Source organism: Macrosteles quadrilineatus, unplaced genomic scaffold, assembly GCF_028750875.1.
Source record: "Macrosteles quadrilineatus isolate MER2022 unplaced genomic scaffold, UCM_ALF_1.0 Scaffold_4__1_contigs__length_99947679, whole genome shotgun sequence".
Taxonomy (NCBI): domain Eukaryota; kingdom Metazoa; phylum Arthropoda; class Insecta; order Hemiptera; family Cicadellidae; genus Macrosteles; species Macrosteles quadrilineatus.
Window position 1 is genome coordinate 10,596,542 of NW_026542597.1, and position 144,179 is coordinate 10,740,720.

At 34.2% G+C, this 144,179-nt stretch overlaps 6 protein-coding genes across 9 annotated transcripts; 2 read left to right on the forward strand and 4 right to left on the reverse strand.

Moving 5' to 3' along the window:
- Positions 1–15,884: 15,884 nt before the first annotated feature.
- On the reverse strand, positions 15,885–17,918 carry LOC128991769 (protein regulator of cytokinesis 1-like). The gene has a single exon (XM_054414951.1). The coding sequence runs from the start codon at positions 17,916–17,918 to the stop codon at positions 15,885–15,887; it is 2,034 nt and encodes a 677-aa protein (XP_054270926.1).
- Positions 17,919–27,876: 9,958 nt separating this feature from the next.
- Positions 27,877–58,742, reverse strand: LOC128992279 (histone-lysine N-methyltransferase EHMT2-like). 2 transcript variants are annotated; one of them, XM_054415770.1, is made up of 20 exons: positions 58,704–58,742; positions 53,021–54,432; positions 52,304–52,393; positions 51,515–51,618; positions 50,269–50,409; positions 49,441–49,560; positions 48,776–48,951; positions 47,821–47,994; positions 45,100–45,167; positions 43,540–43,647; positions 42,846–42,967; positions 41,931–42,103; positions 40,452–40,610; positions 39,632–39,841; positions 39,006–39,150; positions 32,880–32,991; positions 32,287–32,461; positions 31,144–31,222; positions 29,240–29,415; positions 27,877–28,457 (listed from the first exon to the last, which is right to left on the reverse strand). In XM_054415770.1, exons 2-20 carry the CDS (start codon positions 54,345–54,347, stop codon positions 28,304–28,306), a joined length of 3,813 nt encoding a protein of 1,270 aa, XP_054271745.1. In that variant the 5' UTR covers positions 54,348–54,432; positions 58,704–58,742; the 3' UTR covers positions 27,877–28,303. The 2 variants fall into 2 exon arrangements, with proteins under 2 accessions (XP_054271745.1, XP_054271744.1); XM_054415769.1 differs by having other exon boundaries at positions 47,767–47,994.
- A 555-nt stretch (positions 58,743–59,297) lies between these two features.
- On the forward strand, positions 59,298–65,362 carry LOC128992535 (uncharacterized). Its single transcript, XM_054416157.1, has 2 exons — positions 59,298–59,545; positions 64,398–65,362. Exons 1-2 carry the CDS (start codon positions 59,503–59,505, stop codon positions 65,297–65,299), a joined length of 945 nt encoding a protein of 314 aa, XP_054272132.1. The 5' UTR covers positions 59,298–59,502; the 3' UTR covers positions 65,300–65,362.
- A 1,165-nt stretch (positions 65,363–66,527) lies between these two features.
- On the reverse strand, positions 66,528–80,797 carry LOC128991427 (actin-like). The gene is made up of 7 exons (XM_054414288.1): positions 80,787–80,797; positions 77,103–77,311; positions 71,305–71,480; positions 70,618–70,756; positions 69,063–69,295; positions 67,633–67,921; positions 66,528–66,994 (listed from the first exon to the last, which is right to left on the reverse strand). Exons 2-7 carry the CDS (start codon positions 77,287–77,289, stop codon positions 66,894–66,896), a joined length of 1,125 nt encoding a protein of 374 aa, XP_054270263.1. The 5' UTR covers positions 77,290–77,311; positions 80,787–80,797; the 3' UTR covers positions 66,528–66,893.
- A 3,240-nt stretch (positions 80,798–84,037) lies between these two features.
- Positions 84,038–107,811, forward strand: LOC128992689 (cytochrome b5-like). Of its 2 annotated transcripts, XM_054416391.1 has the most exons (5): positions 84,038–84,151; positions 85,292–85,420; positions 95,315–95,443; positions 95,760–95,830; positions 106,641–107,811. In XM_054416391.1, the coding sequence occupies exons 1-5, from the start codon at positions 84,053–84,055 to the stop codon at positions 106,738–106,740; spliced, it is 528 nt and encodes a 175-aa protein (XP_054272366.1). In that variant the 5' UTR covers positions 84,038–84,052; the 3' UTR covers positions 106,741–107,811. The 2 variants fall into 2 exon arrangements, with proteins under 2 accessions (XP_054272366.1, XP_054272367.1); XM_054416392.1 differs by lacking the exons at positions 84,038–84,151; positions 85,292–85,420 and adding an exon at positions 88,257–88,766.
- A 3,987-nt stretch (positions 107,812–111,798) lies between these two features.
- Positions 111,799–120,707, reverse strand: LOC128992020 (coiled-coil domain-containing protein 28B-like). 2 transcript variants are annotated; one of them, XM_054415361.1, is made up of 5 exons: positions 120,465–120,707; positions 118,476–118,614; positions 117,290–117,385; positions 116,064–116,144; positions 111,799–113,943 (listed from the first exon to the last, which is right to left on the reverse strand). In XM_054415361.1, the coding sequence occupies exons 1-5, from the start codon at positions 120,615–120,617 to the stop codon at positions 113,732–113,734; spliced, it is 681 nt and encodes a 226-aa protein (XP_054271336.1). In that variant the 5' UTR covers positions 120,618–120,707; the 3' UTR covers positions 111,799–113,731. The 2 variants fall into 2 exon arrangements, with proteins under 2 accessions (XP_054271336.1, XP_054271335.1); XM_054415360.1 differs by having other exon boundaries at positions 116,064–116,189.
- Positions 120,708–144,179: the final 23,472 nt, after the last annotated feature.

Sequence of the window (144,179 nt, forward strand, 5' to 3'; positions counted from 1 at the left end):
AGAGGTTATGTTTTTGTTTATAACCTCTCATTGCCACTGACAGTGATTCAACGAAACATTGTATCAAACACTAATTGCACCAATCAACAATTAAATTGGCCTGAACAGCTGATTAGTTGAATTTCAAATCATTACAATTTTGCTTCTCCTCTCTCAATCCTTGAACCTCATTGGTCCGTTACCCGTGTTGTTATGAGTAAATCTTATGAGATACTTTTCAATTCTAAGAACTGTACTGAAACGGCTACTTTAAAAAACGGTTGTAGGTAAAATATAATATCGTATAACGTTTATGTGACGACACAGAATATTACATCTAGAATTCCCTCAAATACCAAATCTACTGCCCCAAGCTATACTTTACACTTCAACAGCTGGTTAAACAGTCGTTATTAGTCTGAGAGCTTAATATTTGTAATGAAGTTCTGTCTTGGCTTAAGTGATTGCGTCTTCCTAGAAACCTGTTGCAGTAAAATGTGATTAAATTTATTTTACTGTAGTTAAATTGAAAGATTGGTTTGAATCAATCCTTACATTTATGATTAAAAGTCTTTCTCAGGTGTATATTTTAATCATGTAAACCACATGTATAATGATCAGTTAGTTTAAATTTACTAACTTAAAATTGTAAATCAATTTACACATATTAAATGCATAGGTAAGTCTAATGCGAAAGGATTGAATTTACATTTAGCGTTTTGAAAAACTAAATTTAAGACGTGTAACATTTTTTGATCAGGAAATCAAAGGAAATGCAAACTATTAATGATTCTTCGAACTGAAGAAAACAAAAGCTCTTCGCATTTTATACTTGTAAATTTTTCTTGTTTTATCTTTTTATCTTATTCTTTCAGATTCACGAAATGTACAAAACACTTAGGCTAGTGAATTTTGAAGTATCACAGCGTACAATTTAAGTCAATAATCGTCATCAGAAATGCCCTTTCTCTTGGCTAGACTTACCGCCAATGTAGTCTGTAATTGTGAAATAATACTGTAATTAATTGTGTAGTGTATCTGTATGCGCCAATAAGACAATGTCGATATTTTCTTGACATAGTATGACCGAGCTCTTTTTTACCCTTTTAGACGTCTAATACAATGACTTACATTGTACGAAGTATAATACTGCTATACAGTATGCGCATTGTAAAGTATGTTATCAACTTCCAGTCGTAAAAAAACTACCATATCATATTTTGAAGAATTTATGTTTTAGTAAAAGCTACATTTCAATACAGGTACAATAATTATACGGGTGGTACTAAAGGCAGCAAAATGTTATAGACATCGTCTCATATAATTTATATTAACTAAGAATTTGCAATTTATTTACAGAATGAGATGTTAGATTAGAATATGTTCACTGCTACGGACTGCCTACTATTGTAATTAGACTATGCTAAATCTAATCCTGAATTCAAGACTGAACCCGTGTAATTATGTTGAACAATGAGATAGTGTTAATGACTGAGGCTTCGATCACGCACATTGTACTAATAACCTGAATATGAATATTTAACAGATGAACATGATAAATAGCTTATTGTAATGCACATTTTTTTTAGAAACAATTTCAGTCACATGTTACAAAATATAACTCTTGTAAATTGTGACATTTTCCTCAATAAACGTTTACTGAGGTGGCTCAGAAGGTGGTGGAAAATGTTAATATTTTTTTTTTCAATTTGCCTCGTGGATTTAATATTTATAATGTAAATTAAATTATGCAGTTTACTGTCGTAAATATTTTTAGTTTTTCGTTAGTTAAGAGGTTATACTATACTTGTAAAATACTTTATGTAAAATCTTTCGCTTTCTTTCTTGAACACTCTTTTCATCATAGAAGAACGGAAAGTTAATAAAAGAAACATCTTATAACACTTAAAAGATATATTTACACTTATACTGTAACTCACAAGGCAGTAAATATACAAAAAAGATGGCAAGTGGTGATCGATTTCGATTGGACACTCTAATCATCATAAGACCCAATAGTCGAAATCATTTCGCCTATCATTTCATCTTTTTTGTATATTTACCATCTTGTGAGTAACAGTATAAGCGTAAATATATGTTTTAAGTGTTATACGACGTTTCTTTTATTTACTTTCCGTAAATTTAATAACACGCACAATGCTGATCAATAAGTTATTCATAGAAGAACAAGTATTGACGACTATCATAGGTAACATAACCTTTTTACTAACCTTCAAGCAATTCAATTATTTTTTTTAAATACATCGACTTTTTATAATTGTTGTGTTTATCAGCTCATACATTATAATATCTTCCATAGCATGAAACATTATTATATTTACAGATTCGTCACTATCAATAATTTACCTCATATTTATTTTATGAATAACCATGTAGTGGTTTACGTATTCCTTTTGATACGATCTTTATCATTTAGAAATTTTATGGCAACTTAATATATGTATAAAACCTATATATTAGTATGTATTAAAAAAGAAACTTTGGTATTTGGATAAATAAACACACGTAATCAAACCCCTTCTGAAAACGCCATAGATATGTTCTATTACAATGTACCATGTTTCATAAGCTATAGCAATTGAACCCCTTAATAAAATGGGTTCAATTAAACCTTTGATATCAATATTTATTGAAATTTTCTGCGAAAATTAAAGAATGATACAACTTGGATCACTAATATTTTGTTCATTTGGATTAATAAAAAATGGTAATCGAAATGAGAACGTTCCAATAATACTTTAAAGATTTTTAAAAATATTTGCATGGAAATATTGAGACGTTTTATACTTTATAGAAAAACTGTAAGTAGCTTAAAATATTGGTGTACAATAAGTTTAACCAGATATTTCAATTGAGTTTAGCCAACATCTATGGATTTGAAGAAGGGATAACGTTTAGTATTTTATGTGATTAAAATAAATTAAATAGCATCTATAAGTATAAAAGAGGATGTTTGTATATATATATATATATTTGTTAGGCAGTGATAAACTCAGACACCGCTGAACCGATTGCCACGAAACTTGGTACATACGTGTAGAATTTCATGGAATAGGTTTATACACCATCAATTTCGTGATCCGTCCAATCGGCTCCGCCCCAGTGGCTCTGGAGTTTCCCATGTTAACCTTATGAGAAATGGAATTAATGAATCTTAACAGCTGTTTCAATTAAACAAATTGGTTCTGTTCAATGATGTTCAATAGCATTAAAGTTACAAGGATTACCAACAGGGTGCAGCACTATTATTTCTTTTACATTTATGACACCAGCTAATTTGCAACCAAAAGGTGAGTGAGCGTAGCGAACGAACTTCAACCTAGAGGCGAGTTAGCGTAGCGAACGAGCTAACCTGAAAGCAAGTGAGCGCAGCGAACGAGCTCCAACCTAAAGGTGAGTGAGCGTAGCGAACGAGCTCCAACCTAAAGGTGAGTGAGCGTAGCGAACGAGCTCCAACCTAAAGGTGAGTGAGCGTAGCGAACGAGCTCCAACCTAAAGGTGAGTGAGCGTAGCGAACGATCTTCAACCAGGACGTGATTGAGCCATGCAAACGAGATCATCTTGAAAATTAAGAAGTTAAACGGGGCAAAGCCCGCGGGTTACAGCTAGTTCTGTATATTTTTCTAAGATTTATCTCTCAACAATACGAAACTTACAATAAAATAAGAGTCCATGCCAGATTGCCTTATTTAATAAATGTAAATGGAACGTACAACGACAAATTACTAGAATATCACGGAGAGCTCAGATTATGTCTCGAGTCTGGGACTAATTAAGTGCGTGCCTGGAACTGGAGCTTCGTTCCTTCTTCATACTTAATCACGTCAACGTCTGTAACAGTTGTATTCTCTAAAGTAGTGAATGTTCTTATTACTTCAATTTTCACATAGGGCTCCATTTTAAGAGGTTGATATTGATGACTCTGGACAAAAGTACTGAAAAAAAACTTGTCACCTTTGAAAATAAAGTACTAAGAAAGGTTTTTGGACCAACAAGAGAAAATGGTGAATGGAGGATCAAACATAACAGAGAAATTAGAGACCTGTATAAAGCACCAGATGCTGTGGCGGAAGCAAAAAGTCGACGAATAAGATGGCTCGGGCATGTGTTAAGGAGAGAAGATGATGCATTGATAAAGAAAGTTTGGAAAGAGAACCCTGTTGGAAGAAGACCTGGGCGTCCCAAAATGAGGTGGATAGATGAAGTGACCAAAGATATGAGGAAAATAAGAGTCATGGAGGAAGATGCCGAAGATCGGAAGAAATGGAGGCATTCAGTTGGCGAGGCCAAATACCACCTTGGGAATCGATGGCCATGGGAGTAAGAGAGTAAGAGTAAGATATTTATGTAGTTGCTTGGTTAAAAGGTAGGTAGTTATCTTGGTGAGTATATAGGTAAGTAGTTGAATAACAAGATAGTTAGGTAGTAGGTCTGAGTTATTTTGATTGGTATATATATACAAGTAGTTCCCTTGTTGATGCAAATTATAAAATCTAGTCATATTAGTGCAGATTTAACACAATTTCTTAATGTAGCTTACAATATGTTGAAATTTACAATACAATAGTTTTAAATTAATCCTTTCAAAATAAAGGTCCACCGATCTATTTACAGAGGAACTTAATACAACTAATTAGTTCAAAAACCTTCACAATCGACTTTTACTAGTGATGTGATGTAATTTATGATTTGTTTTTAATTGAAGATAGTTTAATCATTGTACAAAACATTTAACCCAGCGTTAACATTAACCTAGGATTGAGCTATGTTCAATAAACACAAACGTGCAGAGTAATTAGGACTGGTTGAACTAATTAACTTAAGGTATGTCATTAGTGTATCATTTGGTGATTTAGTTGTATACGATTGTCATTACCTTGACGTAGAACCTAAACTAATTAAACGTCAATAACGCTTAACGTTAACAACCTTAACGTACTTATGTTCTTATTATTTACCTCTGTTACGTAGTAAATTTAATTTACCTTAGGAATTATCTGTAAATACAATACTTGTACCATGGAACAGCTTGAAACTAGTCACACCTTTTACAAGCAAAACAGTATGTATATATGGCATTTATGTGAATTATTAGCTACTTACGCAATTTATTAGCATTTTATTTGGCGTAAAATATATTTTACAATTACAATCACCAAAACCAGATATCATATGTATATTGCAGCTCGTATCTTATGGAATGAATGCTAAACTCTGTTTGAAAATTTATTTCGTTTAATTACAGCTTGTGTTAAGATTCTGAAGCTGATTCGTCAGGAATGCAAACAGAGTAGAGATTGGCCTGCTCTATATTTGGTTGTACTCTTACCTCCCTCTACTCAATCTTTCTTTCCATCTCATTCTACCTTTCTTTAGTAATAAATATATGTCAATGATACTAGATATTACCAAGTTAGCTATGACCTAACAATAAATTTTGATGTTATGCCTGACTATGCAAGATCTTTCGGAGCGGTGCTAGCTTTTACTATTTTCAGTCTTCTGGACTCACAACAACACATTATTGTCTCTTGTAATACTGTCCTTTTGTATCAACACGTTTCGGAGATATGCCTGTCTGTTTATATACTTTTTGAGCAGTGGCTTGGCCTTGCATTCCTTCTGAGCAGAGCCTTTCCTAGTACCTAATGACTCGGAAAATATAACGCACCGACGTCACGAAAAACATACTCTCTTATAGGTGTATCGTGATCGTGCATCAACCTAGAACATTGTTGTTAAATAGTTATTTGTGTAACTAGTGAGCAAAGTGCACACGAGATAAATTTACGCACGCGCCGCAGGAGAGTTTGGAATGTTTCTCGAGTGTAGCAATTTAAAGGCCATTTGCGCTCGTGTTACACATTATATTTTTCCTACAGTCACTATAAAGCATATAAATAATTAGTCTTTCAAACACCATACAACACGTTTTTAGGTTAGGTTAAATCCAAACATTGAACGGAATTGGAAACACTGCACCAGCTGATTGTAGTACACGTATAAACAGTAATAATCTGCTGTAATCTTTATAAACAGAAAAAACAAGTAATTTTGTAACTTTCTTACTTACGCACCAAGAAGAAACCAGTTCGTATGCTCGTTCATACTTCTTTCTTGATTTTTCAGGAAACAGGTTAAATGAAACATGTTTTGCAGTTTCTGCTACATATTTCTTCTGGTGTACACATATATTCACAATCACTAAGTTCATTATTCTCATACATGTTAGGCCGACTTATAACTATTCCTTCAAATAATACACTTTAGGTTATGTTTAAACCAAGCGTTAAACGAAAATAAAATACATACACGAAATGACAGGTTAAATCGTAGTATCCATAGTCAATCAGCTGATCATAGTAGTAGTATCTTTAAGTGTTGCCAACCTATTTCCAAGCGTACACGGATTACATGCATAACCACGCTTTTTTGTGTTGTTTGGTTGGAATACTGATGTGCGCCAAAGTATAAACGGGGTGATAAAGTAAGTAAATGCAGCAATTAGCAGCTGTCTGTACTATAATCAGTGCAAGGAAGCCAACTTTGTCGGGTGACTGTAGGGAAAGGTTTGTTGCGGACATTTTCCAACACGACGGTAAAAAACAATTCACAACTTTTCCTCAGTTGTAATAGTAGTTAACGCAACGATTGCGTTAAGTTAGTCTTTACGACACGAGTAGAAAATTTAAGGCACGAGCCTTGGCGAAAGGCTCGTGCCTTAAAAACTTCTACGAGTGTCGTAAAGACTATTAACGCGAGTTGCGTACACTACTTTACCTACGACAGTTTTTTAATTACTAACAATCTGGTTTTTAATTACTAAAAATCACTACTCATTACTTCTTAGAGAGGTTATGTTTTCGTTTATTGTCAGCGCCAATGAAAGGAAAGTGATGCAACGACTTATTGTATAATCAGCTGATTTCCTGTAATTACTTCGTTAAAAAATACGTTACCTTTTTCAGGAAATGTGTTCTGCTAGCAGCATTCTTACCATAAATACTGCATCAGGTACAATTAGGAAAATTTTGCATTTTGTTTTTGAAAACTGAATGATTATAGTGAAACAGTTAATTTACAGTTAGATCTCAGCATCGAATATTATAGATTATTATAAACAGTTTGTTCTCTCATTTCCATCTCGTCAACTTCACTTTCACTAACTGACATTATTAAATCAGTTTAATCTACCTTCCTTTAACTTCCACAAACTTAGGTTAAGAATACGCGAGTATCAACAGGAACAAGTCAGATCAACAATTAAATTGGTCAACTGATCAGCTGATCAGCTGATTAGTTAACGTTCGAAGCATTACAATTTTAATTCTTTTCTCTCAATACTTGAACCTCATTGGTCCGTTACCTGTGTTGATATGAGAAAAACTATGCTGATATGAAATGAAACTATGCTGATATGAAATGAAACTATGCTGATATGAAAGTAAACAGCTGTTAAGTGAAACTTTTCAATTCTAAGAACTGAACTGAAATGGCTACTTTAAAAAACGGTCGTAGGTTAAAAAAACTTAACTAACACTTTACAACTAACAAAACACAAACGCCCAACCTAAGTTGGAATACATTACAGAGAGTAGCAGCTTTGCCTATTAATACAACAACTTCAGTATCAAATATTCAATGGTATCAGTAAAAAAATATGAACATTTTTTACTGCTCCTCTCAGTAGTGTATTCCAACTTAGGTTGGGCGTTTGTGTATTGTTAGTTGTAATGTGTTAGTTAAGTTTTTTTTTCACCTGAGGACGGGATCAGATTCCAGATTCCGAAACATTGTATATTGTTGTTTACCATCGTGATGGAAAATGTCCGCAATCAACCTTTGAACAACATTCACTCACCATCACCAACAATAAACTTCAAACGAACCGAAAACATGTCGAAGGTATGATGATCCTGTACTAGGTGTATTGTGTTCATGTTTATGTTTACTTATCTTTTCTGTATACTGCATTTCAGAAACCTGAAAACTATTACGATCAAATAGAATAAATTGTGTGTAAACTATTACGTTTCGTCTAATGTAATCACCAAACAGTAAAATGATACTAAATCCGCTTCAAAATGGGATAGAGACATTTGATAGACATCAGCCCACTCATAAGAATTCGGACATAGAATACACATAGAACATGCTGCAGATTTCAGAATAGGGCAAGAGCACTATTTGGGTTTCACAAAGTCTATGGTCAATGTCAAGGCATTTAGAATTCCACATTTTAGATGTTTTTCTTAGGAGTCATCGAAATATGAAACTAAATAACTTAAAAAGGTTTTTCGTTGATTGGCTGAACAATATAATCATAAAAATCAACATAGAAAAGTACATTATGACGACGCTGAGTATTTGAAAAGTATAGAGCAATTTAACTATATTGCTCATAGATCTTTTTACTAATACTATACCTTCTCATAAAGTATAAAATGTATTTGCAAAGCAAATAAAACAATTGAGTAAATAAAATGGGTGAGGTTCATAAACTCCAAATTTCACAAACTCCAACGTCTAAAATATTAAATAAACAGTGCGTTTCATAACCTCCAAACTTCATAAACTCCAAAACTATAACTTCCAAATAAGCACAGTTTCACAATGTCCAAATTTCACAAACTCCAACGATAATATATTAAATAAACAGTGCGTTTCATAACCTCCAAATTTCATAAACTCCAAAACTATAATTTTCAAATAATCACCGATTCACAATGTCCAAATTTCACAAACTCCAACTTTTAAATATCAAATAAACAGAGCGGTTCATAACCTCCAAGTTTCATAAGCTCCAACGGTACAGTCTCTGCCATAAGTCAATCGGGATACCGAGGCGGACGGGCCGAATGAACCTCTCTGTTTTACACAAACATACATTCACTCAACCTGCTCTGCTGCACTTATTTGTTAACATAAAAATTTCAAATTGATATATTATTTTTCTGGAAAAACCAGTGCTCATTACTATGTAGCTAGTTTTTACCTTAACATAATTGTTATAATTTATTTAGGCAAATTAAAACAGATGATTGTTTTTTAACACCATAAAAAACATGAAAAATGTAGTAAGCGAGGAACTTTTTTATTTTTTGGTCAGGAAAAAAAATCCTGCGGCAAAGTTTTAGATCAAAGTATGAATTTTATTTTTTATATGAAGCTTTTTTTGATACGGAGCCTGCTTGTATCATTTTTAAGCGATTAAAAATAGGCCTAAAATCGCTTGGCGCGGCATTGGCGCTAGGAGTTTGGCCGGCTCAGCATCAGTTTGCGGGATATAGAAACTGAGTTTCTAGCATTTAATCATCATTATATTACATCAAATATGTCATTACATTACGAAGAATGGTAACTTAATTTACAGGCGTATGTTTGTGCATTTTAATGCTTACCGGTAGTCTATAGTTAACAAAATTTTTTGATATAAATGCTTTCCCGATTGTAATTTCGGAAATTGTCTTCGTGAAATGTGGAGATAATTTAAGTTCTTGGTAAAACCCACTGAATTAGCGACCTGGCCCAGTTATTATTTCTACTTTTATTCTCCTTTCGTTAAGGTAAACTAAATTAGTGTAAATGCATCCCTTTGACTAAACTTTACCCTAGATTTGGTTCTGGTCCAAATAATAGAAACAAAAATAGAAACTACTCTTATTCTAAGTTTATGTGGTGGAATTCCTGCTAAAAGTGCGATTGACTTTACATTCTATCGAAATAGGCCTATTTAAAACGTTCAGCGGGTTCATAGTTGAGACCATGGTTGAGACCACATTACAATACCTATTTATTTGTTTCTTCATCCTCTTTAGCCATTTAGTTGTTAGATAGTATTACATGTTATATTCAATTGATATATTATAATTTTATTTTAAAACATTTAACGAGTTTATATTCATCTATATTTGAAAAAGCTAATCAACGGCTCACGTCTAACATTTTTGCCACTGCAGTGCATGGTTAGGGTTTGATTACCCATTTGTCGAAACCAATCACGAAATTACGTTTCTCCAGCATTGACATGCATATAAAGAAAAGGAAACTACCTCAAAATATTATTGTTATAGGTTTTGCCCTGTACTTTATTCATACTATGCATGCTAGTCTATATGATCTTAACCCCTTTTCCTTTGAGAAACAGAATGTACCTAGTTAAAACCTTCTCCAAACAAAATTAATAAATCCCGCTCACTGGAACTTGTCATAGTAATTGCTTTAGTGAAAAAATATATTGTCTCTACGAACTTTTTTAGTTTAATTCTCAGGTTAGTTCCAGAGTAGCCGTTGAGGTCATTCCACTTTAAACAAAATATTGATTAAACACTAAAGTAAGCGTCAAATGTTCATGTCTATGCTTCAACTGTATTTTGTATTTTAACTGTATTTTAACTATATTTTGTGTAACAGAAACGTTTAGAATATATCATCTCATTATAATGTTTTTGAAATAAAAACAAAGCAGGAGTTTTCCATTTAATATTGAATCCATAATTAATTAGTGAAAGTGGCTATTGATTGTTAAACATTCCTTCAACACAATAATACGCTTGAAATATGAAGACATGTAAACAAAGTAAAATAATTTTGTAGACTTCGTAAACATATGTTTTAAAATGAAAATACCCCCGCCGCAGCAAACCTGCAGTTGCGTTACATACATTACATACACTTCAACCAGCTGTTATCTTATTCTTAATGTATTGTTATTGCCTATTCGTGGTTCAGGAAATAAAACATGACATTTGTAGTTTATTTTATTTATCGATATTACTTTTATATAATCAGGTATATTGACAGTATGACCTATCACCTAACTGTCCTGTTCACCTGTTTGGTCCTGTTAGGAATCAAAGAAGTCTCGAGTTAACAAAATACTGTACTAAGGCAGAATTTTGTGGAGTGAATTAAAATATCAGTAACTAGTCAAGCGGATGTACTATAAATCCGTTATGGACGGGCGTGAGAAAAAAATAATGAAGGTCAACAAGGCACATTCTGGCGCCAAATATGAAGCACCCGAAAAGTCGCAAATGTACACAACATACTTAAAACAGTGCGCGCGCGTGAGCTTTTTACTATTCTCTTGGATACAGGTTCTTTTCCTGATTATCGTATGATATTATATCAAAACTTAAATATAATTTTTCAAGTCCTCTGCTCATAGATACTACGCACTATGTTCAAGTTGAGATAATCTTCGTCCTCTACTGTTAGACTCACACAATCAACAAAAATTTTATCATGAATTATTTAGCTGTTTGTGATTACGCATTTTTTTGGTAAATAAAAGGTTTACAATGCTTAACTCTCCACTGAAAAGGCAAATCCAAATATAAATTATCACCTTGTCAAAACTTTAACATTATTGAACTACCCACATTAAGTTGCAAGGAGAAAACGAGACTGCTGTCGAGTAAAAAAGTGTAAATACTCGAGTATGAACTTTTATTGAAACTTGACCAGTATACCTACAATATGATGAATAAGTTAAATCCTATTTATAAAAATGTATTTCTGCGTTTATGTATGTTAGTTTCTACCTTTTTATGTTGTTTTAACTCTCGTCCTTTTGGTGGGTAGAATAAATAAAGTACAAGGTTTTCGGCACTTTTCTAACAAAGGGCTATTTTTACACATAACAAAAAAAACTACTGATGTAATCATCATGAAATTTTAACAGCTAATAGAAAATATACTTATAAAACAAATTTATATGTTTTAAAATTTTTCATCGGTAAAAAAAATCTCTTACGATATTTGTAATGGCTTTTAATTGAGAGACGGAACAGTTAAGAAACTCAGCTGAAAGCTTGAATTAAAGCTATTAAAAATATAAATATGTAATTTGATTTGCAAATTATGTGCTAACACATATTTGAGTCACACAGCTGAGTGTGACTCGTAATCCGTGTTTTTCTAATTAGTTTAGTAACTTTCCTGTATAGCTCCAAATTTGAGTATCTAAACTGTATTACAAGTGACGTTGTAGGCAGAATCTGCCCGCATGACGCCACGCGGCGCGGCGGGTAGCCCCTATATTACAATTTAAATTACAACCAAACTACGCCAGCTAAAAATTTAAAAAAATATGGTCCAAAAGGTTCAACTCTTTAGCTACAAAATCCACCGTTTTTTAACTTACCTGACCAAAAAATAAAAAAAGTAGCAGCCGACGAACTTTTTCATGTCATATTTTAAAACTCATTTAAAAGTACCGACTTTATTTGAAGATTTAAAATAGAAAATACTAACTTTTAAGCTTTTAATTAAAACCAATAGTGTCATAGACTTATTGACTTCACTCATACGAAGTTTCAACCATATAACTTAAGTCTAAGTAGGCTAAATGTCGAGTTATTTTGAAGCGGAACATTGAGTTTTGGGGCCGTTTAATAAGCTGTGGCAACCACTGCAGAGACTTCTGGCTCAGACTGTACCGTTGGAGGTTATGAAATTTGGACATTATGAACCGCACTGTTTATTTGGTATCTTCACGTTGGAGTTTGTGAAATTTGGACATTGTGAAACAGTGATTATTTGAATGTTATAGATTTGGAGCTTATGAAATTTGGAGGTTATGAACCGCTCTGTTTATTTAATATTTAAACGTTGGAGTTTGTGAAACTTGGACATTGTGAACCAGTGATTATTTGAATGTTATAGATTTGGAGCTTATGAAATTTGGAGGTTATGAACCGCTCTGTTCATTTAATATTTTAAGCGTTGGAGTTTGTGAAATTTGGAGTTTATGAAACGCTCCCAATAAAATCCTCGTGGCTCTAACAGGATTAAGGGAAATGCGTGAATCGTGTATGCAGAATACGGGAGGGGGCTGTGGTGGAAAATGTTGACAGCTACTGATGGAATTCAAAGTGTTATTCGATTACCTTTATTGAATGCAATCTGTTTATTTTTCCTCACAAAGCCTATAACCGTTATCGTTATTCCATCGCGTATTTACAAAGTGTATAGAGGAGAAAATGTTTAATATGTAAAATATTTCAAACAAAATTGTCAGCTGTACAAGATTATTACCAGATCTTTGAAGGTCTTTGGCGTAAACCAATGGTAAACCGATATTGTGTTTTGGTTTTCAAAACAATAATGAGAAACTCTATATCACAGACAATATAATACTGTATGAGCCAATTTTAATTTTTTTTTTCACTAAAAATTTTATTTTTTCATGCTCTTTCATTTGATATATCACAGGGGGTACCTTACATTTAAAAAAAATAATAATTTGGTGGCAGGGGGGAATTGGGGGGGAATGTGAATGTAAAGTTGAATTCAAAACAATTGGGCCCCCTACGTCAATAGATGATTCCCGCAAACTGCATATTTCTATATATTGCGGATTTTACATAAATAAAGATGCAAGTTAAAAAAAACACCCTGTATACTCGAAAACAGCTGATTTATTACTAAGATGATCTTTAGCCAAGTAACGCACAAGAGTCGAAAACAAAAGTTTTCGCTACTACAGTAAGTAGATGGTGAAGAGAGGCTTTAATTTTTTACAGACATAATTATTAGGTGAAGCTGTGGTGAATTTGGAGCAGCAACGGTTATACACACTATTGTTTGATATTGTTACACAATTTGAGATGACAGTTTTCACGTTTTTGTAGCAGCTTGGTATTTTATTTCATCAAATTTATTAAAATATATTGTGAATAATGTGGTTAAAAAATATTTACTTTCCAGATAAAATGAATATTTTGGTAACAAATTTCCTAAATATTCTGTCTGTTTTTTCTCTTTATAAAATAACAAATAATCCATGTCACATAACAGAATGTGGTAGATGTGACAAACGTGGAGGCTCACAACCTTCTAGCCCAGTTCGATAAGCTGTTATCACCAAGGGTTTAGATATCAGCTGAGATATCTCGTTGCCTAGCAACCACACCTGTTGCGTTCAGCCAATCAGCTCGCGCCTCCTCCCCACCCCTCCCCTCACAACCCCGGGAATAATTTAAACTTCTCCGATCAAACAACACTTCCATCCAAGGCAAACTAATCTATCTTTCATCAGGCTGATATTTTAGTTTTAAAATATTTTTTAGTTGTTAAAATAAATTATAAGAGTCCTTTGCTGTATTTTTTTTTATTGTTCAAAGTTTGTAGGAGAAATTTCAAATAATTATAATGTAGTTTTAGTCATATGGAAACACTCATATCTCTTCTTTTTCTATCTCACTTTCTTTCTTCAATGAAGGGTGTTGAAGAAAAATTATAGGTTGTGTATTATTCCAGCTTCAAGAACAAATTATTAATAAACTAGTTTACCTTGTGGTTGCCAGATTCTTGAAATGAGTATATCTTGCTCGATGTACATTTCGCTACATGTGTAGCATCGTCAGGAGCACAGTTTGTCACATTAGGCTACTTAACACAAACACTATTTACAAATATTTACATTTTCGGTCGGATGACGATTTACGGATCATTTAAACAGATCATTTAAACAGCGATTCAAAGAACATAATGCCAGCCACCACGCCAATCCAGAATCATTAGTCGCCAAACACCTGAAAAGTAATCAGAATCACCACATCTCATTTCCAGAATCATTAACAATCCTCAAACGCACAAATTCTAAGTCAATAGCGAAAGTCCAAGAAAGCTACCACATATATATAAACATACCCATAGTTCAAATGCAGACACCCTGTTAAACAAAAAAGAAGATTACAACAATTCAATAATTTTCAAACTTATAAACCATCTAGAAGATCAATGTGGCAACAGCGCAGAGACTTGGCAACGTCGCAGTCCAAGAAGAGAAAGCTCTAACATCGTAAACTCACCCCCATCCCCTGACCGAACCTCCCCAAACAAAGCTCCTCAAGCCAGTTGTCAGTCAAATAGTGACACATGTAGTGCCTCCGGTCCGCGCACGCGTTCGCGCGCTGTGTTCCTATGACTTTACGTACCGTAAATCGTCATCCGACCGAAAATGTAAATATTTGTAAATAGTGTTTGTGTTAAGTAGCCTAATGTGACAAACTGTGCTCCTGACGATGCTACACATGTAGCGAAATGTACATCGAGCAAGATATACTCATTTCAAGAATCTGGCAACCACAAGGTAAACTAGTTTATTAAAAATTATAGGTTGGCATGTTTTGGTTCCAACCTGCGATTCCTTGGAATTCAGTGATGAAATTAAATAAAAAATCGTCTATTTTTCAGGCAAAGTTAGGGCCACATGGCCCTTTTTTACACTTAACCTGATAAGTAGATAGTGTAAGTAGATAGTGAGTGATAAGTAGAAATATACAAACAATTAAGTTTTGTTCCATTTAATTCCCACTATTTCTATGACAAGGTCCCTTCCAGGTATCATGTGCCACCTTCTCGGAATGTATAGTCGCGTACCACCCATCAGTGAATTTGCCAGAATTTAATTTGACAAATACGTTGGATATAAGTTATATCTGTTAGCACGATAATTCTAGTACAAATCATCCGATTTTTTTGAAATTCCGTAGCCTACAAACGTGTAAGTACTGTAACTTTTATTTAAAGGAGTTCACAGGTTTTTTTTGGTCTCTGGAAACATCAACACGAGAAAAGTTGGCTCCAAGTCTATGCCTTACTATGATCAATGAGACCCACGATAATAGCTCATAATCGCTGGTAAATTCACTAAAAGCACTGACTTCTGACTTCTGAATCCTTGCCTTTTTGTAAATGATATAAACATTTTCGTACAGTAAAAATCCCTTTACTTTAAAAATATAAGTTTACAACATGAAGAACAACGTACTATAGTAACACATGAATTATGAGTTTTAAAATAAGCAAAACGAATGAAAATACATGAGAAACTTTAAACTGAACATGAAAAGTAAACAAAAAACTGATAATAATTAAAATATGATGGGAAGTTTTCTTCTACTATTTGTGGTTCTAGTAGCTATGTTAGGCACGATTGGTGTAGTAGGACGAGGAATCTTGGAGCTGGTTGAACTTTTCAAAGTCATCTTTGTAACGGGAGTGCAGTTCTTCTTTTCACTACATGCCTTATTTCCGTTCCTTGGTCGCAAAACTCTGTTTGGTTGAACTAAAGTTTGATTGTGTTTTGAGGCGGACTTAATGTTTTCTTTGAACGATTCGTAAGTTAAACTGGTTTGCGAGTTGTTTGAGAATTTGTTTATCACAGTGCAGGGAGTGCCACATTGAAGTCTTCGGGCTACTTTGCTATCGTGAGATTTTGTTTGAAAAGAGGTGATTGATGAGTTTCCATTTAATTTGTTTTCTCTTAACACCCTTGTCCAAGTACTTTCTGAAACTGTAGACCCAGATAATGTAGAAGCTGATCTGGATATTCGAGGAGTTGAATGGGCAGTTTTCATAACTCTTGGGTAGTTATTAGGATGTTGGGGGGTCAACAGCCTTCGTTTGTCTGAAAAAGATTGCTTGAATCCAAGCCTTGATTCTAGAAACATATTTTCTTTATTGACTGTCTTCCTCATTAATCTTTCTGTCTCTTTAGTCTTTTCTCTTTCATCTTCCTTTTCTTCAATTTTACTTTGTAAAGATTTCCCAAAAAGCATAAAATCTTTCCCCGTTGTATTTTTGTACGTATTCAATAGCGTAGTGAGCTCTGTTTTTATAGATGGAACTTTTTTCTGTATGAGTCTTCGTTCCTTTTCTTCCTTCAGCAAACAGCCGCCTCGATTGTTGAACAAACGATCTTTATTCGAAGCCAACTCCTCTAGATGTAGCAATCTCATCCACAGCTCGTCATATTTACTTGAGAGTTGGAATATTTTTTTGTTTTCTTCGTAAAACCTCTGTAGCTTCTCAATTTCCATTTCATGAAAACTTAATACTTCTTCACTCCAGTGGTTGGATTGATAGGCCTTGAATTGTGCTCTGTCTCCCTCTGAATAGCAGCATTTATCCCATAGATCATTTAAAACTTTACGCTGGCTTATTATGAGATCTTTCAGATTTTTCTTTCTGTCATCTTTTAAATTTTTCAGTTTTTTCTTTAAGTTATCAATTGTATTGTTATCAAATCCATTATTTTCGCTAAGAAATGTTTCAATTTCATCTGTATTTAGAAACATTTTCTTACTCAAAGAAGCAACCTCATTCCGCAGGTGATCAGCCTCGTGTACTAATTCTTCTTGCATTTTTTGATAATGGTTTGTAGTAGCTATAAGCTGATTTAGACGTTTAGTCGTAATAGGATAATCTTCTTTTTCAGAACTGAAATATTGTTCGATCTCTTTATTGGGCTTAAATTTGCACTTTTCAACTAGCAATCGTAGTTTATCTTTGTATGTCTCAAAGTCATATTTCAGTTGCTCATTTTGCTTTTCTAACAAATCAATACGTTCCTTGAGTGTATTTATTTGATCAATTCCAGGAATGAAAATGTCATCTTGCTTAGAGTTGGCAACTTTTTTAAACGAGAGTCTTTCTTCTCTTTGGGATTTCAAACTTAATTTTACACAAAGTTCTCTTTCCTTTTTCTGAAGATGATTATATTCTTCCAAGCGTTTTTCTCTTATTTCCTGATAGGTGGTTAGGATTTTCCAAATCTTATCTTCTAAGACCACCAATGGATCGTCTTTGTCACAAGCTAAATTTTGCACTTCTGCCTCTAGTCCTAAAGCCTTTTCCAGTTTCAGCGCATCTTTGCCAGCTTTTTCAATACTTTTTGAGAGATTCTTTTTCCTTTCATTTTGACATTCTAACTGTTGTTCCCAGAATGCTTTTACGTCATCTATGAGTTTGGTAAAGCGATCGTCAGAGACACTCATTGGTCCGTATATTTCGTTCCAAAGTTTGATCATTTCTTCAATACCTTCCACGTTGATTTGTATAAATGTATTTTTCATTTGTTGTAATTCGACGTCTTTCCCATGAGATTCGCCTGTGTCACCACTCATTGCGAAAAGGTTGATGAAAAATTAAGAAAATCAAAAAATAATATAGTCAAAGTAATAGTTTTGGTAGTTGTGTACAATTTAAATGTGTTTAGGTCCCATATGAAAATAAACACGAATACTATTAACATGTGATTTTCGCCAATCTTGGATAGGATATTTGAAATTGGTGACATAAAATTAGATTTTACGGTACTTTCCTGTTAAAGGGAACATTCATTACTATCGATGATTTATTTTCGATATATCGATATTTTTGTTTTACTTCACGATTGGTATTCCTTCTGTTTTAATATCTTAAACGCAATTAAATTAAAAATTAAGAACTAACCTTGTTTAGGCAAAAATAATAGCCTATATATTGGATTAGGACATGAAACTATTCTAAACTAACCTAACATAACCAACTAACTAACCAAACTTGCTGTATAGGCTAAGTTACCGTTTCAAAATTCCATTTGATAACAGAAAAGGCATATGAGGAATAGGCTATCAAAGTATTGTTAGCGAACATTTGTATTTGTAGCATCATTCCAAAATAAGGTATATATCCTCCATTTGAACACATTTGCTTGTTTTATCATGCTTTATTGATTGTTAATTAATCTTATTCAATTTTTCGTGTGTTTTAGTTCTCCATCAACCTGCATCCGTAGTTTCGTTCGGTCGTTCAATTGAAGTTTCTGGGTGCGATATAAACTGGTTTTATTAGTAACTAAGCACATAATACCATGGACTTTAAATAGTGTAAGCATGCGTATCAAAACTCAAAAGGGAGTATATGTAATCTATGAAATTACATGCAGTGACCTGTTCAATAAAGGACATCGTCTACTGGGGAAAACGCCTCAACTGATGAACCAAGATGGACAATCATTTAAGCCTTTCTCTACGTTCCCAACTAAATTCTATTTCCATTTCAATTTCATGTGTGAAGATTTGATTTTTAAATTTTGTTTAAATTTTGAAAGAGGCTTCACTATTTCTTTCTTAGTTCACAAACTGAGGCGTTTTTGCCTGTAGGCGATATCCTTTATTTATCCTATAAAGAGAAGTCACACGGGGTGGTGTCAAAAAATGACGACGTCAGTTTGATGGCGGACCTCACCATTGTATGTGCTAGTAGACAATTTTAATATTAGGTCACATTTTCCAATCAGATGAATTTGTAAAATCAACTTTGGCTTGTGGCCGAAACAATAACCAACACAGGTAGAGCATTGCACTCCTTATTTGTTGTATATTATTTGTAACTACTTATAATTGGAACAATTAATTAAGTGACGTTTACCTACAGTATACCACTTTGCTTCTCATCAGGCTTAATACATTGACTATTTGGAAAAACAGGTTTGCATGCTAAGCCATACCAATATGTATGAACTTTGAGTAGGCCTACGAAGGTCCTATCATCTTGAACACCTGATATAATGTTATCTCTTGGTCTAGTAGACTTGAATATACTGCAAAGGGAAATAATATCTTTAATATTGTCAGTTATTGCCGGGAGTTATTTTTTATAATACAGCAAGCCAGCAATTTAGCAAATTCTGTAAAATAAATTTAATACTTTTTACTTTTACTTTTTGTTTATTTTTATACCAATTTTATAAAGAGTAAATTTCTGCACCGTTGGCTCCATGACAAGATGCATGGATAACATGATGAATACGGTAGACTATCGATCATGGAGGCTGTTGCTGGGAGGACTATTTATAGGACCAGCTGATGTTGCTAAGCAACCTCCCGGCCCGCACCTGTTGATCCTTCGTCCTATAATCTGTCTTCGGTGGCTTCCATAAAAAATATAATTTAACACTCACATTGTGTAGTCATTTTTAGAATAAAATAATATGATGTGCATTCAAATTAGCCTCCAACAGAGTGCTCTGATATAAATTACAAATGTATGTTGAATTCACCAAATGTTTTCTTAAGTAACAACAGAAATAAGTAGAGCTATTACATCATCACACTCTGTGAACGGATTATTCAACTACCTATATGTTCTTTTATAAGTAAACTACAACAGAGTTTACTTATAAAATAAAAGTATATTTTATGAACACTAGATTCGTTTAGATAACTAAGTCACATTGCATGGTAATGGATCCATATAGAAGCATTTCGTCTAGGTTTGAAGTGGGAAGTCGCCAATGTTAAAAAAATACATTTCAAAACAGTGTTACCAACACAACAAATAATGTAATACGAAGAATATGGAGAAACACTAAAATGTAAAACAGGTGGTCCATAAAAATCGAATGACTACTTCATTAGGTCATAGTGAATTGTGGAATTAAGTGCATGAACTGAGTATATTTGTTATAATAGGTTATGCACATTGTCCGACTTAAGTCTTATAAACGGTAGTCTGGGGATTAAAATTTTCGGGTCATGAGACCCATTTTAAAATCCAACATCAAATTAGTTCATGAAATCCGACAGAAGAAAATCCGAAATCCGACTGCTGCTGGCGTGTTCGCCATGCAGCCTGTGTCAGTTTATCTCAACATCCATCGTGATAATGTGGTTGGACCACCGTTTTATTAAAATGTTTATTTTTTTTATGTAAACGTTGTGTCGATATGTGTTTATTTATTGATAAGGGCTAGAAATCACCAGACCATTATTTATAAGTCTGAAGACGGACAAAGGTATGTAACCTATTATAAATTTTTACAATCAGTCTTGATGGCAAGAATGTTCAGAAAATATATTTTTCCCAAGATTGGCTAGTGCTTTAGCCAGGATTATGTATTGGAAGATCAACAATGAGCAAGAACAGCTGATTCAAAAAGCTACTGAATTTTCACATGATCGAACCAGCAAGACGAGCATCGACCACTCAGCTTACCAGTTATGTGTCTGAGGAGCTTAAGTAATTAATACAAATTTTGAGTAGGTACTTGAATAGTGCACATTTTTCAGCGTAATGAACGGTAAGTCATATACTTTGTTTTCATTATGAATAAGTAATTCTGCCCACTATTCTTGTTCAATGCATTGATCTATTCACGTCTACCAGAGTTGAAGTTTGTTGAGGACCCAGATTGTGTTGTCATGTTGGTACAACTGATTATATCGAGTCACAGTAATGACATAATTAGATTACATCAACACTTCAATATGGCTTAACCATTTATGCACTGTTTGGAGTATATGTCCATGCATAGTCCACTGCCCACTTAACATTTTTTGACACCCTGTTTTAGAAATAGAAGTAATAGGTTTAAAAGTCTGATTGCAATATTTTAAGTCGAATGTGTTATTTATGTAGTACATGTTATTCCGTGACGTGTATTTATGAAGCTGTAAAAGTCATGGTTTCAAATCTATATTTTCTGAGGAACTTAACTGGGAAATGGCAATAATTCCAGGTTATTGTTAGAGTACAGTTTTATTTTTATGTAAATTGTAAATATTGACGCAGCCTATCCAGCTTGTGCTGCCGTGTGCTGGTATCAAACCAAGGAGGAGGTAATAAGGTAATAAGGAGTACAATGCCCAGTCAAGGGCCTAGCCTGGATTTTCTTTTGGGGGTGCTGATAACCTAGTATCAAATATGATAATTAATATCAAATAACCTAGTATTAGTTTATTTGACTTTTTCCATACATGTATCATGTTCACGGAAATAAAGCATTTCATTTCATTTCATTTCATTTCATTTCATTTCATGATATTCATAAGGGTCAGCAGGGGGGTTTGTTGGAAATGACCAACATACGGATGGTCCTGGATGTTGAAATTTTAGAGCAAAATTGAGGGTATTAAGCATTTAAAATCTCTTATTTCAATTTATTCGGGACCATAGGAAAATGCAGGTTAAGTGCCTCAGTTAGTTATGGTTATTTTATGAATTTGTGCCCAGTTTTTTTGTAGGAGCCGAGCCTGTAACCTGATGACTACTTCCTGTATTTAACCTCTTCCATGTATTCGAACATGTGTTTTAAAATAACAAACACTTCACATGATAGGGTAATTTAACTTAAAGGGAACCATTATCAGTTCAACTTTTAACTTGCCAAAAAAATTATTAAAGATTAAAATATATTTTCCCCCATAATCCTCCTATATATTAATAGGCAAGCATGTTTCTTGAACCGTTTTTCTCAACTTGTGCGCATCGTAGGGTAAATCTATGCATACTGTTGGAAAGATATTTTCCTGCAGGTGTGCAGAATCCCTTTATAAATGAAAGCAGGCTAAAAAATAAGCAAAGAAAATGAATCTAAATAAACATGGGCATTATGGGTTGCCATGCTGGTGACAAAAAAACAACGAAATGTGAACAGAAAATCAAAACAAATGGAAGAAATTCCAATCACATGTTTTATTTACAGTGTGTGGGGTGAAAATTACATATTTTTGGTAGAGTTTTCAACCACTGACCGACCTCTACTGTAGTATTTATATTATAGTTTAAAATTATGATTTTAACTAGAATATTTGTCTAATGTTTTTCATATGTATAAGAAATCTATTGTTCAAAATATGTGTTTTTGATGTTAATAATTCAAAATTAGTTTGCATCCAATGCTATCTCTTGAATTTATAAAAACTTTCTTTTGCATTAAATTCTGTGCCACTTTTAGCGAATTTCCCTATAGGGAAGTAGCTATTACCGTAGGTGGCACGGTAAGACCTAGACCCGGGACCGATTTACTTTTTCATTTTGATGTCCCCAGAGGCCAAAAACACCATTCGTTCAATTTTTTATATATATACGTCCGTGAACGCGATAACTTGAGTAATTTTTGTCCGATTTCGATGAAATTTGGTTTAAAGGTGTAAAGCGGGATAAACTTGAATGAGTTCGCGAACCAGCATGATCGGACAATGGGAATGGGGCTTTACGGGGAGTTTTATGGGGTAAAAATTGGTTTTTCTCACTTTTGACCCTCTAAACACAAAATTTCCCAATTTCTCTTTAGACCTTTTTAAAGAGCTTAAAAAAAAAATTAATTTAGTATGTATAAGTATTTTTGTTCGATTATTAGTAACGGAGAAAATTAAAAAAAATTTAAATTTAAAATTCCCATGTTATTCTTATGGAGAATATTGTCAAATGTTGTAGTTTCTTTGTTTATGGATATATTTTTTGCAAACTTGGCAAATTTATTTATTTTGTACTAAGCTATCAATATTTTACTCAAAAACACACTTTATTAGTTTCCTTGTAGCAGCAAACCTAGGTACTTGTTAAACCTAATGTTATTAAAATATATTTAATTGAAAATCAATTCAGACGAATGGAAATTCGCTTAGTCGGCAGGTTTGCTGCGGCGGGGGTATTAAATTCTAAGATATTATTGAACTTCTTGACAACTCCAGTATGCTATCACAACTCACAACACTAGATGAGTTAAAAGGAAAGATAAGTTTTATAAATTTGTTATAGATACCCTGTATTTTAAAACTTTTTGAACATTTGGAAACAATATTATTATCACAGAAGATATGTTTAAAATGCATGAATATGAACAGAATGCATGCATAATGTATGGATAAAATGTTGATGTGTTCTTTTGTTGATCAATTTTTTTACTGAACAATAGATTTTTATCAAAAATAAATTGGTTTAAATATAATACAGGAAATCGGTATAGTGAGTTAATACTGAACATGTGCATCTATGTTCAAACAAATAGTTAGAACCCGTATGTTAGGGTACTCGATGTATTTTATATTTTGTGGAAAATTTCTGAAAAGTTTGAATAGCATTTCCAACTACGCACCTGAAAGTGGAGATTTTACTCGACAATAACATGTGGAACAATAAAGTTTACATGAAAACGTCAGAGGAGACAGGACAATATCCTTGTTGTATTAAATTGGATTTTTACAAAAACAGCCGGACCAATTTTAGTTCAAATTTAGTATATGACCCTTTTAACTCTAGACAATATGGTACAGCCCACAGCCCCAAACACTGTAAAAAAAATGTTCAAAGGTTAAAACATTTTATGTGATTTTCCCCATTAAATAACACAGTTACTACCACTGCTTACCCATTCAAAGGGTTGTTAACAAGCTAATAGAAGAAAGGATGTGTCAGTTTGCTGATACCGTATATTTTAATGCTCGATGGTTCAAAGTTGCAGTTTGACCTAGAGAAGCACTAGAAAGGTTAATAAAAAATGTATTTTGATAATTTATCTATCAAAAATAATAGTAGGCGGCTTCATACATTAGGCCTTACCTGTATGAACTATTACAAATACACCACTTTACAATACGAACCACATTCACAGAATTTAACATGTGGTTTAATTTTTAACATCATTTTTCAAATCACAGTTTTATATATCAAGTTTACTTGGAGATGAATATTTCAGGTTTTAGAGTTGATGAAGTAAAATCACAGTGGGAAAGTTTATATAAGAATACTCAAAATTTCACAAGGAATGCAGAAGCTTTGATTCACAGAAAAGATCCAACTTTAAACATCCTTAGAACTTTCTCTCTTGCAGATTCTTAACTTTACATTTGGCCATAGTTTTACTTTTAAGAAGCATTATTACTTTCATCTTATTATAAAGGGAGATACAATTCTTTATTTCTCTTAACCATTAAAACAGAGTTTCCTTGCTAAAATTCTTATTTTTATTTTACTATTGACTGTAGGCTAAACTGTAAACATTAAATAACATTTACAGATTCACAATGTGTTTCTGTTGAGATCCGTGGAAAGTGTTTCCTTTACAATTCATAAAAACTGGTTATACAGTATTTATAAAAAAAGGTTTTGTACAAGGAATAGTAATTTGTGTAACTAGTGTGCAAAGTGGCACTTTTCTGCACACGAGAGAATGTTTACGCACAAACCGTAGGCGAGTGTTGCAAAGGCAGTTTGCACTCCTGTTACACATTATATTTTAACTACAGTTAAAATAAATAAATAAATCATAGAAATAATTAGTCTTTCAGACACTGTACAACACGTTTTTAGGTTAGATTAAATCCAAACATTGAACGAAATGTCTGCACCAGCTGATTGTAGTCATAATATCTTTAAGTGTTGCAAACTTATTTTCAAACTGGTGTGCGCCAAAGTAAAAGCTGTGCGTCAAAGTAAGGCTTTCTGTACTATAATCTGTGCACTTTGTCAGGTGACTGTAGGAAAAATAAATATCTCAAGCATGGAAAAGAAATTTATTTCTATAAATTCAATTATGTAATAAATAAAAATGCACAATACATATTTTAAAATACAAAAAAAATACAATACCCTACACAACACTAATATTTGCATTAACAAGCAATTGGCTTTGTCTGGCAAAAGTAACTTATATTTTACGGTACAACCCTACTCAATAGGAACCAAGTCAAATTTAAATTACAGATTAAAATACAAAGCATTTAATTTTACATAATTTGTTAGTGCCACAGCACATAGATCTTTACTTCTCTTGAAACATTTAGAATGGGATTATTTTACAAGTTAGAACCATTTAAAAGAAGTAAATGCATAAGCATACAGTACTGATACTTGGAATAATATATTTAGTTGCATTTAAAGAGCAAAATAATTTTTAAGATTCACTAAAATAATTATTAGTTTTTTTACAATTTGGTATTATGTTAACAGCCAAGGAATTAAATTTGTTACCAAACTAGTTTGAAAAGTTAAATTTTGCAGACAAACGCAAACTGCTTGAATGAAAACTAATACAGTTTTATATACTACACTATCTTCATCAAACTCGTTTAATGTTTACCATTGCTATAGGTCAAACTCATCAAAATGCACATCAAGCTTATCTACATATATTACAGTTTGCAGTATTCTGCAATAAAACAGAACAAAGCACAGGGTGGTTTAACAATAACACAAACTAGACCAAAGAAACAAACAAAAATCTAAAATAATATGCTAAAACTACAACTGAACACCTGTGGTACCGATAAAACTTTACACTAAAAAAATATATAACAAAACACTTTAAAATATTCACTAACAAAATTTAAATAAAAGCTTTTTGGCTTTTCTTCTGAGCGGTGCTGATAACACACAGTTCTAACCAGAACTCTATAAATAGGCAGTCGACTAACAAAAATGTGCAAATTGCATTGATGAAACCAAAACACAGTGATGGTGCACCACTGGTAAGACAGACGCACACATGTGTGTATTTGAATCTGAATGTGAATGAAGGGTGTGTGTTTGAATGGAATTATATTAATGTTCTTATCTAAAATACGACCCTGGCAAATTACAATGAATCTAGATTTTTACCCTTCTGGTATATTTAACCATAGACTAACCAACACAAGTAGACTTCTCATCCCATTGTAAATTTTGAAGCCCATTTTACGTGTCTAGTTCACGTCCTTTGACACTGATGGCTAGTGTTGACATAATCTTGTTTACCTATATTATTTTAGGGTTGATTTCATGATTGAATCGTTTTATTTGGTTAATGAGGTTTTAAATTACTGAAATAATAAGAAACAAATTGTTAACAAAACACGACCTCTACAGTGCACCAAAGTGAATAATAAAATTGTCTTCAGCTGATCCATAAGGATGAGAAATCCGCTAAGGGTATGTTTTATCTTTATCATAGACTAAGCAACACAAGTAGACTCCTCATCCCATTGTAAATTTTGAAGCTCGTTTTTCATGTCTAGTTCATGTACGTCCACACTCATAGAATCGCTAGGGTAGACAAAATTTTGTTTCTATTATTTCATGATTCGTGCTTTACTATTTATTTGGTTATAACTAGGTGACCAGTTATTGTTTACGATTTTATTGTTTTATTTGGTTAAATGAGGTTTTAAGTGACTGAAATAACAAGAAAAAAAAATGTAAACAAAACACAACCCCTACAGTTGGACGTACAGAACTAACAATATAATTGGCTTCAGCTGTTCCATAAGGATGGCAAATCTACTAAGGGAGTATGTTTCATCTATGGTTTTATCATTGACTATTGGATACTGAAGTATTGAAGTTATATTAATAGTCAAAGCTTTTTATCTATGCTTTAACTTAGACTTATGTCTCATAATAGTATAACCTATTAGTCTCATACCTCACAGAGGTAAGATCAGTTTATTACCTAGTTCATTCTCATTTCCAAAACATTCTGCATGACAATATTTACAATACCAGACTTTTGAAACTAATCTTAAAAGAAATGAATATCGCGGGTTGGATTCCAAGCAATAGATTCTAGACCCAATGCCTTGCTTGTGCTATTGAACTATTAATTAATGGCTCTTGTCTTACAAAAAGATTTACGTTAAAACAGTTACATGTCCAATGTTTGACCAGTCACTTACAAAAACGTGATGCAATAGCATGGCTAATGGTTTACAAAGTAAACCAACACAGAATAAAGTTTCTCACCTTTCTCGGTTGAGAAGTGTTGATAGTTTCAGTGTTTTCTTCACCTCAGATTTTAGCCCATAGTGAGTCACAACTTCAGCAGGATCATAGTAGTAAAAAAACCAAAATGTATGACGAACAATAGGCTAGCTAGTAGTATATAAACATAAAGTATATCTTTCTTCCACTTGCATTCGACACTTTTTCGTACCATCCATGTACAAAGAAAATATTTAACCACCTGGCATTCGTAAAATAGTTCAACATGCTCTATTCACAACTTGTCTTCTGAATTTCTATAAGAGAGTTAGTATCGCAGTTTAATCTGAAGAAAATTGTTTTATGGTCCAAAACTGCATTCAGTTGTTAATGATCACCAATTTTCACTCAATTTTTATTAATGATGCTAAAACCCCAGATGGTCCAAGTCAACAACAGTGCTACAAAATGCAATTCAACACATCTCTTATTTATCATACTGTCGCTTAAAATTAGACTAAGCTTCATGTCAAGTCATTAAATGTACCTTAACTAATATTACAAGGTTGATTGAATCTTTTTACACATCACCAAAACATGCTCTGCATTATTTTGTAAAGTGATGCATACGGTATAAATTAAATCTACTTAAGATAATTTAAAATCTTTGTTTAAAACAACTTTGATATTAATTCTAGCTTCATGTTGCATTTTTGTAAAATAAAAACTAACTATGTCGTTGCAGCTCTAAAACAGGCTATTCACTTGTGCAATATTGATTGATGAAACATATTTCAAAAACAAAACCAAACGTTATACTTGGTGAGGAAAATATGTACGAATTTACCCCTCCGACAACCACTGCAGTAATTACCAGCCTTGAGTGTAAAACCAACTGTTGTTATATATGATTTTTTAACTAAAAAAGTCAGACATATTACAGTTTAGAGATTTTCCACATGTCTCACTAGTCTGCGCTGTTGAAACAAAGGGAGGTAGGCCTAACATAAAATATGAGCAACTCTAGAGTGTGACTAAGAAATTTGGCTAACAATTATAGCCTGGGTCATTATAAGTTTTCCTTTTCCTCTTGTTTAAGTTTCTTGTGGTAGTTGGCCAACGTCTTTTCAATCGTAGTCTCCGAGTATTTGCATTTCTCAGCACCACAAGTGCATGTAAACATGTTCCTCTTGATTATCCAAAACTTCTCCCCATAGTCAAATCTGTAAAAAAGTTTATTTTGATTGTACTTTCAGTTATTCACGAAATTATACAATGGTTAGTAAAGATTAGGTAAACAGTATCTTTATGTTAGGCCTACCATCTTCAGAAAACTTTCAGCATGTGAATAAAGAAGGATTTGCATTCATTCATTCATGTGTTAATATAATTTTTACAATTTTAAAAAGAGTGTTTTGTTTACAAGCCTTTGTAAGTCTCTTAAACCTTAATGGTCGTATCCAACATAAATAAGAATGACACTCTTATGAGTATTGGTTTTCTTTCAAATATTTTACCTAAAGAAAATCAACAGTTCTTACTGAATATGAAGAAGAGTTGTGTAATTAATAAGTTTAATAAGTAAACCAAAACTCAAATGATTTTTACATAGCTAAGCAGTTGCACTGTTCTGATATCAAAAGGTAATAATTTGTTCCATACAAACAGATCATCAATGTTTAGATGAAAGAAGATACGGTTGATGACATATTGAGTCTGGAAAGAGCAAGAAAAGAACTCTGAGAAATCATAAACAGTCAGAATACTCAATGAATCACATGCAAAAATGCTACGTAGAAAGTGTTGTTGTGACTTGGGTAATTTTACGGAAACAAGGTGCTCAAATACCTTATCACAAATTGTAAACAAAAGAAGGTAAGAAACCCCTTGATTTATTCCTTTAACTATGTCAAACAAATCGATTACTTGGTTCATTCCCTACCATTAGATTCTCCATCACCTTTTGTAAATCACAGTTTTACGGCTGGATAGCTTTGCTACTTACGCAAGTTCATCATTAGCCTGTATGTCCTGGTTGGCAAAGAAGGCTATACGAGGGAAGTGCAGGTCCTGATGGTCAATGAACACTCTGACTGGTAGCAAGTTGGGTTCACAGCTGTGGTTGATGAACCTGGCAATGTTGCCGTACTTGCGAGCGTCTATACAGTACGTCTCTCCGTCCTAATGTACATCAGATGATAAATGTTGCCGCCCACAATGAAGACACAGCTTTGTATTTTAAACCTGCTTTAGTAACTTATCTGCGACTGATAGGAGGCTAGTGCTAGTGCACTTTGCTTACTAACATTTATAAAAATAAACAAAGGTTAAAGCACTTTTTGCATAAAGTAGCTTTATAATGGTAGCCAAAGAGACAGATAAGACAAACAAGGTATGTTAATATATTGAATTTGAATTTCATAGTCTTGGTGGCAAGAATGTTTAAAATGCATAACATGTTTAGAAGCCAACCATACAATTGACAAAATCTCACAAATTAAAAAAAAGGACTCAAGAGGTGTGAAAAAAGTGGAGAATGTCAAGTATGACATAGACAGACAATTTCTAGATAGAAAATAGTATATTTCATTACTAGGACCGAAAGTGGCATTTTCCGTCGCGCGCCCAAGTTTTTGTGTGAGGCGAAGCCGAACACAGGGAACCCCAATTTCACGTGCGAGGCGAAGCCGAGTATGTGAGAGCTATTTTCACGTACGAGGCGAAGCCGAGGACGGGAATAATGGAGCAAGTGCCGGATAATAACTTTCGGTACGAGTTATGAACGATACTTTTCATCACGACGCAAAAATACACAAACACAGAATAGCAGACCTCAGTATATTAAAACAATTTGATTTCTCAATTAATTTGATTGAACATCAAAATAAAATAAAATCTTCTAAAAAGAAACCTACGTATATTTCTCAATAAATTTTGTTTAAACATCAAAATAAAAGAACAACACAACTTTTAAAAATACATACAGCTGATTAAAATCATTAAATTAAACCGTAACAAAAAATTGGCGCGCGTAGTGAATAAATGGAGAACTAATTGAGAGCGAGGGAAAGTAAATTTAGAGCGAGGGAAAATCAGCTGATCGATTTTCCCTCGCCCTAAATTAGAGCTTGGGAAACGACTACTTTCATTGATATCAGCTGTTATCGAAAATAGTTACTTTCGTTAAGGAGTGATGAAAACATATTTAAAAGTACGGGAAGCATTTTTCTATTTCGATGCATGCTGAATCAAATAGAATTGAATCAATATTTTGATACATTGCACACCACAATTTGAAAGTTTAAAATATTGCCTTTTGTTTATACATAAATACCCAAACAAGATGGTGGAGGAAGAGGAACTGAGGAGGAATGGAGGAACATGGAGAGGCGTAGTATTCACCTAGTCCTGGAAAATGAGCAGAACAAGGAAGGATAAGAAAGTATGTATCCAGACAAGCAAGCTGTAACATGCAAAAATGTGAAGGTAAATATTTGTGATGCTATTAAATATTCCAAATAGATTTTGAAACTTGTTATAATTCTCTGAAGACTGAATTTTAAAACACAAGCATTTTTATGTTATCAAAGCTAGTTATCACAAACTAGGAATATGTTTTAAGAGATGTACAGTTAAACTATCTCAACGATCCTGTACACGTAAGACTAATCTATAATCCAGAAAATTGGTAACAAGGAGTTACTCTAATTGAAATAAATCTACAGTTTAAGTTTGCCAAGTTATCAACTAAGCAGACCTATCCTCTCCCCTCCAACATGTTATTCCTCTAATTTATATTTACTGTAACTGTGGGAAGACTAATGTGTTAAGAGAGACTTTTACCTCAAGTTTTCATGTAAACATGACAAACATATAATATATTTGCATTGTAGGTTATTTAACACTTACCCTATTATCCAGATCAAACAAATATGAGTCATCTTCTCTGGTATCAGCTTCACAGTCTGATATGATCTCTCCAATGTATCTATAAAAGTATTACAACATTTACAACACCATTAATATAAAATTTGAAACCAAACTTATTCTGTCATAATTCTTTGAAAAGTAAAAACATCTTATTTTACCAACAACTTGTCCTGCCCTATGGTGAAAGCATAGAATGTTCAGTGTTCACTAAATAATCACTTGGCTGATGTTGTAAGTGCCAAATGAATACCAACCTAAGTAGCTCAGGGGTGGGCTGGGCCTGTGATTTATACAATAACAATAAAACAGTGACAAAGAATAGTGGGTTTATCCATTACAGACAATTGAGGTTTGTTTTTAGAGGCATCTCAATTTGCTGATGGTGCTTCTGAGTTGGCTTTTTACTGTACCGTAAAATTCTGCAAGTGACTTTTAAATGTTTTGAAGAGACCAACAGATTAAGTTTGCAATTCTTGTTGACTGTTGTAATTTGTCAGAAATTACACTTCTGAAGTGTATATATAACAACCAACAACTTGAACTATAGAACTTCCCATTCATATTCTTCACATTTGCATTAGTATACATTTTGAAGTTATTTAGATCGCCTACAATGAACTAAGCATTAAAAATTTTAAGCAAATAATTCAACACTGAAGTCCTTAAAGTCAAGATAGTAAAACAACTGGTTGTTACAATGACGTTAACATTGACAACAGCCTTTGAAGTTTTACATTAGTCAAAAAGGCAATGTGATGGATGTGCTTGAATAGTTTGAAATCTACAAGTCCACTTCATGTCTAATTATTAAATTTTTAAACCCCTTCCTCACTGAGACAACTCATTCTAATCATCTAACCATTCTACTGATAACAAGGGCAATCAAACCCTGCAATCCAGACTTGCTGGTTTTTGTAAGGTGATAGATAGGCCTATCTTTCAATATACCTTGAACATAACAGTGTTTGTGGATTTAATCAAAAAGCAATAACAGATAATTAAGTTTCCTGAAGAAGGGAATTAGTTAATTGCTTGGAAGCCAATACGCGCAACACCAAGTCAACAATTCAGAACTGCAGTCAACTTAGGTATATTAACATAATGTTTAGGTAGGCTACTCACTCGCAGACGTACGCCCCCTTGGGTATGAGCCTGAGTGTGCGCACGCCCCACCCCTTGTTGCCCTTGGTGCGGAACAGCTGGAACCTCGCGGTGATGCCGTGCTGTACCACCCGGTTGCGACAAGTCAGGCGGTTGCACGAGCAAGCCTGGTTACACTCAAACAGCATGGGAGGATCTGAAAACAAAAAACAGAGGCTGTTAATACTTTTTTAGGTTTTTTTCATTAGTATTGACATTGACTGTTTGCTTTGCAATCTGAAATCAAAATTTAAAATGTTAAAACAGTAGTCTCTGTATTAACTAAACTTTCCTGTGGATTGTAGAGTCTTGTGCCTCATTAGAGTATTTATACCACATAGGAATACATTTTTATTCCTATGTGGTATGATTGTACAACATAGCAGGATATCAAGAAAATTCATTCTGCAGCTCCTGACTGTACTTAGAAAATATTGTGCATCTTATTGTTTTAGAAAGCTGTGTGCTGCAAGCTTGTCACAATGGAAATGGTAACTTAGAGGAACTCTATTGCTTTATCATATACGCTTACCCCGTACGAAGGACAGGTACTCGGCTAGTAAACTATAAATCACCTGCAAAGTTGAACTCTGGCAGCAGTTTCCCCTCATCATCGTACCAACATCTGATGCTGATCTTGCCACACATACAGCCTCCACTGGTGCACATGTCTCTGCATTTACACGACTGGACAGACAAAACATCATCACCTTACTGCGGCTACAATACAGCTTATACAGTACAATCCCGATTATCCGAGGTCGTTTTTTGCATAAATATATTTTTTTGTTTTCAGTAGGAAAACAATAATTATGTTATTATTATGTTTCAATTAAAAAAACATGAAAATACCAATTATTTTGCAATTTATTGAATTTGCAATTATTCAATTAACGTTATAGAATGAACCGCAATAACCTTAAAGATTAAAACCACACAGTACTAGGTTGGCTGGCTGCCGATGGCAAACTGGACTCGACATTGGACAAGCCGTCTGCAGAACATAAACAATGTGTCAATCGTCTTTATTACGATGTTGTTTATACATGATTGTGTCAATATAGATCAGGTTAAACTTAAACTAAATGCAATTTATATGCTTTTTGAAATAGAAATATTAACCTTAGCGTTTTATTTTAAATAATGTAGTGTATTGGTTTATCATAATTCAAAGGGAGTGTTGCATCAACTCCAAGTGCTACGACATCCAATGATATTATTCAGTGCCACGATATCCAAAACATAATTTTTGAGCTGTTGCACAATGTCCAAGTGCCACGACATCCAAATGTACAGTAACTTGAAAAAACTTGGCACTTGGACGGCAATGCATCCTAATTCTAATGATGTTTAAAGGTGACAATTGAAGAAGTGTTTAAATTTGTTTCTAGTTTTTTGTTTTTTTTTACAATACGTTATTTGGAAAAAGGATATATTTTACAAGTGTTTGACTGAATACCGTAACCCTAAACTCAAAATATATGCGTCTTCCATGTTATCCCGAGGTTATTTGTAACCGAGGTAGTCTCGGTCCCAAAAACCTCGGTTAATTGAAAATGTACTGTAGTGGAGAGAACTCTTCAGGAGACAACACTCAAGGTGAGTTATAAAGGGAATGTTGCTGGAAGTCAACAGTCCCGGAAGATCAAATAATTTATACCTGTGCCGCTAGGTCAAAAACTACAATGTTTGCAGTGTCTGTAGATCAAAAGTCCCAGTAAGTCAAATAGTACAGTCCGAGCTAAAAACGTGGTCTATGTTAAAGCAATTGACTTATTGGGAATTTGACCTAATGCAACAGCAGTTTTAATATAACGAAATACGGTAAAATACAAGTTTAGTTTCGCTGAGTCAACAGTGCCGGAAGATCAAAAGCAATAAAAGTGAACGTCGATTCAGTTAAAGTAGACCTCCTGCAACGCTTACTACACCAACAAAACTCGCTTTTAGTTACTTGTGTTTTGTCATAATTAGAATAGAGCTAAAATTATCATATTTGGTACATAGCTTATCTATTCATGCTTCTTGCCAACTGTTTGGTCAACACTGTAAATAGGTATAGTTGATGTAATAAAAAGCCTTTCGTCAAAATTTGTGGCATGAAATACACGCAAGGACGATCTGAAAATTTCTGGTTATTATATACGATTGTAAAAGGAGATCCATTTAATTTTAGAACTATTTTATGAGTTATAATGTAGTCTACACATAAACTGTGTAAATGTATTACGCCTCGGAAGGGTTGAAACCTGTCCAACTATCATATATATTATTAAAACGTGAATGGGGGTTTTTCACATTCTGAATCAACCAGTCGACGGATTTTCATTATTTTTGTGATGAAAGAAAGATAATTTTGAGAACTAGGGAATGTCAAAGCCATAATTATAATTAAGGGTCCCAGTTTTTTAGAAATTAAGTTTCAATTTTTAAAAAGTCTAGCAGCCGACGCTAACCTTCTAAGCTAGCTTTTAGTACAATATAATTTGCTTAACATAACAGCTGTAAACATCCAGCATTTGTGACACAAATTCAGCATTTGGAAACAAATGTAAAGACACATATTTAGAGTTGACTTATTTATACTATGTGTAATGATGACCATTGATACATTTAATTCTTAAGTATGAGTATGGCAGATTAATTAAATATGCATAGTAAAATAGTAGGATGTTCAAATTATTTTTTAAAGGGATCTTTGTAATCATCGATTTGTTTTAGTCCCATATAATTTGTTTTAACTAACAGCTGGTTGAATGTAATATTGTTCTATATAACTATTAGGTTTTTGGCGAATTTCCCATATAGGGAATAAGCTATTACCGTAGTACTTATAGAAACACCTGGACCAGGGACCGATTTAATTTTTCGTTTTGAGGCCCCTAGAGGCCAAAAACACCATCCGTTCAAATTCATATATACAGGGTGATCAACTCAAGGAGGCCACCATTGGGAAATCGGAAACGGTAAGAATTAGAGAAAACTTTAAATGGGGGACATTCCTTTATTTTTTGTGGCAGTTAAAAATATGATTTTAGTTTTTATTATCATGTTTTCGGATAGAATATGCAGTTTAAAAACGTTTTTAGCCTTGACATTTTTTCGATAAACCCACTCGTTTAGGAGTACAGCATATGGAAAAATGACTTCCGGTGTACATTTTACATCATGTAGCTCCTAAACGAGTAAGTTTAGAGCAAAATTGCAAACTGTAAATTAGTCTTAGAATTGCATCTACATTCCTTAAAGACTATAACATAAAAAGTTTTCCACTTTTCAAGTTTGCCGCCATTTTTTAAATAGTATAATTCATATTTTTAATGAATTTTATGGTCTTTTTGGAATGTGGATGCAATTGTTAGACTTTTTTACTCTTCGCATTTTTGCTATAAACTTACTTGTTTATGAGCTACATGATGTAAAATGTACTAAAAAGTATTAGAAGTATTAAAAGTATTACACCGGAAGTCATTTTTCCATAGGCTGTAACTCCTAAACGAGTGGGTTTATCGAAAAAATGTCAGAGGTAAAAAAGTTTTTAAATTACCTATTCTATCCGAAAACATGATAAAATATAGGGGTTTCCATAAGAAATTTCATATTTGGCCAAATGGCGGATGAATTCCAAAAAACTAGATACAGTAGTCACCACCCTATGCGACATATTCTAACCAGAAAATTGTAATCGTATGATTCTATAAGCATTGGTAGGATTGCAAAGTACTACACAAACATTATTTCAAGGGTAATAACAGTTACAATTTCCGCTGACTTTAAAAGAGTCAACTAAAATATTATACTAATGGACACACAACTAAATGGAACAACTAATGGAAATACTCACGATGTACATATAACAGTTCGATATAAGCATTGAGTGTACACGTCAGTAGATACGTGTATACCCAATGATATAAGCATAGGTTCTTGCAATTTATTGCTTATTGTTTTTTAGAGTTGTTTTCCGGACTTACTTACACTCGTATAAGGTTGTCCACGTTTGTCATTGATAATGTAGCCATGTTACACCCATTATCACGAATATGTTTACAAGTTTTCCGTCTGTTTTTGAATAACAATACATTTTTTCACATACTTAAGAACCACCTGATTTTGTGCATTACATGTTCGTCTCAATTTTATTTGCTTTAGTAGGCATTCTTTTGGTTGATGAGGACTTCAATCGGTCCTTTCAATGATTGCTCATGAAATATAGTACTTTGTCCCTTAATTTTTATTGTTTGGTAAAATGGATAAAATTATCCAGCAAACCCAAATTGAAATAGTAAATATAGTATTTCAAACAAATCAGTAACATGTTAATAATGTAGCCTACATTATATCCTTGAATTGCATAACAACAACTAATTGAGCTGATCCTAATATAAATAAATCAATATGTTCTTCATAGGCATAACATGGGTTCTTTAAGAGCCACTGGGGCTGAGCCCAGGGGATTTAAAAAATGTAAGGTTGGTTTGCAAATGTATTTGACACGCTCTTTCTAATGAGACATGAATGGTCAAAATCGCCTAAGAAATTCGGAGGAGTTCAACGGAAAAATTTCGTGTTGGCGTTATACAGTATGGTTGAAAAGTCCTGGATTGGCTATATTTTTTTAACAATATAGATAAAGTAGTGAGACTTGGTATATCAATAATAGCCATAAATATCTACTGTCTTAAGCTATTTATCACTTTTTTATCCCTTAAGGGGGATGGACCACAAATACTAAGACAACATTCTTATATAATTTTAATACTATTTTACCTGTTTTTGAAATGCCAACCATACAAATACCATACAGCTAAAAATAAGTTAAATAGAAAAGGTTTTGGTTAAATCCATTTAAATTGTTATTGGACACTAGTAAGTACTAGTGCACTTGCTGCTACACCTCCCCCCTTCGGTTTCATGTATTCCTCTCAATCAGTTCAAACCTAGGAGGATTAAACATTAATGTTAATTAATGTTAAATCCAAAACAACCTGAAACACCCAACAACCTGTGTTCAAACCTGAAACACCCAGATCGAAACTCGCCTGTCGTTATTTTAACATCGCCTTTTTTTACTATATTTTTCAAAAAAGAAAGATTATGTTGATTTATTTTGGATTTTAAAAATGTGAACGTTTTATTTTATTAAAGATTTATGGTGATACGTAAATATTGTGGTGTAGTAAAGTATATTATATTTTAGTTAAGTGTTAAATTTTGAAGTTTTAGGGTGAATCGAGATGAATCTTTTTTTATAACATGGGTCCCTACCTTAACATACATACCAAGTTTCATAAACATCGGTTGAAAAAGTGTTAAGATAAATATTTGTATGTAAAAAATACAAATTGGCGGATATCTAATTTAACGAAACGATTTTGGAAAAAATGTTATCCTTCATTTTCTGTTTATTTTGACCCAAGGAATTACTAGGTAAAGTATCTCCCCGCTTATTTTTAACACCCTGTTTATGATGTATTCTTATTAATATAAGTGAAAAATGTAAGCTGGTAATACAGAAGGATGTTTTATAAATAATATGAATGTACTGGTGATCTGTATTTCATCTTTTTCATGTCCTTAGAACTGTAAATTAAAAGTCCACTCAGCAGTCGCATCGTACGATGTAGTTCTTTCCATGCGTTGCGAAATGCTAAATTTGCCGTCCTCTTCAACCCAAGTTATCTATTGAACCACTGATTGTAAGAAATTCAAAAAATATATTTTACGCATCACACTTTTGGCTACAACTTTGCCACAGACAAAACCTCTCTAACCCAAAAACAAAAAAAATCTCGCATGCTAACTTTTTCATGTTAGAAATCACGATTTAAAACTATTTCACCATAGATATCAATTTTTATTAATTAGATCGGTAAATAGTTTAAAGTTCCAACAAAATAGTCATCGAGTAGGACTAACCAAGAAGCTCTGTGCCAATTTTCAAAATTTTAGCACAACTTTAAGTACACCAAAACACGAAATTATTGAAGTCATGCGTCGAGAGGACTATCGTTGTTTTTAACAGATTATACTTTTGACCTACCGGCACTGTTGACTCAGCGAAACTGAACTTATATTTTATCTTATTTCGTTATATTAAAACTGCTGTTGCATTAGGTCAAATTCTCAATAAGTCAATTGCTTTAACATAGACCATGTTTTTAGCTCGGACTGTACTATTTGACTTACTGGGATTTTTGATCTACAGACACTGCAAACATTGTAGTTTTTGACCTAGCGGCACAGGTATAAATTATTTGACCTTCCGGGACTGTTGACTTTCTGCAACGCGTCCGTTATAAACCACTGGGTCACACCATTATTGTCATAACATTGCTTGAAGCTACTGGTGGTTGGCAAGGTTTGAATCAAACCCCGAGGTCATAAGTCCCTCCCTATAGACCAGACAAGCCCTTCTATTAATACATACATCTAAAGAAGTTGTATTGACGTCAGTATTTACTATTGAGATTAGCTGGTTCCTTTAGCTAAGACTATTTATTTAAAAGCCCAAAGATCAAGAATGTTTTTGTGGTAACAATATGATGAAATGGTCGTTTCCAATTTTCCAAACAATACAAAAATTGAAAAAAATGTCAGTAAAAGGAAGAAGACATTTGTAGTTTTTTACACACAACACGGTAGGACTGGTAGACAATAAAAAACTCAAATTGAAATATTTTTGAACGGTTTCAAATTACCTGCAGTGAGGTGATGGTTCGATCCACACTGATGTTGGAGGTGAAGCAGTTCTCCATGACATAAACAAAGTCCCTAGGCTCCGGTTCATCGTCTACAGCGTTTACACATTGTACAGGGTTGGCCTCATAACCTCGTGTGATGTCACTGTAACACCCACCATATGTTGTATATCTTGTCCATTGGATAACAACCAAAAATTACTTGATCCTACAAAATAGGCAAGAGATTTATGTGATCTCGTTGCAAATACAGGCTCTGCTCAAAAAAATAAAATTCCTGGCTTTTGGAAGTCATAACAGCAGAAGATTAGAATAACTAACAATAGTACCATAATATAAAATGTAGTGCAATGGAAATGGATTTTATTAGGATTTCACAACAATCAAATCATCAAAATATAACTAATTAAAAAGTATAAATACTAAAAACATTTTTCTACTTGAATTGAAACTAGAGTAGTTGCATCCAATAATCGACTCACAGAAAAATCCAACGCTTATTTACTCCTACCTGCTATACTAAAATAACCTCCTTAGTTATTACAGCTATAAATCGTGGAAGAAATTAAATAGGCCTACCTAATGAATAATAAATTTGAATAAATACATTTAACTGTATTACTCACTTAGTCAGTATCTTCTGCGCTCTCTTCTGCACGTTGAGTGTAAGGTTGCGCAGCTCTACCGTGAGTTTGATAGCGTTGTATGTGTCGTTGGGTGCGCCAGGCACACACTCCAGTGGCACGAAGCCAGCCCTGTTGTGCATATCCACGCGCGCACCCCTGGCCAGCAGTAGGATCACACAGTCGTACGCGTTCTGACGTGCTGCTATGTGGCTGCGGAGAACCATGAGGACCAATTAAATATGTGATATATTGTAATTATACTTTGCTTGACATCAATTGATACAATGCCAAATCAATCTCCCTAAATTACAACTGATTCCACTGGTAATGCTTGCAAAGTCAATTGTTCATTATAACACGTGTCACTGCCAGTTTACACTGGAGGCGTACTTACTTTATTAACAGAAGGATATAACTATGTTTATAAAACGAGGTTAAGATTTCTAAGTGTCTACACCAGTGAAATTTTTTATGAAAGAAACACAAAATGTTTTAAGGGAAAGCTATAGAACCCATCTAATCATTGTGGATAATTATACCTCTCCCACCTTCTCTAAAGTGTGTTTTGAAAATGAATAGCAAGCAAATATTTACATTTAATGACCCTAAACCAAATCACGCATATTGGCATTAACTAAAAAATGTTGGTTTTTTTTCACTGACTAAAATTCAATTCAAAATGTAGGGTGGTTCTTAAAGTATAACGCTTATTTTGAAGTTCAAAAACTAGTAAGGAGTAATACTTAACAAACTACAAGCTAAAAAACAAATCTAATAAGTTCAAAACACTATGTTTATTGATACCACGATGTAGACTCACAGTGGAGTATCGGCGTGGGCGTTGGTGGAGTTGACCTCCGAGCCGTAGTTGAGCAGCGCCTCAGCTATGTCTATGCTGCCGGACAACGCTGCCCAGTGTAGCGCTATGTTCTGTTCTGCATCCCTCACTAACGGGTCTGCTCGCTTCTCTAACAGGAACCTGGGAAATTACAGATGTTTTACAATACTGCTGCTCTGTACTTATATTATTTTATCACTCAAGGTTTTGTAGATTAAATAGGAGTATACATTTTCTTAGAGAACTTTGCTTAAGGTGAAACTTCCCAAGTACGTCTGAGCCTCCATCATGTGAGGATTAACAGTAATTAACACAAATTTTAATTAAGGGCACTGAAATACATGGTAGATGCGCTTTAGCATCTATTTAAAGAATAAGCTCTCTATTTAAAAACCTTCAAAACGGGTTGCCTCAAACAATTTTGGAGTTTTGATAAGGGTTAGTCAGAGAAAACATAGGAGCGCTTACCGGACATTGGTATTTCAGAAATGCTGCCTATTAAAAAATAAATTTGTCTAATTCTTTATCAATTTAGGATCTCTTTTGCAATCCATGTAAACTTACAACAACAAAATCAAATTGTCTTATCACTATCAGTTTTCAATTTGGATTAGGTTTTCAAAGTTTCAAAGCACCCTACATTAGTACAATAATTCATCAATATAACCAAAGATCTAACTTATGAAAATGTTAACATGACTGAAGGTAAAAACCCATAATTTAAACACATTCATAACCATACTAATCGTGTATAAAGGCAGTAAAAGAGTATTTTACCTAACCCGCCATGTTAAACTTCCCTATCCCAAGCGTGATGTATAAAACTTCTTTACTTCACGAGTGATGTAAAGTTTCAAAAACTCACTCGGTGAAGTAATGAAACCCATTTAAATAACATTGAGTGCTCAACTTAAAAAATTATACCTCTATGGAGCCAACGACGTTTAACGCTAGAAATCAGCTGTGCGCTTGGATTTTGCTGTTATGCTTTAAAGAATTTTCCTAACCTAGCCTTTGTTAGTGAAAGAACGTTACTCTTATAAGATGAGTGAAATGGATAATGAAAAATATTGTAGGAAACCCCCTGTATATTGTCGGGTCAGGTGAAATCTTGTACATTACGCAAAAGCGTGTTTACATCACTTAGGTGAATTATGCAACTTGCTTCTGCTCGTTGCACAACATTCACCTGTGTGATGTAAAAACACTCTTACTACTCTTGTAAGGTAAATAGCTATTAAGGCTTAATTGTTTACCCTAAACTAATACTTTTTCAAAGGAACAGTTTATTTAATGTAAATTTAACAATTTCATCAAGACTAAACTACAAGTTAACTAAAAGTTTTCAATAGCAACCCAGCAGACAGGCAACTGTTGCCTTCGTCTACTGATTCTGTAAACTCAAACTAAGTAATATGCAAATGTGCTTTTCATTTAGTATTAGCCGCGTTGGATACTGACCTGATGACCTTGTAGTGCTTGTGCTCGGCTGCCCACACCAGGGGGGTCCAGCGACCGTCGTCCACAGAGTCTATAAAGTTGCGTGGAGTGTTGGGGTTGGAGATTAGGTAGTGACAAGCCTCTATATTGCCTGTCTTGGCTGCCAGGTGAAGTGCTGTCATACCATCTCCTCCCTACAACACACACTAACCTAATAACACGCCTGAAAAACTATGGAGAAAACGTAAACTTGTATTGTAGAAGGTTCATTTTATCAACGCTAATATTATAGTTGTATAGTGTTGTGTTTAAGATGTTTAACTAGTCCAAGACTAATGGGGAATCATAGGAAACAGAACTTGAACAAATACACAATTATGTGATCAAGGATGTAACATAGAACACAAGGGCCTAGATAATTAAGACTTAGTGAGGATAGCAGACTTAGCTGTATTGAAGTCCAAACAAGTGCAAGAAACAACAAACTGTATAATAGTGTATATAGTGTAGTTTTGTGTAGTTTTACCATCAACTGTTGACCAGTAAATGGTTCAAGTATAAGGTAGGACTTGTTTCACAATGGTGGCATTGTCAGCTAGCTGGTAGATGTAAAACTTGACTGAACTCATATAAACTACCTGATGATGCCACCTAACCTCCACATTAACTATTTAAACCTGATTGACATGGTGAGTAATATATCTTAAAACATTATTGTTGATAATGATTTCAAAAATATCCACACACAATTTAGTTTTGCTCAAAGAAAGGCTATGGACTAGGAGGTTGATTTGCATGCTGAGGGTATAGCAGTAAGCTTACCTTAGAAGTACAGATAAGACTAAAGAACACACAACATTTCGTCCCCCTAGAGACAAAGATATGACTGTACGTGTCTTCCCTTCACTCTTCTCCTCTCAACAGTGATTGGTTTACCTTGAAGGTGACACTGGCTCCTGCCTTGACCAGATACTTGACCACGTCGTTGTGACTGTTGGCACAGGCTTGCATCAACGGAGTGTTCTGGTCCCTGTCTACCACATCCAGATTGGCCCCAGCTGCCACAACACACACAAATAGTGAAACTATATTCTCAGGACATGGAGCATACATGCCATTAACTAACTATTTTTATGAAGAGGATACTATATGTATAAGAGTTTTGCCAGGTACCATGGGGCTGTGGAAACTTCCTATGATGCTTCCTAGAATTTTGCAGTTTTTTTAAGACAAAAAATCCAATTTTACTAACATTTTTATCATTTAAACAAGATCAACACTTGAGGTTAAGAATATAACATAAAACACAAGAGCCTAGGGTTTTATGATTTTTTGTGAGGATCAGGATAGCAGGCTTACTTGAATTGTAAAGAGTTCAATTAATTTGGCACAAGACTCACAAAACTTTACAAATGCAATTTGAATATTTCACTATCGCTGACTGCATTTTCAACTAAGGAAGTATGAGTGACATAGAAATATTATATTTATTTGTATATAGTATAGACTATATCTTTTCTTGTGCCAGATTAGACTCTTTTCCATTCAGGTATGCCTCCTGTTCTCCCAAAGAAATCCTAATTGTATTTCCTGAAGCAAAGGTGACATGGGCCTGGTGCTCCAGCCTTACCTTGTATCAGCAGATGCACACAGGTCAGATGACCCCCAGCACACGCAGCATGTAGTGCAGAGCCCATGCCCCACTCTCTGAACACATGGTTGGGGTTCAGTCCAGCCGCTATCAACACAAAACCACACTATGTCAACTAATGCACATTTAAAATATGCCTTCATACTTAAACTACTCAATGTTTAAGGTTTCTACAATTTGGTAGGCTTTACCTTAATCAACTATACCATAAACTAAAAATATAATAGTGCCAAAAGTAGTATATTACCTGTGCAAGGACCATCCCCGTCACAAGATGGGCATCTGTTTTTTTTTTAACATGTGTAGGTAAAAGAACGTCTTACACTGATTTAGGTTACATAGCGAGGTAAACAAAGTACATTACATTTTTAGATATTATAATAGTAATTCAGGAGCACTCAGCATGGTTTATGACATACCAACAATTAAAAAAAAATAATGGTTGCATTGTTTAACAATTAACACGGTTTTTAGTGGAACCTTGGTAAGAAGACCCTCGATAACAAGTGTCATTTTCAAATCCCCTTAAAATTATTTTACCTCTAATCACGTGTTATTACAAACCTTGATAAGAAGAAAACCTTGATAACAAGTCTTATTTTACAATCCCCATGAGAGTCTTGTTATCAAGGTTCTACGTATTATGTTTACATCCCGTAAACTAATTAATCATTTAGCTTGTTTATTCAAATATGATTATGCTAGCAAATAAAGCGATTGAACATATTTTTTAGCCGATTTAAACATATTTTTTAGTCCAGCAATCAATCAGTTGATATCATGTGGCAATCAAATCAGAGTTTGTTGATCAGTGTGAGAATGGAACTTGAATTTACAGAACAATAACAACAATATAACCTTAAATGTTAAAAGTGAATAACAGCTGTTTTAAATACAGTAATGGAATTATAAAGATTTAATACTACACCAGGTGACGCCAGTCAGACGTCAGTGTGCATATGCGCGGAGAGAATATCACTAGAGATGATAGCTCGGTCCCACACGCTTGGCAATCTTGTAGCCCAGCGATCTCTGAATCGACACCAATTTGGTAGATTACCAGGGAAAATTGAGCAATCAGGAAGTTGCCGGGCAAAGTCAAAATTGACGGCAATCCAATCGAAAAAGCAATATTTAGGCAATATGGTTGCCGGCAAATTAATCACTCATCGACGGGCAACCAAATCGCCTAATGTATGTGTTAAGTAAGTTTTCAGGAAAATGTTTTTATTTCTTGCACTGTATATAATTTACGCATTGGTATTTGACACCGACAGAGAGAGAGTAGGGGTTTTCAATTGAACCTAGTGGGGTCAGCACAATGCCCATTGGTGAACTTGGCGGAAGGATATTTTTGCTAAATTTTAGCGTCGCATCGGGACACTTGACCAGTCTGTCGGTTGCCGGGTTTACCTAACACATGTCACTTTGACATAGTTCCAAAGGTACATTCATCCATAAATCATTATTAATTAACCCCACATTAATCAGTATGAGAGGCTTAACACTTTACTGAAATATATTACTAATGATACTTACCAAGAATATGAATAAGTTTCTCTGGTTCTCCATGTTTTGCTGCTTGATACATGTTCCTTAAAGTGTATCTAAAAATAATAACACCCAAGATAAATACATATTGTGTTAAATTTGATAAGATATATTTTTTGTCTCAAAAAATCCTTTGGCATAGTCATTGCAATTTGGGAAAAAGAACTCATCTTTAGGTAGAATTTATTTAATATTTCTGGCATTAACCCGCCATTGGTTGCGTTGTTTGTTCTCTCCTATTAGGAAAAAAAGATGTTTTATTTTATAAAGAAAAATTAATTGTTTTTGCAACTATGCTTATCAAACTGGAACTCTGGCTATTCAAAAAAATATAAGAGTCATCTCTTACATTCCGTTCTACGAATATAATAGGATGTGTCTAAGTGCGTAATGTCAGGAATGTGAGGCAGTGCCTCAAAACAATACCAACCGCGTTACTCTCTCTAGGCGAAATATAGCCACAAAATTGATTGTTCATGTAGTCAAAACTATATTTTATAATACATATGAAATACCAGTGTCCTAACAACTTGATTTATTAAACTTTTGTCTGGACTAGATTCACCAGTTCCATGAAAGTAACGCTCAAAATTACTGCTATACACAATAAGTATATCATACATTAAGTAAGTTTTCATAAGGGAATCTCATAGTATGTCTGTTTGTTGTTGTATACGAGTATTACTCTTTTCAAGTAAATATTGTCTCTTTAATTATTGGTTCCAGACGCATTTGTTTTTCTGTCACCGTTGGTTGCGGGTGGGTCGCTTAGTGTGGCAGTCCTCATTTAATTTCATACACACTTTTATTCTTTGTCGCAGAGACCAAGCCACCAAGTTTGACCATAGCCTTAATTTTATAAGGTCAGTGTGCCTAACTCTGTCCCTTTAAAAAACATCTCCTTAAACAGCCACATGACAAATACTTAAATTACAACATCAAACGTTGCATTGTAAATGGTATTATCAACTTCTAGGGTCCTAAAGTAATATCAAAGACATACAAAAACATCCACTACTACCACTACATCTCACACAAGCATTGAATAATAATGCCACTTGTATAAAACATACACCAATTGTTCTTACAAAAACACACATCTAAAGCACATTGTTCCTGAAAAATATAAGTTAATCAACATAGGAATATTAAACAAAATTTAAGATGTTATTTTTTAACTGGAAACTTCTAAAGTGCATTTTAAAGAGAAGCTTTTTTTTATCAGTAGGCTATTTTAAAGTAATGATCATTCAACATTTTCATGCTTTAATTGGTATTTTTTGGTATTTTTTTCTTTTGTGTTTAAATTATGTACAGCTATACCATTTTAGATAACAAGACTTACACCTATTGTAAACATTGAAAGCAAAGTTAAATTATACACAGCCTCTATACTAAATAAACAACATGACATTCTTGCATCACTTTCTGTATGTGCCCCAGTAATAAATAATGAATCTTTAGATAAATAATTATTTTTTAAATGTATTACCCTAAGTTCTTTTGAGTCGGTTACAAAGAATTTACTTTCAAAGAAAACACTTTTTGAACATTCATTCCTGAATTTAAATAATAACAACCAAACCCAATTTGTGTTTGTTTATTCAATTTATAGATTATTTATTTCATTTCATAAAACCTGTTTTTAGAATTTTTTAAGTAGTGTGTGTGTTATATGTTTAAATTATAGACTATCCGTTAGTTCCTGCGCTCTAATTTCTCAGGTGAGCTAGATGAACCCCACTTTACAAATAAAACCCTCCAGGCAATGGCACAACAGCACAACATAACCACGACCAAGAAAAAACCTAAACTGATGGTTGCAGTACACTATTTGGCCAGAGTATGACACAACCATGAACACGACAACAAATCTATATCAAGACTGATTTTTAAGACCAAGCTGTTGTAGTACATTCGTATCATAGACACAGTAAGCGTAAGAGAATGTAATTATGGTTGTCAGGCCTACAAAAAGGTAGTTTGAAACATTTTAAAAGGTATTTTGACAGTATGAAGATTCTATAGCTAGCCATCGTAAAACTTTCAGTGTTAAAATGTACAAAAGTAATCACTATACTGTGAGGACAAATCAGTGTACAATATTTGCTTGATAACTAAGAATTAATTGGGTCCGAATTAAGTCACTGGAAGTGTGCAACGCGTCATTACGTGTTGAATTGTTTTACTGAAGCAGCAGATGAGTCAGGCCCAGTCCGCACCAATCTACAAAGACTGGTCTTCCGACCATTGGGGGCAGCATTTTGACTAGTGAAATTCCACTTAAGTCTACTGTAAAACTGGTCATATATGCAACAGGTCGTCGTCATCTGGCCAGTGATTTGCAAGTGATGTACTATAGGTCTAAAATATAATTGGCCCACTCTTCATTGGGAGATATTGTTCTCTTCGTGCCCCCAACTAACCTAAAACCTCTTGTGCCCCTGGGGGGCCCATTTACTAAAGCGGCCCTATTCACCATGGTCGGGCTAGTGCACTATTGTCCTTAGCCACTTGGCTTTCCTTTGAAATAAACCCCATAAAATATTATTAAGCAATACAACTGAAAAAACTTCTTACAACTGGTGAAAGTGAGCATTTCATGACGAATGTGGTGCAAAAATAAACAAAACATAGGTGTAACTATAAGCAGACCTGGGCAAGCTAAGAATGTCAATATCGCACACAGCATGCAACAACGTCTCTAACTTGTCCTTGTCCAGTGTGGGCAGCCCCTGCGAGGTGATCTGTAGACCAGAGGGCAACACCAGTGATGACGACGGAACTAGAGGGATCTTCGACAAAACCTCCTCCAACTGGGTCAGTTGCTTGTCTTCTTCTTCCACTTGCGAACTGTACGTAAACGTCATCTTTGCGCTCGGCCTGCAATATACATATCTAGTAGCAGTTTGGACGAGTACATCTAAATTGGTTTTATAAACAAGACTTGGTACTTTGAAGATGTTAAACTGTGAATTTGAAATTTGTTTTTTACACAGTTACAAATTAACTACATGATAGGCTATGAAGTATGAATATGGATAGACATCACAGTAAGTAAAATTGTGTCTGTGTAGGTATAGTTTTTTTATGAATCCACTGATTCTTTAAAATACATTTTTGAATGTTATTAAATACTTACATGAATAAATATTTTATTTAAATTATATGAGTGTGCATTTAGATAGTTATAATCAGCCTGGTTAAAATTAAGCTTTGTTTGTACTTTCTCTAAAAAAGTGTTTATAATTTTAAGAACAAAATGTGCAATATAGAAGAACTAATTGTCATCATGCTCTAGGGCCTATGGTTAATTAGTAGCCTACAGCAGACAGGAAGGCAATATAAGATCACTTTGAATACAGTTATTGTTTCTTGAGTAGGCCCACAGTATATTTTATAAGAAAACATTGCAAACCTTGCATTGATATACACAGCTAAGTCCATATAATATGAATAAAACATTAATTTATTCTGAATTTTACCTGTTTTTATAGTTTTACTTTAACTTTACATGGTGCCCGTTTTAACCAACTTTTTAGGTTATCTGATAAAGGCCCAGTTGTGTGAGGGTGAGCTGTATCAGCCGTTGGACTCAGTTTTCTCAAGTAAGCAGGCTGAGCTCATTTCTCTATATTGTATTATATCTAGTGACTTTACGTACGTGTTCTTGTTTGGTTTCTGCTGAGGCATGAACACAGGATACTTGTGAGCGCCGAGGCCGATGATGACTTCTCTAGCGTCCTCACTGCCACAGTGTGGACAAGCCTCCTTGCCTTCCTCCTCCAACTGGCAGTCCTTGTGGTAGTGGTGGTACGCCCAGCACTGCATGAACGTACCCTGCAAACAACCAGTCAGTCAGCTTCTAAACCAACACTAAGCTGATGTTCAATAGTAACAAGTGTTTGGACTGTTCCCTAACAAAAAGCTTAAAAAATTAAGCAACACAAATAATTAGGCCTGTATAAAAATTGAAAGGGAAAAGTTAGTATGAAACAGGAAATAATGAAAACATTAGAGGTGTGCAAAGTGTGAAATTTCGTTTGGATCAGATAGGTAGTTGAAAACGCAGTCAGTGAGAGTAAAATATTCCAATGTTTTGTGTAGTATAAAGTTTTGTGTTTCTTGTACCAGTTTAACCCTATTCTATTCAACTAAGCCAACTCTCACGAAAAACCCCTAAAACCTAAAACCACCATAACTCTCTCCATTTTGAAGCCAAATCAGATTGGAAAATGGCCTAAGTAAAAACATTTTATGATCTACTTATAGTATACAAATGAAATTCAGATCAGAGTTTCCAACAGAGGTTTTGTATTTGTAGCTGACCTGTGTACAAAATATGCCGCAGCCAGGACAGCAGTTGTGCCTCAGCAGACGTTTGTAGTGGACATCACACAACAAAAGGAATGGAACACGAGCACTTGGTCTCAACAAACGGGCATTGTCCTGCAAACAAACATGTGAAGTCGTCATATTTACTTAGTCGTTATATATCAGCAACCAGTTTTATGTTACATATTATAGTTTATTGTGACACATTGTATGCGATTACCGCCACTAACCAGGAGGGGATAGGGTAATAATAATAATAATAATAATAATATCTTTATTGCCGTGAAACAAATACAAATTGCATGGCATCCGTCAACATTTAATACAGGCATAACAAGCGACAGCAAAACAAATAAATACAACAGCATAAAACAATTAATAATACGAATGATTAAAAAATTCACGGAACTTGTCATTTGATTGATTTAGAACCTCAGAACAACCTCAGGGTCTCGTCTAAGCTCAGTTGCCAGATGCTACAAGCCATAAGTATTGTTCTTTAGATAATGTATATTAACATCATATCTCTGAGTGTTTTATCTCAATCAATCAATACAATTGAACAATTGATGTAGTACCTAGTAAGTGGTTACAGTGATTGCCTTGAAGGTCCCTGGTTTTATCCAAGCGAGATTGATTCTGAACCCAGATGTCATTTGTCATTGAGCTACCAATAAGTGATGCTTTCTTACAAAAGGTCAATGGGAAATGGGATCCAATGGGAGCGAAAATTATTAGCGAAATACAAGATTACTGGATTTTTTTTAAATATAGCTGGAAATTTTTATTTGATTTTAAAGTCAGTGATGTAAATAGACCCACCTTGTCCACTGTATTACAACAACCGATGGGTCGGCCGTCCAGAGAGTCTACAGCCTGACAGTAGAGTTCCGTTCTCCAGCCATTGGCCTTGGCGAACATGTTGTCCCTCTTGTTACACAAGCAGATTCCAGCAGTGCCAACCTACCAGAGTAAAAAGTAAATAATAAATGTTTACCGCAGAAATGAATTTTTGATTAGCTTAATTAATGTGTAGCTTTGAAAATTGTTATTAATTACAGTAGTATGATATACTATGAAATATTATTTCATTACAAGTACTGAAAGTGGCATTCTCCGGTGCACGCACAAGTTCATGTGCGAGGCAAAGACGAACACAAGAACATCATATTTTACGTGTGATACAAAGACGAGCTTGTGAGAGTGAGTTTCAAGTACAAGGCGAACCCGAAGACAGGAATAATTGAAGCAAGTGCCAGAAAATAACTTTCTGAACTAGTAATGAACCAAAATTTTCACCCCAATGCAAAACTGGCTTATGCCTATTTCTATTTACTTTAACGATGTTAAACAGTAAAATAAGCATATGCCTATTTTAAATATAAAAATAAATGGTAAAGAAACACTAGTGTGCGTATTAGGAAAATAAATAAGTAATCGAGAGCAAATGAAAAGTGAATTTAGATCAAATAAAAATCAGCTGATCCTTTTCCTCCAACTTTACATTAGACTTTGAGAAACAATGTTTTTATCTTTTAGTTCTATAAACAGTCCCCAAATTCATCGTTTTAAGTTAACTTCAAATAGTGAACAGAAGAACATACGGTTTGCTAACCTCCAAATTGTATTCAGTGTATTATGAAAACAATGCTAATCACATGATAATTAAAGCTATGTTTGTAAACAAAAAAATGTAAACATCCGTTGGTCGCTGGTAAACATTGATGACGACTTTGAATAACCTTAAATTATGTGGTCAAATTTTTTAACGATTAGAAGGTTATTTCCACAGTATGATGAAAATAGTTGTTCATCACACGGAGCTAAAGTGTCTTTTTGGTACTTAATCGTATTTCCAAACACGATTGTGTACCAAAAAGGGCAACTTTCGCTCCTGGTATTGAAAACTACTATTTCTTTTATACAAGTTGTCAAAGAAACTAGTTTCTGTAGAGGATTAGCAACATATTTTAAGTTTAATAAATAGCCTGAATTATTTTTGAACAAGCCTACTAAAAAGGTAAGTTTATGAGGTAAACACTTGTTATTGTAGATATGAGAAACATACCCCGATTGAGATGGCAGTGGCCTCTGGTTTATCAGGTTCAGCATCTGCGTCTCCTTGACTTGGCGACGGAGCATCCACACACATGCGCTTTTCTTCTTTGGATTCTAATTAATTTAATACAAACATCGAACTTGGTGAATATTATTTCTCTATTGCGATAATAGTTGTAACAGCATGCATGAACTGACGTAGCAATAATACAACTACTTTACAACATTAAACATTACACGACTACCTATGCAAAATTTACTAGACAAACAGCAACATCAGAATAAGCTTATTCTGTTACGGAGTTTAAATTGAAAAATGTGTTGCTAATGCAATAGTTGACGTCCTCTATTTAAGTTTCCATCATACTGAAAATACGAGATAATTTGTAACAAAAGACTAAAAGAAAGATTATTTACAATAAATAAATCAAATGTATATTTTATCAACATTTTGGGCACACAAGGGACACAACTAAAATATGAAAGACTTTCCTGAGAGATTATGTTAGCTGGGAGCTGTAGGCACTCTGATAATAGGATGTATCGATTTCTTAAATCATAGTTCATTGAGTACAATGAAGTTAACATCCATCTGAGGTAGAAGTTAGTTAACCTATTTGTGTGTTGTTGTTGTTAGTAGTGATTGTATTTACTTTGACAAAATAAATCTGCAGCTTACCCAAAGATTCATTTTTTCATCAAATGAGGTTCTGAAAACAATTGACATCCTAGTGTGGTGAAAAATAATGTTTAAATATTTCTAGCGATGATGGAACAATTAACATAAAGTTGCCCTTACCGTCATCACTGTCCTCTGGATACTTGCGTTTAGCAATGACATTATGATCAATGTCTTCTGGCAGCTCTGGGTTACCATTTCCTTCCGTTACTGGAATTACAATTATTTGTTATACAACAAATTTGTAAACAATTTTCTATTCATATTAGCATATCAAACAGAAATAAATTAAAAACGGCCGTAACTCAAGTTGCAACAGTTTCAGCTATAGACAAAGGTAAATACCTGTTTTGAACTAAACTAAATGCTTGGCCTACATGTTTAGTGTACATGTTAAATATATAGGCCTGAACATTAAATTAAATGAGAAATGTATTAATTTCCGACTGATAGTATAAGAAAATTGTGAAACAAAGTGTACCTATTTATACCGTGTAAATGAAATACCGGCTGTCATTATAGTTATTAAAATCGGACACGTTTCAAGCAAACGCAAGGTGAAAAACCAATAAAAATTAGTTTTTATAAAGTTTTTTCTATGATTAAAAATTAATAGCTCCAGTATTGTTTATGTTTTTATATGCTTAGAACTTAAATAATCAGTAAATTATAGGCTTTAATTTGAGCTTTTGATCGTTTGAATCAGTTATGTTCAAGATACTAAATTACTCAATCAAAAATCATAAATTTGATTATTTCTCGGATATGATATTTATTTCAACGCTGCGGAGCAGCATGGGTCCTCTAATGTGATATTAATTTAATAGCATAACTTACCAGGTTCACTGATAAGTGGATCAGAAGTACTATCCACATCCTGTTTAGGAACTAACTCTTCAGAATCTTGAACAGGTTCTGCTACAAAATTGGTCTCAGTTATATTGTTGTCATCAGCAGTATCAGATTGCAGCAGTAAACTATGATTTGATTCTTCTGTTTTTACATTATCTTCTCTATTATAATTTTCTTGCCTGTGCATTCCTTCTTGGTTCTTTTTTCTGCCTCTTTTTGCTAACAATGCTTTTTTGCGAGCAACACTTCCACCAGTAGTGAGAGAGTATCTGAGACCTTTAAAATGTTTAGTTCGCCGTTTACCAGTCTTAGTATACAGCTTATCAGTCTTTGATGGTTTTAAATCGGCGGGTTCACTACTTTGGCTATTTGTGCTGGCGCTGTTATTATTACCGGTGTCGTTTGAATCTTCACTCATTTCTTCATTCTCTGATTTCATTAAGGATAAGTTGAAATCTGATTCCGTTTTTATCGCCATCAATGTATTTGTATCACACAACTCACCTTGCCCTTCCATATCATACGCACCACCCATTTTGGGAGATTTTGACCTTGTAAGAGGTCTGTTTACCCTTGTGTCTCCAGGACTCTGTCGGGGAGATCTCGCCCCCCTTCTTGTGGTCCGTTCTTCAGTTTGACCGAGAGAACTGAATGATTTTTCTTTCCGAGCAATTGCACTCTGCAAAACCGACTCTCGGCAGTGTTCCTTGGAGAAGCGTCTTGATGATCGTTTCATATTTGAACTCTCGTTTTCTCTGTCTGTCAGTCTTGAGCTACTTCTCAGTGATCTACGACTGATGCTCTCCCACTTAGTGCCCCTGTCCTCAGAGGTGTCGCTCACATCGGAGTAGCTGGCATTCAAACTGTCACTTGTACTATGACAGACATTGCTCCTCCTCCCCAGTCTCCCAAGTTCTCTATCTTCTTCACTTGTTCTCAAAGTCAAAATTAAACGAGGTTTTTGTTCATCTCCTTCTTCTTCTGTATCAAAGATGGTCTTGTTTATGATAATAGGTGTTCTTTTAGATTCTTCCATGACTTGTTCATCAGTATTTTCACTAAGATCGTTATCTACTTCACTCGATGGATCTGCCATTGCTGATTCAAGACCTTCTTTTTTGACGTCCAAGTTACTCACACTAGCGGTATCGGAAGCAGCATCATCATTGTCATTTCCTCTGTTGAATTCACTTTTCATTTCAGATAAAATTCTCCTTATCAATGAGCTATCGACTTTCTCAGTATCACTATTAAATGAGGAAACACTGGCATCAAAATCCAAATCATTTTCTTCCAGTATATTGGACGTCATATTATCAATTGGATTCTACTGCACATGTGCAGATTTTCAAACGCTTACTCCATTTAAGCTGTTTACATCATGGTTTACTTTCCATCTGAAACAATAAAAGACAAATGAATTAGATTTCAAAATTTTACATATTGAGTCAGCCTTATACATCTGTAGGCTACTAATTGAACTTTTAGTTTTTCATCTTGTGTAGGCCTAATGTTATGAAATGTGTCTGTTGCGAGTTATAGGCTCAGTATAACTAACTCAGTATATTATTTTAGGCCCTCTGCTCTTTCTCGTAATGATAAACGACTTCAGTGGTGAGGAGGAAGCTCTCCTTTACGCAGACGACACAACCCTGATTAGGGAAGGAGCGAGCTTGGATGGAATCAGAGAGGCAGCAGCTGCTGACCTAGCTTTAACGGAGATATAATTTAGAAACAACAAATTTCAAGTCAATTTTGATAATAATAAGAAGGAAATAACTTAAGTTCAACTTGATCGCTGATCACATACCTAGAAATACGCCTTCACTAAAGCCTTGTAGGATAACCCAAAGAAAAAGGCAAAATGTTTTAATAATTCATAGGCCCTACCTAACTAACTTTTTTATAAAATCATCTATCTATATATTAATTAGGTAAGCCGATTCTTTGCGTCAAAATTGTGGGCGACTGGGAAGTCGTAGAACGACGGGAGAGGGCTCAAATCAAAGGTCTCGATCCCGTGACGGCGGGAAAAATAGTGAAATTCCCTAAATTTGTACACAAACTTAGATATATCGTATAATGTTCTCCATAAGAATAGCATTAGAAACCATTTACTGCTGATTTTTGTTTACTTCTCTACAGCTGATCTTGATATATCATTAAGCCAGTAATCAATATTACATTTGGATTTCTTATTTGCCAGTCAATTCTGCAATGTACTGTATAGGCCTACTATATAAACAAGGGATTACGTTACCTATAATAATTCAGACTTTTAGTTAGGTACGTCTTAGAAAGTTGAAATCAATTGTTTTACTGAGCAATTTGCAAACTTGTGTATTTTAACGTAAATTTGTTAAGCATATGAAAAGCAGTAGAATCATAGGATAAAGCTCAAATTAAAGGAATGAATGGCTAAAAAAATAATGAAATTTTTTCTTCTTAACATGAAATAACGTTCCAATGGGCGTAAAAACAACATTGTTTGGAGGAAATTTTTACCAGGTACCTACTGCCTGTTGCTCCAAGCAAAACGGTTCAAATAATATCTAGCATAGCAAGCACGGTAGTAAAGGAAGCATCCATATGTAACAGTAAAACCTAGAGGTAATTTCCGTTTCTTAAAACTAACCAAAAATATGCATGACGAAGAGGTAATTATTCCGTACAGGTGCCTCCAAACGAATTTTTAATTTTGATATCTTACTTTATAGTTTTTTACCTCCTGAATCCAAATATACCATTAATTTTCACCGCTGATGAATATTTCTCAAGATATCGCCGTAAAAACATACTTAACATTACAATAAACAAGGTAGGATGGATGACATTTACAAGTGGAATGTACGATGGGTTAAGTAAACCAACCAGCTGATTGTTTTCAATCATAGTCAAGCAAATGGAAGTGACAACTTTAGTTAGCTAACTCTGATTCTGCAATATGAAAATCACCTGATTAAGTTACACTTTTCACTTTCTAAGACCAATAAGTTAATAATGTATTATTGTTACCAGTATTTTATCATTATTAATGATTTATTGATTTATATTTCGCCGTTTAGAAATTACATACTAAAATGGTGCTATTCTAACATAACCTAACCCAACCAAACCTCTAGAATGTGTAAGCAAACTCCTTTTGATGTCAGAAAAGGCATGTCAGGGTGATAGGTCGTGCTTTATGTGAATTGGTGACTGCATTAAGTCCTTTGAAGGTAGGTTAGATTAGGAAGGTAAAGTTTAGGTTATAATGTATCGAGTTGTTAGTTTATGTTGCCTGCAGACTGTTTTTGTAAAATTAAAATCCAGAAAAAACACTTCAAATTACTATTTCAAAAATGCAAGCATTTTTGAAATAGTAATTTGAAGTGTTTTTCTCAGTGTAACAACTCGATACATTATAACCTAAACTTTAACTTACCTAATCTAACCTAACTTCAAAACACTTAATGCAGTCACCAATTCACATATAGCACGACCTACCACCCTGACATGCCTAAATAAGAACTACGAGTAATTAGTCCATTATTCCATCTATATCTCCATAATGTGACGAAATTCCTATTGTAGTAAACATTAAGTTATCGACTATAGAATCACTTGATATGTTTCTACAAAGTTAAAGCACGGCCGCCTGCGGCCGTGGTTAAAGGCGGCCGTGTCTACAACGATGTTATTATCTTCAGTCAACGATGTTATTCTTCTCATCAACCATGTTACTCTCTTCACTTAACTTAATCTGAACTTGTGATGGCGACGGCGTAGCAGACAGAATAGCACTTAGCTAGCACTACGCAACACGTATGAGTAGGTACGAATGAGTATTTTGTTTTGTATTTTATTTGTAGTGAAGTAAAATGTCGTCAATAGGCAAATTGCCGGTGACAGAATCAGCTGTAAGTAGGCTTAAGGCTTAGTTAACCTACAGTTCATTCCACTTGTAAATGTCATCCATCCTATCTTGTTTATAGTAATGTTAGGTATGTTTTTACGGCGATATCTTGAGAAATATTCATCAGCGGTGAAAATTAATGGTATATTTGGATTCAGGAGGTAAAAAACTATAAAGTAAGATATCAAAATTAAAAAATCGTTTGGAGGCACCTGTACGGAATAAATACCGACGAAGATGCTGATGAAAAGTAGGCAAATTTAGTGATTGGTTTCAATAACTGGGTAATGGAAACATAACCAGTCTCAAAACAGTAAGTAATCAGGCGTTGATTTAGGCCCTTTTTTGATAGAATATGTAAAGTCAATCGCACCTTTAGGAGGAATACAACCACATAAACTTACACTAGGCTAAGTAGTTTTTTAATGTTGATCAGAAACAAATCTAGGGTTTAGTTTGGTCAATAGGATGCCTTTATTTTACACTAATTTTGCTAACCCTTTACAAAAGGAGTATGAACTTAGAAATAATAACTGGGCCGGGGGTGCTAATTTAGCGGTTTTGACAAAATACTAAAGCTTATCTCAACACACCTTTATTTGCCGTCTCATATTTGACAAAGACAATTTCCAAATTCAATCTGGGAAGCCTTTTTATCAATAACCAAAAGACCAAAGCAACCTTAGTACCTAAACCAATATTTATTCACAAACATGTTTGCTGCCTTAATAGGGTTAAACCTCTGGAGTCATTGAAATTATTTATTTAAAATAATAAAAAAACAACAAATTGTTTTTTACAAAAAAGATATGTTGCACTGGGATATCTATCGTCACACATATAAATAATTTTATTCTAAATTTTGTTCAAATAGGCTATTACAATAATTTGTTTTACATTTGACTTATGTCCCTACAAGCCACTAGTTTTTGTCTTAATTATTAAAATAATTATCTTAACCCTTTCTCTTATCCCCCTAGTTCAGTGAACGACACTACTGCCTAAATTATGTTCTTCTAGCCTACTTAGCATTTGGCCTATCCATATAAACATAAAAACAGCTGATATTTACTCAACGAAAGATTAAAGAAGTTAACCGGTCAAAATTGGGCAGTTAACTTAGTTATCTAACGACGAGTAAGTCTCAACTAGCTCTAACAGCGAGTGGTCGAATACGATTTCGTCAGTTAAGAGTTAGGGCCTAACTGCAGATAGAGCTTAACAGCGGTTTAAGTGTTTGGTGAATTCGGGCCTAAGTTACCCAGCCTAGCCTACTAGGCCTACTCAACCCATCCAAACATCATCTTTCTACCCTCCACAAATTACTACAGTTCTTTCCCTGTAAAAAATGTGTATGGAGCCATAAACTTATGTCAGTGTTGGTAACATAGGGTTTTACACATTATATTTACACATTTTACAAATGAAAGACTTGAGAAGCACAGTAAGTTAACTTAATGTTGTGCTTTTTTTAATAGGCCTAGGCTATATACTTAAATTTGAAAATAATAATAATGATTGTTAGAACAATTTAGGCCGACACGGAACAAACACCATAAAAAGTGTCACTAAGTACAGTCTATAAAATAACCTTAACGTCTTCCAACAGTCTTCAGATTACAGAGACGGACATAACCTCTCTCCTCATAACATCGGATTTTCTAAATACCAATCAGGAGCAGTTTCTATAAAGGGCTATTCCTGTTTAAACATCCAGGCAATGTATAGCTTTTTGTACCTCAAAATGATTTAAAATAGATTGATTTTACGAACCCTGTGGCACCAAAGACGCAAAGACACTCGCGTCGTCGTCGTCGTTTCCGCGTCTCTCTCGTCTCGGCGATCGGTGACTTCGATTCGACTTGACTTCGGCGTCGGCGTCCCCGTCAGCTCGAGCTCAACCTCGACTCAAGTCAAGACTCAACTCAACTCAACCAACGGAAGCCAAACCAAAGCTGAACCTGAGTCCTAACTCAACTTGTCAACTAGACCCCCTTGCTGGCTGGGTTGCGTTCCAGACAGGCTAACAGGAGCCATCCGACCGAGACGTCATATTGATGGTTCGTAGACCCATGAAGTCATACTTAGTTATAAAATAAAGAAAAAATATAAAATTAAACTATCATAACCCACAACGTAACTAACCAAACTTGCTGATAATGAAAAAATCTAATGAAAGTTTACTAATCAAAAGAATATTATTGTGCGTCACGGAGCGTCCCGTGAGCCTTGCAAGAACCCTACGGGGGTTTCGTTTCAGTTCAAAACAACATCAAAACAGACATCCACAAATCAAAACATAAAACAACAAACAAAAACAGCAGGAGCAGAAGACTGAGAGAACACCAACAACACAGAGGATGAGACCAAAACGAACGACACTAACCTAATACCACGTAAACGAACTACTGAATAAATGCTCAATTATGAATACTTTACTATAGTGCCGGTGTAAGACTTTGTTTGTAGCCTATCAAGTTAGGCCTATCATCTTTTATTCACAGAAAGCCATAATTTTGGGGAAAATTCATTCTATGATGTTATGAATTGAAATAATAATCTAAAGAAGGTTATGTCTTGGCAACTGGGCCTCCGTTCTCTGAGATATAGAATTAGTAAGTAGGCTGTATTTTATATAGATTTTAACTTCTCTTTAGTATTACTCAGTACGGGTAGCCTACAGTTCCGCAGAGAACCTGTGATATATTATCAAATTAAATGCCTATCATCATCATTTTAGGTTAGCAATGATAACAGCTTTATAATTAAAAAATGGCATCAACAAACCGTATTTAGTACTTAGATTTAAGTATTGAATATAATCTAAAAAAGAATTATTTTCTTATAAAACATATAGGCCTAAGTTACCATAATCTCCGCAATTTCATGCAGATTGCAACTTAAATAGGCTAAATTGATAATCGAGCCACTATGAACAGAGATAGGTCTATAGCGTATTTTGTTAGCGCAAACACGGAAACGTCATAAGACGTAATGAGTAAGAGAGAGACAGCTCAGACGTTAGGTGGTGAGGGGGGTGCTCAGCGGCCGGACCGAGAACCCAGCACACAGCGCAATTGTAGTAATAGAGATCGATGTGTGAAATAACTGTAGAGCCTACAAGAAACACAAGGGGTATTGAAGGGTTCTGTTGCTAGCCTAGTATTTTGAGTTTCATACTTTGGTGCGGAAAGGACAGGGTTGAATTCAGCACATTCATAAAACTTTAATGGGTTTAAAAAATGGAGGAATTGCTTTAGTTGATCCTACCGCTCAGGGAAAAGCATTGTTCCGAGCTTCAAAGAGATGTTGTAAATTCATCATAGACTCCCTAAAAACTAAGAGGAAAATAAGTATGCAAGAACATGAAGAACTTTTGATGATCACAAAAAAGGACTTGAAAGAGGAGAGAAGATTAGAAAAAGAAAACATTTTGAAATCGACTATTCAAAATCTTTCTCTAAAACAACAAAAAATTATCTTGCGAGGAGCAAATACTAAAGCGAAACACAGTGGATGGCTGTCATGTATTCCTCTGAAAAATGTATTCCTCTGATCTTTCTCCACTGGAGTTCAGAGATGCTCTTGCATTAAGATATGGAAAAACTCCTATACACCTCCCCTCTTCATGTGATGGTTGTGGCAAAAACTTCAATATGGAACATGCTCTTAACTGTCGCACAGGTGGTTTGGTAATAAGAAGACATAATGAGGTAAGGGATACCCTTGGAAGCTTGATGGAGCTAGCATGGGGAAACTGTGTTCGAGAACCAATGATTTCTGAGCAAGGGTCATTTGATACGGCAGCACTAAAAGCAGACTTGGCTTGTAGGGGTGTATGGGAGGTTCAGACGGAAGCATTATTCGATGTACGTGTCGTTGACACTGATGCTCCGTCGTACTTGAACCTCCCATACGAAAAAGTGTTGGAGAATGCAGAAAGAGAGAAGATGAGGAAATATTTAACAATAACAGAAACCAGAAATGCATCTTTTACCCCACTAGTCACGTCTGTGGACGGAACGCTGGGCAAAGAGTTTCAGACCTTGCTCAGAGCAATGGCAGAACGCCTAACAGAAAAATGGAATAAACCTTACAGTTTAGTGATGAACTGGATAAGGGTAAAAACCATCTGTGCGACGATAAGGGCCAGCAGCATGTGTCTAAGGAGGACAAGGAAGAAGTGGAGGACCTTTAGAGAGTTTGAAGATGGGGCTGGAGTACCAGTTATTTATTAATTTAAATAACAAATGTTTTATTATTTCTTCATGTCAAAATTGATTATATTGAAGTGTTTTGCTTTGTTCATAAAAAAAAAATCAGTGCAATACCCATTTTCTTTTCAAAATTACGTTGGTTTAGCCTGTAAAGTGATAAAATTACCTTTTCGCTACTGTGAAATAACCTGTTAGGGCCTACATGTTTAAAAAAATCATCATTACATTGTTTTAAAAAGAATGTTTACAATGCAAAAGTAATGTTTACTATCTTTTTTGGATTTTGCCGACTAAAAAAATAAAGATTTGTTATTGTTTTGTCAAGTTTTTCAATTTTCAACAACCAAAGCAAATATTAACTTTAAATTGAGGGCATAACCTAAAAATGCAATGAGTTTTGTAGGCCTAATGTTCCTTAATGTAAAAATAATCGAATGTCTGTTTTAATTAAGAAAATAATTATTCTTTGTAGTGTAGCGAAAAGTAACTTTCAAAACACGAGTGAAAGTGTAATGACTCACTTTCTACTCTTGTTTGGAAATATACTATTGCTGAATTAGCTGCAATATTTTGTACAACTCAATTGATTTTAGCAATAAACTTTTAACTCAACTTTTACTGATTCCAATATTGCTAAAGAAATTAGCAAAATGTGAGTCTATTGTAAAGGAAGTGGCCGAGGTTGCCACAACCATGGGAGTTGACAAAAATATTTGTAGATGAACTGTTTGATGAGTTTAGTGTGATCAAACCAATTTTACTTGGTGCTGGTGTCAGTTCTATTGACTTCCTGTTGCACATAAATGGGTAGGCCTATTCAATAATGTTACGGAAGAGAAGTTGCCCCGATTGCGATTCATTATGTCATGTGCTTTAAGCATGCTACCATCAAATACATATCTATCAAATCAATGCTAGAGGTTAAAATATCTTTAATCCGTCAGTGTGATCAACGTCACCGATGAGTGGCGACCGGTTTCAACCCGTAATGGGGTCATCTTCAGGCGATAAAAGAACATAAATTCACTCCGAAGAGGTCATCAGAAAGTCTATAAATACATAACAAAATAAATACAAACGTGTAAACCTACATTTATTCTAACAAAACCAGCATGCACGGACCATGGGAACGGGGATTTATGGGGTAAAAATGGATTTTTCTCATTTTTGACCCTCAAAAGATAAAATTTCCCAATTACTTTCAAAACAATTTTTAAATAATTAAAAAAACAAATAATTAAGTATCCTGAAGTGTTTTTGTACAGTTATTGGTTACGGGTAAAATTCAAAAATTTTTAAATTCCCATTTATTCTGATGGAGAATAAGTAAACTGGTAGTTTGCATGTTTATGGATATATTTTGATCAAACTTGGAATTAGTTTTTTGTTTTTTTGTTTTATACTGAGCTATTAATATTTTCTTATAAACACACTTTACCCTCCCTAAAGCAGCAAACCTAGGTACTCGTTAAACGTAGTGATTGAAATGGATTTAATTGAAAATCAAATGGAATTTTGCTTAGTCTGTAGGTTTGCTGCGGCAGGGGTAAAAAAAAACAAACGCTTTCGAATACTATGTTCTCCCTTCAAGAGTAGTCTAGGTTTAAATTTCTATGATAGCCAAAGAACACAACTAGATTAAGTCAATACTGTAGTTTTTCCAGCAATTCTGTATAGATTATTAACTGGTTTCCTCTCATACAACACAGTTCCGTGGATTTATTTTACCCTCTAACTTCATCTATATTAAATAAATTGCAATTGTTTTGCATTTCATTCGTTATATGATTTGGTTATGGCTTTCAGGATAGTAACAAAACTGTTCCATATATTGGTAGAATCAAGGCAAACAGAAATAATAAGACGGCATGTTTATTTGGATTATTTCAAATTTCAATGGGTATAAGATTTTGCATATATCTGTGTTTATCCGTGGTGGAGAAGAGGGGGGGGCTGTCGTGATTTTCCCTAATCAAAGGCTGCAACCCTGGTCAAAAGTAAGCTTTTATTGAATGCAAAATGGTATCGAAAATGGAGTGGAACTGGAAATTTAGCCTTTCATTGAGGATTGGAAGACCAGGGTTTGAACTGATCCCTTAAAAAAAGCAATATGCCTATCAAAATGTTTTACAAAACATTAAAAAAAGCCAATGACGATAAAACAATATAAAAAAAAGATTCAAAATTGTTGTTATACTTTTTGCAGCTTTAAAAGTAAGAACTCAATAAATGATGATTTGCAAGTCCAGCACAGTCTCTTCCTTGATTCTAGACAACAACATATACTTATTGAATTTTAGAAATGAAACAACCTTAGCACGTTCGCTACTGCAATAGTACAAAATTTTGCATTCACATGGACCAGCGACGCACATATGCGACGGCCGGTTTCCACTCATAGACTGCCGTCGCATATATGCGACGGTTAGTCACATTAAAATAGACTGCCGTCGCATATTTGCGTCGGTGTTCTAATGTTATTAAAATGCTTATATCTTTGTAACGGTCTATTTGAAGGCACTGAATTCCCTGCAGTGGTCTACAGAGATGTCTGACGCACAACTGCGTCGCTTGGTCTGTGGATATAATGATTGGTGACGGCATAATGATAGTTGAAAAAACTGGTTTTTAATTTTCTGCATCACTGTATGTATGTATGCTGCATTATCCTTTGTAGCTTTTATATTTGTTCAGTTACAAACTGTTCTTGAATAATCTGTGCTGTTTACTTACTTTCACCTCAAAACACAAACAAAATTGAACCGTCGCATATATGCGACATTTGGTCTATTTAAAGAAAACTATGATAATTTTCACTATTGTCTTCGCTGTAGACCGGGCGTCGCATATATGCGACATTACAAAAATTACAAAAAAACAAGAATGAATTATTTACAAACACGATTGTAGCGTATTACAACGTAAATGATCACTGTTTTACAGGTTTTCGCCCGTGGTCTGTGTGTACTGCTAACCAAGTGACAGCCGGTCTATGCGTAAGATTCAAATGTATACCTCGGTCTGTGGTAATGACCGTGGCGTCGCATATATGCGACGCTCAGTAGCGAACATGTTAAAACCTACTACAGTATGTATATAGGCCTATATACTTTTATAGCTTGTCAAAAAATATCTATGTCCCATAGAAGAATATCTATACATATTTATATTTTTGCGTTGCGGTACTGTTATAGAAAAAATTGTAAATATATGAAAAAGGCATGTAATAGACTTTATTTTTGTTTTTCAGATGAAGTTGGTGTACCTAGCCAAGCATGGAACAGAATATTGGCATTGAGATTCTCTGACAAATCTGATCCTAAAGATAAGTTTGAGGATATAAGGTTAGTAGAAACAAAGCCTTTAAGTGGGTATACATATGACGAAGGAATCGAAGGATTCAAAAGTAAATGGAGACTTCCATTCATTCAAAGAAAGGGCTTTTTCAAGACCAATTTTGGTGCATTTGCTACCAATTACTTTGCAGCATCCATAACAAAAATACATCCTGAGAATTTTAAATACTTTGATCTAAAAACATGGTGGAAAAAAGAAAAAAGAGAACAGCTGGTATATGATCAACAGTTTAACGAAGAAAGGTTGATGATACTGGGATGCGACTTGGGCGCTGCACATTTTACAGTTTACCGTGGTGGTGCCGTCAAGTTTGTTGGTCATGAATATTGGATTAAAGACGACAAGAAGACACAAAAAGATTATGATGACTATTTGCCAAATGCATATGATCCTAACTACGTTTTGGAGGCAATTGATTTTTCAAACACACGTATTATCTATGAAGGGTTGAAAAATATTGAAAACCTATCATCGCTGAAATGGCTCAGCTTTGCTAACTGTGCCCACTTTGATGACTGGTGTCTTGATAGAGTTTCTGGAGAACACAGAAATAATCTTGAGTACCTAGATATTAGCTTTACTGGAGTCACGCACCGCGGCCTGTATGCTTTGTATCGTTTTAACAAGTTGAAGACTCTCATAGTAGATGAAAGTAATGAAGATCCTGTCTTTTTCCAATTGTGTTTGGAAATACAAAAAATTTGTCCAGGTTTGAATATAGAATTAGTGTCAGATCCTCTGAAGAAGTTAAACACAACAGAGCCTTTTAAGACACCTTCATTAATACAAAAATAATTTTGGATTGTGGCCATGGACAATGCATGTAAATAGTGTAAAGAATTGTAATAAAGAAGTCATGAGGAAAAACTCATATTTGTTTGTGTAAGCCCAATTAAGTTAAACTAGTGCCCCTGTTGCTCGAATTCGAGCAATTGTTAAGTATTACCTAGGCGTTATTTTAAAACGAATAACATCCATAATATCTGATGACTTTAAAAGATTTGACTCAAAGATTATGGAAATACTCAAGATGTACATAACAGATCGATATAATCAACATTTCTTGTAAATATCTTATCATTTTTCCAAAGTTGATCTTGTTTTTTAGTGTTTTCTACAAATAGCCTTATTCATAGACGCATTAGGTTGTCCATAATAACAATTATAAATTCTAAAATTTTTTTTTCTATTTCTTTTCTTTGGTGGTGTTCTATGACTTTTCTATGTTTCCATTGTTTGCAAATCGGCTCTTTCAATGATTACTACGAAATGCAGCACAGTGTTAATTTAGTTTTCTTTTTAGTATATCAATTTATCCAGGCTCTCTCACTTTTTTCCATTGTAATATTTACGCCAACCCAAATGAAAAAGTAAACTATTTCATTTAAACCAAGTCAGTAAATGTTTGTAGCAAACTGTTAAATTAGCAATCTTGTTGACTGTTTACAATTAACACATGTTCTTCTTCTCACTTTTAATTTCTGACAACAGCTGGAGTTGCATAACCATTTTTCTTTCCCATGTTAATCTTATGGAGAAATAGGAAAATTAAAAGAGCCCTAGGGCCTCACTCTCTAATTATTTGCCTATTTGCCTATAAAGAAAGTTTCCTGCACAACTACACGTTACAGTCTTTCCAATGACACCAAAAACACGACAATCGGTTTAGTAGTTTCAGAGGAGTAATTGTCACAAAAAACCTGCTTGCGTATTAAATAAGTATAGATACCTAGGTTTTTAAAGTTAAATAAGTAACAATGACTGTTTGTGTTCCCATACTCACAAGAGGGTAACTGTAAGAAAGGACCATGTGGTCCTAATGTTCGACTCGATAAAAAAGTATTTTCATTTCATATATTTTAAAATCCAAAACATATTTTGGGCCAAAACCTTTTTCTTTTATTTGGGAGCAAATTTTACAGTGTCAGGTTTTCCCTTTTTGTACTGTAATACAATGTTTAACAAGCATGATTATTAAATAAATTGTTTTATTCGGTCAAAATCAAAATTGTCTAATAGCATGTAAAATAAAAAATTAATTTATCAAAAGGCACTTAACATAGGTACACTGAATGGTAACAGAACTAAAAATTGACTACTGATACATAACAAAAATAAATCTTCTTAAGAGTGTGTTTAAAACATGTCATGATCCACTCTTTGGTCTTCATAGATGATCCAACCAGAAGAAGCTTGTACTAAAGTTCCACTCAATACAACACAAAGTTTTCTTTAAAATAAATTACATTTCTTGTACAAAATAAATATCACATTCTAAGACCTAACTAATTTGGTAATGCAAGTACTGAGTCCAACATAATACATAGTGTGTTTAACAAAACTGTTCATCAGCAATTTCATTGCAGCTTAACACGTTCCTTCACTGTATTTATAGACACATCATATTGGCAATTCTGGATCCACACTCATAGTATTCTTGTTTTGATATCCTAATCTGCTTGAACAAATCTTGAGAAGCAAAGTTGGACCCTGTAAAACAAAATTTTAGAGGAATGCACATTAATTTATATCTATGAATTTTTTCATAACATATAGATTCAATATTGATCCACCACTTATAAAAACAAAATTGTTGAGCCGATTATAGCCTACATGATCACTGTTTTTTTCTTTTTTTTCTTAATAAGGCAATTCCAAAGCAAAATATTAATTAATTTAGTATAATTTATGCAGAATGGCTAAAAAGTAAAGAAATATACTGTGACGCTAACAAAATTGACATGGTTAAGTTTGGAACTTTTCCTAAATGTTCTACTCCAACTACAGGGGTTTAGGACACTTCCCCTAAAGAGTTTGGAAATCTCAGTCATAAAAATAGAACTTTCTTCAAATTTAGCGTCAACTAAAGGTGGGGAAAACGGCAACGATATTTTAGAGAGGTCAGAACTAGTATTAAATTTCCAGAACAGAGTTTTTGTAACAAAATGTTGTCAAAATAGAAGTCAAAGAGTTCTTCTTTCTCCAATACAGCATATAAATGCATGAATTTAAAATACAACCAACTTATAAGGAAGATTGGTACTTGCCAATTATGACAAATTTTAAGGGAGAGCAGACAGCTACTACCAAATGTCAATATCACCATTAGTCTGAATAAAACTACTGACCTCCAATCCATACTGAGTATTTCCTCTCAGGGGGCGCACTAATTTTGATCTCCGTAGTAGAAGGAGCAAGAGTAGTGATTTCTCTCTGCAATCTTTCAGCGATCCCAGGGTACATAGTATTGCCTCCAGACAGGGCAATGTTGGCGTAAAGGTCTTTATGGATGTCACTGTCACACATATTGATGGAGTTGTGGACCATCTCATGGATACCATCACCAGAGACACCAATGAGTGAGGGCTGGAACATGGCTTCTGGCACAAGAAAGCGCTCTTTTCCAATTTTGACAACCTAGAAGATTATTTTTCTATTCAGCAGGTTTTTATAATACTTCATCAACAATATAATCTGAGGAATATTATATAAACACTAACAAGACTACAAGATCACACCGCTCGTCCTACACTCATCTCCATTCATACATGGTTCAAAATACCTACTTTGTATGGTCACCATTTCCTTGAAAAGTATTAAAGTATTAATACATAGTTCTCAAATTTTCCTTTTAATGTTACTAAATAATGGATTAGTAAGACAAGTTTTTTTTATAGTCCCAAACAGAGTATTAAGGAAGATTTTAAAAATAAGCTAGGGCCTCATCTAACAATCCTAACACCAATGCTGCAATAATTTTATATCAGTCACATGGTTAGCTACCTATGTAGCAAGCTAAGTTTAAAAATATATCAGTTCTGATAAGGGGGATTTTCAAAATAGCAGGGTTCGGAATAGAGAGCTTTACAGTATTATTAACTAGCATTTATTGGTTATGAAGGTAAAAATCTATATATAAAAGGCAAAGCCCTCCCTGACTGACTGACTCACTCACTCAGTCATCACTAATTCTCTTACTTCCCATTTACCTAGGAGGCTGAAATTTGGTACACTGATTCTTTAGGCATTAAATAGGAAAAACTAAGTTGTTTTTATTCTGATCTGACTCTCGGGCTCCGCCCCAGTGGCTCTGGAGTTTCCCATGTTAACCTTATGAGTACTCATATTTAAATGGAATTAATGAATCTTAAAAGCTGTTTCAATTAAACAAGTTGGTTCTGTTCTATGATGTTCAATAGCATTAAAGTTACAAGGATTACCAACAGGGTGCAGCACTATTATTTCTTTTACATTTATGACAACAGCTAATTTGCAACCAAAAGGTGAGTGAGCGTAGCGAACGAACTTCAACCTGGAGGCGAGTTACCGTAGCGAACGAGCTATCCTGAAGGCAAGTGAGCGTAGCGAACGAGCTCCAACCTAAAAGTGAGTGAGCGTAGCGAACAAACTTCAACCAGGACATGATTGAGCCATGCGAACCAGCTCATCTTGAAAATTAAGAAGTTAAACGGGGCAAAGCCCGCGGGTACAGCTAGTTGAGTTATAATTATAGTTTTAAGAATCTCAGGAGGCTACAATGAACCTCTATGCATCTCACCTGACCATCAGGAAATTCATATTTTTTATGCAATGAGTTGTGGTTGGCTGTAGTAATTTCTTGCTCAAAGTCCAATGCGATAAAGCACAACTCTTCCTTAACTTCCCGAATCACTTCTCTCTCCGCCACAGAAGAGAATTTGTAGCCGTTCTCGGCCAAGGCTCTCATCAAACAGTCTGTCAGGTCTCGACCAGCAAGTTCAAGATGGCCAACAGCATTAGTTAGAACAGACCCTTAAAAATTAAATAAATAAGAGAATAAAAAATATAATTTCATGTTAAAAACATGCTGTTAGATTATTTTACCTAATTCCATTAAGTGTGAAACATTTGCGAATTTGGTTGCAACGGGAGCTCGGTGGGGACCTTAATTTACATGATTTACATTTTAAAATGTTGATTTATTATAAATCAACCATCTTATTTTGACCAATAAAATTAAACTTATACCTCACAGTATGTTTAAAATTGTATTTTTGTCAAAAGTCAAATTTACATAATTTTTTTAGGGTCTGTTTGAAATTTGTACTTTGATAACAGACAGATTTAAACAATGAGCGCGTTCTGAGAACATGTACCGATGCACTGGTGCCGCACCGGGTGCAAAATATGTGTCGTTCTGGGAGACCGGTGAGTTAAATTAGCAGACAGCTATTTCCTCTTTTTCCTCCACCGGTGCAAGATTTATGCACGGGGGAAAATGTACGGTGCATAATACACCGGCAGCCTCTGATTGGTCAGCTTCTTGGACAACGACTCGAACGACAACAGATGCAGCTACGGCAAGATGGCGGGTCCATCGAATCGAATAATGTTCATCAGTTTCATAGGTTATGTTACATTTACGTAATTAGTAAACAATTTATTATATGAGGGTGTTGTATTACATATTAAGTGAAAAAGTTTCAAATAACTTTTTCTGTGAGAACAAGTTTGATTGGTTTAAATATTATAAAGTAAATAATAGGTGAATGTGTAAATTATAATCCGATGTGTATCTTAAACCGGTGAATAACTGTTCTGGGATACCAAGACTCTTGACCCGGGGCGGTACCGGTGAATAAGTCACCGGTTAATCTGCACCGGTGCACCGGTACATGTTCCCAGAACGCCCCCAATAATTGTAAGCTCTCACATTAGTTTTACACTAATCAGCTGTAGAGTTGTTATAATGTCCATGATTATACTCCGCGCGCAATAACTTTTCACTTGGGACTTGCACAGCTTGGCAACGCTGCAGGGCTCGCTACCCCATCCTATACCTGTCACATGTCAAGCCAAAGCGACAAGAAGCGGGCGCTCGCCTCGGCGGTGCGACGTTGCCGATACAAAATTCACACGGAACAGCAAAAATCCCAAGTGAAAAGTTAGCGCGCGGACTATAAAGTCATCACCAAGTCACACCTTCCTGCTTGACTACTGTGATTTTTAGTGGTCTTGACGATCCATTGGCGCTTAATGATGTTTTTTACCGATCTTTAAAAGCATATAAACAAATTATTAAGCCAGACTTCAATCAAATTAAATCAATTACAAAGTATCACAATTTAAAATACCTTCATAGATGGGGACTGTGTGTGAGATGCCGTCACCGGAGTCCAACACAATACCAGTCCTCCTTCCTGAGGCGTACAGGGAGAGAACAGCCTGAATAGCAATGTACATGGATGGTGTGTTGAAGGTCTCAAACATGATCTACAACATTGAAATTAAGGATTTAAGGAATAACTGCTAAAGAGGATGTCCCCAAATGTACCATTTTCAGGCAATGGACATAGCAAAAGTGTCTGTTTTTGCACCAAGGCCCAACTCCATTACCAATTCCAGTTTTAATACGATAAAACTTGTTTTGCACATGTGTTGAAAAACGTTGAATGAATATAGGTTCTCTATTGCCAAACCTATACCAGGCTTTCAGTTTGTACAATTGCTTTCTCCGTTTTTAAGCCATCATCACAAATAACATAAAAAAATATCTGGCAAAGTAAAAATACCACTCTATATTCTACCTGAAATATGAGAGAAAGCGATAGTTATCAATTCATCTACACGTCTCTGATCCCAGTGAAACTTAAATGTATCAGAGAAAGTGTGTAAGTATGAGGAGTTTACAATGCTATGAGTTATGCAGAGGGCAGACACAATCTGAAAGCCTGGCTATTTGCAGGAGCCTAACGCATTGTCTAAGAGTTTAGACAAAGTCAAAAAAGAGGATGAGATACTAATCAAAGCAATGTCTGTACCTCAGTCATTATCTGCCTGTTGTTATTGTTGATGTTGTAGGAAGCATCAGTTAACAGTACAGGGTAGTCTTCTGGTGTGACGCCCAACTCATCAAATGCATGATACCATACTGTCTGCATCTCATCCCAGTTGGTGATTGTACCTCGCTTTACAGGGTGTTCCAAGGTTATGAGACCTGTCATTGTCCAGAACCGATCAAAGTTGAAACATAGGTTTCTAGAATAGTTTAATAAGCAAAGGCAGAAGAATAAAAGTATAATTACCAATGCGCTGGTAATACTCAACGTTAAAACGAAACTCATTATAGATTAATGCATAATGAATTAGCCATGTCAAAAACATTATCTTTGGTCATTACACATCACTAATATTGATATTCCACCATTGATAATGGAATGGACAGTGTTATAGCTCATAGCTCTATGCAACTCTCACTTGTGTAGAAGAACTGAAAAGGAGTGCTTTTCCTTCAATCTGCTGGATGGAAGGCCACTGTTTGGTCTTTATTTCTAGGACAGAGCATTGCAGGGGCGGCTACAGGAATAATTTTCAGGGTAGGCCTAACAAGGATCAAGAAGCAGTTTGGTCAGGGGACGAGAGGTTTGAGGAGCTTCCCTGCTAAAAGGGAGGAATTTTAAAATTTAATTTCAAAATAATGAGTTTTAATGCTTTCCCTTTATTTACCTATAAATTACATTGCTTTAGTTATCTATAATTTTAATATAACTACCAACATTTTTGGTAGGCCCGGGCCTACCTGGCTTACCCTCTGGAGCATTGTAGAGACACTTTAATAAATGAGCCCGGTGGGCTCAATTAATTTTAGATTTTTTGGGGCACAAGGAAGAGATAGAGAAGGTAGTTTAAGAGGGGCACAAATATTCTATTTCAAGCTCAAAGGGCATCACTTATAATGTCCGCGAGAGTAAAGAAGTCCCTTGAGCCAGAGCGATACGCAGCTATGTTTGGAGGGTATCGCACACTATTTGCAGGCGCTAAGCATCTGAGCGCCTCGCCTCGATGTCTGTCTGTAAACAACTGTTGTAAACATAATTACTCATATCTTTGTTTTTGTAAGTGGATTATCATCATGTGGTCACTTAATTTGATTCAGTGTAGTCTCGTGTGTTCACGTAGTGAGTTCTGTTCTGTTTTGGACGGTCCTTGTAGCTATGGATTTAAGAAAACGTTGTGCTACTATACATAGGCTAGTGGACTTGGAGAGAGGGATTTAATTAGACGGGTGACCAAGTGTTGTGACAACGAATATAAAGACAAAAAGTTATTAGTCTGAAAGAAAAGGCAACAGAACGTGCTGCAAACTATTGTAAAGTGTCAGAAAAAACTATTAAACGAATTAGAAAAGCCGGCAAACAAACTCCGGATGAAAAACTCTGTACACCCGGGAAAAAACGCAAGAAGGCTGACCACCATAAAGTACAAATAGATACGCGATTTTTACACGAACAAAAAAATTGTCCCTACATGTAAAAAACTATTACCTGTTTTGAGAGAAAGGATTAATTTTAAATGGAGCGAATGGGCACTTCGGCGTCTCTTAAAATATATGGGGTTCAAGTGGAAGAAATGTGGTTCCAAAAGAAAATGTTTGATTGAAAGGCCTGGCATTGTTAATTGGAGGTTTAAGTATTTGCGAGAGATAAGAAAGCTAAGGGAACAAAAAAGGAAAATTTTCTATCTGGACAAAACTTGGATGGACAGTAATTTAACGTTCCAGAAATGTTGGTAAAGTGTAGACGTCGATGGTCTGTTACCTGATATGAAAGCGTCAAACCGTGCGATTGTCGTAGACATCGGGTCAATCAAAGGGTTTTAGCAGGGGGGTTGGCTTATTTATAAGGCAAACAGTGCCAAAGGAGACTATCATGGCCAAATGAGTTTTTCCATCTTTGAAAAATGGATTAGGGAACGTGTATTGCAAATTTAACGCCAAATTCAGTCATAGTCATTGACAACGCTCCGTACCATGGAGAACAGGAGAAGACAAAGTCCCTAATATGTCTTCAACAAAGAAAGTAATAGTTGAGTGGTTGTCAAAACACGACAAAGACTATGAAGAAAAAACAACAAGGAAAGCGGAATTTTTTGAAGCCATTAAAAGACTTAAACCACCACAAAAAGTTTACAAAATTGATAACTTGGTACGACAACAAGGCCACACCATTTTAAGACCTTACATGTGTGACTTAAATGCCATAGAATTTTTCTGGGCAAAAGTTAAACAACATGTTCAATCCAGAAACACAACAGGTAAATTTACCATAACTCACTTTAGATATATTTTAACATTAGTTTAAAAAATGTTAGTACTACTACTTATGCCTCTTTAATTAATTACTTATTTTATTCAATATTGAAAGAACTAAATACGAATAAAACTTAATGTTTTTAAACAATGAGTATACAATATTTAAATATACTTTAAAATTTTTTGTAAACTCTTGAAAAAGATCACTGTAAAAATTAAATGGTTTTATATTCAAAATATAGCCTAACTTTTTAACACAATTTTTTTAAACAAATCATAAACATTTATACAACTGTCAATCTTTCATTGGTTTTTTTTTAATAGCCACATATTCAGCATGATATAGTTTGACATGACATATCCAAAGGAAGTATTTTTATCAGGTAGCATGTCCCTGGGAGCATAGACTGACATGGCAAACGAGGCGCTTAACTCTGTTACCCCTGCGCTGTGGAAAAAATATTCCAAACATGTAGAACATACAGAAAATGAGTACTGGACGACGGATGGCATAGTGGAAAACGCGGTCGATGAAATTGTCATCAATTTGGGAGGCGGAGATGATTCATCGACTGAGGATTCCGGCTCTGAACCCCATGATACAGACAAAGAAGATTTGGAGTTAGCCCAACCTTTGCCAGTGAACATCAATAAAACTCTTTGATAAAATTCTTCTTGATTTTTTGCTTTAAATAATAAGTTGTTTATTGATTAAAGCTATTGAAACTGCTGTACTCTTGTACTTATATTTTGTACCGGTAATATGCATTCACAGTAAGTATATTCATGGATCAACTAATTATTTGGGATTAATGGTTTCAAACTTGGATATAAAGGATTTTATTGTATTGTATTTTAATGGTATGGTTACATTTAACTAAACAAAAATCAAAAAGTAGAAAGGTTATTAATTTGCCTTATTAACTCTATAAAATGGGTTTCCTTCGATTGTATGACTATGCAAAGCAATATTATGACAGAGATTTATAAAAATCATACAGATATTACATACAAAAATTAAGCCTTCTAGCAGAGCAGAGTGAAGACGGCTCTAATTGTCGCGTGAAACGTTCAAGCGTAACTAACGCCTTCAAACTACGAATAGGCCGGAGCTCAGGGGACTTCTTTACTCTCGCGGACATTAAATCGCGGGCCTTTAGCATTAAACACATTACTGGTATTAGCAATATTTATGGATCTCGCTCCACTACACCACTGGTTTGCAAGGAAACCCATGACTGAAATATAATACCATCTTATTATTGTACCTTTAACTTAAAAACAACTGCTACCAAAATAAATTTCATGTTGGTGTTGTAGCCTCTTCCGGATTACCAATAAATATATTATAAGAATGAACATTGTATCAATTGAGGATCATCTTGACTCAAATTTAGTACCGTAGGTAACTAAAATCAACTCTACTTCAGTTTTAAACCATCAGGAATTTTAGCCAAAAATGTTTCATTGTGAATGTATCTAATATTTGGTACAATTAGAGGTCAGGGTCAGTCCATGTCAAATCAACACACCTATTTTACCTCACCATCTTAGATTTTGATGAAATTTGGTACAGAGGTTACCTTTATGAAGACTTTAAAAAATACCAAATTTCAGATCAATATCTCAAACAGTTTCCAAAATACGGCCATTTAAAGTTTTCAAAAAACTGTCAAAATCGCGCTGCGGTAAAACTTCTAGATAGTCATAACTTGTCTCCTGTTTAAGTTAGAAACATGGGAAAGGTGTCATTTTTTAGCACTTTTTATGCCCTTTCTAATGATATACAACACATAATAGGTTATGACAACAAAATTTTTCTCAAATTCAAAAATAAATTTTTAAAATAAAATATTTTGAAAAACACATTTTTGATTATTTTCTAAAAAATATACAAAGTTATTCATGTTATCAGTAATGTGTACACCAAGTTTGGTCATGGGATTGCAATGGGTTCATGGTTAAAATAATTCAAAACCAACGGTGGTTTGTCTAATTTTAAAACGTTTTTATTAGCTCGCTTTCTTGTCCGGTAAAAATTTTGCAATCAATCTTAACCTAACTTCCTGATGAGCTAGTGACTTGAAACATAGGTCACAAATGGATGACAACGCAATATTATATTATTTAATTTTCATATTTTTCTTGGGCCACGTCTAATGCCCACATTATTCAAACCACATACATAATGTATGTGTTTACATTTGTTTTTACAGTATTCGCTCGCTTTCGTGTCCGGTACAAATTTTGCAATCAATTTTAAACTAACTTCCCGTTGAGCTAGAGACTTTAAACTTGAAACATAGCTCACAAATGGATGCCAATGCAATATTATATCATTTAATTTTCATATTTCTCTTGGGCTATAGGCTTGTTTTCATTAGTTCGCTTTCTTGTCCGGTACCTACAAATTTTGATAAATAACTTCTTGATCAGCATTGTACGAGTTATTAAATTTACGGAAAGTAAATAAAAGAACGTCTTATAACACTTAAAACATATATTTACGCTTACACTGTTACTCACAAGACGGTAAATATACAAAAAAGATGGTAAGTGGTGATCGATTTCGATTGGACACTCCAATCATCATCAGACCCAATAGGCGAAAAATTTTGATATCAATTTCAAACTAACTTCCTAATGAGCTAGAGACTTAAAAATTGAAACATAGCTCACAAATGGATGGAAATGCAATACTATATCATTTGATTTTCATATTTCTCTTGGGCTAAGCCCCATGGGCTTCCAAATTTTACATGTTTACATTTTGAAAGAATGTAGCCAAAATATCTATCAATTGAAGTCAGCTGTAAAAACTTAAATTGGACAGTTCGAAGAGCAGATGTTAAGATGTACAGGTTCTGCTCCTGAGATATTCTAAAATATTTAAAACGAGCATTTCAAAGTAAAGATGAAACATCTGATTACGGATAGTAAGGTTTTGGTTATGTATTAACAGGCCATATAAAATAGATTCAGTATATTTTACACAATAAACTATTTAAAATATTTAACATATTATCTAACATGTACACATTTAACATATTTACTCTACGGAAACATTGTGGCACTATTTCAAATCATGTCTAAACAGTATGTTGTGATTATTCAAACTTACAAAACAGATGCCGGGTAACAGCTTTTTATATTTATTTGTAAACATTGTAGTTCAAAAAGTCTGACATTGGCCCACTTAAAACCCTCTCAGGCGGAGCCGTTTTGATAGATCTGCACCAAACTTCACACAAACCGTATTTTGGAAACTGTTTGAGATATTGATCTGAAATTTGGTATTTTTTTAAGTTTTCATAAAGGTAACCTATGTACCAAATTTCATCAAAATCTAAGATGGCAAGGTAAAAAATATGTTGAAAGTGTGTTGATTTGATATGGACTGACCCGGCATTTAGAGTAGGCCTTGGTAAATGTCAAGCCAAATTGAACTTGTAGGCTCGGTCTGTTTTTAAAATAATTTTAGACGTAGGCCTACACGAATGTGTTGCATGTTTCACTACAGTCACTCACCTCTGGTACGTTGTGCCCTGTAGCCTACGAAGCAGTCTGACTCATTCATGCCAGCCAATAGCCCCATGCGATTCGGGCGACCCACTACAGACGGGAATACCACCCGAGGGGTTTTGTCACCAGCAAACCCAGCTTTGCACAGACCAGAACCATTGTCAATAACAATTGTGGAACTATTATCAGTCATACTAAGATTGTTGAAAAACCACCTAGAAAAACAGAAGAGATTGATAACATGTTGTAGGTTCAGGATTTGTATGAACGAAATATTGTAGGCTACTTAAATTTATCAAATATAAATACATTGCAGTAAATAAATAGTACCATAAAAGTTTTTTTAGGAAAGAACAAAGTTTTAAAGTCTTTGAAAAGTAACCATCGCCTTAGCTCTCCTTCGAGTCCTAGCTGCAGACTTCCTTTGCATTTCTTTTTTAAAGCATTGTGATTTCACTGGGGTAGCGGATTTTTATCCCCCTGGAATTTTACCCCCTGGGCAAACGTGACGTCACAAACCAGGGGGTAAAATTCCGGCCGCGGACTTTTGAGTTTCGCGACATCAGCTCGATGGATTAAACGCGGAATTAAACATATATTTTCACGGTTGTGAATTTAATCAGAACACATGAAATTATAAAAACCTAGAGTGTACGGCCCGGATTTTTACCCCCCGGAATTTTACCCCCGGAATTTTACCCCCCGGATTTTTACCCCCGGAATTTTACCCCCTGGCTAGATATAAAAATTAGTGAGAATGATTAATTATCTTCATTCTGTTTCAATTTAATAGTAAAAATGTTATTATAAAGTAGCCTATAATTTATTTGTGACATTAACTAATCGAAAATGTTTTTAATTTTAATTTTGAGATTCAAGTATTAGGATTCGATCTTTGAAGCCAACTTTTGGTTAATATGACGTATATACAATCAACTGAATGAGATTACAAAATAAATAAATAAAGATAGGCCACTAAATAATGAAATGTTTACAATTAATTAAAAACAGAAATAAGAAAACCAATCATTCAATTTCTAAAATCGGCCAGGGGGTAAAATTCCGGGGGTAAAATTCCGGGGGGTAAAAATCCGGCCCGTACATTTCAGTTGTCTAAACACTAGTTATATGGACAGGGGGTAAAATTCTGATTTTTATCGCTAATTGAATTATTCACGCTCTGACTATTTTCATTAGACTTCGAAATCCGCGGGGGTAAAATTCCGGCCGCGAACAAACTTTTGGCCACTCAGGTTACTACGTCATAGTGACGTCAGCTTTACCCAGGGGGTAAAATCAGGGCCGGCCCCAGGGGTGGGCGGTTCGGGCGGTCGCCCAAGGCGGCGGGGCCGGGGCGGTGGGGCCGGGGCGGTGGAGCCGGGGTGGCCGCGGCGGAGCCGTGGCGGGGAAGCTGGGGCGGTGGAACTGGGGCGGCAGAGCCAGGGCAACAAACAAATTTTAGGGAACAGTAAATTTTTAATACGAATAACATAATAAATTCATTAAGTGAATGTGAAGAGTACAATTATCTATATTACATTTTACGCAAAGAACAAGCCTAAGAAGATAAACGGCAATTCAAACATCGATTTAAAATTATAATTTAAGCCCAAATATAAAAACCAACCACTCGGCTTGTGTATCGAACAACCGTCACCACCACGTTACGACGTTACCCAGGACGAGTGACAGCGTCAAAGTAACATTGCAGCGGTTGGGATTGACCTCGATGTATTCCTCTCTCTCTCTCTGCCCCCTCCCACGACGTTTTGTTTACTTTATTATTGATTATTTTGGTAGCATGGGCTTCCCTTCCCTCCGAGAGAGAGGAGTTGCAAAAATATTTTGCAACTTTTTATCTTAATAAACAATGTCGTAATTTGCTTCAACAATTAATAACATTGCCGTTTTGGGGGAAATCCAAGATGGCCGAAAGTCCTGCCGACTCTTAGGTCAGATTTTAAACAAAAACCAAAAAAATAATTGATATCTGCAACTGTAAACATAAACCACCTTATGAAATGAAAATAATTTTAAAATGTGCAATTTACACTTAGAACCCTTAGTACATAATTAAGTTAGAGTTAAGGGAGACACCATAATTCGGCGATCGCTCAAGAAAAGGGTGGAGCCCAGGAGTAAACAAGGCCCAGGCGGGACAGTGGCATAGATACGGGGGGGGGGGGGGATCAGGGGGATATATCCCCCCTTCAACCTATAATGGGTAAAAAAATTGTAATAACATTTAAAAAATAATGTTTTAACGTATGCAATGAAATAGTGAACCTTTTTAATTTTACTTCTATTATTGTATTAAGCTTGTTTTTCGAAAGTATACTTTCAATATCAATAAATCGTAAATAAACTGCAATGCCAGTGAAAGTAGTATGGTTTTTGCGCACAAAACAGAGTACAGACACAAGCCACGGAAGGTCAACAGCCTTAGCCTATCCGCCCCTCCCCCTACCACCACCACTTCACCTTTCACACCTACCTGAAATTAATCGTTTTAATGTGAGCAATAAAATAGTTAATCAAATGTCATGCCTATTGTACTAAGCTTGTTTGTTTGTACGTATACTTTCATTATCGATGAATAAATGGTAACAGATAAACTACATGCCGGTAGCCGGTAGCAGTGGTGGGGTTGGATACTTGCGCGCCAAACAGACCTGAGTCACAGGACGTTCCGCGTTCAACCGCCCATCGACACCCTCCTCCTCTAACCCGTCACCCACACTACGGTTGATCTGTCGTCTGGTGTTAATTATTGTGCCAGTGTGTTTTTATGATTTTCGTATTCCGTGGTGTCTCATGAGTGTTATTTTATGTCGAAACAAAGTAAACTGATCGGGTTTTTCGCCCCGAAATGAAAGATTTGATGGTGTTAGCTGGTGTGGCAATGGAACAACGAAGTTAAGTGATTTTATTACTCGCCTTTGAAATAATTTTTTTTTAATAGGCCAAGTCCCGTTAACATATTAATCAAAATATTCAGTGTTAAAGTGTTACAAAATTGCATAAAATTGTATTAAGTATTAACACCAGATTTCACTTCCTAAACGCTTAAAAATAGTGTTTAGAGAAGTAATTTTTCTAAAATTTCCCGGGGGGCGGCAGTCGCCGATCTCGCCCAGGGCGACAAAGTCCCTAGGGCCCTGCCTGGGTAAAATTCCAGGGGGATAAAATTCCGGCGACCCATTTCACTCAATAAATATGTACATCTAATAAATAAAAACACCTCTTATAAAGAAACCCATTAGAATAGCGTACTTTCAATTAGGTAAAGAGAAACTGTAAAAGAAATAATATTTTGAATGACCTTACTATTCATTAGGATTGTAAATGTGAGATAAATAATAAGGTTATATCACTTTATTATTAGTAGATGATCTACCGAGTAGGTAAAGTTTAAATAGTCCTTTCGTCTACAAAGTAAGTAGTATGTGGCGTATAAGTCATAAGTTAACCCATAATTATTTTATTACGATAGATAGGCCTACTGGTGGCAAACACACTAGTCTAGAATTTATCAGCTAAATAAATCAGGTTATGTCTCCCCCAAGTTTTACTTGCCGTACTAAATGTTGCAGTTAACATGCTATAGAATAAAAGAATATTTATAAACTATTATATTTTTAAATCATTACGGTACTTATAAACCTAAATGGAACAAATATATACCCTTACCTAGTTTCAAACCGCTTCTTAACTCGATATCATGGACATGTCAAAACAGAACGGAACAACAACAAAACCATGCTTCTTCTTCTCCTTCTTCTTCTTATCTAAATAAAACAAATTACAGAACCCACATGACATGTTGTAATGAAATTCCCGTTTATCCCGCAATTTGCCATGAAATGCTCCACTTTAATTTACCATAGCTTTTACTCAAATTGCCACTTTTCTTCTATCCCTAAATATCCCATATTGTGTGATAAAGTCCGGGAAATGTGAGTCTCGTTTAGATTACCAGTCTAAAAAAAATCTAAAATATTACAACCAACTGTATTTGTTCTTTTTTTTCAAATCTAACAAAATTGGGTATAACACAAACATAACTAAAACTTTTTAAATCTTTACAGTTGTCTTTCTCTCTTAGTACATGCAACTCATCGTAAGAGATAAACGTTATTGTATTGTTGGGTACACAACACTACCCTTAAAAACCACTGGGGATAACTTGATAAGGAAATCAAATATTGCTGGGGTAAAGTGCAAAGTTTAGCCTATACAATCGTTGCGTGTTAAATATTATCATTCCACATATAGATACATCCTTTGCCCATCTACAGTATTTAAACCAACAGCAATATATTTATTATTATTCAAATAAACAAACAATAGTTGAATGAGCCGCTAGAGTGTGCTACTGTCAACATTCTATTTCCTCTCTCCTATAATTATCCGTTCTGGGACATAAAAGAAAGATGAAACATGGGATTTCAAGGTTATTTGTCTTTTCAATTTGGCTTTGTTTAAAATTATTGGCGAAGTAGAAGTATGCCTACAATAGAGTAACTGACGTCGCAGTATACGTGCTTTGTCCTTCATCCAATTTTGACTCAATTTTATTGAGTTTATTTTCAATCTTAAATTGGCTTATAGCAGCTTAGAACAATGTCAGTAGTAGTGCTGTTCAACAATATGGAATAAGACGCCATTAAACGGGAGGGGTCGCCTGTCTGCCATAGATTATATAGAACTTCTTTTACCTTTTACCTGATACATTTTTACAGCAATCCTGTCTACTCAGCCAATTCCCAAGCAACAGATGTTGACTAAGATAAGATTATAACAGCTTATCAGACGTTATGTTTACATATTTGCTCATGTTAGAACAAACTTATTCTATTTATTTATCTTCGCAATGATGAAATGGCGACCATACAAAGTAGGTATTTCAAGCCAAGTATGAATGGAGATGAGTGTAGGATGAGTGGCCCGATCTTGTAGTCTTGTTAGTGACTAGTTGTTAGTGTCTTGAGGCCGACATAGAAACGGCTGTTAATAGCCTATACAGTTAATGGCAACTAATGGACCAACAGTTTATAGTGGAATCCGAACCACATTTTTGCCTTGTAAATAACGAATTCGTCTAATTATCAGAATAGTACTGCGGATAGTCGTAGTACTCACTAAAAAATTTTGCAGTTGGTGGCAGCTAATCACAAGACAAGGCTAGTGTGACGTTGCCATATCACCTGTTGGTGACACTAATTAAAATACTAAACTATATTTTCAAATCAGCTGGTAGTATCAGATTTGGCAACACCGCACTGTCCTCATTGGCTCCTTCGAAGTCACGAGGTAGATAGGCTCCTCCTCAACTGCAAACTTTAGTTTTTCGTAGTCCCGACTGTAGTAGTAGTGCGGTAGTTAATCCACTAGGGAACAAGAGGTGGCCGGGCCTTGTCTACTACTCACCAAAGAGAAAGGTTACACATAGGCCTACTTTACTGTATTCAACGAAGTATACGCTGTATTACGAATGAAAGATGAACATAACTTGTTTATCAGCTAGATTGTTTATAAAATGTTCGTTACAGAAAATAGTCGAAGAGAAAATACCTTTATCCATGACTCTAGATAATAATCGCTGCCCGTCGGCTTCGCCCGACATAGCCTTGTGTTTTTACCACTACTTTTTAAACTACGCTGAATTAGTGACAGCTACACGGGCTTATTTTTTGTTGTTTTTTTTAGAGATTGTAGGAAAATGGCACAACCATTGCAAAGATAAATAAATACATGAGCAAAAATATGAACATGTAACGTCTGATCAGCTTCAGCTATATATTATGATCTCATCTTAGTCAAAAACTGTTGGGAATTGACTGAGTACGCAGGTTTCTGTAAACTGTATCCCTCTCACTCTATTAACATTAACTTCTAGAAAACTATCATAATTTTACAATAGTTTGGTTAATGTTAACAGCTAATACATTACAGTTTTAAGGGTGCAAAAAATGTGTTTTGTATATCTTTATAGGTATATTTCCACCGTGTTCTGTGTTCTGGCCATCTAAAACTGTTACAATATTTTTTCCAGAAGGTGATATTTGTGGGAATTGCTGAAATCATTTCGTTGAATACATACACGGGGTTTTAAATCTTTAAATACTTACTCAAAATTCATTTTCGGTAGCAATTTCTTTGGAAAATCATCTCTCGCGTGTTACACAGAACCATATTATGTCCTATTGATATGTTTCACGACAGTTTTAGTTTATAACGTTATATTCAGCTATCATTAAACATCACTAAGTTTTGAAAGCATTGAGTCGTTTTGCTGACTGTTTTAGTCAACGCACTTAAAATCTAATTTAGATTTTAAATTCAAAACTCCTTAATGGTCATGCACTTTGCTATAGAGTTATATGGTTTCTGTCCCGTTATTTTAATGGTACTTCAGAATCGTAATTAATTAGCAATAGGAACTACCTAGCGCCAATTATATCCAATTATATACCCTCACAAGCTTATAAAACGTTTGGGACAGTACTTAGATTTTGTAAATTCGGAGTTGTTGGTATGTCGTCCAGTTGTTTTGTGTTTTGTGCTAATGACTAGTTCTGCCTTGTCATTCAGTGCGCATACATCAGAAGCGGTTGACTCTGTTAACCAATAAACGATATTTACTATCCATGGTTCTGTTCAAGAATTAATTCTCTTAACGGAACATTTATAAAACTATTTTCTGTTTCAACACAAACACTTTAATTTCCTCTTACTGCAGGAGTGTCTAAACGACTGAAGTCTAAATTTACCGTAAACAACTGTGACGTTACCTTCTGCGGTATTTCAATTCGGAATTTCACAAGTACCGGCACATCTGGACCCGAACGTGAGTGTAATAGCACAGTGAAATAACACAGTGCGTTATTGAAAGAATAGGTAATATTTTTTAATTTGCAGCTTAGGCCTACATATTCTTTAATATTTGAGCAAAAATGTTTTCGTGGTCAGAAATCAAGAAACATAACAATGAAGAATCTTGCTGGGTCGTTATTCATGGTAACGTTCACGATCTAACCAACTTTTTAGAAGAGGTATGTTGTGTTTTTATCTATAAATAACATATTGTATGTTTAATTAAATAATACAGTAAATACATTACCGGTACCCCAAAATGTACAAACCTAAACAAATAGGTAAAAGAAATGTTGTATAATAAAGACTGGCTAGGGAAAACAAGGTTTACTTGTTAAATACTAAAATCATAAATTTGAATTTTGAACTTATCATTATAGCCTCGTCTATCTTAATGTATTTTCTCAAAACGTGGTTTTATTAATTACTTTTTTATCCCAATTTTGGGATAATTGACAATTTTTACCTTAAAGTGCTTAATTACGAAAACTCTTTCCTATGCATGTATAGGTACAAATAATTTCTTATCTACACTCCTCTTAATTGTTGGCTTTAGTCATTGAGTCAATAAACATTTGAAGTGACGAAAAAAATATTACACAAACTCGTTCATTCTTAAATGAGTTCACCACAGGGTGGGTTCGCGTTCTCCTTAAATATAAATTTATTCAATTAGAGTTATACTTCAATTGTAGTAATAAAATATCAGTCATATGCAAATCGAAGATGAATCGTGTGGTATTTAACTCAACAATTACATACTCATGTTGCGATTACGGATATACCTTACCTGCCGTAAATGAATTTAACTTCATAATGAATTTATTTTCCTTTTTTACATATTATTTACAATTTGTTTAGTCAATTAAAAGGAAAATCAAAGACAAGCACTGAAAAGTCCATAATTTTATCAGGTTTGATTAAATATCTGCTTTTTACATAGCTAAGACTTATTTATAATATACAAAATTTAGAACAAATTGAACAATGCTACATACAAAAGAGGAAATATAGGGCCTCCAAGGTTATGCCTGTTTGAAGGTTGCAGTTATATGTTTACTGTACATATTAGTTTAACTCTCCTGCAGATGTTAGTGAAGCAAAGAGAAAGTTGTCAATTATGGATCACTTTGCCTCAGGAAACTTCGTACTGTAGACTATTAGCTCAGGATTAGCTGGTCTACAGTGAATTCCCGCAACTATCGCCAAAAGAGACATGTTGTGTAATCGTTTCTTAAGTTGTTTGTAGAATATTACAGATGTCTGTATTCTAACGACTTACGGTTTTGACCATTGTTTCTTATTTGCTTTGCTTTCAGCATCCTGGTGGAAAAGACATTCTTCTGGGGTTGGCGGGTGGGGATGGCACTCAGTGTTTCGACGACATTGGCCATTCCGACGAAGCGAAGGCTCTTTGCAAACGGTTTCGCATTGGTTCATTGCAAGAGGTATTTATACTTCACTACGGATATGACTTCACGGAAATAATCGGGATCGTTATTGGTGAAACAAATAATTATGTTAAATAAGAGACCAAGCCTATAAACCTACTGGAATGTTATACCAAATGTTTACACAGGTAGATTGCAGCAGTATAAAACATATGGGCTAATTAATTAACAGCTGTGTCTAAGGAATATGTTGGCCTTTAGTCACTAACAAGACTAAGATCGTGTCACTAATCCTACACTAATCTCTATTTATACATGGCTTAAAATACCAACTTTGTATGGTCACCATTTCAGTGAAAAGTATTAAAACTATTAAGGAATAATACGTGTATGCTTGAAACAGTTAGCAAAACTTAAAGATACTACTACAACGATCAGATAGTTTATTCGTCATTCCATTTGAACATTGATACAACGACTTAACTAAACCTATCTATGTATATAAAATCCAATGTATGTATGTTTGTTTGTTTGTTTGTTTGTCCTTTATGGACTCCGAAACCGCTCAACAGATTGTAATGAAACTTTCAGGCATTATTAAGCATTATTCAAGGATGGTTTGTGTGAAGTTTGGTGCAGATCCGTCAAAAGGGCTCCGCCCCAGTGGCTCTGGAGTTTCCCATGTTAACCTTATGAGTACTCATATTTAAATGGAATTAAACAATCTTAACAGCTGGTTCAACTAAACAATTTGATTCTGTGATGTTCATAGCATTAAAAAGTTAATAGGTTTACCAACAGGGTGCAGCACTATATTTTTCTTAATTTATGACAAAAGCTTCTTAAAACGAACTTTAACCAGGACGTGATTGAGCCATGCGAACGAGCTCATCTTGAAAATGAACGAGCATTGACATCAAACCACATTAGGACAGGACGACGTCTGTCAGGCCAGCTACTAGCTAGTAACCTATAAAAGACACTAACATTAAATTTCGTTCCAATATAAGTTTCGTTTATAAATGTTTTCCGTTAGTTTGGGATAAATATTGCAGCGTGGCGTGAGCTTTACGTTTCAGTTGAAATGCCGAAGGATAAGTAATAGCCATCGTAATAGATTGAATATTGGATACTAAAGGTGATAGATTATAAATTGTCCATTCAGTTTTTTATTCTTTATTATCATACAAACTCCGATATAGATTCGTAATTTACGAATCAAATTTTCAGCAATTGAGCTATATTTATACTATATAGTTGATTAATATATATATCAATATAATCACGGGCTTAAGGGTGAGCGAACAATAAAATTATAAGATTTTTTATTTAAAAGGTTGGAGATACACTAGAGAAACAAATCTACACTGTTAAAAAAGATTTCAAATCATTGTTTATAATTTTAAGAGTGATTTTGATTTTTGAACCAGATTTGACCCAATTTGAAACCAGCCCTGTTCGAAGAAGAATTTGTATAGGGATGGCTATAGCCTCAAACAGGAGATACCATATTTTATCTTAATACTCTCCTAGGGCTCTGCCCTAACAGCTTATTAAGTCAAATGTTATTCTTCGAACAGCCATGAAAAGCCACCCAAAATTCTACCCAGCCTGGTACGGCGATCAAAAATTATTATTTTTTATCAATAGTTTTTTATTTTGATCAATAGTTTTTTATATTTGATCAATAGTATTTGATATTTGATTAATAGTTTTTGATTTTTGATCATAAGTTACCTGTACTAAGTAAAACGGGGCGAAAGCCCGCGGGGAACAGCTAGTTCATAAGGAATCTTAACAGCTATTTTTACTAAACAAGTAAGTTGACGTTTAATAGCATTAAAAGTTTATAAGGTCTCCAACAGGGTGGAGCACTATTATTATTAATTTGTTTTGAATTTATGACAACAGCTAATAATTCAAACCAAGCAGCGGCAAAAAGGTGTGATACCACTGACTCAGAACTGCCAAAAGGATTAATACCAGTTATATTTATGTTTTAAATTTAATAAATAACTAGCTGTTACCCACGGGCTCCACCCCGTTTTACTACATTAGTATTAATAAAACTATTGATTGGTTAAGTTAAGATGAAATAAACAAAACAGAATACAGTAATGGTAATACAGTACAAACAAATAATAACAGCTGAGGTATTTTTAACATTAGGTAAATGAAAAGTTCCCTTTGGAAAGCAATTACGACCTGAACCAGCACGATCGGCCCATGGGAACGGGGCTTTACGGGGGGTTTTATGGTGTAAAAATTGGGCTTTCTCACTTTTGACCCTCAAAACACAAAGTTTCCCGATTTCTTTTTAGACCTTTTTGAAGAGCTTAAAAAACAAATAATTTAGTATATCAAAGTATTTTTGTTCGATTATTAGTAACGGAGAAAATAAAAAAAATTGTAAATTTAAAATTCCCATGTTATTCTTATGGAGAATATTGTCAAATGTTGTAGTTTGCTTGTTTATGGATATATTTTGATCAAACTTGGCAAATTTATTTATTTTGTACTAAGCTATCAATATTTTACTCAAAAACACACTTTATTAGTTTCCTTGTAGCAGCAAACCTAGGTACTCGTTAAACCTAATGTTATTAAAATATATTTAACTTAAAATCAATTCAGACAAATGGAAATTCGCTTAGTCGGCAGGTTTGCTGCGGCGGGGATATTTTTGTTTTGTGACCGCAGCTGCAAAGTGCAAACCTGTATTTGCATTGTTGTGTGTATTCATTCGCAAAGCAACTAAAACCAAAGAACCAACCAATCACTGATCAGTCCTCCTGTCCTGTCTCCTGTCCCTGTCTGTCTGTAATCCGTACTGTTTCTTGTTTCTTTTCTATTGGTGTTCGGTGTTGAATACTCGACTCTGTCTGTCTGACCCTGACGTCTGTATACTGTATACATACACTATACAGTATACTGAACTGACTGCCGATTGAGACTGACTGACTGTAGTAGATAAAGAAAGACAAGCCATTAGTTAGTTTAGTAGTTCGGACTAAAAGTTGACGCGAAGAAAATTCGTAATTTAAATAACCTTCAACCTTGGGAGATTGAGATTAATCTTCTTGAATAGGACGTGGTTAGGGAAGTGATCAGTGTCGGTGTATAAAAATCTACAGTTTGTTATTTAACTGTTCATCGGTTCATTGATGCTATTTTAATCTGATTAACCTCGGAAATAGTTTATCAGACTTTCTCGTGACCATTTTAGATACCCTACCTGTTTCTTAGGACTTGATATTTATAGCGTAGACTTACTAGGCCTACAGATATGTCTACTGACAAAGTGTACACTTACGCAGAAATAAAAGCTGAAAGTGAAGATAAAAATTCAACCGTGATTGTAATTCACAACGTAGTTTACGACGTGACAGATTTTCTGAATGAGGTAAGCAAATTTAGCCTAACTGTCATTTGGCTAATATTTCCACTAGGCCTAGGTCTAAGCTAAATTTAAGTTAATATTTAAAGTTGGTCTAAGTTAAATAAGCTTAAGTTAGGCATGCTTATAACTTAACATTGATGTACCGTTTGTAACAGCTTCAATAGGTCTAACTTAAGTAGTGAAATTATACACCCAGATGTAGGCCTAGGCCTAATCCTTAATTCTTATGCCTACAGATAATTCCCTACTGTAAGTTTACTGGGCAAGTTAAGTTAGGCTAACCACTGAAATATTTTGGCTAATCACTGGTGCCTAGCTTGTATTTAACTTAAAAAACTTGTCCTTAAACTTATTGGTTATGGCTTCCCCTAGGCTTAAGTATCAGCGTGAAACTGGCAATAGATCAGCAATAACCCCTCCCACTTCTCCTACCGCCCCTCCGACGAATATACGTCACAGTTAGGCTCGTCACACACTGCGTCCGGTCTGGCTAATCCTGATCTGGTGTTTTCCAACGGATCCGGCAAATTTCCACACACTGCATCAGGCGTTTCAGTTACGGCGACCAGTAGGCTATATGCGTGGACAGCGGTACTGTGAGTTGAAGAAGTGTTTAACCAACAACACATAAGTTAGATAGTTTTAACAAAATTTCCCTAAAGCAATAACTGACAGTGACCGTGAAGAAGAGATCTTCGTAGTTGCAGCAGCTCTTGCTTTGGAAGAGGAAGAGCGTCGCGACAGAAGATGTTGTGGGCACATAGTATAAGCGTGAGTAAAATGAATTCAAAAGCAGCGGCTACACTTGCCCGGTTCGGTTCGGTCCGGCCCGAATTTGTGTTGGCTGGCTACACTTGTACGAATCGTTTCGGTCCGGTCCGGCCATAAGAGGTAGCTACACTTGTACGATATTGTGTACAATAAATTATCATGCTTTTAATAAATATAAAAAAAAACTGTAGCCTACATGTTAGGCCTACATGTTTAAATAGCTATTTTTATTTATCATCGTCAGAATTAAAAACAACACTGCTTGTTGCCAAAATAATGTCAGGTCTATTTTCACAACTGTAATTTGCTATAACACCTAACATGTAGTAGGTACTTGATACTTGTGTGCTGCGTCGTTGACCGACAATGTCGGATAGAAAGACTGCGTTATTATATACACGAGTGTACATGTTGCTCGAATTCGAGCAATTGCAAAGTATTACAGGAGTTATTTCAAAATGAATAACAGTCATATTTACAATGAGTTTAAAAGAGTCAACTCAAATATTACCGCGGTGTGTAACTCAGACCATGTTTATCTTCGTTATTGAAAAACCTAAAGCATTCCGTCCGGTTTTCTCCTTCTCAAAATGCCTCGCTGTACAGGCAACACAGGTCAATTGAGAACGAATAGTGGGCCAATTGACAACGCAAAGTCGTTTTGGGGTAGTGTTAGGGCGCATTTGTAACCTAATAGTTGAGATTGTCCAGGGTCAGGTGCTGACTGTGATAAGTTAAGCCTATTTTACGCGCCACTATGTGTAGCTGCGGTCGTTATCACGATTACACCTCCTGTCAGTCCTGGCTATGTTTCGTTGTCGTCGCGTCGGAGGCATTTAAAAGAAAAAAAAAACAAATTATAACTACACAAAACAACGATAAATGCACAAATTTAAGTTACAATCATGCCAACACGATCCGTCATAGCGACACAAAACAACGATAATTACACAAATTTAAGGTACAACCATACTAACGCGATCCGTCTTTAAGGTTATGTTTACACAAACTCAAATAGTAAATAAATATACTTAATGCGTTTCATTGAATTGAAAAATAAATAACAGCTATTAAATTATACAGCTGATCAAAATGTAAACAATTATGTTCTTCATAAGGATAACATGGGAACTTTCAAAGCCACTGGGGCAGAGCCCAAGGGACTTTTTCAAAAATGTAAGGCCAGTTTGCAAATCTACGCAACACGCTCTTTCCAATGAGACGGTCAATGGTTAAAATCGGTTAAGAAATGGCGGAGGAGTTCAACCGACAAAGTTTCATGTAGCGTATTAATTATATAGATTTAAGAATAAACACTACTATTTACATATAAAACTTAAACAGGCACTGTATAAATAAATGTTTGCACATCAAAATTATTATTGATTTTCCTTTTAAATGATCTATCTGAAATCAATTAGTTTACAAACATTTAATATTTGTATAGGTCTATCCATTTCAAACAATGAAGTAGCAGTATATATAATCATTCTAGATAAAACATACTCCCTTACTTAGTAGATTAGTCATCCTAATGGAACAGCTGAAGCCAATTTTAATGTTAGTTCTGTACGTCCAACTATAGGCCTAAGGGGTTATGTTTTGTTTACAATTTGTTTCTTGTTATTGCAGTCATTTAAAACCTCGTTTAACCTACCTAATAAAACAATATAATCATAAACAATAACTGGTCTCCTAAACCAAATAGTAAAGCACGAATCATGAAAATAACCCTAAAATAATAGAAACAAAATGTTGTCTACACTAGCGATCAGTGTGGACGTACATGAACTAGACGCAAAAAACAAGCTTCAAAATTTACAATGGGATGAGGAGTCTACTTGTGTTGCTTAGTCTATGATATAGGCTAATACATCAATACTTTACATATATAGGTATTCAATAATTTATTGGTTATATATTTTTAAAAGAACTTGACAAATTTGAAAAGGTATTTCAATTTAACAGTGTAGCCTATATTAACACAAAGATCTATTTTTCATTTTCTAAATTAGTTTGAAATGCGGCACGAGGAAACCACAAGACTTCGGAAATAGCCGAGTGCTCACAGAACCACGTCCGATCCTCATCCGAATTTTGGGAGTAGGTAGGTGGCTACACTTGTCCGATTCGGTCCGGTCCGCCCCAAATGCTTCTGCCAAATTTGGATGGATGCACCCTGGAGGATTATTCCGCGCCGAACCGGACCGTACCGGACCGAATAGGGTAAGTGTAGCCGCCTCCATTTAAAAACGTGAGGAAGCATTGTTCCGCATTTTGGAGGACTGGACCGAATCGGGCAAGTGTAGCCGCTGCTAGGGAGAATTTTATAGGTACCTTGATTGAGGACAACAAAAAGTTGATTGAGGACAAGAATCATAACAAAACCACGTCTGCTGCTACTGTCACGTCCGGTACAAGTAGAAGTTGTCGGCGCATGCGCGAGTTCTCCGGCGCCGGAAGCCTATCGCTTCTCATTTGAAATAATTTTACCGGACCCCACCTGACACACTGGACCGGATTCAGTGTGGAGACTTCCATTTCAATTAATGGTTTTCGAATTTACCTGATCCGGCATGCCTGATCCAATTTTACCGGACCGGACGCAGTGTGTGACAAGCCTTAAACGTCACAACAATGATGGCGTCACAAAGCAGACGACATAATCTGCAAAATATCAAGTGGCGGGAATTTTTTCTTTTAGCGAAACGGCCAAGATGGCGTTTGGCAGTTCCCGCCAAACCTTGAGCATATATGTAAAAACTGCATAAATTGCTGAATGTAAATGAATGAATGTTTCCTTGGAGTAAACAAAGTAAACGCTTGAAGCGTATTCTAGCACTATACCTTATAGTAAGTTATAATAATTGTGCTAGTTAGTTGAAATGTGTAAGAATATTACAGTTACCATAATATTCTATTGGTGGCCTATGTAGTACCCCTTACAACGATCTTATTGATTTCTTTTATAAGCAATGTTTATTACATTGTTATGAACTAGAAATAACATTATTTGTATATACCCTCTGTTCTTTGCAGTTGAGATATGCTACCGTTAATGGTGTTGGTGTGACCTCGGTTACATTTGAACCCAACTTACTAAATATCGTTTTCTTTTACTTATTTATAGGCTACATGTTAGTTAGCCTACTGCATAATAGACAATAGGCCTACCTAACACCATTTCTATAAAAGGATCATCATTTATCAGTTTTGTTGTAGGCTATTATTAAAAATTTCCTTAAGAAAATGGGAAATTAATATAAATTTCTATTGCTACCATCCCCTTGTCACGATTTTCTTTTTTTCTTTTGAAATATGTTTATTACATTGTTATGAACTAGAAATAACATAATTTGTATACCATTACTACTTTACATTTATGTCACCTTGAATGGCGTTGGTGTGACCTCGGTTCCATAAGAACCTAACTTACTAAAAATCTTTTTTTTTTGCTTATACATGTTAAATTAACTTGCACATTAACTACCAGCTGATTATAAAATGAAACTGTGCTAAATGTATGTGGCTATGTGAGTAAATGTAAGTTAGGACGTAAACTAAAGTGCAGCCCATTTGAATAAACCCTGATCGATTGTCTTGTTAGATGTGTAAACATTTGGTATTTCAACACCCCTAAGTTCTAAGCTAGTTTTTAAGTGCTTAAAGCTTATGACATTGAATTGTGAATAACTTATCTACTGAAATACGGTTATATTGATATAACTTACTGTTCTGCCCCTTTAAACCCTGTCGGTATTATTCTGGCGCTCACCCATTCGCATGTCAGATAGCCTAGTTTAAATTAAAGGTTTGAATAAACTGTGATGTTTGATCTCTTTCAAATACCATGAATTCAAAGGAGGATTCACCACATTTGAAGAAGTATTCCATTTCATTATCACTGCCGAGTGATCTGCGACGAAGTGTTAGACGACGCTGGCCTAGTCCCAGGTATTGAAGTTTACTGCTACGTTGTCGATGCAGGAGTGGCCTCTCGTCGGTTGTGTTGTGGTAATGAAAAGTCCATGGGACTTCAGGAGATAGATTAGGGAAGATCTCTCAGGATCTTCTCCAATGAGGTTAACATTAAAATCATCCATCAAAACTAAGTTTGAAACATTTTTCTCAAGGGAAGACAGACAGCTCTCCAATAAAATAAGTTTGTCCACAAAAAGAGTATGAAATATACCCACTTAATGATAAAAACAGATGACAGCATAGATAAAACATACTCCCTTAGTAAGATTTGTTATCCTTATAGAACAGCTGAAGCCAAATTTATTGTTAGTTCTGCACCTACGTCCAACTGTAGAGGTTGTGTTTTGTTTACAATTTGTTTTTTGTTATTTCAGTCATTTAAAACCTCATTTAACCAAATAAAACAATATAATCAACTGGTGTCCTAGTTATATAACCAAATAGTAATGACAAGTCATGAAAATAACCCTAAAATAATGGAAACTAAATTTCGTCTACCCCAGCGATCAGTGTGGACGTACATGAACTAGACCATTTTATTAAGGTCCCGGGCCTTGGTCTTACCGTGCCACCTACGGTAATATCGGTAGCTACTTCCCTATAGGGAAATTTGCTAAAAGATGCTTATATATATACAGTAGGCTATAACTGTAGGTTTGAATACTTAGTTTTCTGTAGTCAAATTAACAGGTAGGCCTATGTAAAGTTTAATTTTGTAAACAATTAACTTCTTGTTAAATGCTTCTATGTTTGAGTTACGAGGGATTTCTGGCATCACGACTTAAATACTTACTTAAACTTTCCACTATCTTAAACAGGCTATACTAGATACCCTACTGAATATTGTTAATTTTGAGCTTGACCCAAAGTAGTCTAGATTTATAATAGAACTAGACCTAAAACCTTACTTTGCTGGAATCAAACGAAAATGGAAAATATTTCATGACTTGTTATCTGTCCAGTTTATAACTACAGAGTTACAATTAATTTTGATGTAGGCTATGAATGATTACTACCCATTAAACAAAGTGTTATGGAAGTGTACACAAATAAAATGGATGTTCAAAACACTAACAGGACAAATATATCAGTTCTGTAGCATCGTAAAAATCTATTCACAACTCCCACTTGGTGTATTTGAAAATTAAATTCAGATGTAACCTATGTTTATCAAATGTCCAGCACTTACAGTAGATGGGAACATTCAATCAAAATAAAGTATATATCTTGTTAACAGTTTAATTCAGTTTTATACAATTTTATGAATAGCAAACTTCAGTTCTTCATAGTTAAAATTTTTGATATACAGTAATAATGTTTTGGACTTAATTTTGTATTTTTAATTATGTTTACGTAATCTTCTTAGTTTTCATTTACTTGTTTGATTCTCAATAGATACTTAACACGTTAAGATAAATAAAAATATAATAATATATAGGGCTAATTAATAAAATTGATTAAGTAGGTTGGCAAAAAATTCCAAGATGTAAGTAGGTCGTCAGATCAAAAGGTTTGGGAACCGCTGGGCTAAATAATGAAGGCCCACCATTGTACTGTTTTGTCAATTTTCTAACTTAATTGGTGCAACACTGGTATGACAAAAGTGTCTTTTCAAGTTTTATATGCTAATTTTCCGACCTTGGAAATTTAAACCAATCTTCGCTTTAGGCTGTGATGATGTAATGAAGTAACTTAGTACTGCTATTACTACTAATATATTCTACTAATATATATACCATAATTATCTGGATCAAGCTCATGCAAGTTTTGAGATATCTTACATGATATGATGGTTTCAGCATCCGGGTGGAGAGGAGGTGCTATTGGAGCAGTTGGGAAAAGATGCAACGGAAGCATTTGAAGATGTCGGCCACTCTACAGACGCAAGAGATATGATGAAAAAATACAAAATTGGGGAACTTGCAGAGGTAAGATGAATCGTAATATTCTAATTCAACCGTTTAAAACCAAATCCCCTCAGCAGTCCTAAGTATTTGATAAGAAACTGGCTTTTACTTTAAACTGTGAGAACAGATAAAAGGACATAGTTAATTTAGAGAAGCAAAGTATGCAATCTGCATTACTGATTACTAAACTATTTGCTAGAACAGTCAGACACTTGGAGCACAACATTCCCTTCAATTGTAATCAAATGCATTTTTGCCTAGGCTACCTTAACATTTTTTTATATTTTCTATTTAGGCCTAATTCTGATTTTAAAACTGACATAAAGTGATTTTTCAGTCTGAGAGGTCAAAAAAAGAAGAAAAGAAAGCCACCACCGTACCAAAGACTGATGCTGGAGATGGTGACAGGTCAGTTAAATAAAATATTTTATATAGTAACAATCATTTTATAGTTGTTGTGTTTGATTTCGTTTTATTATTATATTTTAATGAGTCAAGTACTAATCTAAATAATAACAATAAGGTGACATGACTAACGGTTCTGTTATGAATATAATGAAGTGTTGATTGCTGTCGGCTGTTTGATTGCTTATGATTGCTTACTTGTACAGACCCTGCCGCTGGTGCATGCTATTGTAACGGACACAGCGGTATGTTGTTCAAAATTATCACAAAGGTGTCGGGCTTCAGGCTATTCTCGCTTTTATCTACAACTTGCCTAAATTGGTTTATCTGTCTCAATAATATTCCAGAAATCATGATAGAAATACTTGCAAGAAATATTTATTATTTAGATGATGCTATCTGCTAGTGAAACAATGTAAATCAAGTTGAAAATATATTCTCAAGCCACCAAATTTTACAGCCATGTTTCTCATAAGCACTTTGACTAAATGTTGAAAGATTGACCCCTGATGTAAAAAATCTGTAATATTATTAGTTGGTTACCAAATTCTGTGCATAACAATTTGCAATTTTTTGGGATCAAATAGAATTTATATCTTGAAAACCACGCTCCATGGTTACATTTTCTTTAATATACTTCTTTCTGCTATGTCATTTATACCATTCTACGGACGTAGTTTGTTTTTGCATCCAAAGTTGTTCCAACTATAGTTTAAAACACGTTCTGAATGTAGATATTTTTGCCATGTTAATTTTCACCTCGTCTCTTAGAGATGGAAATACGCTTTGTCATGCACGAGTGTTTATCTGTGGCTACTGATCGGATCTGCAAGTCATTGCTGTAGTTCACCACACAAAACAGCTGTGCACCTTATCAAACCTTGCTCTTATCAGTTTGTTTGTAGAGTACTCTGCCAGGGAAATAACTATAGTTGGAAACCACTTTATAAAGTTTATATAAAAATTTACCTAAGTTTAGTACTAAGGCAATATAACACACTTAAATTGCAAAAAATATCAAAATAGCAGTATCAAAGCTATTTCCATAAAATCAGAAAGAAGTAAAATGATCATCTTAAAGTAGATTTTAAATTTGGTTAATGGTGGTATATTAATTTAGTGTAGTATGAGATCGATAAGGTTAATTCATTGTTTACCGTAGTCAATCACATTAATTGGTCTAATGAAAAATTATGTCCACTGTAAATAATAAGAGCTCCTCTATGTATTAAAGTAAGGTTTTTTTTTCTTTTGAAATAGGCCTACAATTGTATTTACATTTTGCAAACCAAAAACAGAATCCCCATGAGTAATATACTTATTTCTGAGCAATGTATTGACATAACTGTCTCTGCTTGGATTTATTTTACGGCTCAAGTGACAAAACAAATTTAATTTGATACTTGTATGAGATTTAAGCAAATTAATTGTGGGACCGGTTTGATTCCAGGTGTATCATCAACAGTTTTAGAGGCTTTTCATTAAAGCGATTTTAATTCTCTTCTACAAAGTCCCAATTGCGTATGCTCTAACAAAATAATTTGATCTACTTAACGTAAAAGGATTCTATTTTTTTATAACAGCCCAAAATAGTAACTCAAAAATTACTATTGCATTAATTGATGCAGGTTTAGTGACTTAGTTTTAAAGTAAAAATTAAAAGCTCAATGTTTTTTTTTAATAGTTTTGGATGTTCATGTTGAAAGGTTTTTTATTCTAAAGGCATTGGCTGTTACGTTTACTTGATTGGTTCATCATTGTGGAATCCACAGTGGGTTGAGGCCACCAAGATTAGCTTAGAAGTCAAGGTCAAGGCTCTCAGCATTAGTCAGCACATTTTGGTGGCCTTGCCTCTGGTATCCTTAGTTGTTATTAGGGTTTAATAGTAGTAATGTGATCCTACCAACATGACTTGCACTTCTTTACAATAATTGCTATTCGAGGTCGTCCAGTGGTCGAAAACTCGATTGAAAATATACAATATACAGACTTCTTTATTTTCACCCCACACTGTAAATAAAACGTGTTTGGGATTTATTTAATTTATTTTGACTTTCTGTTTATATTTCGTTGTTATTTTGTCGCCAGCATGGCAATCCATTAGGCCCTTGTAAGTTTTTTAACATTTTAAATTATTATTTTTTCTTATGTTTGAGCCCATTGTCATTTATAAAGGGATTCTATTCTGCACATCCACAGGAAAATATCTTTATAACAGTATGCGTGGATTTAATCTGGGATTCACACAAGCTGAGAAAAAAGGTTTTTAAGAAACATGCTTGCCTATTAATACTGTATATAGATATGATAAATCATATGTTTTACTTGTAAATATAATTTTCTTACAGTCACCCGACAAAGTTGGCCTCCTTGTACTGTTAGTACAGAAAGCTGCTAATTTCTGCATATTTATACTTTGTCGTAGGGTTTATACTTTGGCGCACATCAGGATTCCAACGAAACAACACAAAACAGCGTGGTTTTATTATGCACGTAATCCGTGTACGCTTGGAAATAGGTTGGCAACACTTAAAGATAATAATACTATGAGCAGCTGATTGACTATTATAACTACGATTTAACCTGTCATTTCGTGTTCATAGTTTCGGTATTTCAGAACTTTCTGGACTTTTATTTTAAACGTTTTTAAAACATTCCTACGATCTTAACAAACAAGAAAATACCTTTAAAGCATTTTTTTTTTTTTTTTTGGCGTCGAAACCACTTCAAATTACAAAAACATACGGAACTATATTCTCAAGTCCCGGAGCACATTTCTTGCCGAGACGGACCGGGTACTACTTTCTCTAGGGCACCTATTTGTGTTGCCAGCTGAACCTAAAAACGTGTTGTATAATGTTTGAAAGACTAATTATTTATATGCTTTATAGTGACTGTAGGAAAAATAAAATGTGTAACACGAGTGCAAAAGGCCTTTGCTGCACTCGAGATCATTCCGCAGTAAACAGCAAACAGTGAAACAGTAAACAGTGCTCTCGTGTGCAGCAAAGTGCCACTTTGCCCACTATAGTTATACAAATAACTATTTTATGTGTGTTTTATAAGATGTTTCATGCCAATTTTATTATTTCAGAGTAACAGTTAAAATTCCAGTTCAACTGTTTATTTTTAATTTTTAATAAGGTTTTTAATCTTTGCTGTGTTTTGAAACGTTTTGCGAAGTGATGTTTCATTTAAAATAACTTATTCAGAACAATGTCATAAACATAAACGCATAGCTTACACAAAAATGTAAATTTTATAAACTTAATTACGAATTGAGAATATTTTACTATTGGTATTTTCAATCAGTATGTGCCAAAACATTTTATTTTCATGGTAAAACGTTTAACAAGAACGATAAACTCTCTCTAGTTTTTAAATCGTTAAGTGTTAACTTTTTATAAATTACTCAACTTTACCTTAAAGTTCAAATCTCTTGCCATTTACTCAATGTGCTTTAATAAACGAAACATTCCCACTATTTATATTTGTGACTATTTTATATTAACCTCAGTAAAAAAATATTCAATACAATTTAAAAGTAGACTTTTGACATTTACTTACATAGCCTAACATTTTATTTGGGGGTAATATTCAAAACTGCTATGTTTTATCAAAATAACTTTTTGATAAAATGTGATAAGAAAGTATATGTTTTCTGTAGTCAATTTTTTTTATAAAAAGTACAATGTTACTTTTTTTATTCTATAAACTAGTATACACATAATGATTGAATTACATCACTGTTCACAACATAACTGCAAGGTTTACTATTCTGATAAAATTTTATAGAAAACAATTTAGTTATCTTCTGAACAAAAAACATCAATGAACTCTATCCTCTACGAATGATAACATTGGTTGTTCCATTACATGTAGCCTTGGAGGTCATTTTAGCAATTCACTTGGACACGTGTTCAATGTGACTAAGAAAATTGTTTTAAAACTATTTTATAAATCGATAAAATGTATCAAATTAATTAGGGTATACACATACAAGTTTATAGATTATCATAGTATTTTCTGAAAATATTGTTGTAATAAGTAGTTACTACTTAGCTCAAAAAGCTTGATGTTTTAATACATGCTATATCCATCTTGAAGTGTTCAAGCTGTTCAAGATTGATCGAGCTTAAGATAACTCATTGCCAACTTATAACTACATTACATTCAATCATAAATTTATTATTTTTTCTGATTTGATTTTCACACAACGGTATTGGAAACATCTAATATTGCTACAAACTCAAAATTGCCTTGTTATGAAATTTGTGTTAAATTTTGCAATAAAAGTTATTTCAGAATGTATACCTCCTATCCACCGTTCAGTTTTATCCACCTATTCAATCTCTTGTTCAAATTAAAATTACATTGAAACTTTGAACAAACGCCACCTTCTTAAAAGAAATAAAACCTAAATAAGTATGACATGTAATGTTTTCTAGCTAAAAATATTCAGACTGGTAACCATTCCAAATAATATAAAAAAAGGAAATAAAAAAACCTAGATAGATACTGTATTTGGAACAGACATTGATTACTAACAAATGTTTGCAATCACAAACATGGATGCATTGCTTGTACAAACTTGCCCCACTGCTCACTTGTCAATCGGACTGCTGTTGACCGTAATATTAATTCAACACCAATGTGCATTGTTTTGATCCCTTTGTTTGGAAATGTGCTCCCACCGCGATGTGGCCCAAATATTCAGAATGTGTTTGCTCTACAAAATATGCTTTGACATAAACAGTATGTGGAGTCTGAGACAGTTTAATTTAATTGATTGATAAATACTGTGTTTTCTATTTTACAATTTAATTAATACTTACTGAGGGTGGATATAGTCACCTTCACAAGAGATGACATACTATGTTGCATAGTGAAAAATCATTACCATTTTACAATTTATTTTAAATAGGTAATAACATTTAAATCCCATTAGTCACGCCTCGCCAAATACACCACTCAAAATGAGGAAATATAATTATGATTATAAGTAGAACTAATTTCTTGTGTTTTTAAAATAGCTTTTACAAAAAATTATAATTGGTTTACTTATCAATTAAAAAGGCAGTATTTTTCAGGTCTAAAACAGGGTGTCCACATTCTGGAAAGTCAGGGATAGTCATGGAAAGTCATGGAAAAAAATTTTGGTCATTGAAAGTCAGGGAAATAGGCAAGAAGTCATGGAAAGTCATGGAAATTTCCAATTATGGATGGATTTGAGGGGACCATTCAATGCTCTAGTCAGCCGTAACACGGACTGTTGTAACATTTTTCAAGATTTATTCTCAAATGTTCGACAATTCAATTTATTACAGTTGTATTATTTTACGAGTTTTCGGTTTGTTTTAGTTCATTGTTGTACCTATTGTACTCCATTGTTATCTGTTATTACATATATCAGTATTTTCTGCAAAATAACATGTCCAGGCAGTATTATTTGTGTGTGTATGTTATATTATAATTTGCGTGTAAAGTTCGTGAGTCATGGAAATCAATGGTAAATGGTCATGGATAGTCATGGAAAGTCATGGAAATTAATGACAAATTTTTTGTGGACACCCTGTAAAAGGTCCAATATTGGTTTAATTAATGGATTAGTAAAGGTAGTAAAGCCTTGCTCGGTTAATTGGGTGTATTGGTTTATTAGGTTTTTGAACAAAATAATATTACTAGTTTCAAATGCTTGTGACAAAGATTTTTTGCTTATGCCCTATAATTGAGATTATGTCTCTTTTTTCGTTGGTTTTTAGCATAATAGTTTTATGCCAATTAAAACCCCCAGATGTAATTAATTTTTACTTTGAATATTGTTATAATGATATGATCAAATCTATTTCTGCTCTTGTAATTCTCTGATCTATAACCCCTTTAAGTCCAGTGCTAAGACTTTTATGTTTCTGAAAGACATGCTTGTAGGTGAGGTGTTATTCATTTATGAATATTATTGTGGGCTTCACTCATTTTTTTTCTGTGATGTCCAGGACTCGCCAAAACACATATAAACACACATATACGCAATACACGTAATCGTCCTTGGCATCAAATGTCTGACGTTTCGTGGAACTTACTAGAAACGTTCCGCTTCCTCAGGGTTGGAAAAAACTATCTTTTTCCCCGCACGTGGGTCGAACGCCTAATCACAACTTAGTGGTTAGGCGTTCGACCCACGTGCAGGGGAAAAATAGTATTTTCCAACCCTGATTTTGATGCCATGGACGATTTCAAAGTCTTGTGTAGCCTATTTTTATGTGTTTTGATGAGTCCCGGACATCACAGACAAAAAAAAGGTGAGTGAAGCCCACAATAATACTCATAAACTGAGACTTTTAGTCACCAAATTCGGTTTTAGCGAATTTCCCTATAGGGAAGTAGCTATTACCGTAGGTCTCATGGTAAGACCTAGACCCGGGACCGATTTACTTTTTCATTTTGATGTCCCCAGAGGCCAAAAACACCATTCGTTCAAATTTTTATATATCTATATATAGAGATATATATATATATATAGATATATATATATATATATATGTGTCCATCCGCACGATAACTTGAGTAATTTTTGTCCGATTTTGATAAAATTTGGTTTGAAGGTGTAAGGCAGGATAAACTCGAACGAGTTCGCGAACCAGCATGATCGGACTATGGGAACGGGGGTTTACGGGGGTTTTTATGGGGTAAAAATAGGTTTTTCCCATTTTTTACCAAAAACAAATAAAATTTTGCAAAATCTTTTCAAACCATTTTGTAGAGCTTAAAAAAACAAATAATTTAGTATATTGAAGTGTTACTATGCGCCTAATGGTTACGGAGAAAATTCCAAAAAAATGTAAATTTTAAATTCCCATGTTATTCTTATGGAGAATAAGTAAACTGTTGTAGTTTGCTTGTTTATGAACATATTTTGATCAAATTTGGAAAATGTTTTTGTTTCTTACTAACTATTAACATTTTACAAAAAAAGTTTTACCCTCCCTGATGCAGCAAACCTAAGTACCTGTTAAAATAATTCTATTTAAATAGGAAATAAATGTTAAATTTTTAAGTAGACATTTTAGTGTAAATCCAATCAGACATATGGAAATTCGCTTAGTCTGCAGGTTTGCTGCGGCGGGGGTATTTTTTTCAACATCATTCACAGTGTCCTGTGAAAGGCCTACTGGTCCACCAATGAATTTGTTAGCTCCAAAATGATCTATTCCTAAGATTACAACCTTATTCTTACCCTAGTTTTTAAACACATTAAGTTAGAACAGGCACAAAAAGTGCTTGCGTTCACATGGTAAACTTAAAGCGTGAGCTTGTGCCGCCAACACAATAGGCTTGCCTTACATAACCTTATTGTCCATGAAAAATATCTAGAAAACTTTATAAATTGTTTGTTTTTTTAGTCTAGTGTGTTAAAATTTGTTGTATATTTAACCATTTCTGCCCATTATTAATATTAAGTAGGCTCTCACATTATTATTTTTGAATAATCACAGTTCATATGACAAAAATAAAATGGAAGCAAAATGGACAAATGAATGTCAATCAAATTTTCAAGGTCAAGCTATCCTGTACTGACAATCGTCTGCTCCTTAGGCCTCTACACATGACACATCTGTCTGCTGTGCGCTTGCTATGTGACAACATTTTGTCATTGGGTGTTTGGTAATCATGACAACTTAGGTAGCCTGTGATTGGGTGATTAGTAACCATGGCAACTAGTTGAATTGGTGGATGAAGAGAAACTCATGAAAGAATAGAAGAACAAAGACAAAGAATAAGCGATGTTTTTATGTCGTTGTTATCTTTATCGGTATAATTTACGACTTGTTATCATCTATAAGTATATATTATAGTATGTATATATTACAGACAGACAAACAAACAGACATTTCTATAGGATTAAAAAGAAAGTAGTTGAGGTGCTATAACTTGTCTGTAGCATTACTTTTATTCAACCTCACTTTTTTAAGCTGTCTAGGGTCTGTTGCTCACTTTACTTGAGTTCATCTCAAATCTAAGGTCTGTCTGTAAGCTCAAATTATAAAGTTTTGAAGCATCTAATGGTTTTTCTTCCATTGCTTTGAATGATGAATCTTGTTGTATCTCATGAAGACACCTTTTCATCTTGATATAGATGCATTTTTACTTTCTCCCCCTATACCATAGTATATGGAGAAAGTATTGTTTTCGTCAATATTTTCGAGTTTGAGTTTTGAGTGGATATATTCGTTTTGGGTCCCCCTGGACCCAAAAATATGGTTTTCGAAGTGATGTCTGTGTGTGTGTGTGTGTGTGTCTGTGTGTCTGGATGTGTACAGAGCTAGGGACTACACCTGTGGTCCGATTTCGATGAAATTTGGTATGTAGGTTTTAACCCATGGTATCTCCAGGCGTTTTTTTCATTTTTTTGAAATTTTAATTTTTAATGGGGATTTTCCCATAAAAACCCATAAAAAACCGGAAAAATCGGATTTTCTCAAAAATGGCCCGAATGATTTTGATAAAAATTTAGTATGTTGTAGCGCTTTAAATTCTGAACAAAATGGTACAAATCCCATTTCTGTAATAATTACGGTTCAAAAGTTATGGTAAATTATGTTATTTTCCCATAAAAACCCCATAAAATAACAGAAAAATCGGATTTCCCAAAAATGGCCAGAACGATTTTGATAACAATTTAGTATTTTATAGTCCTGTTGTAAAATGTTGTAAAATTGTAAAAATCCCATTTCCGTATATTTACTCTCACCGCTTACACATGATAAAGGTTGTTGACAAACGTATGGGAGAAAGTATGTGTCAGAATGCTGATACCGTTTATTTTAAGCTGTCTAGGGTTACTCGCTTTACTTGAGTTCATCTCAAATCTAAGGTCTGTCTATAAGGTCGAAAAATAAAGTTTTGATACATTTAATGGGTTTTCTTCCATTGCTTTGAATTATGAATCTTGTTGTATCTCATGAAGACACCTTTTCATCTTGATATAGGTGCTTTTTTTTTATTGACTTGAACTAGCTCAAGTACCCGTGCCCGAACAAACAATGAAGTTATGAATTGTAAAATAAGTAAATTAATTTATTATAGGTTATGGTTTTGTTGATCTCTGATAGGTGAGAAACAAGTTTGTAGTTTCCTGACTTTGTTTTATTGTATCTCAATCTGCATTCTAAGTAGTGCTTTAACAAGTTATATTTACCACATCTTTTAACTCATGACTACCTTAGTAAACTAAATAATTTCAATAACTATAGACTTTTTACTTAAGTTTCAAAATGAATTTTGACTTGTCAGTTTATTATGTCATTGGATTATCAATTACCATTTCATCAATGGAAATCCATCGTACTAGAAAAAAAATATCAGACAATAAATGCTTATGTAACGATAAAACATCATCTTCGTTTCCACAAGCATCTAAATCTTTTCCGGTTTCTGTCAAAATATGTTCCATTAAACACGTTCTGTTATGTGTTGTCAATTATTTTGAACACATTTTCTGTTCAGTGTCTGTCACTTAATAGCATAACATCACAAACAGTTGATTTCTATATACACATGTTGTATTGCATTCAAATCTGTTTCATTAAAAACATGCAACAACACAATATTGATTCGGTTTAGTTAAAATTATAATTAATATTGATAATCAGTTAAGGGTTGAACATGGTTTCTTCACTAAGTGTGATTTCATCTTAAACTCGATAAACTTAAGCACATTTTTTTAAACTTTTAACATGACGTCATGAGTGATATCGATCAGATTTTGATGAAATTTAGTACAAACGTGTGTTGTTTATTCGAACGAGCCCGCAAACCAGGATGATCGGACTATAATAATACAGTTTAAAAATCTGATAAATTAAATATAGTATGCAGGATTTGTGCATGGAGGTATTATTTGTAAAGGTTTAACCAGAGAGAGGTTATTTTAGGTCTAGAGGTGTTTTTCATTTCACTAACAACAATTTTAACCAAATAGAAGAATTTTTATGTAAATTGTTGAGTTGTTTGATTTTTGAAACAGTTAAGAATTTATCTTGCTTGGAATCCAACCAGTGACCTAAGATTTGAACCAACTATGTAACCTACTTAGCTAGTAACCCTTGTTTAGCCCCATCATTTCACCAGAAAGTAACTATTTTTGTAAATCACCCAAACAGGGACGGGTGGTGTAGTCCTGTAATCCAGCTACTTGGAGGTTACGAATTGTGGATATTTATAGGCATGCACTGTGGATGCGATACTCCCTGGTGTGGATTAACATCCGCACGAGTGAGTACTACGACTATCCGCAGTACTATCCTGATAATTAGACCAATTCGTATATACCAAGGCAAAAATGTGGTTTGGATTCCACTATAAACTGTAGGTCCCTTAGTTGCCATTAGCTGTATGAGTATGGGTTATTAATTAACAGCTGTGTCTAAGGAATATGTCGGCCTTACCGACATAAAACAACGTCACGAGAAACTACGACATCACTTTTCTCTGGAACATAGATTCGATATCGTTCTTCGCCATCGTATCCAACCAGGTAACCAACCACAGCTTTCTTGTCCATTTTTCGCCTCCTCTGAACAGGAACATGGACGTATCACTTTGAGCTGGGTGATTGTTTAGGTCACTAACAGGACTACAAGATCACGCCACTCATCCTACACTCATCTCCATTCATACTTGGCTTAAAATACCTACTTTGTATGGTCGCCATTTCATAAAAGGTATAAAAGTATAAGTACGAGTATGTTATTAACAAGCCTTTATTAGCCTTTATGTGTTTATGTTATTAACAAATAATTTCTTCTTATTACAGTTCCTGGAAGTCTTGGCTGCTGCCCATCGCCATTGGATTGTTAGCAACTGTTGCGTACAGATTCTTCTTTCTAAGCCAAGATGACAGTGGGAAACCTTAAGTCATTATTTCACTCCAAACCCATCTTTGTAATATTTGTACACATACAAAAACAATTACTATGTTATTTTCAGTTACTGCATTTATTTTAGCCTTGTCAACGGTCTACCAACATACCAGTAACTTCAATGCTTACATTCTATTTACATTATTTTTGGTGAATATCTAACTCAGAATAATTTGTTTTATTAATACCTTATTTAGTCTCTTTTTTTTTGCTTCTATGCTAAGCTATCATATTTTATCATTAATTCTTGCACATATAAGAAAATTATTAACCTACTGCAAGTGCTGATGATCAAAAATGGAGCTTAAATGTATCTGCAGGAATTCTCTTAAGGACAACTATTGATTCTTTAGTATAACAAGATTAAAAATCATACTGACATAACCAAACATATCCTAATAAGAATAAATATTCTCACTTGTTTGTATTCTCCGTGTGTAATGCAATACTAAAAATTACTCATTGTACCCTTGTAAGAAACAACATGTAGTGTTAAACAGATGATTTTGGAAGTTATATTGGTACTATAGTTAAGCTGTTTATCTTGAGTAATATGAATCTGCAAGTTATTTTTGTTAATGCACAAATGTTTTACGTGTGCTTGACTTGATTAGGTTTAAATATGTTGAACATTAAATGCTCAGTTAATTGTTATGAAACTAATTAGGTTGTGCTACAAATAATACACATTCCTAGTATACTAAATCTTCTAATAAATGTTAATAAGTTTGCATGAATATTTACATTTGTGTGAGGGATGTGGTGAATAAAAGAAAACGCTTTCGAGAACTTTGTAAATTATCTCTATTTCTTCTGTCCAAAGAGTGAAGTGCTAAGAATCGTGGGCTTTTATATTTTGCGATGCCCAAATTTGCCAGGTGGTGAGGTTTTTGATATAGGAGTTTTATAGATATGGGTCCATTTAGATTAGTTATATACAATCACAGCGGGGATTAAATCATAAGACTTGATATTTTCTCTAAATTTAAGATGCTATATATAGTAAATGTATATCCTTATATCTGTTGTAATATTGTTATAGAGAATAAAGTTTTTGAGATTTAACACTGCTGCGAAAAGTATTGATTTTTCCTTTATCTATTTAGTGATAATTGTTTAGTTAGTAAAAAAAACTAGTGTACCTGTTGAAATCGAGCAATTGTCAAGAACCAGTATTATACAGAAGTTATTTTAAAACTACAGTCATAACAGTCATAATTTTCGATGAGTTTAAAAGACCCGACTAAATATGCTATGTAACTAATTGAAATTAGCTGTTTAATAGCGCTTTGAAATAATAAACGCTTCTTGTAATAGTATATTTCGTACCTAGGGCCGAAAATGGGGTTTTGCCGGCACGAGATAGCTTTTAAGTTCGAGACGAAGTTGAGAACTTAAATCGATCGAGAGCTGCAAAACCATTTCTGTCCGTGGTACGAACGCTATTTTTCACCACCACTTTTACTTGGTTTCGTACAATTTGTCCGCCACGTTTTAAAAAGATCACATGAGGAGTGGACGGTAGCTACGTGTGGCCAGGTAGTGGACATAGCTCGTGGCCGTGGCCCTGCTGTGTGACTGGTCTCGTATGATAAGCAGGGGAGCGATATTTTGAAAGGTAGCTAGCGTCATAGACAAATAGAATTAAATATAGATTGTCAGCTGTGCTGCGGTTACCATAGGTTCTGGCGCACACCGCTGGGAGCGCCATGTAGTTACCCAGCGGTGTGCGCCAGAACCTGAGATGGAGACCCCACTTAGGTGTGTATTTTAATCCAAATAATGAGTGAAGGATGTGAAGCTTTGTTCCTAAGATCAGCTGTTTCCAGTAACAGCTGGGGCCAGTTAAGAACCATCAAAAAGCTACTGACTTTTCATGATCATTTTAGGTGCAAACAACTTGAGCCTGATAACGGACGTAAACCGGTTTAGAGATAATATTTCCTTTCAGCTTCCCACAGAAGATAACAACGTGTCTACCACAACTTCCTCTGATGTCGAATAACTCCTGCCTCCTGAGTCTTCAAGTTTAGATCTTACAAAAATTGCAAACTAAAATGTGCAAATTTAAACTTGCTTTCCATTAATTTCAAACCATACTTTTACTTTCTCATTAATTTAAGTACCTCAGGCCTAGTGTATTGTAAACATAGAAAAATCTGTTTTTACCTCATCTCCAGATCTATTCAATCTATTGTATTCAAATTGGCCATGGTATTCATTATGAAACTTGTTGGTATGCAACGGTCATGCATGGATTCCCTCACTCACCACTTTATGCATAGGAGCTTTATGACTCACGGTGTTCTGAAAAGAAAGTTTACAACTACTTTGACAATAGCTCCAGCCCTAGACCCAAATTGATTGGTAGACCATATTGCCAGCTTATATACTACATTGGATTACTGTCTCGTTCCCCTTTTACCTAACAAAACAATCTCTTGAGGTATCATTGAAAAAAGTTGACATCATACACGACATCTAACTTATTCAAACAGGAAGGTGTCTTGTTTAAATTATTCTTAAAAGACGACTCCTCTTCTTAATTTATATTGCCCTAGGAACACCATAAAAAAAGTCAATTAAAAGCATCAACTAGAAGAGTAACTTAACTATCCGTCATTCTCATCTAATCTCAATGCCACCTAGCTGCGTATTTGAGCCCAAATATGAGTGAAGGATGCGTGTAAAATGAAATATGTGTGTGTAGCTTTGATGTGAGCCCAATGATCAGAACCAGCTGGGTTCAGATCGGAACCATCATAAAGCTACTGACTTTTCTCCTGATGTAACTGGTGACTTTTTTATTGCTAAAAATTTACAATAAAATTCCAAACTCCTTAAAGCAATTAAACTTAGCAAAATTTACAGGCAAAATCAAAACAGTTTTAGTAGAAAAAGCATATTACACTCTTGAGGAATTTTTCAACGACTCCTGGTAACAGACACCCAATCTCTCATCAACCTCTCCTAACATAAACAGTTCCACCATGCTGTAGCTTTGTAGGGGTAACTTACTGGCTAAATCCTAGGTTTTTTATATACCTATTTAGATTTACTTATTTATTAGAAACCTTGACAATGTACCTGTCTGTGTATTACATTTGTAATAACTCTAACAGATGTTATGTGCAATAAAGAATTGTCATTTGTCATTTGTCATTTGTCATTTGCTATGCGAGCACTTTAACCACTCATCATGAAACAAATCCAGAGAGAGAGAGAGACAATAATGGTTGATCAGTAAAAATAATTGAAAATTGAACATTTTGACTTCATGTTTAGTAGTAGGGGATAAATGATTACTTTAATCCTAAAAAATATCAATATTTAATGCAGTTAGCCCTCTATTGCTTATTGTACATATCTTAATTACTTAAATATGTGCATACCAGTGCTTCTTAAAATGACCCAATAGTCCTAAAAAAATTCATCTGAACCTGTAGTGTGATGCATCACTACTGTCTTGACAATGAAAATAAAATGAATATTTAACCATGGCAAACAAAAGTTATGTTTTCAATATACTACTTCGCTTTGTAAACACATAGTTACATACTAGCGTCTCGGGGTCCTGGTCAAAAACCGATGAAAACCTCTTTTGTGAAGGAGTAGGGGACGTGACGTCACTCTCTTCTCTTGAGGGAACACCATTACTGCAATACAATGTGCAGCCATCGGTGTTCGAGGTGTAGTGGATAGAGTACTTGGCTGATGTCCGTGAGGTAACCAGATCGGATACTTTTTGTCAACGATTTTGCTTAGAATGTGATTACTTCTTAACTGTACATCTTTTGTTAGAATTTGAGGCATTTATAATTTCATTTTATGAACAGATCTATTTTTTCGTTTGTGAACCTTTATTCGATTTTTGTCTTGTATCTTTTTTATATTATCAGCAAGTTTGGCTAGGTTATTCGACAGTTTAATTTTAACTAAAAAATTATAAAAATAATTTTATAATTTTTTTAAATCGACGTGAGGGGCTCTCCCACAATCCCCCACTTCTTCCCAGAAGAGGTTCTCATCGGTTTTTGACCAACCCCCTGAGACGCTAGTGTATTATTTACATTAAGTCAGTATGTTGAGAAGCGCGTTAGCTAGAGATCTTGTTATCAGGTTGGCTCTTAACTAATGAGGTCGATCTGGAGGGTCTTAACTGTTGTGAAGTTTTTGACCCCTCGGTTGAGGCCCAAGAAACTTCGCTGCAGCCAAAACTTTGAGATCAGACTAGACCTTGCTCTACCTATAGGTTTGTTTGAATTGTAGTTCCAATTTGTACAATTTAAACTGTCAGCTCTCATGCTTATGACAGGATTGACATTGAAGTATTTTTTCTGAACAATGATAGGTTGAAGTCCCGCATCTGCCTAGTAACATACCAGCTCTTAGCCAAACAACTCGCTACACCGAATAGGACCTCTCATGATAGTTTAATTTACATTTTTTTGATGAGTTACCTGAAAATGAAAATATGATTTATACTATTATGAGGGAAGTAGGTGGGAAAAGAGGACAAGGAAAACATATTCTCTTTTATAAACTTTACTTGTTTATATATAAGAGGTTCTACCTGAGAATTCACGGGTGTACAATTATGAAGCCTTTACTGTATTAAGTTAATTAATTTTGCCTTTGTATTTCATTTAAAGGGCCCAAGTTCGAGAAATTCTTATCAGAAGGAATGTTAAAGTCAACGGGACCTTCATACCTTACGTCCTGAGGTGGCCAAAGTGGGTACAGTTGTACCTGAATGTCCTGAGGTGGCCAAAGTGGGTACAGTTGTACCTGAATTTCCCGCTCTCTTTCGGCGACAACCTATAGGACAACTCTTTATTTGGTTAATGGCCGTAACCATTTACATAAAATTTGATTGTATCACTTTAATAATATAATTGAAAATCTTGTTAGATAGACAACTTTTGGTTAGACGGCCAAATTTAAGAACCCTTTAGGATAGTCTTAAATTTTTAGGTTTATCAGGGTGCTGGTACCGGGTAGGAACTCTACTGAACATAATAAGACATTTTTTTAGTGAAGCGGTGAAAAAAATACAAAATGGAATAAATTTTATTTATTAACTATTTTCTACAACAAATATAAATTGTATAAATCTATCTACATGCCACAAGTAGGTAATAAATAAATAACTTTTTAATAACACAATCCAAAGGTATACCACATTTTATGTACAGGAGTATGCCCAATTATTGTTACTTATAAATATCAATAGTTCTTCATAGGAGACAGTCACACTCAAGGCTAAAAAGCATTTACTGCAAACTCATATTCCGTCGAAATAAGTCCAAAGATGGCTTCCCCCAGTGGCGGATTCAGGATTCAGCAACAAGGGGTAGGAGTTAGGATACATCCTCAGATATTTAAATATATAAATATTTCAGATCTGTGGTGTATAAGAACATTTTAAGTTTATTTATTGTACGATTATATATACTTGGATCATCGGGGATGGGTCAAAAACACTAAGTGGCCACAGGAAAATCGAGAACGTCTTCTGCAGTCACATATAGATTGTGAACATCTTCCCCAGTTACAGCAAAATTGTGAATTTTTTCCACAGTTATGGTAAAATCATAAACACCTTCGTTGATTGCAGTTGGTGAGATCAAGATCATCTTAAGAGGTCTCAGCGAAATCGTCATGTCAAAATCGTAACCATCTTTCATCGTCACATCGATTTCATTATGTTCCACAATTGCGGTAAAACAGTGAACATCACCCACGATTGCAACGAAAATATAAATTTTTGATCGTGCATCTTCACACTGTGGGTCCCAAAAATAGCAGGGACCAGCATACCCTTGGTAAAATCTTGCACTTGGCATCTACAAATTATGTCAGTGTCCGAGAAAATGTGTGATTTGTTGTCCTAGAAGTCCTGTGGTGAACCTGTATGAAAGTACTGTTTTATCATTGATTATACACCTACTAAAGTAGACACTCAATAGGGGCTGTCGTTACCTGAACAGCGCTGTTGCAGAGTAGAGTCAACGTCCCGAACTACGCCACCTCGGGCATGTCGGTGTAAGTCAGTTTCGATTCGTTTTAATATTGCGTTTATTTTAGGTTGTTAAGCCTAAATGTGGTCTTTGTTGGTGAAATTTGTTTTTTTAGTCGTAGTTTTGTTATTTTATAATGTATTTTTAATACTAAATGATTTAAAGGTGCTCAGAGACCTGTACTACAGACTGACTACCGGGAAACAAGTGTCAGCGACCCAAACTACGTCACCAAAATCGGTAACAACTTTTAGAATTATCTGTCCCCTCTTATACGTGTATACTTAATGGTTTTCTAGCATAAATTAGGACATATAAAAGGAGTGGTCTATAGCCCCTCTGTGTATCCGCCACTGGCTGCTCCTGCTTAGTCGCAAAAAATAAGCTTTAAAAACATATATTTTATAGTACCAGTAAATAAAAAAATTAAAACTTGGTTAATTATACCAGACTAAATAAAAATTATTATTCTGCCCACAAGTAAAAAGAGTTAATATTTTTTTAATATTCAATTTAACTAAATACAAACCTTTATAAATCTCTTATTCTCAACTAACCATCCTCTGGTGATGGAAAATTTGTAACTAATGTATACGTTTTAATAGCGCCAAATCATCAACAGCCTAACCAGAGAATAAATCAATCCATCACAAATAAAACACAACTAACATACCCAAGGAATAAGTTTCAGGCAGTTTGATACTGTGCCCTAACAAGTGAGGGGAGGTAAACTTTCTGCACAGTCTAGCACTGTATACTCTTTACATATATAAGTGTATTCTTTCCTCCTTCCTCAATGTATTCCAAAGCCTACTACCCTTTCCTCCAAACACTAGCATTTATGAAATAGATATTGAACCGGTGGGGTAATTAAACACAAAATGAAAATAAGCACAGGAGGTGGCTGGAACAGCGTTCGTCCCTTAACTCCTAACAATTGAACACAGCACATCGAGCATCACACTTCAGCTGTTGAAGGAATGTAGCCGCTCGATACTCTCGCTCAGTTGTTCAAGGCTGGTCATGAGCGCGCTCATGTTCTCGCTACCCTGTCGCAAGCCCTCCTCGCTCAGTGGAGTGAACAGTTCTTGTTGAGCTCCCAGCTCAAAGTGTAGCCTCGCTAGTCGCTCCTGCTGCTCACGGATACCCGTCATCTGTTCCATGCTGCAGTCTTTGCCTGGCAAACAAGATAACATCAAAGACAATATCTTTCCACTTTTCACTATGCTGTACTGAAGACTATATGCTATGCTCATTTTTATAATGATTAAGATAGTAAAGTAATAGTAGTTTAGGCAATAATGGTGTAAAGATATTGTTAACGACACGAGTAGAAAATTTAAGGTGCGAGCCTTAAAAACTTCTACGAGTTTAGCAAATATAATTGACTTTTTAGCAAATTTCCCTGCAGGGAAAAAGCTATTACCATAAATGGCACTGTAGGACCAAAGCGCAGGACTGATTTACTTTTTCATTTTGTTGTCCCTAGAGGTTAGAAACATTATTCGTTCAAATTGTTGTATACGTATAACAACGCAGACTCAAAGAAATTGTTGTCAGATTACAATGAAATTTGGCTTTAAGGTGTAGAGCGAAACTTGAATGAGTTCGCAAACCAGTGAGATTGGGTCATGGGGAACAGAGTGTTTTGGGTTTTTTAATCTTAAAAATTGTTCAAATTTTTACTCTTAAAATATAGAAATGCCTAGTTTAAATTACAGCCATCGTGTAGAGATTAAAAACACAAATAATTGTGTATATTGAAGCGTTGTAAAATTAAAGGTTACGGAGAAAATTCAAAAAAATTGTGCATTTGAAATTCCTATGCTATTCTTATGGAGAAAAGGAAACTGTTGTAGTTTGCTTGTTTGTGGATGTATGTTGATCAAATTTGGCAAATTTATTTATTTTATCCTATTCTATTAACATTTGGTTAAAAAACTTTTACCTTCCCCATAGCAGCAAACCTACGTATGGTATAAATCTAATCTTCCTAACTATATATTAAATTCCGTAAGTAAATCGGTCCTGACGAAATCTCAAGTTAGGAAAAAGGTAGCGGCTGTTGAGGATTCATTTTAAAGCTTAAGGTCCAATGACGGTGGAAAAAATATCAGAAGTGTCAAAAATTATCCCTCCTCTGCCTCACAGGCCGTCAAAGATCCAGTCATTTTCTAATGGATGTAGGCCTACTGCTACAGTGTTTCTGTAGGACGTTTTAAATATACCAGCTGATATAAAATTGTGTATTTGTTTATTTTAGTGTTCTGTTTATGAATTCTGTATCTGAACTATAATGGTAATGCAGTGTTGAAATGTATCGTGATAGAAGAAGACCGTGACTATGAAGGAGAGTATTTAGGAATGGTGCACAGTATAGGGAATAGCTAAGGACAAATTACATCGACATAAAGGGCAGCAAATTGCTGCTATGGTCCCCTGGTGTTATTTATCTTGTTTATAAAAATATATGAGTAAAAATCCAATCAGACAAATTGAAATTCACTTTTTGCAGGTTTGCTGCACAAGGTTTTTTTTCTGTTTTAAATATTGCTCATGAAAATTGCATATCCATAAAAATATTTTCTCTTTTAGTTTAAACCATGCAAAGTGCAGAGGTCAATTGTAACAATCTTATTTTGGGTAAGAACGCTTCTTAAACTTTAAACTGTCAACTTTTTGTAGCAATATTTGGCTGATGTATCTTAGTTTATTAGGCCTATGTTCTATTTCAATCAGTTTAGATAATAATTTACTGTTACACTGACAATACAGTTCTCTTGAAAATTCAAACTAACGACGTAAACAACTGGTCTTAGAGATTCCTAAAATTTCGAATTACTCAACACAGTTTTAAGTCTACAGCATACTGAGGTTGTGTTAACAATCTTAATCCATGTTTTTTCTCTTCTCAGACTAAACGTTGATTACTGTTTCAGAGATCTGAGATAAGATTATATTTCTAAGGTCTTGGGAAATGAGGCTGAAAAGTTTTTACATATGAATGGTATACCATGGGTAGGGGTTTTACGAGTTGGTCCCAGGGAGTTCCACATACGTAATTAACTCTTGTCTATTGGTGCACCTATCCAGGATTTTTACAATCATACTAGCAGCTTAAAAACTCAACTAATTTACTCCAAGCTCTATTATTAAAGCAGAGAAATATTTCCATGGACAGTAAATTATTTTGGCATGGTAAACCATTTATCTCCAGTGCAAAGTTCATAGTATTTGCAACAGACAATTGGACGGATATATTGTATTGCAGAAGAAGGGTATGAAACTAATACTAACCAAAAGCTCGTAGTTTTCCTGAGTGAAAATCTTCCAAGAGATGAAGCAAGGCAGTTTCCATTCTTCTCACATCCGTAACATCTGATAGAAAACAGTGATGGTGAACCGTCCGTTCTAAAGGAGCAACTACCACACACAAACAATGACTACAAGGTTCAAACAAAACAGGGCAAAATAAATCAAATGGTAAAATAAACACAAATTAAAATGAGATGGAGTCGATGGTGATTTAAAACCAAATAAATAAAAACCCTCAAAAAAATAAAAAATATAAAATTAAAGGAGATGTAGGTAAGTACAACATTGAAGCTTGAATGCAAAGAGCCATGACCATAGGCCTACATTATAGCCCAAAAAATGTGTGTATCTTATAGGAAGTTTGTTTGAAATGCCTTCTTTTACCATACATGCAAAAAAAGTAGGTTACACAAGTTAAATAATTATGTCATCCTCCATAAACTAAGGAAGATAGTGATTAAAATAATCATGAGCTTAGAGGATTATTGAAAAATATAATAAGATCATTACAGGATTATAAAAAAACATTAAAACAAAGTTAAGAATTGCTTGTCAAATGAGATAAATAAAATAGCCTGCACAAACCGACATATCATGAATGACATGTTATTTTCTGCAATTTACAGACAGAATGAGGTACAGTAAGCGCAAGCAGTCTGGGCGCTCGGTTCCGTCTCTACTAGCTGTGTACATTTCACCCAACCCCTCCACCATGCCTAGCCATAAAGGCAGCTGAACAACCCCAGAGCCGTGTGGGCCAGATGTTTTTGGAAAAGAGCAATAAACACTCCCCCCTACACCCTAGTGTGGCCGCGCGCCTAGACTAAATGCGACTACTGTAGCATGGGGTATTCCATTATCTACTGAAAGGGCAGGACCAGAAGTAAAAAAAGGACTTAGCTTGAAATTGGATGAAAAATTCAGTGGCATTAGATGTTTCGGAAATCCTACCATAGATAAATACTAGGAAAAGGATTAAAATTGCAGCTAAAGAGAGGAATATATTATTTTGAGTTTTTACCAACTTATGAGCTAATATGGTTGCTAATACAAGGTAGCAACATGGGCAGTACTTAAATGGGGACAATAATGGCACTGAGCTAAAACCTATCTGATAACCTTAAATTACTTCTAATTAAAAAATCAAATACGAACTGCAAAAGTCAATAACATTGTAAATTTGTTTCTTTTACTATTGTCAAACTTACCTCTTTTCACGTTGAGGTTTCGAGTAGAAATTTGTGGAGGGAGAGGTCTTGGTGGCCTTGTCCGCAATTTCTCATGTAAGTACCCTCCTCCAACTCCTAAAATCATTTTTTGATCTTGTTAATATTCTAAAATTTGTAATTATCTGATAAATCTTGCATGGCATAAAACAGGTCATATCTCAGAGCAAAATAGTTAATAGGCTACTTCATGTATTTGATTAGTTCATCATATTATTTCTATAGTAGAGGATAAAGCTCCTCAGCAAATGAGGGATGCACAAAGAAGCAACCCTGAGCAAAGAAGCCCCTGGGAAAAGAGTAAGATTTTTTAGAATTAGTCAACATTTTTGTTTTGACCTGTAGGGTAAATTACTGAGCATTAAATATTGTAATTGTTTTTATTGCTCATTCACGGATAACCAACACTGGCTACCACTTGAAACGTCAAGTTGTATTGTTAATGTGATGTAAACAATGTCCTTAAAAATTTTGTGGATACACTTTGAATCTAAACTGAAAAACTTGTGAGTGAGCCGGTGAGGTAGTATTTGGGGTTCAGAGGGAACCCAGAGGCCTAGGGGAAACAGGAAGACATTAAAAAACAAAACACGAGTTCAAATTTTATGCCATTGAAAAATACACTGTCGTGATGAAACAAACATAGGTATAAGTTTTTACGTCATGTATTCAAATTAGGTAGGCATATGTGTTAAGATTGTATAGAAATGTATCAAATTTATATAATGGCTAGGATTTATTTTTCATTTCTACAAACATAAATTAAGATGGGGACCCCAGCAAGATTATTGCAGGGGGCCTTCGAATCCTTAGCGCACCACTGTCCTTATAGTACTGTCCATACTTAAAATACATTTAAAAACATATCTCAGACTTTGGAGTACTTATTGGTGATTCGATGAGAATTATTATAGCTCACTGCAGCAGTTATTAAGTTTATATATAGCAATGGTGAACCAGCCTCGCACATTGGTTTTAATGGCACAACCCTTTTTTTGGTTTGGTTCGGAAAGGGTGTGTTCAGATATGTTAGAATATATCTAAGCAAACTTATAAGATACATTTTGGTCTATAGTTGTTAGTTTTAATAACTATACGATTGGGGACATACTCCCAACACTAGTCTTACTTTATGATTAGGCTACCTGTGATCACACAGTTGGCATACCTGAACTAGTGGCGTGAGTGGAGGAGACAGCACTTGGGGCTGATGCTATCCTACTGATGGATCGAGAACTCTGATTGGATGAACTCTGGCTCGGAGGACCTCTATTGCTACTGACGCTTGTTCCAGTGGCAGTCATAGTCTACGACATTCAATTAAGTACGGTCACGTAGTTAACTTAATATTCAAAAAAGTTTAACTACGCCTTTCAAAGCGTTCAGTTAGGCCTAACTCTATTCCATATGATTTAAAATACAGTGTACAACTAACTTACGCCAATTGTAATCTATAGGCCCTAATTTTACTGGTATGGTTAATGTTTAGACTTTTTCAAATGGATTTAATAATAAACATAAAATCTGTAAATAACGTTGTTCTGAAGTTTCTAGTTTCAGTAGCTAACTTACTAGAATGCAATTTTTGAACTAGCTAGTCTTTACTTTAACTTAGTGATTATTTATTCAGTCCCCATCACATTCCAATGGCGAAACAACCATTACCAAAGTACTGGACTGGTTTTAGTGGGGGACTGGTTATTTTTCTACAGTAGAATTCTAGCCTAATTATCCGAGTTCCAGCTATCCGAATCGCATACAGAAAAAATTAAATAAGTTAAAACCTCAGAAATAAGAATTGTTATTAAAGATGGCAGAAGCTGCAATCACGACCAAATCTACAGCCTCTCTTGCAGTCTTGTAGACATAATTTAAGTCTTCCTCGGTCATGGAAACATCATCATAGTCTCTCCTGTTCGAGGCAAAATTATTAATATTCCACGACTGTTGAGAAATCATTATCATCTCTTGCGTTCACTGGAACATCTCAGGTTTTCAGTGATCAATGCCAAATCTTGAATGTCTCCCGTGGTCATGTAGACATGATCATTGCGATCACGGTACCGTAAGTTAATAAAAGCTTGGCTCAACTCTTCTGTGAAATACCCCAAATTTTGGTAAAAAAACATCTTATCCAAATTTTTAACTAAGCTTTGTATCGGTAGGTTATCCGAATGTAATAACTTAAGGTCCCAATTGATTCGGATGGTTGGAGTTCTAAGTTACTGTAGTTGCAGATTCAAATATACTCAATTATATCAATTATTTAAGATGGGGACACACTAGATGCATATTGTAACCCGAATATGAGTGAAGGATGAGTTGCGCGATCTTAGTCTTGTTAGTGACTCAGGCCGAAGTTACTATGTAAGGTATAACTAAAAGGTTAAGCTATGTCAAACTTTCCGAAAAATAATGGAAGACTGCTAATCAACAAGCACACTAAAATATAATTGCCTGGACATGAGAAAAGTAGGTACCAAATAGGCATAGCCTAGGTTTAAATTTTACAATATGAAAAGAAGTCTAAGTTACACAGAATTAAGTTACTGTACCTAACTTATCCAAAGTCGATGATAAAGTGACCATGATTGGGCTAGAAATCACAGGATATTTTTTATATCTGACTCAATTGTTATTATCAAATTTTTTTTGTTACTAACGATAAGAGAAGTTTGGTTATTGGTTGGACTAAGTGTACCTAATAGCCTAATTGGATAGAGATTCGAACAACACGTAATGAAAAGGGCCCAACCGGCTAGGGGTGTGGTAACTTAGGTTACCGTAACTATAAGCTAGGCCCTTGTAACAGTTGTATTGAAGAACTCATAGTGTGTTCAAATATAGGTAACACCATTAAATTAGTTAAATCAACGCATAGAACGACAGGGATGATTAGGAACTATTCATAATAAGTTATTTTCAACCGAGTGAATGTGGGGCGTAAACTAAAAAGCAGCCTTATGAGTTAATAATAAGGCTAGCCTACACCCAGATTTAACTTATATCCATTAGAAATACAGGCTGGCTCTTCTTACCAGACAAAGTTATCCAGTAGAGCTGGATATTTCTATTTCTATGACCTAAAAATCTGTACAGGAATTAACTAATTGTAGGAAAAGATTAAATTTTATTTTATATATAGGCCTAGGCTTACTTTTGTATTGGAAGGAGCTGGTGATCTTTGAGCTAATCTTGAAACAGTAGGAGTAACTGGAGGTGTTATTTCTCCACATCTTTCACCCATGTTGTGTTCCTCTTCACTAGGGACAAGTTGTTGTAATTCACACTCCTCTTCTCCTTCTATCATTATATTTTCAAAAACAAACTTTGCTTATATAATTGTAATTTCAACAAACAAGGGATTAAAAAGTAACCTTAAATATTAAGACTTGACAAAATGAAATGACACTGACAGTCTGACACTAGAGATTAGAGAAGAGACACTAGAGTCTAAACCTTCGCTAAATCATCACGATGTTGTCCCCTGACACTGCGGAGTGGGGGAAGCAAAGCATTCTATTGGCTGAGGGAACACGTTCGTCTGACGTTCTGTCAGAGGCCAATGAAACCTTCACCTCTGCAAAAAACTGGTTCCAGAGCAATAAGTTAAAACTTAATGAAGATAAGACTCAAAGAATATTATTGTCTCTAAAAAAAGAAATCCCAGCAGGGAACAATGAACCAGTCAAAATTCTAGGCTTCTGGCTGGATAACAGGCTTGATTGGAACTTTCATGTGGCCAAGGTTTGTTCAAAATTATCAAGAGTAATTTGTCTTCTAAGGAAATTGACAAAGGCGTTAACTGTGGATCACCTTCTAGGAATCTATCATGCCCTGTTCCACAGTCATTTGAACTATGGTCTTCTGTTGTGGGGACACTCGGCGGCCTGCAGTGATGCTCTTGCTCTGCAGAAGAAGGCGTTAAGAGTTATGGCATCAACTCATGACCTTGAACACTGTAAACCTCTTTTTAAAAAATTTAGAATCTTCACAGTATACAACCAGTATATTTTCAACTCTCTAAACTACATCAAGCAGAATATCAATCTTTTTAATGACAGAACAACCATACATCAACATCGAACTCGTAAAGCTCAAAATCTGGAAGTCCAAAGATGCAGGCTGAGCAAAACTCAAAAATCCTTTCCAATTGCAGCCATAAAACTATTCAACAGCCTCCCAGCTGACGTGAAAAGCCTCACAACCTCAAAATTCAAGAACCACATCAAACATGAACTACTAGAATGGCCAGTATACACCCTGAATGATGTAGAAGGAATCCCACTATTCACGGGAAAGAAATAGCCGAAAGGCATATGACGCAGTCAATCCCACAAGCTGGGTCAAAGACGAAGACATCAAGTATCAAGTAAGTAAGTAAGTAACACCATTACCGCAACGATACGGTTTGTAGACACCGGCCTCGGTGGTCTAATGGATAACGTGCCGGGCTGAGGATCTGAAGGAACCAGGTTCGAATCCTCTCGGTACCACTAACTTTTTGTCTAAGATTTTTGCATTATCAGCAAGTTTGGTTAGGTTATGACAGTTTAATTTGTTAATTAAAACATTATAAAATTCAATTTGAGCTATTATAATTTTAGAACTATTTTTTTTCTATTAGTAAACCTTGTTCGATTTTTCATTATCAGCAAGTTTGGTTGGTTTGGTTAGGTTATGACAGTTTAATTTTATAATTAATAAATTCTAAAATTTAATTCAAGGCATTTATAATTTTATTTTATGAACAGAACTATTTTTTCGATTAGTAAACCTTCATTCGATTATTATTTTATATATTTTTTTATATAATCAGCATGTTTGGTTGGTTAGGTTAGTTTATGACAGTTTAATTTTATAAATATTCATTTTTTAACTTATTGAAAAACTGCAGCATAGGTAGAGATATAAAGTCAATGATGATATGCATGTAAAAAAACGCGGGCTTGTTTGGACGGTTAGGGTTCACTTACTCTACGAATCATTGACACAATGAGCCTCCAAATATGTAATTCTTAAAACACATGGCTCACTTACTCTACAAATCATAGTCTATACGAGCTTCGTAAATAATATTGAAGGTTCACTTGCACTACAGGCTCGTATACTATACGAGCCGATCAAAAATATCAAATAAATTAAGAGGGTTCACTTACTCTACAGATCATTGTGCCTATGAGCCAAGCGTATGAATTCTTGAATAATTCAGGAATAAGCTCGTATAGTATACGAGCCAAAATACTGAATTTAAATAAATTACAGGAGTAGGCTCGTATACTATACGAGCCTATTTCATGATAACTATTACACAAATAGAAGACGGCTCACTTACTCTACAGTTCATTGGCACAATGATCTGTAGAGTAAGTGAACCCTCTACAAATATTAGAAGGCTCACTTACTCTACGGTTCATTTAGCTACTCGTCGCGCGGTTTGCAGCGCATCGTTGCAGGCGTGTATGGTAAACCAATACCGCAGTTCTGCCGTTCTGCCTTACTTCTGCCGTTTAGACTACTAGTCTTGCAGCGTGAAAGAGAGCTTGTTATGTTAATGCATTGTTGAATTTTTAACTTGTGTACTCGTTGCTAGAAATCAAGCAATTATCAAGTACCGGTACAGGAGCTATTTTAAGAGTTATTACAGACTTAATTTTCAATTAATTAAAAAGACTCACGTAAAAGCTTATGCAACTAATGGAATTACTTACTGTGTTATGAACATTTCTATATAATTAAAGTTGTAAATATTTTAAAATTGTTTAGAAGATTGCCTTTTTAGTGTTTTCTACAAACGTGTCTCAACTTATACACATAGACTGGTGGAGTGGTAATTTATATTTCTAATCATTTAACTTTAAATTATGAACGCTTTCAGTCACGTGAAGTTGAATTAATTAAACTGACATTAGTTTTTACCATAAATGATAAACCTTTTGAAATTGACTTAATAGCTTTGTATAGAAACTATAAATATGATTTTTATTTTTTCCGCAATGATTTGCAACGTATTTTGAGTAATTGTAAAAACACAGCTATTATGTTAGGAGATATAAATTTATGCATTTTAGAACAAAATAACAGTGTCATTGATTATTTAAGTATAATGAACTCATTTGGTTTTGAGTCGTTTATAAATGAGCCAACTTGGGGGAGAGAAAATTGGGTAAAGTGTTTAGACCATGTATTCATCAGAAGTAAGACTAATTTAATTTGTCATAGTAATTTAGAAAACTATGACTTTACTGATCATGCTGGAGTTAATGTAAATTGCGTAACAAGTTGTGATAGTGCTTTGAAAGAGGAGTTTGTCAAGGCTGTAGATCATTCAATTTTAAAAAGAAGGTTGGCTGAAGTGAGCTGGATGCCAGTGTTTGATTGTGAGGATGTTGATAAATCTCTAACAGTTTTTTACGATATTTATAATAAATGTATTGAGCAATCAAGTTTTTTAAGGCCTATTAACAGTAAAAATAGGCATCGAACTCCATGGATATCGGACACACTAATTAAAAAGATAAATGAAAAAAACAGACTTCACTCTCGATTGAAAAAGCACTATGACATACATTTGTTTAATAGATATAAAGAACTCTCTAGAGAATGTTCTAATTTGAAAAGACGGGAAAAAATTAATTATTACTCATCTAAAATTGAAGCAGTAAAGGGCTGCATCAAAGTCTTATTGGAATATATGCAAATCTATTATGAGAAAGTCAAAAAATGAACTAACATCGATTAATATAGATGATGAAATTGTACAGGTTGAGGGTAGTGAAAAAATAGTTGCTGACTCATTCAATAACAATTTTACTGGTATGCCGGATAAGCTGATTAGAGAATTGTATGGGCCGGGATTCCCCGCCATGCCGGATATCGGTCTAGCGTGCAGCTCAAGGTTACGTTTATCTGAAATTACTGAGGTAGAATTAGAAAGTTTAATCTTAAGCAAACCAAATAAACAGTCTGTTGTCTTTGATGGTATTTCCATAAATACTATAAAAGAAAATGTTAAGATTTTTGTCCCAATATTACGTCACATTTTTAATTTATGTATAAAGCTAGGTTACTTTCCTTCTAGTCTAAAAACAGCACTCATTGTTCCAGTATATAAGGCAGCTGATCCATTGCAAATGAATAATTACCGACCGATCACTTTTAAATACCTTTGCTAAGCTGTTAGAAACTTGTGTGAAAAGCCAATTAGTTAAATATTTTTCAGATAACAATTTATTTTCAAATAATCAATTTGGGTTCATGAAAGGTAAAAATACTGACCTAGCAGTTGAAAGACATATAAGCGAGATAGTTAATCATGTTGATGAGCGTAAACCAACAATAGGAGTTTATCTTGACTTTACTAAGGCATTTCACTTAGTTAATCAAGACATATTATTACATAAACTAAAGTTATATGGAATTCAGGGAAATAGTTTTAAGTGGTTTGAGACTTTTTTAAATGAAAGAAAACGGATGGTTAAAATAAAAAACGTTTACTCAGATGTATGTTCTCAAAGGCTTGGCGTCCCTTAAGGGGGAGTGCTTGGACCAATTTTATTCACAATTTATATTAATGACATGTTATCAATGGATTTAAAATCGAAGATATATGCTTTTGCTGATGATACATCTTTAGTATGCAGTGCTAACAATTATGATTTACTGAGGATGAAAATTAATAATGATTTGGACGTAATATCAAATTGGGTGATAAGAAACAAATTAATCGTCAATACTTCTAAATCTAATGCAATGATATTTACTTACAAACCTCATTTGACAGAGTCGTTGAAAGAAGAGATCGATCTACGTTGTCATTTAGTTACTTGTTTTCGTGATTGTTGCTGTACAAAAATAAATTTTGTTGATTCGGTCAAGTATCTTGGCCTTCATATAGATTCAGATTTAAAATGGCATACACATGTTAATCAACTATGTAAAAAACGTAGAAAAATTAACTATAATTTCTTTCATTTGAGACAGTTTATTACTCCTAAACTTCTTAGAACGCTATTTATCCTGGTTTGAATCTACTCTTAAGTATGGTTTAATTCATTGGGGAGGGACGTTTTCAACAATACTTAAACCAATTGTAATAATGCAAAAGCTTACATTAAAAACTATTTGTGGTGTAAAGAAATTTGACTCAGCTGCACCACTATTTCAGTACTTGGACGTAATGCAGCTAGAGAAGATATATTTATATTCAAATAGCTGTAACCCGCGGGCTCTGTCCCGTTTAACTTCTTAATTTTCAAGATTATCTCGTTCGCATGGCTCAATCACGTCCTGGTTGAAGTTTGTTCGCTACGCTCACTCACCTTTAGGTTGGAGCTCGTTCGCTGCACTCACTTGCCTTCAGGTTAGCTCGTTCGCTACGCTAACTCGCCTCCAGGTTGAAGTTCGTTCGCTACTCTCACTCACCTTTTGGTTGCAAATTAGCTGTTGTCATAAATGTAAAAGAAATAATAGTGCTGCACCCTGTTGGTAATCCTTGTAACTTTAATGCCATTGAACATCATAGAACAGAACCAACTTGTTTAATTGAAACAGCTGTTAAGATTCAATAATTCCATTTCTCATAAGGTTAACATGGGAAACTCCAGAGCCACTGGGGCGGAGCCCGAAAGGATTTTTGAACTAAGAATATGCCTATATGTTAATCGGGAATGTGAGCTATCATCATGCCAAATTTCAGCCCAATCCGACCAGTATTTTTCGCGTTCACTTGTCACAAACATACATCCATACATCCATCCATACATCCATACATCCAAACTTTCTCATTTATAATATTAGTAGGATAAAAAGTTTACTAGTTTATTTCAAACAGTTGTTATTAATAGGAGTACGAGAAACTATACTGAGGGTATGCTTGTGATACCACCCGTTATGAAAGACACAAGCAGGTTACAGTGTTACCATAAAGTAGTAAAATGTTTTAACTTTAATTTTAGAGTACTCAAAAATATGCAGGATTTGAAAATTGAATTATATAAAAATAAATTAAAGGAATTGATAAAGAATAACTCAATCAAACAAAGTGAAATAATTAATTATCGAATGTAGCATATACCGTTAAACGATTTGTAAATATAAAATAGTATGTAAGAGTGAATAGCCAGTGAAGGGATGAACCATAAGTGTTTGAGAAAAATCTAATTAGATATAAGGTATCAGTGACAGTGAATTTAAAGTTAAACAGAAAAAAGACAGTTAAAATAAAATGAACCTACTCAAGACAGTGTTAAGTTTTTCAACCACACCTGTTTTACAACACATGGTTGAATATTTGTATAAAAAAATGTTTTTTATGTGAATAAAGATTTTTGAACTGAACTGAACATAGCCGCATTAATGTTAATGTGCATGTGCATTTTCGCCAATGATAATGTACCAATGTCGACCGTACCAATGTCTAAACTTTACTTTCAAATGAATTTGTTGTTAAATTTTTTTATGTTTATACATCATACAGAATTTAAATGTTTTTACGTGACAAAAATAACGAAATATAACAAGCTACATTACATACAATATAATTTAGGCTTGAGCTAATGGAAAACTGTAGTTTTCGCATACTTGTCTTAACTTACAGATTCAATTACATCCTTTGTTTACCAAACAAGATATTTACATTTATTGAAAAAATAACACTTAGACAGATCAATAATTGTAAATTACGATGACAACTGCATTTACATAACAATCCTTATACAAAGAAGTATGTTTTTGTGACAAAGACCGGCCTTTTACAGTAATATGGTTTACAGTACTTATTAATTGCGCGGTTGTTAAATGCCCTTATAAACATATGGAAATTAAAAATTTAAATTATTAAATCATTTTCTTTACATACTCATGAACAATACAAAACGTTCGCTGACCCCTCATAGGAATGAAAAGTAAAGATGATCGCAAGATCTCAAGTTCAAGTCACGTTCTCATGGGCAAAGACCTGGCTGAGAACAAGCCAGGCATAGATTGAATTTCGATCTGAAATGCATCGTAGAAGAAATTGTAACCGATGGGAACAATCGACGAGAAACAATATTGTTCCCATCGATTCCGAGAAATTTTACATGCATAAAGAAATAATTTTACTTACGGTCAGCACCACGCCATCTGGAGGCTGGTCATGAGGGGAGAAGCCAATGAGGACGATGATCGAAGATATTCCACCGATGATTGGAGGGTAGGCGTTTCCCGAAGACATCGGGGGGAAGAACCGATAATCCAGGAGGGGAAAGGAGGTCTTGGGGAAGAAAAGTGTTAATCAGTCTTGGAGAGGTCTCAAGAAGTAGCACTTCAAAGAAGAAACCGTCGGGAGTCCCGGATCGAGTAGGGACAGTGACTTAACAGGGTAGTTTGAAGCACCTATTAAGATCCCGACCAGACTCAAGATCACGAGGACACAACCACGGCTATTCTTCAAGACCAAAGGCACCACTACACTACCACGCTACCAAGGACCAAAGCAACCCGAAGAGGACGGCCCATAGGACGAGCGACCGACGACGAGAGGAAGGACTACGCTTGGATCAACCCTTGAGTCTCGAGCGAACAACCCCGGAGTCTACGCCCGCACCAAAGCACAGAAAACGTACTACTATAACCATAGGGTTATAGGTACGTAGTAGTAGGTCATAGTAGTACGTTTTCTGTGACCAAAGGAACGCCCCGGGGAACCTTCCAATCGTTGCCCAACTGCCTCGTCTTGTGGTATGTCCAAATATCTTCACTCAATTGGTAGCGTGCACAACTTAAATGTTAAGGAGAAACTCCATAAGATATAACAAAATCTATATATAAATGAAATAAATAAACTATAAGAAAGATAAAGTAAATATATAAAAATAGGGCAGACGAAGTAGAGTTACTTTAAAATTCATATAAACTTCATCCCTCAATTAAACTAAAAGGGGTCAACCTAAACAAGAGCAATTTTGAAGTTTGAATAAAACAGGATTCAAAACGAATCCAAATAAATAAACCTGTTAGTTAGACTATTAATATAGACGTGTATATAATAATAGAGGCAATTTCAAATATGAGTAAATAATTGAAAATTAGGGTGTTAACCACGTAAGCACGTACTTTAAATGTATGTTTAGTTAATATATATTATCAGAGGGATGAACTAACTTGTATGTAAATATTGGGTTTAATTTAGCTTAGAATGTTTTAAGTGTTTACGATTCATATAACTAATAACATTTAAGTCTCAAGGGAAATATTTTATTTCTTATCATTTTGTATAAAGAATTTTTTAATACAATTTAAGTGTTAAGGGAAATTTTCTTTAAATATCCTTATACAAGAAACAGAGTATAAAAACAAAATAGGCTCTAAATAGTCATTTATGTTATTTCAATTTTATTTGTAATTTTTCTATTCTGAATAATAATAATATCACTGTATAACAATTATCTTCCTTTTATGTACTTATTTTATGTGTGCACATTTAGTTATTTTTATTAAATCATAATTATTATACTGGAACTGGTGTTCACTTATTCCACGATCCTAGAGGTCCTCCACCTAGTGAGTACTCTACCCTAGTTACATTCCCCCCTTTGAAGTAAATTTTGTTTGGTCAAGGTTTTCGTAAGTTTCTTTTACCTCTACAGAGGAGTAGAGGCTAGAGAGTTTTACACCCTCAAGAACTAACTGTGTAAATTTCTTTAGTGTGTTACGTTATATGAAAGATCCATGGTTTAAAAAGATCAAAATCACTCATAGAGAGGCTTACTGATGTGATGAGGTGAGGGAATTTACTTAGCTAAATATATAGTAATCCTGGTAATTATATCTCAGTACAATTATATCTATTGTACCAACACGTACAATAGATATAAGATAATTCGATAAGAAATTATTTTAAGAGTTATTGTAGTATTCAGATTTTCCAAAGATTTCGTAATTGATCGTTATATTGCAAAACATCAGATGATGCAGAACAAAATATCATCATCATCATCTATACTAGGTGTGCAATGCAGTTGTATGCTTGCAATATTGAGCGGAGCCAGTATATTAATAATTTTTTAAGTCAATGCTACGTCTGTTATATGTAAATGGAATGTCTACTTGCTGTATCCAAAGTCAATGCTAAATCTAGTTCACGTAATTGAGACATCTCCTGGTTGAATCCTCTTATTCAGTGGTACGTTTGGTTCACATAAACAATGGAATGTCTACTTGCAGAACCCAAAGGTAATGCTACATTTGTTATACGTAAATGGGAAGTATACTTACAGTATCCAAAGTCAATGCTCCTTTTGGTTAACGTAAATGAGATGTCTCTTTGCAGTATCCAGTGTCAATGGTGCATTTATATCACGTAAACGGGATGTCTAGTCTACTTGCAGTATCCCAAGTCAATGGTACAATTGGTTCACGTTAATGAGATGTATACTTGCAGTACCTATCTAAATCCAATGGTCTTTCTGTTTTTATAAATTAAATGTCTATTGATGTATCCAATGCAAATGGCACATTTTGGTTCAAGTAAATGGAATGTCTACTTGCAGTATCCAAAGTCAATGGTACATTTGGTTCACGTAATGAGATGTCTCCTTAACGAATCCTAAGTCAATGGTACGTATGATTCACATAAATAATGGAATGTCTACTTGCAGTATCCAAAGTCAATGGTACATTTGGTTCACGTAATGAGATGTCTCCTTAACGAATCCTAAGTCAATGGTACGTATGATTCACATAAATAATGGAATGTCTACTTGCAGAACCCAAATGTGTTGTATGTAAAGGGGATGTCTTCTTACAGTATCCGAAGTCAATGGTCTATCCGGTTCTAATAAATTAAATGTCTACTTGAAGTATCTAATGTCAATGGCACATTTGGTTCACGCAAATGAAATGTCTACTTGCAGTATTTAAAGTCGATGGTTCATCTGGTTCTCATAAATTACATATCTACTTGCAGTATCTAAAGTCAATGGCACGTCTGGTTCAAGTTAATGGAATGTCTACTTGCAGTACCTATCCAAAGTTAATGATACATTTGGTTCACGTAAATCGGATGTCTACTTGTAGTATCAAAGTCAATGTCTCTGTTTCTTGTAAATGGGATATCTATACTTCCAGTATCTAAAGTCAATAATGCATCTGGTTCACGTTAATGTAATGTCTAATTGCTGTATCCAAAGTTAATGATATATTTGGTTCGCATAATTTGGAATCCCTATGTGCAGTATTCAAAGTAAATTGTACGTCTGGTTCACGTAAATGAAAAATGTCTACTTGTAACATCAAAAGCCAATGGTGCATAATCCTTATTGGTCATACATTTTGTAGCAAATAATGCTCAACGGTATCAATCCGATTGTTCTTCCCTTTTGTTCTCTATTTTGCAATGTGCTAGTTTAGATGATTTATTTGTAAACACATGTTACAACTTTTGTTTACCTTTTTGAACGGAGCGAAGCTCTTATACTACACTCCTGCTTTAGTTTTACAAATACTCCTCATGAACGGCTGAAGCGATCTGCATGAAATTTAGCACAGTCATAGTACCCAACCACGGGAAGGTATAAATCTGAAATGGAACAAATCGGACCACGGGGGTTTTCCCTATGTGAATTTAAACTTTTAGAAATTTAACATGGGCCTTATGGGTTAAGTGGATGTCATGACAGTATTTGCAAGATAACAATAAAAAGGTATTATTCCCCTAAAATGAAAGTCTCCTGCACAACTTCACGTTACGCTCTTTCCAATGAGACCAAAAACATGTCAATCGGTTCAGTAGTTTCGGAGGAGTAATTGTCACAAAAATCCTGCTTGCGTATTAAATAAGTACTAGTGTCCCTCTTGCTCGAATTCGAGCAATTGCTAAGTATTACAGGCGTTATTTTAAAACGAATAACATTCATAATTTCTGATGACTTTAAAAGATTCGACTCAAAGATTATGGAAATACTCAATATGTACATAACAGGTCGATATAATCAACATTTCTTGTAAATATCTTATCATTTTTCAAAAGATGATCTTGTTTTTTAGAGTTTTCTACAAATAGACTTACTCATAGCCGCATTAGGTTGTCTATAATAACGATTATAAACGAAAAAAAAACATTATTTCTATTTCTACTCCTTGGTGGTGTTTTACTACTTTCCTATGTTTACATAGTTTGCAAATCGACTCTAGATATTTCATTTCAACAAAGTCAGTAAATGTTTGTAGTAAACTGTTAAATTAGCAAACTTATTGACTGTTTTCAATTCACATATTTTCTTTTTCTCACTTTTAATTTCTGACAACAGTTGGAGTTGCATAACAATGTCAACAAAACACACCCTACATGAGCATGGTGGTTTTTTGTGTTTATTACCATGTTAATCTTATGGAGAAATACGAAACTTTAAAGGGCTCCAGGGCCTCCCTCTCTAATTATTTCCCTAAAAGAAAGTTTCCTGCACAACTTCACGTTACGGTCTTTCCAATGACACCAAAAACATGTCAATCGGTTCAGTAGTTTCTGAGGAGTAATTGTCACAAAAAACCTGCTTGCGTATTAAATAAGTATAGATATATGGATTTGCTTATGTTAAATTTATTATTTTAAGAGCAACCATCACTTAATTTGAAGACGATAATTAAATAATAAATAATAATTAGTTGATTTGGAATTAGGTAGCTGGTGCCCATTCTACGTACGGGAATCTTAGTAGAAATTTCTTAAATTCAGAACAGGAGTTGGTTTCCATATTTAGTGTGCACTTTTCCAGATATGCTGGGAAAACTATTACTGTATAGGAATACATATAAACCTTCGCAAATACAATATCTGACAGTTTCAAGCCAAAACGAATGCTTCGCAATTAAATGTTACCCAATCTTGTTAGTCCATATTTTATATCTAATGAAGGAAGCAAAGGAACTGCTTTATAGATCTACTAGCAACAGTGCCCGTTATGGTTAAACACAACGGTCTCTAGTAAAATAATGGTTATGAAATCCATACACCACTTTACTCACTAATATTAACTAGTGCACATGTTGCTCGAATTCGAGCAATTGCAAAGTAATACAGGAGTTATTTCAAAACGAATAACAGTCATATTTAAAATGAGTTTAAAAGAGTCAACTCAAAGATTATCAACGTGTAACAAAAAAAGCTATTCACGATTTATATAACATTTATCAACGTTTCCTGTAAATATTGCATCATATTTCATACCCTGGAGTTGCTTTTTAATGTTTTCGACAATCATTTCTTGACTTATAGCACAGAAAACATACTAATATTTTCCTTGTAAATAGCCATATAAGGTTGTCCATGTTTATCTTTGTTATTGATAAACCTAAAGCATTACGGCCGGTTTTCTCCTTCTCAAAATGCCTCGCTGTACAGGCAACACAGGTCATTGATAGGGGATCAATTGAGAACGAAAAGTCGTTTTGGGGCGCATTTGTAACCTAATAGTTGAGATTGTCCAGGGTCAGGTGCTGACTGTGATGAGTTAAGCCTTTTACGCGCCACTGTTCTGTAGCTGCGGTCGTTATCACGATTACGCCTCCTGTCTATGTTTCGTTGTCGTCGCCTCGGTGGCATTTAAAAGATAAAAAACAACAAATAAACAAATTATAGCTACACAAAACAACGATAAATGCAAAAATTTTAGTTACAATCATGCTAACCCGATCCTTCATAGCGACACAAAAAAAAAACAACGATAAATACACAAATTTAAGATACAACCTTTGACTATTAATACAACAACATACAACCATACTAACACGATCCGTCTTATGGGTTATGTTTACACAGACTCAAATAGTAAATAAATGAACTCAATGCGTTTCATTGAATTGAAAAATAAATAACAGCAATTAAATTATACAGCTGATCAAAATGTAAACAATTATGTTCTTCATAAGGATAACATGGGAACTTTCAAAGCCACTGGGGCAGAGCCCAAGGGTCTTTTAAAAAAATGTAAGGCCAGTTTGCAAATCTACGCGACACGATCTTTTCAATGAGACGTCTATGGATAAAATCGGTTAAGAAATGGCGGAGGAGTTCAACCGAAAAAGTTTCATGTAGCGTATTAATTATATAGATGGTACAGTTTAAGCACATAACATTAGAATGTTTAGAATGTAGAAAATTTAATCAAAGAAAAATTAATTAGATAACAATAAGCTGTTGAATTATTAACACATGTTTCGTATGATTAGATTATAGATACTGGTAAACCAATTATTACCATCTATAAAAATAATTGGTTTTTCTTTTCCGAGTCGGGTTAGCTCTTCTACCCGACCGATTTTCATAATTTTGGCCAACTAAGGACGTACCGCAGATTTATTTGAGCTACTGTATTGTTTATTGAGATCGGACTACCTAAAGCACACTGCTGAATCACGAATCAACGATAATTACCTATCTGCAATCAATTATACGTAACTCTATTTTTATTTAAGTTATTTTATATGTCTTAAAATACTTCAAAAGCTTTCACTTGAGATATTGATAGTTTTAATCAATTAAGTTCAAGATACTGTATCGCTCAATCATAAAGTATAAATTGCATTATATCTTGGATATGGAATTTAGTTTTAAATATATTTAATTAATTCTAACTACGTTATTCTATTTGTTTTGACCTAAGAACCTTCATTGAAATACCACTCCCATTTCATTAAAGCACACAGCTAAATCACGACCAACACAAATTGTTCAAAAAATTGAGTTCTTTATCATCGATTTATATCCAAACGATCTTGCTTGCAACCTCAACAGTACTTTCATAATTATTTGCAAATACAGTGTATTCACAAATTAGGTTATCCAATGACCTATTAATTAATAAAATCGGTTCAGTAGAACTGTAGATTTAATTGTACAAAGCTTAAGAACAACATCTTTAATTCAGTATTTTCTCACTACTATACATTTGGAGGTTGCTTAACGTTTTTGCAAATAACTTTGAAATGGCGAGGAAATCGACCAAAGTGGAGCGTGATATTCTGAAAGAGAATAACATTTCCTACAAATTACCATTATGTATTTCTTGAAATTACAAGAAATACATACTGTTTCATTAAAAAGTAGTGTAAAATTATACATATTGTCATATTTGATAGATAGATTGGCATTAATTTGGCTAGTTACGTATACAGACAAATTAATATTTACGTAACAAACAATTTACAGTATTTATTTTGCTTTTTGGAAATGCCACATTGCTATTTTATTTGCATAATTTGTTGCAAAAGAAGCCACATGACCATATAAACGAGTAAGCCCCTAACATTACGTAGAGAGATTAATTGACAACTTTATGTAGCCTATGTATAAGGCTGAGACAACTAACTGACATCCCCCATGTCAATGAATTTTAGCTTTAACAGTAACCCCACAACCAATTTCTCAAAACTATGATAGAGGGTTATTCATTTGCACAGAAGTACATATGTACGATATGAACTGAAGCGACAAGACGAAGGAAAAATCAAAAACGGATATACATCCCTTTGAAGTTACAACGTGCCTTCTCAACAAACAGATATTTTTTCTTATATAAAATCATAGATTAATCTGCTTTACACTGGTAAAATAGCGGACATATAGAAATCACTACTAAAAAATTATAAAAATTTAGCATTTTTTTTTTAAACCAGAGCAGGTAAAGTGTTTAACTGCAAAAGATCCACCAATACGATTTCAATAAACCCTGCTATAGTAGTGTGCTGCTCCTAGTATATCGAGCTCTAAATATTTGCGTTACCAACGGAAGCGCAAACAATGGCATTGTTTCCTATTGTACAAGCCTTCGAGCGCCCGGTTGGCGGTTTTTTGCTGTGTCTGTATACTCACTACTGCTTGATTTCATCGCAGAGGCGCAGTGTGCGTGATGTTAAGCGTCACAAAAATGCAAATACCCCATTTATATTATTGAGCGAAGCACTTATAATTTTGTGCTTATTTTTGTATTTTAATTTATAAAGGCATTCTGCACATCCACAGGAAACTATCTTTCTAACAGTATGCGTAGATTTTCCCTGCGATGCACATAAGCTGAGATAAAAGGTTTTAAAGCATACTAGCTGTTACCCACGGGCTTCACCCACCCCGTTTTAATTCATAAGAATTAATAAAATTATTGATTGGTTAAGTTAAACTTGAATAAACAAAACAGAATACAGAAATACAAACAAATAATTACACCTGATTTTAATAAGGAAATACATTGAAAGAATAACATACAAATAAGGACAGCTGAGGTTTTTTTTAACATTATGTATAAGGAAAGTTCCCTTTGGAAAGAAATTACGACCTTAAAGGGTGATTTCTGAAATAATGGATAGTTTTGCGCAAGGTTTTTCTCGTCATGACGAACATTTTAAGTTTATGGTTTATGGGGGTGTGACTTGTAGTTTTCTCAAAAGTTCATGGGTACTTTTGGCTTTATATATAGATTTCTGCTTGCCTATTAATATATAGATTCACTTAGATCAAGCATCTGCAGTTGTTCGCATTTCACGGATTGTGGCCCATTCTGTAAGTAACAGCTGTGTTTAAGTCGTATACATAAAGTTGGGCATACTTTGGTTCAATGTTAGAGGGTATTAACGGTCCAATCAGATAGTAGTATGTTTTCTGTGCCGATGGTAAAAGTAGTCCGAGTACTTAAAGTTATATAGACTAACTGAATGATGTCGATTCATTTTGACACATCGTTTTTAAAAATCCATCCATTATTAACGGAGGAGTGGTGTTTCGTAGAAATCACCTTCACGTATTATACAGTATATAAAGAGTACCATAAGATATTTTTATTAACATTTGATATTATTACACACCAAGTTTAACATGGAGGATTCGAAATGTTTAATGTCAAACTTTGTCTCAACTAATTTGAGAGAACGGCTTGATAAATAAAGGCATGTTTATTTATTATTTGTTTTATTAATTAGTTTGAAATAAATAGAAGTAGGGAAACTTCTTTTTTTTAGCAGTAGCAAAGCTCTGCCAAAACAATTACATATAAAAACCGATGTTCATAGTTTGGTTTACTGATATCAATATTTAAATGAAGTATGATAGCATTACTAAGTGACAAATTATCAGTTCACTGAGAGATTATGTGAACACGAGACATCTTCTATATAAATAAAATTAGAGTTTTGTCTGTACATTATTTCTTAGTACGATCTAGGACTTGCCTGAAATATTGTGTTCAACTGTTAGGGGCTAGAACTAGCGTAAGATGTGTTGGTGGGATAGAAAAAAGGTAGACAAATTACAGGGTCACGTGACTTTCTCTCAGTAACACTCTTAAATTGTATTTTAGCTTTTATTATGGTTTAAAACGCAATACCATAGATCCAAAATGTTATAACACACATATTTTCCTTTGTTCAGTTGAATTAGTGATTAGGGTAGAGGCAGCGTAAAGAAAATGAGCAAAATACAGGGCAGATAGTGGCGTACACAGGGTAGTATTTAAAGGCTAAAAATAGATCGTTTAAGGAGTTTTCTTATCGAATAAATTCCTACTGTGTGTATTGATGTCATTAGCATTGTTTTTCAAACGTGCTATTATCTCACGTCAAAAATGTGCTAGTATAATTAACGACTAGTGTACATGTTGCTCTAAATCAAGCAATTGCAAAGAAGTAAAGTAGTTATTTAAAAACAATTATTAACTTATTTAAAAACGAATAAAAGTAATAATTTCCGATGAGTTTAAAAGACTAAACTCATAGATGGAACGTACCTAACATTTCCATATAATAGCCTAAACATTTCTTGTAAATATTTTACCATTTTTCAAAAGCTGATCTGGTTTTTAGTGTATTCTACAAATATTTCCCACTTATAGCCACATAGGTAGTCCATGTTGATCTTCGTCAATGATAACGTAGTCAGCATGGTACTACCCATTGTCACCAGTACAAATTTCAGTAATTTTTTTATAGAGATACAATTTTGTTTACAATAGGTACTTAAGAACTGCCTGATTTTCTGCATAACCTCTCTGTCACAATTTTATTTGCCTCAATTGGCATTAATTTGGCTAGTTACTGTTACAACGTAAGTTATATTTACCTGAAAATATGCAGAATTGTAAGGCCTACTGTTGTTCAGATGGGTTTTTGTTTCCCTTGAATGTGAATAATGCGAATCCTTCAATGCAAGTTTTAATAAGGTTTCTTGGATGTAGTCATATTATTTTAAAATCACTTGACTTTTATGAAAACATATATAATGTCCTTGCCGTACCAGTTTAATTCAGCCTTAGAGGGGTTTCCTTTGCAAATCATCATAAAGTTAAGTCCGTGTTTCCTACAAAATAGTAGCACTTCCGATAACATCCTTGTTCATTGTTTGTGGGAATCTTCGTATTGTAGGTGTTCTTCTTTTATATAGGATGATAACGATAATATTTTTAAAAAATCTCGATTTCTGCTACTTGGTGGCGTTCTATGACTTTCCTATGTTTCCTTGGAAAGCAATTACGACCTTTAAGGGCAGTTTATGAAATAATGGATAGTTTTGCGCTAGTTTTCTCGTCATGACGAACATTTTAAGTATATGGTTTATGGGGGTATGACTTGTAGTTTTCACAAAAGTTCATGTGTACTTTGGGCTTTATATTGATAAACTAGTGGCTTGTAGGGACATAAGTCCCTAAAAAGCTCAAATGTAAAACAAACTATTGTAATATTTAAACAAACTCAGAATAAAATTATCTATGTGTCAGAATCGATACAGTGCTACAATACTACATGTACTCATATTAGTACCCTGGCCCAGTTATTATTTCTAATATTATAGCTCTACTCCTTTTGTAAAGGCACAACTGAATTAGTGTAAAGGCTGCCCTATAAGTTATAGTTGATTATAGTTTCGTTTCTGATCAACATAAAATATAAACTACTCTCTGTGTCAGCTTATGTGGTGGTATTCCTCCTAAAGCTGTGGTTGATTTTATACACTCTTTAAAATAGGCCAATTTAAACGTTCAATGGGTTCATAGTTTGTTAAGACCATAGTAAAGTATTTATTTGTTAATCCGTTATAATTTTTAAGTTAATAACACAGCGCTGTCTGATGTTATGATGCAATGTACAGATAGCCGACAGCTAAGCCATATCAGCTATAGTCATGTTAATAGTATATTATTTTTCATTCAATGGATGTAAATTTTGTTTGAAAACATTTTACCGTTTATATTATTTATTTAGCCTACAGTTAAAAAAGCGAATCATCGACTGATTACTTGCCATTGGTTAGGGTTCCATTATCATGTTAATGAAACCAATCAAGAAAACAAATTCATCAGCATTGATATAGGTACATATTTTTGGTTAGTGAAACATAAAGAATCGGAAACTACCTCCAGGGTTTACTGTTATATATTCTATCTTTACTATCTATATAGATTGTATATATATACAATGCATGTTGGGCTATATTATTTTAACCTTTTTTCCTTGGAGCAACAGACAGTAGATACCTGGTTAAAATCTACTCCAAACAATTTTATTTTTCCGCCCATTGGAATTTGTTATAGTAATTAATGAAAGGAATATATGTATTGCCTGTACAAACCTATTTCAAATTTTATTCCCAGGTTATTCTCTAGAGTAACTGTTAAGGGGATCCAGGCTTCAGAAAGTGAAAAAATTGCCAAAATTCACTTCTTTTTTTATAGTATTTTATTGTTATTTGGTTATTTATGTACAAGAAAATATAAGTTTTATAGGTATCCTACACGTTTTTCATAACAAAAAATATATTTTCCCCAGATACTACATGCGCGCGTCTTAGTATTTTCTAGGACTTCGATCGCGATTCCCCGAAAGTTGTGGTTTTTAGTGTTTTGTAACAGAAAATTTGATATATCTCAGCCAATTTTTGTCCTATCATGTTGAAATTTTTACCAGATGTTCTTTATAGTATTTACAAACTTTTGGGTATAATTATTAATATAAGTCAAATAGTAAAAATAATAAAAAAAATTTTATTTGAAATATAGTATAAGAATTTTTTTTTTGTTTTTCAACCTTTATAAAATAAAAACTAATTATCCTACAAACAAAGTAATACCCAGAATTTCAGTAAGTGTACATAGCTACAAAAAGACACCTAGTTGAACAAAATTGATCAACTATTTTATGAGTTATATCAAAAATAAAAATGTGTTACGTTATGATACATAAAAATACATAAAATGGTACTGTGGTACATAGAGTGGCTACAACAAATAATTTATTTTTGTAAAAAAAAATACAACCGACTTCAAACGCTCTAAAAAGAATGAAATAATTTCAATGAAGTAAACTTTTGTATTAGGCAAGCTCACGTATTTAAAGTCGGCGCGGCTCTATGATGATTTTTGATACAAAATTTAAAGAGGGTGTCCAATGTCCATATTGCAGGTGACTATCTATAACTAAAGGGGTTAATCTGCATGTCTTTTTCATAGTTATGCGTTAAGTGTTATTTTATTACCGTAATCAGAGATCGGCATCATAGTGGTATTAACGAGTATCTTTAAAAATATTATAACGCATTTAAATGTTTCTAACTAAGAAAAGTAACGTTTTAATACTAAACTAGCTTCTTTTCCCTATCACAATATCAAACTAAATTATTTTCCTATTCATATAGAACATTTGTGTGTGTGTTATTTTCATAATGCATTTATTCTGAAGTAAACATAAAATACAAGAAAATATTTCCTTTAATATATATAAACAAAACCGTTCAGAATTTTTTTTTACATATTTATGTTATCCAGCTACAATTTATTGATTTTCAAAATACACACACAATATTTAATTTCAATCATATTTGCAGTTTGAGCCAAGCCGACTTGAAATACGTAAGCTTGCCTAATACAAAAGTTTACTTTATTGAAATTATTTCATTCTTTTTAGAGCGTTTGAAGTCGGTTGTATTTTTTTTACAAAAATAAATTATTTCATTATTTTTAGTGACTGTATAATTTTTTATGTATTAATTACTTGAGGTTTTTTGATAAGCAAAACTGTTTGAAACAATCAAAAGCTCCACAGAACAATCATTATTTTAAAACTGCTTGAGGCACCTGTTCAGGTTACATAATCAATGGGTATGAAAATAAACATTTTGAGATATTCCTTAAGAAAGAAAGAGTTGTCCATTACATTAGGCCTAATGAAAAACTAATTGTCTTTTCTAGATACATTGAAATGTCAGACATCATTGTTTCCTGCAATCAGTGTACTTCTACATTATAAAAATAAATACAGTAACGTCTCAAGCCTTTTGGAACAATATGAAAGTTATTCCTCAGCTACCAGCACTAAAAAATCTCTCAAAAGTGGAAAATTGGTCGTTAACACGTATAGTACCTTTGGAAAATATTATATGAAAGATTGGTTCGGCTAAAAGTGGTGCAAGCCATGTAGGTGGTTTTGTTTGATCAAGATATAGCCTAGTCGAAATTGCAAATCATCTTCCTCTAGGACTTTCAGAAGCAGGCATAATAGTAATGATATGATATAGTAACTGGGTAGAGAATATCAATAAACATTCCACATCTGCAAATGCATGTTTAGTAATTAAAATATTTTACATTTTAAGACAATTGACGATTATGCACTGTCACACATTTTAGGTCGTGTACGTGTAAGGAATAATTGCATTTAATTTATATTTAGACCTGTTTTACGAATGCTTTGGTTTTCACAATACACCTTTATTTGTCAATATCATACAGCTATTCACTGAAACATATGTTTTTGTAAGTCAGAATATTCAATAGGTACTAAAAACAGAATTACTGTATACACAAATCAGGTCAAACGTTAAAATACATTTTTTATAGTAACCAAAACAAAATGCATTTTTCTCAATGTAATTCATTAAGGCTCCATGGCAAGAAATAGTTTATTGATCAATATGAAGCAACTGTTTCATGAAGAATTGTCTGTAGCTTCATTTAAATGGTTTCAACTTACAGCTGAAGGAATGTTATTATTATTTATTGCCTTCTCTGCACAAATGTAAACAATCTGAACAAATGTAAACAAAATAAGTGTTGAATATTTAAGGTTTTAAGAATTTTTCACCGAAACAAATATTATACTTAAAGATAATATATAAGGTACCAAATAGAAACTCTCCTGGTTATTTTGGTGGTGGAACCACACTGATCGGTAAAAGAATCACAGAGAAATTGGTGAACATACATAGAAAAAAAAAACATCGCCACAAACAAATTGAGAACCTCCTCCTTTTGTTGGTAGTGGGGAAGTCGGTTAATAAAATAACAGTTTTTAGGCCCATTTGATATAATAAATATCTTAAAAAAATGATAAACATAAAAAATTTAAAAAATGTATTTTCTGAAGCCTGGATCCCCTTAAGGTTATTCCACTCGATAAAATCATAGATTAAACACTACAATTACGTGTCAAATTAAATGTTATGAAATTTAAAACAAAAGTTTTGAATAAATTTTCAACATATGTTTTGAAATAAAAACAAAACAGAAGTTTTCTAACTAATCTTGCATCGTTGATTATTTAGTCAATGGGGCTATTTCATGTTAAACATTCCTTCAGCACAACAATAACCTACTAATGTGAAGAAATGTAATCAAAGTAAAATAATTTTGTAAACTTCGTGAACATATGTTTAAAGAAACCAAATCTTAAATGTTTCAGCCATTCTACTTCCATTTACTTTGATTTTAACCATCTCCCACGATTCTACTAAATTTCATGCGCTTGGCTAATTTACATACAAATACACAAATTTGCAAATTGCACAGTAAAATTAATTTCAACATTCTAAGACATAACGACAAAAGTCTCAATTGTAGGTAACGTCATCCCTGGTTTTATATAGTATACAGTACATTGCAGAATTTACTGGCAAATGAGTTAAATCCAAATGTAATATTGCTTACTGGCTTAGATGAATCACGATCAGCTGTATTGAGGTAAACAAAAATCAACAGACAAATGGCTTCTAATGCTATTCTTATGGAGAACATTTTACGTTATATTATTGACTACGGTAAGTCAAAGGTTTTATCTAATTTTGTGTTAAAATTTGGGGAATTTCACTATTTTTCCGGGATCGAGACCTTTAATTTGAACCCACTCCCGTCGTTCTACGACTACCCAGTCGCCCACAATTTTGACGCAAAGAATCGGCTTTCGTAATTAATATATAGATAGATATTTAATTTCCACAAAATCAGTTAATGTAACCAATGCGTTTCGTTGAATTGAAAAACAAAGAACACAATTAAATTAAACAGCTGATGTAAACAATATTATGTTCTTCGAAAGGATAACATGGGAACTTAAAAAGCCACTGTGGCAGAGGCCAAGGGACTTTTTCAAAAAATTTAGGCCAGTTTGCAAATCTACGCAACACGCTCTTTCCAATGAGACGTCAGTGGATAAAATCGGTTAAGAAATGGTGGAGGATTCAACCGACAAACTTCGTGTTCGCGTATTAATTATATAGATTTCATATGTGCATGAAATGTTGGTGTGAAACCAACTTGTATAACTTTAAGCTAAATGGTTTAAGTTACCTGGCTTCATCAAGTGATCCTTCTTCAGTATCACACTACTATAGTTTCGGACTTGAAAATAAGTCCATCTTCAGAAAACGTCAATAGGTCATCTAACCAAATTGGTTAGATGACCTATTGACGTTTTTGTTAACCTGAAGATGGACTTCCAGAGGCTACCTCACCATGTATACCTTTGAAGTAGAGGCTATATTTATTCCCAAAAGGTATCAAACGCCAGATCCTGATCAAATCTTTTCTATCACTTTAAAGTTTGTTTCGTGTTTTTAGTCTTCACGTACAGAGACTTAAATCTTTGTATTAAATTGTTAGCAATCATAAATCGTGGACAGAATCTTCCACAAAAGATAAATACAATATAGTTCAACACCCTAGAACTCCTTAAAAAAAATATGTTTTGTTAAGGCTTCGTCATAATGTTAAAAATACTCAATACAACAAATTCATTAATTTTACATATGTAAACGTTGATAGTTGTGTGCGTATTGTATTTTAATATATCTTCTGTATACATATAGTCCTCTATATTTTCTGTGTACACAAATGCTTCTGTATACACGTTTTTTCAACTCACAGTAACTGAGAAATATTCTAAACTGGTGAACTGTTTTTATAAATTTTTGCCATTATTTCTCAACCCGTGCTTAAAAAATTAGTGACTCGTGGATAAATCCAGATACGAAATTTAATCTAAATCGGACCACAGGTTTTGTCTGTAGCTCTGTATCTGGATCATACAAGTGTGTATTATATAACCTGATATTAGTCAAAATATGTTTTATTCTATAACGTTTAATTTAATTAAACATAAAAGTCATGCTCCCTCCATTTTTAAAGTATTCAGTCCAAAAATGTAATAAATTTACTTGTGCATACATATTTATTTCGTTTTAATAAATAATTGAGGTGATGCAATACACTTATGTAGGCAGTCGCAGCAGTCGAATCCGGGCATAGCGCCTAAAGTTTCACGAACGCAAACCGCGCAACGAGTAGCTAAATGAGCCGTAGAGTAAGTGAGCCATCTAATATTTTGAAGAGGGTTCACTTACTCTACGGATCATAGTGCCAATGAACTGTAGAGTAAGTGAGCCATCTAATATTTTTCTGCAGGCTCGTATAGTATACGAGCCTATTCCTATAATTTATATTATTCATTATTTTGGCTCGTATACTATACGAGCCGATTCCTAAATTATCAAATAATTCGTAAGCTTGGCTCATAGTCACTATGATCTGTAGAGTAAGCGAACCTTCCTACTGTATTTTTAAATATAATACACGAGGCTCAT

Bases quoted from the DNA above. Each gene is read 5' to 3' on its own strand.
- LOC128991769 (XM_054414951.1), bottom strand. From the start codon at position 17,918: ATGAGTGGTGACACAGGCGAATCTCATGGGAAAGACGTCGAATTACAA.
- LOC128992279 (XM_054415769.1), bottom strand. From the start codon at position 54,347: ATGACGTCCAATATACTGGAAGAAAATGATTTGGATTTTGATGCCAGT. The intron at 45,168-47,766 runs GTCTGCTTATAG...TATTATTTTTAG, and splicing joins GACATTCTTAGCTTGCCCAG to ATACACTTTAAGGAACATGT. The intron at 40,611-41,930 runs GTCAGTATCCAA...GTAATTTCCCAG, and splicing joins AAGCACTACAAGGTCATCAG to GTTCCTGTTAGAGAAGCGAG.
- LOC128992535 (XM_054416157.1), top strand. From the start codon at position 59,503: ATGTCTTGGCAACTGGGCCTCCGTTCTCTGAGATATAGAATTA. The intron at 59,546-64,397 runs GTAAGTAGGCTG...TTTGTTTTTCAG, and splicing joins TTCTCTGAGATATAGAATTA to ATGAAGTTGGTGTACCTAGC.
- LOC128991427 (XM_054414288.1), bottom strand. From the start codon at position 77,289: ATGACTGATAATAGTTCCACAATTGTTATTGACAATGGTTCTGGTCTG. The intron at 69,296-70,617 runs GTATTTTAAATT...TTAATTTTTAAG, and splicing joins CACAGTCCCCATCTATGAAG to GGTCTGTTCTAACTAATGCT. The intron at 66,995-67,632 runs GTCAGTAGTTTT...TTTGTTTTACAG, and splicing joins ATACTCAGTATGGATTGGAG to GGTCCAACTTTGCTTCTCAA.
- LOC128992689 (XM_054416391.1), top strand. From the start codon at position 84,053: ATGTTTTCGTGGTCAGAAATCAAGAAACATAACAATGAAGAATCTTGC. The intron at 85,421-95,314 runs GTATTTATACTT...TGATGGTTTCAG, and splicing joins GCATTGGTTCATTGCAAGAG to CATCCGGGTGGAGAGGAGGT. The intron at 95,444-95,759 runs GTAAGATGAATC...GTGATTTTTCAG, and splicing joins AAATTGGGGAACTTGCAGAG to TCTGAGAGGTCAAAAAAAGA.
- LOC128992020 (XM_054415360.1), bottom strand. From the start codon at position 120,617: ATGATAGAAGGAGAAGAGGAGTGTGAATTACAACAACTTGTCCCTAGT. The intron at 117,386-118,475 runs GTATGCCAACTG...AAATGATTTTAG, and splicing joins CACTCACGCCACTAGTTCAG to GAGTTGGAGGAGGGTACTTA. The intron at 113,944-116,063 runs GTTAGTATTAGT...CTTGTTTGCCAG, and splicing joins AGGAAAACTACGAGCTTTTG to GCAAAGACTGCAGCATGGAA.